Source organism: Neolamprologus multifasciatus, chromosome 22 (assembly GCF_963576455.1).
Source record: "Neolamprologus multifasciatus chromosome 22, fNeoMul1.2, whole genome shotgun sequence".
NCBI lineage: Eukaryota > Metazoa > Chordata > Actinopteri > Cichliformes > Cichlidae > Neolamprologus > Neolamprologus multifasciatus.
This window is the reverse complement of record NC_140459.1, coordinates 29,161,869-29,306,047: the sequence shown is the minus strand read 5'-3', so window position 1 is coordinate 29,306,047 and position 144,179 is coordinate 29,161,869. Positions and strand designations below refer to the sequence as shown.

General features: G+C 40.8%; 3 protein-coding genes and 1 long non-coding RNA gene across 5 annotated transcripts; 1 reads left to right on the top strand and 3 right to left on the bottom strand.

The window, feature by feature from the left end:
* Nucleotides 1-6,875: 6,875 nt before the first annotated feature.
* Nucleotides 6,876-8,332, bottom strand: LOC146493700 (uncharacterized). Its single transcript, XM_085149855.1, has one exon. The coding sequence runs from the start codon at nt 8,224-8,226 to the stop codon at nt 7,000-7,002; it is 1,227 nt and encodes a 408-aa protein (XP_085005981.1). The 5' UTR covers nt 8,227-8,332; the 3' UTR covers nt 6,876-6,999.
* A 69,520-nt stretch (nt 8,333-77,852) lies between these two features.
* On the bottom strand, nt 77,853-104,865 carry nt5c1aa (5'-nucleotidase, cytosolic IAa). 2 transcript variants are annotated; one of them, XM_085148769.1, is made up of 7 exons: nt 104,229-104,862; nt 100,092-100,136; nt 94,037-94,204; nt 93,807-93,936; nt 87,870-87,992; nt 82,344-82,528; nt 77,853-80,364 (listed from the first exon to the last, which is right to left on the bottom strand). In XM_085148769.1, the coding sequence occupies exons 1-7, from the start codon at nt 104,382-104,384 to the stop codon at nt 80,008-80,010; spliced, it is 1,164 nt and encodes a 387-aa protein (XP_085004895.1). In that variant the 5' UTR covers nt 104,385-104,862; the 3' UTR covers nt 77,853-80,007. The 2 variants fall into 2 exon arrangements, with proteins under 2 accessions (XP_085004895.1, XP_085004896.1); XM_085148770.1 differs by lacking the exon at nt 100,092-100,136 and having other exon boundaries at nt 104,229-104,865.
* Nucleotides 104,866-104,994: 129 nt separating this feature from the next.
* On the top strand, nt 104,995-114,110 carry LOC146493698 (uncharacterized). Its single transcript, XR_014871957.1, has 2 exons — nt 104,995-105,083; nt 108,156-114,110. It is a non-coding gene; the product is annotated as an uncharacterized LOC146493698 (long non-coding RNA).
* LOC146493697 (hippocalcin-like protein 4) lies at nt 110,529-139,044 on the bottom strand. Its single transcript, XM_085148784.1, has 4 exons — nt 138,870-139,044; nt 118,970-119,143; nt 115,839-116,054; nt 110,529-115,758 (listed from the first exon to the last, which is right to left on the bottom strand). Exons 2-4 carry the CDS (start codon nt 119,129-119,131, stop codon nt 115,561-115,563), a joined length of 576 nt encoding a protein of 191 aa, XP_085004910.1. The 5' UTR covers nt 119,132-119,143; nt 138,870-139,044; the 3' UTR covers nt 110,529-115,560.
* Nucleotides 139,045-144,179: the final 5,135 nt, after the last annotated feature.

The following is a 144,179-nucleotide window of genomic DNA, read 5'->3' as shown; positions in this document are numbered from 1 at the left end:
TGGAAGCAGTGCTTAAACAATGGAAAAAACACAAACTTTGTCCAAAAACCTCTCATGTTTAACTGTTTTCCACTTTTTCTTTGGTCATTTTAGCCTTTTCGGCCAGGGTGAAGGGAGTATCTGCCATCAAACAAGAAGACAGCCGCATGTAACTATGATGATGTTTGCTAGTTCACCTTACATGCATTAATGTAATAACGTGGTTAGCCTACTCAACGTAAATTACACACGAACAACATTAAGCTACTCACGCAGAGAAGAACGGCTGCTGCTGCCATCATCATCCGTCATCATTTCTGCTACACTGGCAGGGCTAGGGACCAGGACTCTCCTCTTCGGGTTTTTTGGGGATGTTGCTAATTCTGGGTCCGATAACAGGCACCACACCCGCAGTAGATGTGCTCGGTGTGAGGTCTCACAGCAAGCTATCAAATACGGCGCATTTCTCGGCTTTTAAAAAAACCCCGCTATGCGTCGCCAGGTGTTTCATCAGATTTGAGGTGTTACCTCCTTTGACAGTATCACAGTATCACCTTAAAGCACTTGTTGCAGGCTGCTGAGTTTGCATCTTTTGCTGTGAAGTACAGCCAGACTTTAACCGCTTCGCCTTGGGCATTTTTAATCTGTAGCTCTGCTCTAAAAGAACGTACGTACCTGGGCTCGCCTACTATCCTCGGAAACATAAAATGATTGGCTAGAATCTAAAGTGTATCACAGCTCAGGAAAAAAAAAAGCACCGAAATAAAGTACCGAAATGTGCGCTGCTTTTCGGTCTGGTTACTACCGTTTATGTCAGAACCGGTACCCATCCCTAGAAACGATTCACCTCAGGCCTTATCGGCTTGGTTTAGGGCTTAAAGTCAGGCCTAAATTGTTTTTTCAAACATCAAGAGTTTCATCAAGAGTTGGAGAGATTGAATGGAAATTCACTCCCTTTTCCATTTTGCCATCTTGGGACAGTGACTGGCCTGCAGCCACCCTCTGCTCTATCTATCCATTCTGCTAGAAAAACATACATGCTCTAGGCATGATTTTGAGGTTGACTAAGTAAAATACCTGTCATATTTACTATGAAAGATAAAAATAGATCTTTATTGTCACTGTTACAAGAACAATGAAACACAGTTTGGCATCTCTATGTTAGCAGCGTGTAGAGTTTTACATTAAAGATCCTTTAGAATAAGAGAATAAAAAAAGGAGAAACCAAGAAATACAGTTAAAATTAAAGAGGTAAATACACAGGGAATGTATGTCATTAAAAAAAGTATGACGTTATTTTTGTGCCACTATTCATGTTAGGATGCCTGGGTCGTTGACCCAGGGTTTTTGAGTTTATTATATTATTTATCATTTCTAGTCTTTGGGGTTTCGTTAGAGTTATGTCTTATGGTTTGTCTCTGTGTAATCCTTGGTTGCTGTCTCCCCTGTCTGCTATATCCCCGTGTCCAGTCAGTGTCTGTGTCTGCCCTGGTCCCACATCTCTGTTCCCTCTGTTGTAGTGCCTGCATGTGAGTCTGTCGCTGTGTCCCATTTCAGGGTCTGCACGCTTGAAGTACGCATTTCAAGTGCGGTTACGTCACCGCCACGCGACGACGGCTGTCCCAATTCGAAGTGTACTTGAAATGCATACTCCAAATGCGCCGTCGATTTCCCCAAATATCAAGCGTGGTCCGGTGCACGCTTCGTGGTCCCATATATCCCACAATTCATAGCGCGGCGGTGGGTGTGGATAATTTTGCCACAAAATACGGCAGAAGGGAGCGGCCGAAGAGTGAACTATCAAAAGTAAGTACTGAATATGACGTCACTTATTTACGTACGAATGTTTAATAATGAAGAACATTAAAACATTACTATTGGCCACATGTCGGCAAAGTTATGTGACATTAGTGATGTTTGTACTTTCAGCATTAACTTGGTTTTAAAGCCTCTACTTCTAAATATACATATAGTCGACCTTAATCTTACAGAGAATCTGATGATTTTATGGATAATTAAAGTCAGTCATATATCCACAAACACAACAAGCTGAAAGTCAGTGATATATATATATATATATATATATATATATATATATATATATATATATATATATATATATATATATCACTGACTTTCAGCTTACTACTATAATCTGACAATTGTAGTATTGTCAGATTATTATGATATATATATATATATATATATATATATATATATATATATATATATATATATATATATATATATATATATATCATAATAATCTGACAATACTATAATATTGGCCATATTATATTTACATTACCATAGTGAGATGACTTTAGTCTCATGAACAACATTAGCTAATTGTTATTTACTAGCTAATCTTAAATGACTGTTCAGTACAGAAATGAAGCCCTTGAATCATGTTTTACAGTCCTGTGTTCTCAGCCTCAGATACTCAACTAATCAAAGTGATGTCATGACAAAAATGATTGACCAACAAAACAATTTTCTCCTTCATTTCTGTCACACAAAGCTGTATGTAACGTGTCTCGCGGTTAGTATCATGGTTGCTAGGCAACCTGAACAGCGCGACGAAGCATATACCGTCCCATTTCACAAGCCTCTCACTTCCGCACTTCTCGTACTTATAGTACGCACCGTACGTAGTACGCGTAGTGCGCGTACTTCAAGCTGCAGACCCTGAAATGGGACACAGCCTGTGTCTTTTGTTCAGTCTGTGTTATGTGTTTCCTGTTTTACTTTGAAGGTCTCTGTCTTATCTCAGTGTGTTCAGTTTACGCTTCCTTGTCTCATCAGTTCTGATTTGCCCCAGCTGTGTTTCCCTCCTGTTGTCCATTCCCTGATTGCTCCCTCTATGTATTTAAGCCCTGTGTTTCAGTTTGTCATTGTTGCGATCTACCGTTTATCTAGCTGTGTGTTCTGTCAGTCTGTCCGTGTAAGTTTATTTTTTGGATACTCAGTTTTGTTACTTTTTTGAGTTTAACATTAAAGCTGTTTTGAGTTACTTTCTATCTCCGGAGTCTGCACCTTGGGTCCTTCTCCTGCCTGCACACAGCCGTCCATAACAATTCTGAGCACACGTAAAAAAAATTGCAAGTACAAGTGTTGCATTTTGAGAAGAAATTTATTTTGAGTGAAGAAAAAAAGCTAAATTTGAGTGAACAAAATTCATTGCTGCATGCAAGAAATTTCAGTGTTTGCTATTATCCATACACACACAATAGCAGCCCCTCTCAATGTGTTGCTTGCGCTCTCAACATTTCTGCCCCTGCTTTCAACTCTTTCTATACACTGTTATATTTCTGCCACAAAACCAACCAATCACAGACTTTAAAAATTCTAATTGGCTATTTTGGTATCCAATCAGCTCTCTAGCTGCTGTAGCTAAACCCAGGCAAATATCCCAGAATGCATTTCATCCAAAATTCAAATCAGGCAATGGCGGAGGAATGCAGAGTGGCAGAGTTTGAAATATTACTCTTTCTGGGTCACAAAATAAACTTTTAAGATATTTTCAGATGAGAATGGTGCTGTGTAAACTTCAAATATCTGCTCAGTTTTTAAAGAAATCACATATTTGCATAAGTGCTATAACGTTTTTGGAGATGCCTGTTACCCACCAGCAAATAAGACACACAACTACAAAACAAATGTAAAGTACATGAAAATATAAAATTCACCATAATGCTAAATCAATGAGAGCCCTGTGCTTGTTTCTCTGCAACGAACTAATGATGGACAATGGGGGACAATGACACCTGAAGTGTGCCATGATATTCTCTGATGTAAAATGTTCTGTTCTTATTTAAACAGCGGACTCTGAATTAAATCTAATATAAAAAAATATTTAAATTCAGGAGGAAACATTTTCATAATATGACGGGTGAAATTCACAATAGACTGACAGTTCTCCAAGTAAGGTTGGTATTAAATAATACGGTCCAGTTATGAAGCTGAACTTTAATCTCAGCGAAACCGATTTACTCAGAAACAAATCAAACATTGAAATAAGCCAAACATTAACATTTAGAAGTTATCTAAGTGACTTATATATTGTGTTTAATCCAAGTAGCGAAAGACCGCGGGGGGTTTGAAAATGATGTGCCAGGGGTCCGCGCCTTGACCAGCTGATCAGCCAGGGCTGGACACAACAAAAAATTGGCACAGGTATTGACTAGACCACCACGTATTATAGGAAAAACCATAAAGCCTTTGAACGAAAACAAACGCTGTTGTGACAGTGATGTACACTGTCTTGTTGCAGCTTTTACGGCTGTGGCTCAAGCAAACATCAGCTGATATTAGAAAGTAATATTAAATACATTCTAACAACAGCTTATCAAGCTTAAACGTGCTGCTGTTGTTTAGCGTCACATCCTCTGGTTTCCTCTTCCTGGTGCAAAGCGGGCGATAAACATACAATCAGTTTCATGACTGAAGTAGCAACAGGAGAGGGAGGGGGAGAGAATGAGAGAAGAAGAGGCAGCTGTTCAGCGTAAAGACGCAGAATAACTCCAGCTTTGTGTCTTTTTTTTTTTTTTCATTTTAGCTGAAGTACGGGACAAATCGCGTTCCTTTTCACCTTAATATGGATGTTGTATTGTATTGTGTATTGTAATTGGTCCAGCCCAGAGTTGATCATGACCAATTGGCTAATCCATCACCTTTCATTGTTTATACAGTTACAAAAACAAACAAGCAAACATAAAAATTAAATATCACCATGGCCGATGGTCAGTCCAGCTATGCGGTCAGCAGTGTTGGGGAGTAATGGAATACATGTACCGCCGTTACGTATTTAAAATACAAAATATGTAAGTAAGTAAACTTTATTTATATAGCACCTTTCACAGACATATGTCACAAAGTGCTTTACAAGGTAAAAACATAATACAGTCATAAAATACACCATGAAAACCCTGGTCTAATTAAAAGCTTTTTGAAATAAAAATGTCTTTAGCTGCTGTTTGAGTCCAAACCCCGTAGAAATAGGGGAAGTGCATTCCACAATCTGGGTGCAACAGCTTGGAAAGATCGGTCCCCTCGGGTTTTAAAACGAGTGTGGGGGACCACTAAAAGATTTTGGTTTGCTGACCTCAGGTTACGAGTGAAGGTGTGTGTATGAATCAGATCAGCAATGTAGGGGGGTGCCTGTCTCTGTAATGCTCTAAAAGTTAAAACTAGAATTTTAAAATGGAACCTGAATCTGATTGGTAGCCAGTGCAGCGACTTTAACACAGGGGTCATATGAGCACCCTTGTTCAAGCGGGTCAGTAGCCTCGCTGCAGAGTTTTGAACAACCTGTAGGCGGGATAGCCCTTTCATGTTTAGACAAGTAAACAGGCTGTTACAGTAGTCAAGTCTTGTAGAGATAAAAGCATGTAACTGTAATATGAGTAACTGTATTCCGTTACAGTTACCATTTAAAAAGGTGGTATTCAGAATACAGTTACTTTGTTGAAATAAATGGATTACACGGCGGTACTTCCCTGTTTCATATTGTGGCGGGTCAGGACTGTTTGGGTTTTGTTTGACAGCTACGTTCTGTTGTTCCAGGCGGCAGCGTTACGGTTGCCGTGGTTACAGGGTGACGCTCTCTGTCTGCGTGTTTCCTTTTTGTTGGTGTTGTTGTTGTGCTAAGCTAATAGGCAGAATGCTACAGCTCTAAAGAATGTAGCATCATAGGCAGTGTAGTCCGTGCTGCAGGGAGAATGGACTGCCATACCCGTTATGTGTCTGTGAGCAGTATTATCATGCTGTAAACAGCATGATAATATATTAAGTAATCCAAAGTATTCAGAATACGTTACTCTCATCGAGTAACGTAACGGAATACGTTACAGAATACGTTTTGGGGCATGTGTTCTGTAATCTGTAATGGGATACATTTTAAAAGTAACCTTCACCAGCTGACACTGGCGGTCAGCTGGTGGATAACAGGCATCTCTGAAAACGTTAGACCACTTATGCAAAAATGTGATGTCTTGATAAATCGAGCAGATATTTGAAGTTCACACAGCTACATTATCGCATGAAAATATCTTAAAAGGTTATTTTGTGACCCAGAAAGAGTAATATTTCAAACTCTGATACTCTGTGTTCCTCCGCCACTGCCTCTTTTGAATTTTGGACGAAATGGATTCTGGGATATTGCATTTCGTCATTTCGAACTGTTTGGAAACCAAAACAGCCAATCAGATTTTTTTGCATCCAAGTCGGTTTGGTTGGTTTTGTGGCACAAATATAACGGTGTACATAAAGAGTTGAACGCGCACGGGCAGAAATGTTGAGAGCGCGAGCAACACATTGTGAGCGAGAATACTGGCACAAAAATAACGCCATACATAAGTATCTACACAGATATGTAAAACAGTCTCCACAGCTGAAAATGTTTTTTGCCCAAACCTGCACCTTCAGCAAATACATAAGCTATGAAGATGAGAAAGATACTTGCACTTAAAATTTTGACTACACCTACACAAAAACAGCATAAACTACAAGTGCTACAAAGCACTTGTTTTAATCTATTTATTATTTTCTATAATAAGTGTTTCATGTCTGTAAGTGAAAATTGTTATTTTTGTGGTTTCCTGATTTATAAGAATTGGGAGAACAATTACATGCAACCAAAATGATGCATTTTGGTTGCCCATGTTTGGTGTTGCTTTGGGCTTAGGGTAATCACTGACGATGACTTACACCTAAAAGAGTTCAAAATGAGAAAACGTTGCTCTAAAACATGTTGACATGGCAATGAAAATGAACAATAATCAAAACTGACAGTATGAAAGAGATTATCTGGATACTAAAATTATTGTTAAAATACATTAGATATTAATATTACTATGAGTAAATTATATATATTATATATTCTGTTACACGGTTTAAAGAATACAATGTGATAATCACACGTTTCCAGTTTTACAAATGTATTTTATTTCACTATTAAAAGCTCACCACAAGAACCTGCATTAACCAGGTTTAATAGGGAGGGCCAAAGTCGTAGTTGTGCTAAATTTCCTCAAATTCTCCTCTGAGATTTTCGAGTAGCTTCCTTTGTTCTTGAAAGTTCTTTTCCATTTGTCTCATCGCTTCCCGTCCATTCCACAACTTTTTGGTAAGGTCACTAACCTTATTTTCTAAGGCCTTATTTTGTTTTAAGAGTATGTAAACTTGGACATCATAGTTGTTTATCAGATTGTTATGTTCTTCCTGTGAAACTTTGGGAGTCTGAGCTTGGGTTTGCGACGCCATGTCTTTTGTTTTCATGGCTTCCTGTACATCACACAGATCTTTCTTGACCTCTTCAAGCTCTCTTTTCAGTGCCTCACATTCATGGCACAACAACTCCTTTTCTCTGTTGGTCACGTTAAAATCATGTTTGGAGTCTTTCTCAGTGGCTTTGAAGATCCGTGATTCGCCTTTCACACCCTCATCGTGTGGTTTCAGTTCTTTTTGAGAATCACCACTCCTTATGGAAAGCTCCTGGAGGTCCTGTTCAAGAAGTTCGTTATGTTGCCTTAATATGTCAATTTCATGTGCAAAGCATTGGAGTTCCAGGGTCTGTCTGAGCTGTGCACTGTCCGTTGTTTTGTTTTCCTCATTCATGATCCTTTTTCTTTCTTCACTCTCTTGTAACTCTTTAAAGGCTGTGTTTGCCTGATGGAGCTCAGTTTTAACAGCCTGTATTTCCTGTTGCATGTAATCTTTTTCCTTTTCAAAGTCCCTTTTCAGCTCACACATGCGTTTTATCATCACATCATTTTCCTTTCTTAAAGAGTGGTTGTCCTTTTCCATGCCTTTCACTTTTATAACATAGCCTGCCTTTTTGCTTTGCAACAATCTGATTTCATCCTGCATTTCCTGCATCACCTCTTTGTGTTGCTGAATTTCTTTGCTATTGGAGCTTTGTGAATCCTGTAGAACTTTATTCAAATATTCCAGCTGTTGAATTCTGATGTGAATTTTTTCATTCTCTAGTTGCAGGTCTCTTTTCCTCTTGTTTTTAGAGAACCCACTTTGTTTGAAGAGAACATCAATGTTTTTTTGGAGAATTTTGTTCTCATTTATGAGCTCTCTTTTTTGCTCTTTAAGGTCGGCGTTCTTGACTTTAAGGTCACGTATGGTAGAGTTTTGTTGTTTGAGAGTTTTATTCTCATTTTTCAGCTCTTTGATTTGCTGTTTAAGTTTTTCGTTCTCGGCTCTCAGGTTGCATACAACAGAATTTGACAGACTCATATTTCAAATTGAGGTTGATGCTAAATCTCTGCACTAACTAAAAGATTTTTTAAAAATACTGTCAACTGTGTCAGAAACTGAAGTTTCGAGTATTTTAGTAAGAATGGGAACCTTTCCCCTCTGTTAGGGTTTTAGTGTGCTGATGTCATAAAGAAGATCAAAGGGATTCTGGTGGAATGTCACTGTGTCTGGTCTGGGCAGTTCTGAATTGAATAATAACAAAATGCAGATTGATGGTAATTGTAACTGATAATGGTTACATGAATTATAAACACCCAATAAATATTATTTAGAAATCCAAACTGTGGTGGAGGTGTGGTCCCTGGCTCAGCCGCAGGGGAGGAGTGATGCAGTGAGCTCAATGGGGCGGTGCCAGGGAGGCTGCAGGGACAGGTGGTGGTGATGATCTTCCTAACGAGGTAACAAGTGGGGGCTCATCCGGGATTGTTGAAAAGGGAGTTTTGAGTTGGAATTGATTTTTGATTATCTTGCTTTTTTCACTTTTAGAGATTCAACTTCCCAGTTTAGTTAGGTGAGTGTCCAGCTGAGCTTATTAAGTTTTTCCTTCGGGCACTCTTTTGTTATTTTGCCTTTTTTATTTTCGGAGTAATCCTGGGCGGGGATTAGTTCCCTGTTGGGGGTAGGCAATTCAGGGCTCCGGTCGCTGGAGTTTTGCCTTTAAAGTTGCCTCGAGCCCAGCACGCTCCAGAAGATAGGTAGGTAAGGTTTGTTGTGCTTAGGAACTGGGTAAGTTGTATTTGTTAATGTGTGTGCAGCAAAAGGTAAGTTTGTCAAGAAGAGTAAGTTGTTCGGTTACCATTAATTGTTGGCTAGCCTGTGAGAAAATTGGCACAGGTGTGTGGTGGTTTTCTTCAGGCTGAAATGGCGTTCCAGTTGAATCAGCTGGAGCTGACGAGGACTGGGCCTACATCTGTTGGTGAACAGGTGTCCAGAGGCTCGTTTGTGAGCAATAACATCCACCTGGTTCCAGTTTTCTGTGAGTCCAGTGTTCATAGCTTCTTTATTGCATTTGAACGCATAGCGACTGCACTGCAATGGCCTCAAGACATGTGGTGCGTGATGTTACTATGTAAATTGACGGGTAAGGCTCAGGAGGTTTGTTCTGGTTTGTCTATGGAGGACTGCTTAGTTTATGAAAAGCTTAAAAGTGCCGTCCTCCAAGCCCATGAACTCATACCTGAAGCCTATAGGCAGCATTTTCGAGGTTTGGAGTTGGCACAGGGTCAGTCCTATCTTGACTTCGCTAGGGACAAGGCAAAGCTTTTTGATAGGTGGTGCTCTGCAAGCCAGGTTAACGACTTGGGGTCGTTACGTGAGCTTGTGCTGGTAGAAGACTTTAAGAACACAGTGCCTGAGTGTGTTGCTTGTTATTTAAGTGAACAGAGGGTTTCCACTTTACAGCAGGCTGCCATACTGGCAGATGAGTTTACCCTAACTCATAAAGCAAATGCTGCAGGACACGATATCCCTTTGCGCCATAGTACATCTTGGAGAGGTAAGAGTGGGCCAGCTAACAAGGCTAATGCAGTTGTGGTTTCAAGATCCAGAGCAAAACTTTGTTCCTTCTGCCACAAACCTGGACACCTTGTTGCTAACTGTTTGAGGCTGAAACTCAAACAGACAGCCCACTCAAAGCAAAAAGGGCCTGCTTTGAGAAAAGTCAGTCGTGGCTCTCAAACCGACAAGGTTGCCAGGCCTACTAAGAGGCTAAACTTGGAGCACAATTGCTCAGTAGCACCCTGTAGTAAGTGTAAGAGGTCAACTAGCCCTGAGCTGCTGCTGGTTGACAATGTCCCAGTTCCTCAAAATGACCTGCAGGTGGACAGATCATGTATAACCCCACCACTCAGACCTGCACCCCTGACTAACAAACATGCCTGTACCCATGACGTGAGCAATCGTCTGAGAACTGTTGCAGTAAGGTCTTCTGACTGCCTGCTGTGTTCTCCACATGTGATGGCTCAAAAAAGCCCTGGCTATCACATGAGACATTGTTTTGAGGGTCTGCGGCCACCTTCAGTAAGTATTTTGAACCCACTGAGATGGGGTTGGCAGCTTCCACAGGAAATGCCTAACCGTTGCTATGGGGTTTGGTAGGTGGAAAGCCTACAGTTTGGTGATGCAACGGTTACGGACTTGATTCGTTGTTTTGGTTATCATAATCATGTGACAAACCACGGGTTTGTATTTATGGGAGGGGGTGTTATGGCCCTAGCAGGGCCGCCTCCTGAAGTTGTCTGTGTGGGCGTGTCCGACCACCTCTTCTGCCTGAGGTGCCACCTTTCCCTTTTGTGCAGCTGACTCTCGTCAGTAATCAAGGAGATTTAAGCCCAGGGAAAGGTGAGCTCGGGGCCGGAGTGCCATTAGTGTCGTTACAGCTAGTGAGCTGAGTGTGTTGCTGTGTTTTCAGCTAGTGAGCTGAGTGTGTTGCTGTGTTTTCAGCTAGTGAGCTGCACTCTTTTTGACTTACTTTGTGCTTTATTGACTAACATTTGAGTTTTGTTTATTTCTTTAAATGGTGATAGCGGCTTGTCCGTCTCTTTTAGTTAGTTTTAATAGAAACTTTAATAAAACTCTTTAATTTAACCCTTATGCCTTTTTGTCTCCTTTTTCTGACCCGGACACTTTTTGTTACTTCCCCCTCACCGCCTAGACCCCTCAGGGGAACGTAACATGAGGTTTTCCTTTTTATATAGTCAAGCCGGAGACCAGAGTGAGCAGGAGCATGTGCAGAAGACCAACCGGAGAGTTGGTGAACAGGTTGGCAAACCATGAAAGCCATATGTGTGGTGCTTCAATAAACACTCGTCCAGAGTGATCAACATAACAGTGTGTCGGGTTGACTTTTATACAAAAAAAACAAAAACATGTAATTTTGGTGAAGAGTTAAGTTTGATTTCACAAAAATGGAATCCACATTTAGTAGCCCTTCAGCAAGTCCAGCCCAACATTTGTATTTATGAAATGCCAGACAGTCAGAAAGCAATGTGTATTTATAGAAACATAGAAATGATAGTCTCTTCTTTTTCCTTTTTATAACATTCAATAAAAATAAATAACATAGATGGCATGAATAATGCCCCCTCACTCCCAATAATTTGAAGGTGAATATGTTACAGAAAGATGAATTAACCCATACAAAAAACAAAAAAAAGAGAGAAAGCAAAGGAGAAAAACAAAAACAACACACACACAAATAAAACCAACAATAAACTGCTAGTGCCTATCCTTGTAGATTAATATTAACATTAATCAACATTAGTTAATATTGATATTAATGGCTACTTGCTGACGAGGAGCAGGAGGCCGCTTCGCTCTGGCACCAACTAGTATGGGGAGACGTACATCACGATAATATTTTAGGCATGTTGGATGCCCAATAATACCCAATTAGATTAGGCAATCCTAATCCTCTAGCTGATCTATCCCTATAAAGAAGCGAACAACGAGCCCTTGGACGTTAACCGGCCCAAATGAACAATAAAATAGCGTCATTTATAGTTCTAAAAAATGATTTAGGAAGATAAATGGGCAAACTTTGGAAAACATATAGATATCTTGGTAATACGTTCATTTTTAAAATTTGAATCCTACCAGCTAAAGACAGTGGTAGGTAGTTCCATCTTTGTAGGTCAGACTTAACTTTCATTGTAAGTAAGGTAAAATTCTGTTCTTGCATTAATCGCAGAGATCGTGTAATTGCAATGCCGAGATATTTGAACCCCGAGTTAGCCATTTTAAAGTTGATGTAGGTATGTCTGGAGTCATTTGGTTAATTTGAAAGTATTTACTTTTGGAAATGTTACGCTTATATGGCGATAGGTATCCGAAGGAGTTTAATACTGCCAAAATGCATGAGATATTTAATAAAGGATCATTCACATAGAGAATCAAATCATCTGCATAAAGTGACACCTGGTGTTTTATACCCCATCTATCAATCCATCTGAATCCTTCCACGATTTTTAAAGCTGCTGAAAGTCATTCAATCGCTAATGCAAATAGTAACGGGGATAATGAGCATCCTTGTCTTGTTCCCCAAAACAGTGAGAATGGGGTGGAGCGTTGATTATCTGTACAGACAGAGGCACAGGGAGAGGAGTAGAGTAGTTTGACCCATGAGACAAAGTTATTATTAAAACCTAACTGTCTCAGGGAGAAGAAAAGATAGGCCCACTCCACTCTATCGAAGGTGTTCTCGACGTGGAGAGATATTATGGCTTCTGAAACATTAGAAGATGATGGAGAAAGAATGACACCAAGAAGTCTTCTTACGTTGGAATGTAAACGTCTTCCCTTTATAAATCCTGTCTGATCCTCTGAAATAATTGAGGCATGATCGTTTCTAATCGCCTGGCTAGAATTTTTGCGAGAATTTTAACATCTACCGGGAGGAGTGATGTTGGTTGATAAGATGTGCAGCTCAGTGGATCTCGGCCTTTTTTTAAAATTAGGGATATAGTGGCTTTTCATGAGTGTGGGTGGTAGGGTTCCTTGCTCGAATTACTCATTCGAGCAAGGAACCCTAAAAAAAACCCTAAAAAAAAATAAAAATCTAACAATAAAAAAAAATTAGATTATTAAAAAAAATACTAAAAAAAAAGGGGCACAACTATACTAATCCGGAAAAATAAGTATTTTTCCGGATTAGTATAGTTGTGCCCCTTTTTTTTTATATTGAAATTAGAATGAAAAATTTGGTCAACCCATCGTCTATTTAATTTCTTATGGTCAGAGTTGCATAAATGTCAGCGTTTAAATCTTTAATGTGTGTGATAACTTTTGTGTGTTTTATTGTGGCATTTAGTCCCCCAGTGTTTAAGGAAATTATCTTCACAGCCTGTCCATCAGTTGTATTATCAGGTCGGTCTCGAGGAGCAAGCAGCCGCATGTAACTAGAATCATCTGAACAAAAACTGTACAGTAGAAAATAAGTACACACATAGCATCGAACTTAAAATATACAAGGTTAAATAAAAATAAAAATATTTTCCTAGACATCAAACCTAATCCCAAACTATCGTACTTCCCTTTCTGCATCTTCTCTCCTCTTCTTCTCTCAGCTTTGCAGCTTTTTAGTAGAACAATTTAACCTCCCACATTAATAAGTGTGAATTTTAAGTAAACTGTCAGGACATATATACAGTAGATTAAGTGGCCCAAGTAATTTAGAAATATATTGTCAGAATAATAATGTAATAAAGATATGAAACTGAAAAGATATAAATATAAAGTAGAAATACCACACAGGGCACTAATTTCATTGATCATTGATCTGAAAGGTTAACCTCTGTTACTTTATAACTTTTGATTTTAATTATATAGTGTCTTTCCAAGCTTTAACCTTAAAGATGAAGTATAGTATGAATTAAAGTACAACATTTTATACCGTCTTAAATTAGCATTAAGTACAAGTTACTTCTGAATCAACTGAGACAGCCCTTGGCTAAAATAACCCAGCCATTTGGCTGATTGATATACATCAGCCCAAGATTCTGGTACATCTGAATAGTCCTTTAGAACCAAATAACAAACATCGCATTTGTCCTTAGAATAACAATAAATTAAAGGACTTTTCAGGCTCCCGTCTCCATTTCAAGACTTACCAAAACAGAATCAGTTCTTCTTATTAGAAAACTTAATTGTCATTACTCACATTAGCCTTAAGAGAAACAGCTTTAAAGTTAGCTAAACAGGTCCCGGAGCTTGTTAGTATTTGCCCACAAAAGAAGTGGCTTCCTCAGGTGATGAGAATCTCTTCTTCTCGCCGCCCTGCAGGGTGATTCGTAAGCGAGCCGGGAAGAGAAACGTTGGCTGGAGGGCTAAATCGTAGAGGTCAGCCATTACCGATCGTTACTTAGCTCATTCCTCATCGACTTCAAGCGTATAGTCCTCAAAAATCTGGACTGGTGACCCGCGCTAGTGGAGCTTGCCTCGTCGCTTACGAGCCTCTCAGATAATCAGCTCCTTGGTCTGGTACCGAGGGAGGCGTATTATTACCAGTCTGGGTCGGGAGCCGGGTTGTGGTTTAGCACTGAGTGCCCTATGGGCTCAGTCCAGTTCAGGGGGAGACTGAAGAATTTGTTTACCGAGTACGTCAACCAGAAGGTCAGCAAAGAAGCTTGTAGGTCTGGGTCCTTCTATTGACTCTGGGAGACCAATTATCTTGATGTTGTTTCTGCAACTTTCTAGATCCATAGTCTTGGCTTTCAACTTGGTATTGCTCTTCTATTCTTCTTATTCTTCTTTGACGAAGTTTAACCATTAAAAGCTCTCTGGGCGGTTTGGTGAGCATGTGAAGGCAGCACCGTCTCAGCTTTTTGCAGCGACAATTTAAAAAGTCTATATTTTTCAGAAAAACTAAATCTAACCAAGACTGAAACAACTCGCATCTAAAACCCAAACACATTAAACGAATGCCAAGGAAAAAAAACATTAGGCACTGTGAGTATGACAAAAGTCTGGTCTAATCGATCATGGCTGCTTGAAGTATAAACAGCAAATAAATGTTATTAGAAAATAGTTTTTGAATACAAGTCAGTAATACTTACTCTATGCCATTCCTATCATATAATTAATTGTTGGTACCCTTATTACAGACATCCTCCTTACTAAAATATTTGCTAAACTATTTTAATGCAAGATTAAATGGACATTGTGTCAGCTTTTTATATACTGAACACTTTTTATGGCCAGTGTGTATGTGCTTTTACACGATTCCATCAAAACTAGAAAATCCAGAGAGAAGAAGATTTTAGACCATCTAATCTAAAAGCGATATTTAATTTTTCTTGAAAATACATGCTGCTATCCATACTTTTGAACGTTTTCATCCTGGCAGCAGGAGAGATAAACTCAGGTGTCCTCATAATATCTTCCTCAAGTCTCTACAGAATCCATAGATTCTCTTCATTCCCACAAATGGAAATAGGCTTTTATATTGATATAAAAATTTTATGTTCACAGCATCAGTCGTATTCAGCAGCACCTGTCCATGCACAGAAGCTGGTTCCTGTTGTGTGTGGTGTTCCACAAAAAGGTGATGTACCTCCAGATTGCAAAATGCTTGCACCTTGTATTGTTTTAACTTCACATTTATTTATTGTGCAGGTGCACAATGCTGGGTTTTCCTGCTTCTCTGGGGCTATTTGCACTTTTAATTTAGATAAATGATTCTTTAGGTGGCCAACGACACCACATCCAAACCTGTTCAATTTGTGCCAGAAGTAAGGCTTTTCCTCAGGTGTCTTGCAACTCCTTCCAATTCTGCAATCGGCCCTGGTCCCATATATTGTTAGACTTTGTCACTGGTGTTTTTCCCCCCAAACACATTACCACTCAAAAGTTTTAGAACACCCCAATTTTTCCAGTTTTTTATTGAAGATTATACAGTTTAATGTTTCATTGCACTCTGAAATGAAAGCACAGTACAAATAAGCAATCTGAGTTAAAAAAGAAAAAAAAGAAGAGATGGAATAAATGTATAGACCAAAATGTGTTCGAAACTTTTGACTTATCAAAGTAACCACTATTGGAAGATGTAAAAGATGAAGACACCCGTGGTATTCTTTCTACAATAGTAATCAAATATTTTTCAGAAAGTTCTTCCCACATCTGTTGCACTTCCCATAGATGTGCAGCACCTGTTGTAGGCTTTCACTCTTCTGTCCAGTTCATCCCAACCAGCTCGATAAGATTTTAGTCTAGAGACTGTGCTGACCACTCCATGTTTTCAAGCTTACCATCTTTTTCTTTATTCCTGAGGTACGTTTGGTATAGCTTTGATTTTTGTTTTGGGTCATTATCTTGCTATGGGATAAACCCCTGACCAACTAGGCTTATAACAGAGGGTATTGCATGGCTCTGGGGCATGCTGTGGTAGCTGTTTTAGTTCAGGGTGCCTCTCACTCTATACAAGTCACTGACCATGGATCCAACAAAATATCCTCAGACCATCACACTTCCTCTTCCATGTTTGACCGTTGATGCCACACACACACTCTTTCGCCCACTCGATGGCGTACAAAGATCCTGCATGATTAACCGAAGTATCAGCTCATAATACCTTTTTCCAGTCTTCAGTAGTCCAATGGCAGTGTTTTATGGCCCAGGCACGCCTCTTTGTCTTCTGATGTGTTAGCAGTGACTTTCTTGCTGCATCTCATCCTGTCAAACCTGCAGGTCAAAGTCTTCTCTTCACAGTTGAAACTGAGACTTGCTTACTATGGCCTCTATTAAGCTGAGCTTGAAGCTATTGTCCTGTGAGCCTCCAAACTGTTAACACTCAGAAACTTGTCCTCTGATTGTGTTGTGACTTTAGCTCTGCCAGACCTTGCCCCAGTTTCTGAGTTCCTTTTGATGGTGCCTTTCTTTCTTTGCAATTTCTTTGTAGGAAGGATCTGCAGGTGTTATGATGGTCTTTTTCTCTTCCATTGTTAGTTGCATTTTTCTCACCATTTTTGTTGCAACACACTACTCTCTGCAGTACAATACTCTTCAACTGATGCTCACAGAGGTATGGTACCACAATGTGTTCCAACACTGCTTTCATGCAGACAGAGGGTGTTGAAAGTAATCCAGAAAAGTTGGAACACCTGTAGTTAGTAACCAGTTTTCAAAGCTAGATCAACAGTCTTTGCTGTAGAACAGACTTAAATTGTTAACCCTTTTTTTGTTCCCTGTAAAAGGCCTTTTTGTATGATTCTGAAATGTACATTATTTTTCAGTTTTGGGTAACCTTACCTTGTTTGTAAACCTCTGGCGGTTCACCACTAACCTTTGTACCATTTCAAGCTATTCATATGACTGGAATTGCAATAAATAACTGGAAAAAAATGGGGTTTTCTAAAATTTTTGACCGGTAGTGTATGTGCTCACAATTGTTTATAGATTTTCTAAGGGTGTATGCTCACAGCTCCAAAACTTCCTTCAGTCTCTGAAACTGCATACATTTTAGTCAAGCATATATTCCGACGTTGTACCAGACAGAAGACCACGGAGAGCAATTTCGATGCAATTTCACCTGCAGTCTAACAATCACACTGAAAGGGCTAATTAGGAACTCAAGACAACTTTCCACTGCATCACTGCCTCCAATCCCTCATTCTGGAGCTCCTATATTCATTGGGTTGAGTATACTCATAATTCAGTAACCTCTTCTGCCACAGAACGTCACCATTTGAAATCTCACTGAGAGAGCAACCACTTCTGTCTTCAGCCCAGGAGGGGGAAGATACTATGCCCTCCCTCTAGCATCATCGGTGTTGCTGTGGACACATCTGGAAACAGGCCAAGGCAGTTCTCCTCCATACTCTGGATGAAAATCGCTGCTTGGCTGATTGCAAAAAGGTCCCAGCTCAACAACGTATCCCTGGGCAAATGGTTTGGCTATTCTTCTGAGACATGATGCTTGCATTCCAGAAAGCAAGTTCCCAGGCACATAATTAACCCTTCCACTGTCCATCACAAGCTCCTAAGGTCAGTGAGAATCCATACAAACTTTAATTTTTTTGTAAATTAACTCTGCATTTTTAAGCACTTGCTGCATTACTTTCATTTATCAGCCAAGGGGGATGCTACTTCATGATAACATGCATAGATCTCTCATTCGCTACCTGATTTAGAGTAGTTTTGTAGTTTCACGCTCTAAATAAAAGATAATTATATGACAGTGAGTGCTGCATGTTTGATGAACATATAAAAACAATAAACCTTTTTAAAAAGCATAATTTCTTTCCACCAGCCAGAATACAGAAATTTGCAACCCTTATTGACGATAAAAACAAATAACCTATTAGACCCTATCTAATTCTTTGTCTTGCAGTGGTTCTCATAAAACATGTAGGCTGGAGATAAATTACTGGCATCAGTAATGGAACAACTTGATATGAATATGAGCTCAGAACTGTCAGAGACTACTTCACTGCCAAAAGCAAAAACAAAGACAGATAAAAAAGCACAGATATTTGAGCAATATTTTTGTTTAATGTTACATTTTGTGCCAATGCACGTCATCCGCCTTCAAATGTGATACACCTCTCACTGTGCCAGTTTCAAAGCCTTATTCTGTCCTCAAATTTGACTAACATTTCTACAGCACTGTATACATACACATAATAAAATCACGTCCCGCTGAGGATAGTGTCTGGAAGAGTTGTTCAAACCAGGCAGTTCTCCTGTGAGTTACAGTCTGGTTTACATGGTGCAGCCCTACAGGCATCACTGTCAAAACAAGCTTTTATTACCAAGCTGAAGTGCTCTGGGTCTGTTTTTCACCTCTCGGTGTGAGGCTGCAGTCAGCAAAAAGGCAAACACCAAACAAATAGTCACTATGCACTTAAGGATTTGCATCCAGGTTATAGAACCTTTCAGTGCAACTGAGTTGCTAGGAAACAGCTTAGGTTCACCCTTGTTCCTGCCAGCTATTAGTGCTCACAAAAACCTGACTCTTCTCTCATGATAGGTGACCAGAGATTAAAATAAATAAATGATACCCGTGAGACTGTTTTCTATAGTTTCATTTGACCCAGGATCCATGACACGTGGAAAATGCAGGAATAAAAGTGGACTTGTAACAGGATATTTCCCTTTGCAGGATATATAATGGCAACAGCGCTGCCCTGCACTTGACCCACATCACCTGCACAGATACAAGCTCTGCATTGAATTCTGCCCCCTAGAATTCAGCATTTAGTAAAGAGCTGATATGATTTCAAGATGTTCCTGTATTTGTGTTGTAGCTACCATGTAATCAAGCTGCCATCGGGTCTGACCTTCACCTCAAGGCTTGACTGCTGCCTGCTCCACACTTGTTAGTTGGCATTTAAAAGCAATCTCGTTACCTTTCAGAGTTACTGAGAAAAGGAACTTGCTAGACTCTTTCTTCTTCTACTGTTACGACAGTTTCCTGTTTTTCATCTCACTCTCACTGCAGTATACAGTGGTAACATGAAGCAGATTTCTTTAGCAATGAGGAACAGTAGCTTAGAGCTTCACTTTTGCAGGATTTCAGTGAGGGGAATCATGGAAGTTTGACCATAATCTAAATGTGTTTTGTAGACTTGGAGAGGGTGCATGACTGGGTTCCTAAAGGGCCGCTGTTGTAAGTGCGACCCGAAAAGCAGAAATTTGACTCCGGAGGTATAGCATGTCATCTACTAATCAGAAAGTTGTGGTTCAATCTGTTGTGTTTGTGGCTGCTCCAGTCTCCATGCCAAGTTATCATTGGGCAAAATACTGAACCCTGAGTTCATCAGAGTGTAATTTTAAGGTAGAAAGCACTCCCTGGAGCGTCTGCAGATTGTCCAAAATGCTGCAGCAAGGCTTCTGACAAAAACATCTAAATACTCTCATGTAACACCATTGCTTATACAGCCCTGGCTCCCCGTTGAATTCAGAGTCCATTTTAAGATTCTGGTTCTGACATTTAAAGCTCTTCAAGAACAAGCACCAGCGTACATCATTGAACTTTTACAGCCCTATGCCCCTAGTAGGTCCCTGAGGTCTTGTGATCAGGGCCTACTTGTTATTCAGTATACAAGACTGAAAACCAAGGGTGATAGAGCTTTTGCCACTGTGGCCGCCAGACTGTGGAATTCTCTTCCTCAGAACTTAAGATCTGCAGACTCAGTGATTACTTTTAAAAAACAGCTAAAAACACATCTTTTTAAAATTGCATTTTGTTAACTTTTGACTGTTTTTGTTTTATACCTTGTAAAGCACTTTGTGATCTTTTATCTAGAAATGTGCTATATAAATAAAATTCTACTTACTTACTTACTTACTTAGTTAAGATAACATAAGATAAGATAAGATAACCTTTATTAGTCCCACACGTGGGAAATTTGTTTTGTCACAGCAGGAAGTGGACAGTGCAAAAGTTATGAAGCAAAAATTAGAATACAATAAGAATAAATACAGTACACAACTGTACAGAATAAAATAAAATAAAATACTATATACAGTAGAAGAAAATAGAATAAAATATACAATAGGATTACAATAGAATACAAATGCTGTATACAACTGAGTTGTAGAAAAATGTGCTTGTAGGAATCTGTGTGTGAGCGGGTGAGTGAGATATGTTGCATAAAGTGCTTTGAGTGCTCAAGAAGTGTAGATAAATGTTATATTAGAACAAGTCAATTACATGGATGGATGGAGTTACCTTGTTACTACTTTTCAGCTGACTTTTGTGTGCCAGATGTGATTGTCTGCACATTCTTATTTCCCCATAGACCTAGTAAATACTACCCACCTGCCGCTATTCCTGTTACAGCCGAGTACCTGCTGTGTTGTGGTGTGGACCCAAAGGCAGACACACGGGGGGCAAAATAAATCTAACAAATAGTGAGCCTTTATTGAGGCAGATGAAACACATGAAAATAAATGATAACACAAACACAGCGAGAAGTAACAAAACCTAGACTGGGAGTAATTAAAACATGAACCATGGAGACATGAGAAGGTAAACAGATGACTTAACAATGAACAAAGGGAAACAGGGGACTTAAATACACAGGATGGTAACGAGGGAAGTGGAAAACACAGCTGACAGAAATGAACATGACGCCACAGCGGAAGCAAAACTAAACACACTGGACCTGGAACACGAGACTGTCAAAATAAAACAGAAAACATAGTGAGCTGTAGACTGTGACAACTCAGGCTTGAGAGGGGACACTTGAGAGAGGTGACGAAACATGACGGGCTGGAGAAATGTACGTGGATATACATGACAGACAGCGAGACATGTTAACAGGAAGGGGATGTGACAGCTCGACCAGACAACATGGAAACATAGCAGCAAATACAAAGATAACTCCATAACAACACAAGGAAGCTATAACCCCAAACCCTGGAGGAGCTGGAGGAGCAAGTGCTGTGTTTCTTTGCCCTGCAATTCCTCACATTATTTAAAGAGTGAGTTATGTTTGATGACTGGGGTCAGCCTGGCTGCTATCATCAAACCCTGAGGCTCACATACTCGGGGGAAATATGTTTACGTGAAGCCCAAGGGATCCCAGAGATAAAAAGGAATGAATTAGTCAATTTCATTTTTGATTTCATTTTAATATCAGACCTCTTGGGTAAGAACAATGCAGAACATTGGTTTTCACTCATGAATACTAGATCAACATTTACAGTGAAAATTCACGTAGTCTTTACAGTCAAAATACATGAAAAGCAGAAAGGTGTCATTTAAAAAACACAGTGATTTATTGCTCGTTAAGATGTGTTCAGAATTTGGCAAATTGATGATGATTCAACTCATAAATCATGACACACTGCTCTCATGAGCTTACATGAGCTGCCTGTACAGGTTAAAAGTATTGGTACTTAAAATACTGGCCTCGTATGTACTCAGTATCGGACATATACCAACATTTGCAGTATCGCTCACCACTAGAAACCACTAGGTTTCCCTCCAATCTGCTGTGAGCTAAACCTCCTACAGCTGATATCACCGGTGCGCATACAGGGAGATTATACCGCAGCTATTTCTGCAAGAAGGAGAGAGACTTTCATTTTTTTGTAATCTCAGTGACAATCATTCCTGAGAATTCTTTCACACGTCTTGTTTTAAATATGCAAGCGCTTCCTGAAGGGAGTCGTGACTGTGTGAGCCACAAAAAAAGAGAAAAGACAATCAGTTGAGAGAAGCTATGAATACATGACGCCTGCTGAAGTGAACTGAATCTAACATGGCTTCACTGGGTCTCTGAGAGATGTGTATTTCATCAGGCTGTAGTTTCACAGACTTAAACACTTGTGTCCAGCCAGACTGAGATGGCTCGTTTTAATGCATCTCTCCCTAATGCTTTGAATGCTCACTGTAATGCTTCTGCTTAATCTCCTTTGGCTCTGAGGAGAGGATGTTCTCATCTATAAGATCAACACAGGAGGACTTAATGAGAACAGATGAGGAGGAGGAGGAGAACAGATGATGATGAATGATTGTTCTTAAAAAGCTTTTCTGCTACAAAGACATGAAATTTGTACTTAGAAGCCTTTGTGGTAGTTCGTTCTAAGAAATCATTTTCAGATATTTGATGTCAAGAGTCAAGTAAAATAATTGTGAAGCTAAAAGTCAGTGAGTACAACGCCGTGTGTTTTGAATCTTTAAGCCTGTTTTTCCCCCCTTAAATAGTTTTAATCTCAAAGAAAAGGCAGTTGTGTACAAAACTGCCTCCCATTCTCACAAACTCTAATCCAAAAAATCACAGATTGTCCAAGATCTTCGATACCAAAGTGAATTGATTCTGTTTTATTTTCTACTAATAAAGCAAAACACAGACAAAGACAGCAGAGATGACAAAACTTGGTTCAGTGTTCTGCTTTTCCAGTTTTTCCCGTGTTTAAATTTAAAAGTGCAGGAAAAAATAAAGAGAAACAAAAATAATTCTACTTCACCACTTTATATTTCTTTTTTTAGTGTTTTTTTTCCTTGCATACTGCTTGCATACTCAAGTTTAACACATAACATATGGAGTATGTTTCAGAAAGAAAATAATAGGCCTTGAAGTGTTGTGGCCCCAGACTCCAACCAGTTGCCTGCCTTACCTGGTGGCAAGCAGCTCTTCTGATAATAACCATAATATATCACATGAATTCCATGTTTTCTCAATTAGAAGCTGCTCCACAGATCCAGCAGTTAAGCCGATAAAGTCATCAGGAATGTTTTAACAGAAGTCATCGAACAAGGGAGACAAGACTCTGCAATCAGTTTCCTGCTGAGTTTATAAGCTCAGTCTGTTTTATTCACCTCCTGAATAAAACATGAAGTCTGCTTTGGTCATACCATGATACAAAATAGAGGATTATCCATGCTAGTGGTTTCACAGTTGCAGTGAAATTGCTCAACTTCAGAAACCAAAACCAATTCAGATTTTGTTTTTTGTTCATTTTTTTTCTATCTGTAGTCCATGTGGTTACTGAAATGAACTTCTCAGCCCTGCTGTGCTTTTTGTGTCAAAGCACAAGTTGTTTTTGTGCTTAATATAAAATTGTAAGGGGTCTACTAGACTTATTTCCATCTCCATATTTTAATTATTAGATCTATTATATTTCAAAAATCTTTATTCCTCATTTTTCCGCCCCCCCATCAAAGACAACTTTCTCTGATTTCCCCATGTGAACACCAGAGCTGGGAGCTATGTCCCATATTAGGGATGTCCGCTCACAGTGACATCACAAGAGAGCCATTAGTAGAAAAAAAATGTCTGAAACAGCATTCAGCAGCAGTTTGACAAAAAAAAGAGGAAAACTATAACAAGTCCCACGTAGATGGAAGCAAGTATCCTAAGCCTAATATCCTATTAGAGCGATTAGAACATGCTGTAGGTATTACAGGTATTGCACTGCAGTGGTTTGTATCATATCTATCTAATAGACTCCAATTTGTGCATGTAAATGGAGAGTCCTCTTCACACACTGAGGTTAATTATGGAGTTCCACAGGGTTCAGTGCTAGGACCAATTCTGTTTACATTATACATGCTTCCCCTAGGCAGCATCATTAGAAGACATAGCATACATTTTCACTGCTATGCAGATGGCACCCAGCTCTATCTGTCCATGAAGCCAGATAACACACACCAATTAGTTAAACTGCAGGAATGTCTTAAAGACATAAAGACTTGGATGGCCACTAACTTTCTGCTTCTTAACTCAGATAAAACTGAGGTCATTGTACTCGGCGCTGAAAAGCTTAGAAATATGGTATCTAACCAGATTCTTACTCTGGATGGAATTACCTTGGCCTCCAGTAACACTGTGAGGAACCTTGGAGTCATTTTTGACCAGGATATGTCCTTCAACGCACATATTAAACAAATATGTAAGACTGCGTTCTTCCATTTGCGCAACATCTCTAAAATTAGAAATATCCTGTCTCAGAGTGACGCTGAAAAACTAGTTCATGCATTTATTACTTCCAGGCTGGACTACTGCAATTCATTATTATCAGGATGTCCAAAAAACTCACTGAAAAGCCTTCAGCTAATCCAAAATGCTGCAGCAAGAGTACTGACAGGGACTAGAAAGAGAGAGCATATTTCTCCTGTTTTGGCTTCCCTTCATTGGCTTCCTGTTAAATCCAGAATTGAATTCAAAATCCTGCTCCTCACATACAAGGTCTTAAATAATCAGGCCCCATCTTATCTTAATGACCTTGTAGTACCATATCACCCTATTAGAGCACTTCGCTCTCGCTCTGCAGGCCTACTTGTTGTTCCTAGAGTATTTAAAAGTAGAATGGGAGGGAGAGCCTTCAGTTTTCAGGCCCCTCTTCTGTGGAACCAGCTTCCAGTTTGGATTCGGGAGACAGACACTATCTCTACTTTTAAGATTAGGCTTAAAACTTTCCTTTTTGCTAAAGCATATAGTTAGGGCTGGACCAGGTGACCCTGAATCCTCCCTTAGTTATGCTGCAATAGATGTAGGCTGCCGGGGGATTCCCATGATGCATTGAGTTTTTCCTTTCCAGTCACCTTTCTCACTCACTATGTGTTAACAGACCTCTCTGTATTGAATCGTATCTGTTATTAATCTCTGTCTCTCTTCCACAGCATGTCTTTTATCCTGTCTTCCTTCTCTCACCCCAACCGGTCGCAGCAGATGGCCGCCCCTCCCTGAGCCTGGTTCTGCCGGAGGTTTCTTCCTGTTAAAAGGGAGTTTTTCCTTCCCACTGTCGCCAAAGTGCTTGCTCATAGGGGGTCATATGATTGTTGGGCTTTTCTCTGTATCTATGAAGCGCCTTGAGGCGACATTTGTTGTGATTTGGCGCTATATAAATAAAATTGAATTGAATTGAATTGAAAGTAGAAAAAGGCATCCAAACTTTAGCTATGACATACGCTCTGTTCTGTCGTTATACATTCATATTTTAAGAAGAAGTGTGATGTGATGAAGGGGAATTGATACAGCTGTTGCTCACTAGCAGGATTTGATAGCACCACCTATTATAGGAGTGGATTAGGCCAGGCTAAACGGCCAGAGGGAATTAATAGGATCGAGTGGAGAGTAAAGGAGTAGGCCTTCCTTTACTCTCCATGAGTAAAGGAAGGCTCATGATGTCAAAAGTACCACATCTTTTGGATGCTCATGATCAACAAAGCACGTAATCAATACCAACAGTTTTAATGTCTTACTACTTAAGTGTAACTGTTTTCACCTAATCAAGGAGAAGCCTTGAAAAACAAGCCCATACTAGTGTTTCATCAAAGCGGGATGAATTTCCACTAAACCGACTTTCAAAACCAGAGGTGAAGCTGAACGCGACCTTTTGTTCAGGCGATGAATCCCACCACGTTCCCGTTAAAAATGTTAAAATCGCTCTTAATTTGAATTGAATTTTGAATCTGTGACTCGAAGTGCGTGTTTTTTCTGATCACTTTCCGTGTGTGAACTACACTCACAGACACTTTATTTGATACACCGACTCAGTAACTCAACAGCAATATTTCGATTTCCTCGGGCTCATCGCTACGCTCCTTCAAACCTCCTCAACTCATCAGAACAGGCTGAGGTGAGGCAGGCTGAGAAAACAGAAAAATAAAAGTTAAATTAGTAATGTGGCGTGGGCCCACCGGCGTGAGGATGAAGGGTTTTGTAATATTGATGAGCTGAGTGCAGTAGGAATGACTCATCTGGAGCTGCAGATGAAGAAGGAGAGCTCAAAACCTACAGTACAAGTCATAGCTGTTTCTTTTTTTTACCCTGAATCTTAAAACCATCGCCCCGCAATGCCTTCTCGATATTTAGGGAATCTCTGAAATGTTCATGCTGCATTTTCTTTGTCATGCTGTGACGGCTTTCTGTACATATTATACCTGTTAGGAAGATTATCTGGTGGATGGTTATTAATTTCATAAAGAGTCCATAATGCCCTTCTGTAGTTATACAGAAAACCGTCCCATTCACACAACCGCCCTCTCAATACAAACTGTAATACAAAGATAATCAACCACTGTTTTTAAAGACAGTGCACTTGATTGCTGTTACAATGATTCAGTGCAATTAAATAATAAAACCACAATCTTTTCCTAAAACTAACCAGGTAAATTTAAAGGTACAATAATTAATTTATTGAGTGAGTGACTGAGTGGCCACTTGAGGCGGTTGAGCATGCTGCAAGTGGTCACTTAAGGAGCTGCAATTTTTGTGGCTTTATTTTTCATTCTCTGAGCCACCTGGGAGGTGACTATTTAAATCAATCATACCACTTTTTAGGGTTTATAATATCTTATTTTGGCAATTTATAGCAGATCGCACCAATATTTCAATACCAAAAAAGCTTGTCTCAATCAACTTTGTACCGATATCTGGGTGTGGGAACTGTCAAGAAAAGAGTGTGTAGTACAAGAAAAATCTTTTCTACTCATGTTTGTGTGTTTGAAAAGGATGTTGTCAGAACATATTCAAGGAGCAAGTTTTAAAATTTATTAGAAAAAAGCCAGGAGACCAAACCAGAAGAAGTGGCATACTGATGTAAATATTCAACAGAAAGACCCAAACAAATTGGACTCACAGTAAAATAAAATAAAATGAAATAAAAGAAATCCTTTAATTATCAATAAAGAAATAATTAACAACAATAACATGACTGCTGCACAGTAACTATAGGGTTTCACTGTTTGAGCAATCAGGATCAAACCATAAAATCATAAAGCCAACATGAGCAAACATGGCTGAAGATAACCCAACAAAGACTGAGGAAACAATAATAAACAATAGCTCAGTCAAACCCAGAGGGCGTGGAGGAAGAACAACAGACAGAACTAAAAACACAGAAAACCCCAAGCCTTTGTCCTTGAAAATAAAACAGGAAGTAAGTTGAAAGGGGTGCACTAGAAAGGAAAACACTCAGCAAAATAAGATCTGAGAATTCCAATAAAACTCATATCCACAAACACAAAGGAAATAAAAACAAAGGCAATGAAAGCATAGATAATACACAGACCATGAGTGTGCCAAGTAGCACTTGGAAACTGTAAGGCAGCTTGTCATCCCTTACATTAGGAAAAAAAATTCAGTCAAGTCAAGTTCTCTGAAAACCAGCAAAAAGAAACAATAACCTACACAACATTTAACTGACAGAAATACAGGCTGCTCATCAGATCTGAATGTCATGGCGTCCCATAAATGTGACATTTTATTTCTGTGTCTCATTTGCACCTCAGTTCTCCAGAGATCTTCTGACTTGAGGCAGAAATCTTAACCGAGCCTGAACCCTGGCATGGGAGCAAGAACAGATTACACAGATTAAATTTGAACCTTTGACACATTGAATGACTTTGAATGACAACACCCACCCCATCACAGCACATGTGCAGACACACAAAAGGAATTTACAAAGAAAAAACTGAAAGGAGTGATTTTGGGGTGTTAAATAGGTCAGTTAGTTCTGTTCCTTTTTATGCATTTTTCAACACATTAAAGGTAAAATGTGATTTTTCATGTTTTACCTTTAATCAGCTTATGAGTAATAATGTAAATGTACAGCTGGAGGCTTAGTTAGAGAAAATACCATCATACATTATTCACAACAAGCACATAACAGACGTAGTTGCCGGCTCATTGTTATTTCTTTACAGTGACACACTTTCAGCCCCATCTGTGATGATGGAGGAGGCACAGTTGGCCAGTTGATGGGCATTAGTTTGCTGTAATATGGCTGCTTTACTGATGGTTTTAATTACTAATCACATTATTGGCTCCAGCTGTTGCTTGGCTACAGAGAGTACCAACATCAATTTCTGTGTAGACTCCCCCAAATTATCAATAAAAAAAACATTTGATTAATGTTTCTCATTGTTACTTATTAGAAGGTGGCCATTAGCCATTAACCCTCTGAGCTCTAAATCATCATCAGCGATGACCTTAAACCTGTAAGCAATCAGAACGTGTACTTTTAGTTTTACATACATTTGTCTTTCAAACTATAGGGTTAGGGTAGGGTTAGCACTTTTGCTGATTTAGACCTATGTGTGTCTATTTTAAGTACAAACGTAATGTTGCATGAAGGAAAAAGCCCAAACCATAACATTAGAATCGCTGGCATGATTACCATCAGCCTTCCGATTTTTCGGTATCAGTTATTTTTCTTGCATTTCATGCTGCTTGGATGTCCCAGGGTAAAAAATGGTTAATGCTCTGTAGCATGCTAATGAGGTAAGAATCCAATATTTTCCACAGCTGAGGTCTTTTGTTGCACAAACATACAAATACACCAAAGATATATATTTAACAACACTGTAAAAGCCTGAGAACTGAAGAGACCAGATGTTGATTTACTTTTTATTTTCCCTTGTCTGGTCTACAGGTCTGTGCCTGTTAGAAATGTTACAAATTGGACATCCACACAAAATTCACGCTCATCATCTGATGTTGAAATCTATGACCTGAGTGGACCTAGTGGACTCCATGAGTGAAACCATCAATGCAGTAGACAATAGTGGTGTGCGGATCGATACTGAAATACAGATTCTTCCGATTCCAGTAATTTATGTTCTGGAATCAATTCTCACATTAAAATATCGATATTTTAGTACTTTGGGGTAAATTTGTAGTTTATCATTAACAGGAACACAGTGGAAAGAAACTATATCATTTGGATTGTCTAAATTGGAAGGAACTACTTCCTCTTCCGCCTTTCATAGTCATATGTGAAATACGGCTGTATAAATGTGTCAGCCCCTGGCGTGCGCACTCACAACAATGGCTGAGCATAAATCGAGTCATGTGTGGACGTATTTTACCTCCACAAACAGCCAAGATACAGTTTGCGATACATGTGGCAAGAGTGATGTGTTTTGGCAACATCGCTAACCTCGTCAAACACCTCAGAGTAAATCATATCACAGAATATGATGAGCTTTTCTTGAGGCTAACTGAAGAGGAGGAGAGGGACAGATGCTGCTAGGGTGAGACAGACGTCTCTTGCGGAGTCCTTTAGTGCTGCAGACAGGCAACGTGTTCAAATAGTGCAAAACTAAAAGTTTTTTTTTTGTTTCTATATGATTATTCTGCATTATTAAGCAATAAGAACAAGTAGTCTGATGTCCTGTAATCATTATGAAGCAATATCCTTATATTATTACTACAATTACATAATGAAATTATATATTGTATTATGAAATACAATGAAACATTAAGTTGGTATCGGATCAGTATCGTTGATACCACCCTGAACTTTACTTGGTATCGGATCGGAAAGGAAATCAGTGGTATTGCACATCACTAGTAGACAACTAGATTGTTCAGTATACTGTATGTAGTGTGTTACAATATACACCTGTTAAAATGTTAATTTTTTTCCCCTTTGTTATGTGTTTTTTTTCTCAGCATACCAAGTTACCAAGTTACAGCCTGGATTTACATGCTACCACCATGTAACACATTCTTAGATATCCTGTCATATTAAGGTCATAAGATCTGTTTGGGCATTAATTAGATGACACAGATTGACCTGTGACAGTAAACTGGCCCGATCAGTTTGAATCAGGTGCCTCTCGTGCCTGGCTATATGGAGAAAATGAGAATAAGATGATGATGAAATTCATCTGCAATCTGTGAGATCCAAAAGAGCAGCTTGCCTCATTTTCCATTAAAATGAATTCCAGACTGCTGCTGGTTATCTTTTGTAATTTGAGTGGGTCATAAATCCTTGGGTTTTAGCTTGGATGGTTCACAGAAAAAATTCCAGGCAGAGTTGAACTTCTTCAGTATATTCATGATTATTGAAAGCTTGTTTTGTTCCCCTCTGTACACTACCTCGCATTTCCTTTTTATGAAGCAGTCCATAATATGTGTATTCCATGAAATAACACTTGAATGATATCCTGTGGTTGAATTAAAAGAAGAAAACACACACACACGGATAAAATTTTTTTTAAAAAATTCAATACCGCTGATTGACATAAGTTGAACTATGCCATGCTATAACCTATATTTACATGTGGTATTTATATTTTAATTGACTTAATATTTAATAATTAGTATATTTTTATGATTAGCTTATTTTTATGGCTTGTTATTTAAGATTACTATTATTTACATTATTACATTATTATTTCTGTTTAATTCATTAAATAGATTTCACTACAATAATATTTCAATGAAAATTAAATCATCTCAAGTCTTTTATGTGAAATAGGCTTTAATATAGAAATAATTTGGTGAAGAACTTGACAGCTGACAGTCATTGTGCAACACCCCATACATGAATTAACAAACCGTGCAATAACAAGCTGAGAGATGCTACACATAAATTCCTGAAATCTGTCTAAAAATCGTCTAAAACTGGATGAAACAGTTGGCAGGAAGTACCTCTAAATGTATGAGAAAATAGAATGTGAGTATCATGACGCATTGAGTGAATACAGCCCCTTAGTGTATTTCTTCTGCTGGTCCAAAGCCCAGATAAATGGAAGGGACGTTTGGCATTAAACCCAAATCAAATATTTTGATCATAAATTCAATTTTCATATGTGGTCAGCTTAACAGTGACTGCCACCAGTACTGTTGACCAACAGGGTGCGGGTGGTTAACACCATCACCTTAACCACTGTACTATGGCTGCCTATGATTGCTATATGTACATCCATGACTTTAAAGGCTAATTTCAAGTGCTTAAACTTTATTTTAAACAATAAACATAGTTCCCTACCGTGGGTCTAGAAATTTTTGTTTCAAGGGTTGAAAATTGATTTAAAACAGACAAATAACCCAGATGTGACCTGAAATCAATAGTCATTAGATGTTGATAAACTCTTACATGACATTGTGGCAATGTCTTCAATAATCTACTGCATCTTTACCAACATTTGTGCACATTGCACTATATTAGTTGTACATGGTCATACTGCCCCTAATTGTTGGAAAAATATTAATATGTGTTAGCCTCATACAGTGTGATAGTTCAGCTGGTTGGAATTAAATTCTGCTTCCATCCATTTTCTTCCACTTATCCAATTCAGGGCCGCAGGAGCCTATCCCGGGCGTCTTAGGGCAAGAGGCGGGGCACACCCTGAGCAGATGACCAGTCTAACACATAGAGACAGGCAACCATTCATACCTGTGGGCAATCTAGAATAGTCAATTAACCTAAACCCACTAACTGCAACAGTGCTAACCACCTCACTGCCCTAAACTCTGCTTTTACAGCGATTATTCTTCAAGCCCAGTTTCCACAGTTAAAAAAAAGCAATTGGTTATATTTTTCTCAGCAGGTCTTTCCACTCCTTCAGAGAATACTGGTTTGTGAACCAAAGAATGACCTGGACTGAAGCTCAGAGTGATTGCAGAGAAAAGTTCACTGATATCGTCACCGTCTGCAACAGTGACATCAGCCAGCTCCTTCTGACTATTGTACAAAACAGAAAGGAAATCTATGGTTACTGGGCATGGATCGAGGGCTACGAAAAGAAATGGATATTACAAACTGAAGCAGCTAAAGTTAGACCACCGTACAAAAATGGAAATAGTCACCATTCAAAAAAACCTATATAGTGATTTTCTATATTACACAACAACTTTTCTCAACCCCAAGTACTATATATTATTTACACTCTGATAGCACATTGGGGAGCAACTTGGGATTTCTTGCCCAAGGATATTTTGGCATACAGATGAAGTAGCCAGGGACTGAACACCAACCTTCTGATTAGTCGATGACCTGCTCAAACTCTAGAGCCGCAGTCTACAATAAATGAAAGCACCACAATAAGTTATATAAAAACATATATATGCTTGTTTAGTTATCCCACATTGGCACTGGCATTGGGAAGGAAGTTGCTGGTATACAGTAGTTATGTGAACACACATAATAGTTGCAGTTATGCTTTACAGTCGTAGTTAGTTAATATTAGTAAATATATGACTTTTTATTACATGTCAGTGATGCTAAAATGTTTGATCCCACTGTCCCTACACATTAAAGCTCAATGCAGTCCCGATGTCAAACTGGGTGGAGATTTGTAGGTGGTCTGCAGTCTTTCCGTGAGTCTGCATGCCTTCAGGCTGCACCTGGATTGATCAGCATAAAAGTACAAGGGGTAACAATCCCTTAAACAACCATGTAATTCTTAGATCTTCAGGCTGAAGTGGGACTGGACCTGTTAGAAATCAATATAATAATATCAAACAATGTTAAGTTTGTGGGGTAAAGTGAAAATATAGTGTGAATGATTTTGTTTTCCCCTTTCGATTTTGCATCTCATCCAGTTTAATTTGAATTGGTATTGATGGATGAGGAGAATTCAGCAATACTCTTTCATCACTTGCCACAAAAATCCAAAGTAAAGTTGTTGTTTTTGTAATGAATGAACTGTAAAAATGGAAATAAGGAGTGTAGTATTTTTTTCTTCAAAAATGCAACTGGAATTTATGAAACTGGACTGAACAACAGAGTGCTGTGTTTTTCTTCCTTTACCATTTGCTTTGATATGTGTAATTTGGCTTGTGTGTTATAACATTCAGGTGAGTAAAGCAAGAGAAAACACTGAAAAAAAACATCTAAAAAGTAAGAACATGTTATTAGAAAAATTGCTTTGTTTGCTTTATTACACATTTCACAGTGGCATCAGTGAGGCACACAGTCCCTTAAAATAATTGGAAAATTATTTTTACTGGGTTACATCCTGTGATATGTCAGGAACTCACACATTGAAACATGACAGCTGCACACACAGGTGATGATATTTAAGTTTTGTCCCAAGCCAAACTCTCTGTAGATTTCCGATTTCACTAACAATTAGAGAAGAAAGTTTTTTCCCTTCCACTAAAACCTTTTTCAGTATTCCTCTCCTCTCTGTCACTGTTCTCACTATGAGAAGAACTTTTTGGATAGTAAGGATATATCTTTACTTTTTCTTTTTTTTTGTTCTTTTTTTACTGTATTTAAGCAGAAGCTCAAGTAAGTTTAGTTATTGTTTTAATTCTTTTATTGTCATATTATTGTTTTTTATTGTTATTATTGTATTACATTGTTGCTTTTTAATACCATTTTTATATTGTTAAGCACTTTGTGCAGCATCGGCTGTTTGAAATGTGCTATATAAATAAATTTGACCTTGACCTTGACCTTAAGCCACCCGAGTCTTTATTTTTTGACAACTTTTGACTTCTTACATTTTAAAACAAAGATCTTTACTTCCTGGTCCCTATGCTTTTAGCATAGGTGAGGTGAGTTGTTACACATTTCCCATCACTGTGCCTTCTGGACATCAACCAATATGACCTGAATGAATTTACGTCATTTCATTCAGTTATAACACCTGACAAAAATTGTGTCTTTGCACAGTTCATGGATGCTGTTTGCTAACTAAGCTAGCTGGGGTTAGTTAATAGCGCACTTAGCATTCCACAGTCTTGTTTAGACATTTCTATGCTTCTGACTCAAATCCAAACTGCAATAGTTGACAGCAGGGGCTAACCCTGCTGTAGAGCCTTGGCCCCGCCCCCTAACTTTTATGTCCTTAAAATCGGTTTATACCTAAAAATAGTTTTTGTCTTCTTAGAACAGATAATGATACAATAAATAGTTTAAAAGTGTTTTGTGGATATTTTGTTGACTCTATAGGGGATTTTCACATACTTCACTGAAGAGGTATATGCCACCCTGCTTGGACCTCTTGCCCCTCCTTTGCCCGTTCATATAAAATTTTCTTGACCCGCCAGTGGGTGACAGTATAATGGTTGCAAGGTTTATACACACTCTGGCTCCAACACTTTAAGTGTTTAAACAGGTGCGATTTAAGCAAATTCATCATGTCATTTGCTTCTCATAAAGGGAATAATTAGCCATGTAAAAAGCATCTTTGATCGCTCTCAAATATTTTACAGTGCTGTTTTCCTCAATGCATGGTGTAAATCAAAGTTATTTTGAAATAAGTAAAAATGCCAGACAGGTTTGTTTGAAAAACACAGCGTTATCACTCTGCATAAAGAAACGTGAGCTAAATTTGGAGATAGGTAACCAAGATGGTGAATACAGAAACACAGCAGTTGAAACATGCGTTTATATGCATGTTTGTGTACACGTGGTTGTGCAGAATCATGCCTTCACTTCAATCAAGAGTGTGTGGCATATCCATTTACACAGTCCTCCCAGCCAGAGCTGAGTGTGGTGACGTGACGCATCAATTATAGATAGTCAGTAATGCACACTTTGCCTGAGTGCATTCCCAAGTGGCACCATTAAAGATGAGAATATTCTGGCTTCATTCACGGCAACATCATTAATTACTGGTGGTGTTCCCTTAAATTCTGACTACCTCTCTTCAAAGTTTCCCTCCAATCCCTGTGAATTTTTAAGAGTGCTGCCCAGAATATATAAGCAGGCTCATCTTCATTCTGGAGAGTTACCTCGTTATCTCATTCCTCTGCTGACACATCCATGGTGATGGATAGATGAACTTGATGATCGTTTCTTGCATCTACTCACTTCTAATCTGTTATCTAAATGCTTGTCTCTTAACATATATTCATATCAGATAGTAATGGGAATAAGTAATTATAGTAGTAATAAGAAAAAATGTACAATTTTAACAGCACATCTGAGTTTTACTATATGATAAAGAAACACTGCTCTATTTAATGAAAGAAATCAGTCAGCACAGCTGTTTGGTTCTGGTAGCTCATTGCCCGTCCTGTTTTTACTCCAGGGTGACTGATTAGCAGCTTGAAGGAGAAATTAAATGAAGAAACTGCAGCTTAAATTTTAACTTTTCAATATTTACCCAAATTATGTGCAAAAATAAGCTCTCTTTTCTGTTCCCTGTTTTTACGTACCTTAATAGTGGGGCAAAAGCAGTGTTTTTGTTTTTCAGCTGATTTGTCTACTCCCTCTGCTTCCCCTGCTGTGGCAGCCTTTGCTCCTTCCTCTACCACCTCCTGTCCAACCTCCTCTCTCTCTCCAAATCTCCACTTTCCCCTTATGACTCATTTATCTATGACTCGCTCACTTACTGCCTCTGTGGGTTTGAACTCCTTTTGAAATACTCTAGCAGGCCATTGATAAGCCACAATTTGATATTTTCCAGCTTCGGCTCTTTTAGGACTTGCCATTTTTCGCCTACAGCTTCAATGATGTATTTCCATAATATCAAAGCTTTTTATAAAGAGTAACTCTGCTGGTCCATGCTATAGAGCGCTGCATGGATGAGGTATAATTTAAAGGCAATCATGACGTTAGCATCACCCTGGGTCACTTGACAAAAATAGGATTTTTTCTTTTTGGACTGCCAAAGGAAACAGGTGATGTGGGAACTAAACATCAGGATACTTAAATGCATTCACCTGCCACTTTATTAGGTTGGTCCATCTTTTACTTTCAGAATTGCCTCAAATCTTCATGGGACAGATTCAACAAAATGCTGGAACAATTATTCAGAGCTTATGGTCCATGATGACACATCATCACTCAGTTTCTGCACATTTGTCAGCTGCACATCCGTGAAGTGAAGCTCCCATTCCACCATATCCCAAAGGTGTTCTGTCAAATAGAAAAAAATGACTGTGGGGCCATTTGAGTACAGTGAACTCACCGTTGTGTTCATGAAACCAGTTTGAGATGATTTGAGCTTTGCGACATAGTGTATTACCCTGCTGTCATAAGACGGGTTCCCCTTGTGTCATAAAGGGATGGACATGGACAGTCAGAAGCAGTCAGACGTGTTCTTGTAATAGCCGAGAAACTAATAAAGAGAACCACATCTCCAAGTTTTATCTTTGCTTCCTTATACAACTACTGTGTGCTGTGCTGCGAATTCTGGTATTGATCCATTACCCAGCAAATACAGGGCCTGTGTTGCTGATGCCTATACCAATACCATTTTAACTTGTAAAAGCAGCTTATGTAGGGAAGCGCAGTGTGACATTTGCAAAATTCTGAACATTTTCATGACCACTAATCCACTGTTAATTTGGACTTTTGGACTAATTTGGACTCTTCCTACTAATACTGGGATTTTTGGAGACCTGGACTCTAAATGTGCCTGTGTGTCCTACAAAATATAGGGGTGTGGTAGGCTAATGGTTAGGGTTTCCCCCTTTGCTGACTTAAACTGAGTAAGAAAAATGTGTAGGTAAAATATATAACAGCACAAAATTGGACACATTAATATAACTTGATGAAAATGAGACTAAAAGAATTTTTAAAAAAGTTATTTTGGGATTTTACAATGCATTCCTCCATCTGTTGGTAGAATTGGACATTATGGCCTCAAGTAGGGCCTCACACAAATACATACCATGCTCTTGAGGTCACATGCTGTCTCCAGATTGTCACTTAACAATACGCACACACAACATGGATCAGATAAAAACCAGAAGATCTCTGTCTTTGCCAGTCAATACTAAGCAGTTTTCTATGGCAACCATTCTCAAACCCAGCCTGAGCAATGCCCTGTGGGTCCTTGTAGCCTTTAGTTGTGGTACTCTTACATACACATGATGATCCTCTGATACTCTTAACACATGTGTTAAGGATATTTAAACATCTGGATTAAGTATAAAAGAAGAAATGCATTCGATAATAAATGGGGTCAAGAAGATGAGCTCGTTTCCATTTAGAGCTCACTTGAAAGGACAGGAGAGGTTGTACAGTGGAAGCTGCTTTTAGCATCAATGCTCAGCTCTGACAGACATCTTTATATCACTAGATATTACTTGGGAATAATTCATCCTACATTCCTCCCAGGAACCTGGTAGGACACCCTTCCAGCAGATGAGGCCCAGATTTGAAGTGGATACCAGCAGGGAGACATTTTAATGAATTAATATGCATTGGCCCAATTAGCCTCTGCACTGCAATAATTATCGCTCACACGCACACACATTCACGCGCTGGAAATCGGGACATCCCATCGCGCAGCTCTGACAACCCAAAAGGATTTGTGGCACTTATTTTAAGCTGGGAGAGGTCAAATGTGTCCGATTTGTTCTCTCTGCACATTAATTAGCTGGAATTCGCTCGCGTAAAGAATGTGATGTGACAGATGAGCGGTCTGATAACTAATTCTTCCAATCTCGCCCCTGGGGACGTGGGGGCAAGGGGGTGGCACGTTGTTAGAAAGCAAAACATAGTTTGTTTTCAACATGTAATTATCATAATCAGCTTATGTTCATGCTACGAGTGTCAGTTAAGTGTTTTGTTCCTTTACTGAATTTTAAATCCTTTATTATTTCATATAAGATTAAGGAAACGGAAAGTGAAACCGTGTGTGGACACAAAAAACAAGTGGATCGCTTCATCGCTCATAACGTGGTCGGAAAATATACCGATGATCTGCACACATCAGTATTCTAGTCTAGGTGACAAGTGACAAATACAAAGACATTTAGCTTTATAGCATCTTATAGTTAATAGCTACATAATGCTTTCACTGCCCACAAATTTTACTCTTTACACCCGTGTGTTAAAAAGGCTCATTATATGACCATCGCCATTTTAGCGAGAGGCAGTTCTGTCTGAAAAAGCAAAAGGATACTGCATGTTTTTATGGTAAAAATCCACTATTACTTTTAAGGTTTTTAACATATAAGGACATAATTTGAAAATTTCAAATTTTTGCCAGGTCTTAAAATCGGGTAAATATAATCTCAGATATAAAACAGCACAGCATATTACACCAGCGGTGCCCAACCTTTTTTGCACCATGGATCGGTTTATGTCTGACAATATTTTCATGGACCAGCCTTTAAAGTGTTGCGGATAAAAACAACAAAATAAAACCAGAATAAAAGAAATAAAAGAAAATCTATTCATAACACACGGGAAAAGACACAGGGAAACCAAGTTAGCGATAAAAATAATGATAAAAACCCTGAAAACCATGAATTTCACACCTGAGCATCAACTCTCGCGGCCCAGTACCAAACGACTCTCCGTGGCTCGGGAGTTGGGGACCGCTATATTACACCTTGTGGTCATTTATTTAAAGGCTAGAGCAAAATGCAGAAGCATATGTGGAAACTAAACTTTAGCAGCAACAACTTTGAATGTGAAGTAATCATTTTCTATATGCATGCATCAATGACTGCAATGTGCCCAGGTACTGTGCCTGCAGAAGAAGCCCAAATCATCACCGCTCCACCACCGTGCACACCTCAGGTGCCCGTGCTGATATGCTGTGTTTGGTCATCCTCTGGTGGCCCTTTGATATCCTCTGAGGAGGCACCATCTAGTGGATATTTGATTGAATACACATTTAAGGCACTTTAGCAATGATTTCACTTTCTATACCTTAGAAAGTATTTGCTGTTTATTGAACAAAATCAGACATGTGCAAAAATAGTCATGGAAATTTTAAAATCTATTTTTTGTCTTTAGATAAACTACAAACAGGTTTAGACTTGCATTTTTCTTATTTATTTAAGTTTTTTAAATCTTTATTGTTAAAGACACTCATGCACACACTCATGGGTAAACTGGGTTTACTGGTTTTAACTTCTAAACCAAGTGTCATTTCCGAGTGGAGCCACTGAGGGTGATTTCCTGGCGAATAAACAAACAACTAGCTTGGTATCTGCTTCAATAATACATTATAGAGTAGCTCAGTATACAGTAACCTGTGGCAGAGGAGGGTGGTGTTAAAACATTTATGATTTGGAGAACAGAGGTGGTGTCAGAAAGAAAATAAACAAAGGGGAGAGATGTACGCATACAACCAGGAGGTGAGGATGGAGTAATAGACGGGAAATATCTGTGTGATTCAAAGCAAACTTGACAGGGAGGAGTCGGGGGGCTACGACTCGACAGGATGACTGGCCTTTGGCATCTCACACACTTTAATTAAAACAGATTGGCGAGGGAGAGCAAGAGGGAGAGACAGCGAGAGGAGGGAACCGTTACCATGGAATCAAATTTTGGGTATACTGAGATGTTAAGATTTCATCTTGTAGAGGGAGAAGCCTGTACAGCTGCTCCTACTGTATTTTCTTTGACTCATAATTTTGATTTAAAGTGTAAGAAACATTGTGATAATTCAGTCACAGACAGCATTATGGGTTAAACCATCATCTGATGACAGTATGCATGTGTTTACATGTTCGCCTATGTGCATATTTCAGATTGTTACTGTCACAACTTTGTGAACATGCGTATGTGTGTGTGCACATCTGAAGTAAAAGGTGTGTGCTACTGTTGCATGCCATCTGAGGCTGACCACAGCGGTGTTTGGCAGAGACTCCTCACCCCCCTGTAGATCCTTCGAGGGAGTGCTGGGAGCAGTTCATCACTCACACAGGATGGGGGTGATTACTTGGCTACTGTATTCTGGGTTCTGGATCTAAATATAGCAGCGCTGTTTCACTGGGGCAGGGCCAGGCTGTCAGAATGATGATGATGAAGGCATGTGGTCATCATTGATTTAGCAGCAGGGGCAAGGCAGCTTATTAACATTTATGCAGTGATAGTTTTACATACACACAGCTATACAGTCACAACTGCTTTGGTAAGTTAGTGAGAAACTCGAGATTTGAATTTCAACTTTATTTGTGCTGAATTTACGTTCCTTTATTTCAGGTACTTGCAAAACGATGTTTATTTCCATGAAAGTAAAACTCACTTTGTGGTCTAATATATTTTAAAATACCATGAATTATGAGGACATTGTTTAACTGGTTTAGTTTTGGTCATACACTGTCAGTCTATGCATAGATTATACAGTAACTCTTGACTGCTTGCCTAGAAGTAGCTTTCTATCTAGGCAGCTTCAAAAATATAATTATCTGTATAATCTCCATTTTGTTTTTAATTAGACCCAGAAAAACAACAATCCTCAGCAGTTTTGGGAAGAACCATTGTTCATTCATGTTTCATTGAGCTAAACATTAAATGAGAGCTTACTCACAGTGATGTATGTGGTGATCAGTGTGAATGCTAGTATCCTGATGTACACCAGGTATAATGCTCATCATTTTAGTTTATCATTGCAGTTTAGTGTCTAAGCTAGCTAAGAAGGCACACTTGATAATAAGGGCTCCTAGTGCTTATGGGAATGATTTTTATAGACAATTTTATGGACAAACTGAAGGTTAAAAAGCATAATCAAAGGTCTGTGGACTGTCAAAAGTTGTAATCAAGACAATAGTTTTTGAATGTATTTCACTTATGGTATCCTCATGTTGGTTGTAGAGGAAATTTCATTCATAGGTTCCCAAATAGATATAGCGCTTTTCTACTCTACTCACTATACACAGTCAAAGAGCTGCACGTGGGGCTGCAAGGTGTCAACACGTTAGCGCGGTTAGCTCGGTTAGCTCGTTAACGTGTTAGCGCCGTGGGGATGGCCTAATGGGGATTTGCCACATTAATGCGGTTATGATATTAACGTCATATTAATGCTGACAGCATATATGTGTGTGTGTATGTGTGTTTATATAGAATAGAGAGATGGGCTGTTCATTCAGAGAACCTGGGTTACAATGTAACCAACTGTTCAATACAGGTTTTAAGCACTGATATGCAGTGTGAAATGATGTGTACTATGTACAGATGCAATTGACATAAGCATTTCTTTTCAATAGAACTGGTAGAACAGCTCCTTCAACAAGCCACAAGGGCCGCTAGCGGTACAGCAGAATAAGTGCTGGTATGCTGCTGAAAGCTCCACTTCTTTCTGTTTGAAGGGCCATCGAGGGAATCATTCCCACAGGCCGTGGGATGAGTGAGGTTTTCACCCGGGCTTGTGTGATCTGTTGCTGGAGTACTCATGCAGATGAAATAAAAGAGGTTAAATGATCAAGGCTGTTACCAGGTAGAGTTGGAAAAATGGCTGATGGTTCTCCTAAAGGACAGTCACCATCTGTCGTGAAAATCAGGCTCTGGAAAACACCTCTGCAGTGGGTCTGAACTAACTGTGTTTGCTGTGTTGATGTGTGTTATCTTCCACACCTCATTTATGATCTTATTCATTATATGTTAAAAAAAGGGTTCAAATGCTCAATCCCAGTCACACCATTTGCAATAAGATCCTATTTAAATTACTCTAGATGATCCATAATACTGATCAAAAAACAATGATATCCTCTTTAGTTCTCAATTACCTGAACATCATATTGCACAAACATTACACATGATCTATAATGCCATAAGTAATATACTGCATATGAGTAAGATGGTTAACACTTTGCCACAGAAAAAGAAGGAAATTATAGTATAAATCCAGAAATGTTATGATATAAATCTATGCAAAGATTACATCAACACAAGCAGTTGCCTCAGGAAGTATGCCAAGATTCCAATTTCCCCTCATGTTGAGGAGGCGTATACAGTGCTTTACCAAGAGGGATAGAAATATTCAGAATGCAGAAGGTTGTGTCTGTTTTATTTAGATGTTTTCAAATCAAAAACACAAATAAAAAAATGTAAGAAATGGAGTAAACAGACAGCGTTTACTGTTGGTAACAGTACTAATAAAGGGAAAAGTCTGATGATGTTGTGGGATCTAAGAGAGGTCCCAATGATCTTCTCTGCAGTCCTCACCACTCTCTTCTTCTCTGAGGCCCTGGGGCTGCCAAACCAGATCGAGATACAGCTGGTCAGCACGCTTTCAACGGTGCCTCGGCAGAAAGTGGTGAGAATGGGAGGGGGAAGGTGTGCTATCTTCACCCAGTGCAGGAAGTGCAGATACTGCTGAGCCCATTTAACCAGTATTGATGCATTAATTCACCAGTCCAGTCTGTTAGTTATATGTACCCTTAGAGGTTTGATGCTTCTGACTACCTCCACAGCACAGTTGGAGGTAGTCAGTGATGAGTGGGGAATGACTTGGCGGTTTTTGTCGGAAGACGATGATCATTTCTTTGGTCTTCTTGATGCTCAGAATCATATTGTTGACACTGCACCACTCCACCAATCACTTCACCTCCTCTCTACAGGACAGGTTGTTGTTGTCCCTAATGAGACCCACCACTGTTGTGTGATGCAGCGCTGCAGTCATGTGTCAGCGGCGTGAACACTGCAATCAGGACGCAGCTCTGTGTCCTGTGTGGAGAGTTAGAGTCGCAAAGTGTGAAACCCAATAGATCTTTGACATTTAAATAAATCGTTTTGTCTTGCATTGCTTGTGGCTAGCAGCTGATCTCTAACAGACACTCCAGGCTTGTAGGTAACACTCTAATTCATTAACAACCTCGTCAGCTATTTCAAGAATGAGACTCAAGGTACACGATGCCTAGTTGAAAACATTTCACACAAGTCGAGTTGCCCGAAATTCACAGAATTTATAGAACATGTAAAAATTTCGTGATATATATCGTTGTCGGGACGATAAATTTCTTATATTGGGATATGAGATTTTGGTCATATTGCACAGCCCTAATTTAAACATGCGAAGCGAAGGCTGATTGGCTCATAGAAGGTGGGTTAGAAGATAGTTGGACTAGATTAATGACATTAGTATTGAGACTGACAGCGTGGGAAAGCGATAGACATGAAAACAGAAAAGTAGCCGAACACCCAGGAAAGCAGGCAGATAAGCGATTACGGATCTTCCTTATTGAATGTACGCCTAACCTCATCAGTGAAACTTAGCAGTCCCTACCTTTAAGTTGAGGTCAAAGTTTAACTTAGGACCTGTTCACTTTGCATTGCTAACGGCTATTTTCTATTGTGTCCCTAAATTTCAGTGATACATGGTGGCTGCTAGTTTTAAGTTTTCAGGCCCCTCTTCTGTGGAACCAGCTTCCAGTTTGGATTCGGGAGACAGACACTATCTCTACTTTTAAGATTAGGCTTAAAACTTTCCTTTTTGCTAAAGCATATAGTTAGGGCTGGACCAGGTGACCCTGAATCCTCCCTTAGTTATGCTGCAATAGACGTAGGCTGCCGGGGGATTCCCATGATGCATTGCGTTTTTCCTTTCCAGTCACCTTTCTCACTCACTATGTGTTAACAGACCTCTCTGCATTGAATCATGTCTGTTATTAACATCTGTCTCTCTTCCACAGCATGTCTTTTATCCTGTCTTCCTTCTCTCCCCCAACCGGTCGCAGCAGATGGCTCCGCCCCTCCCTGAACCTGGTTCTGCTGGAGGTTTCTTCCTGTTAAAAGGGAGTTTTTCCTTCCCACTGTCGCCAAAGTGCTTGCTCATAGGGGGTCATATGATTGTTGGGTTTTTCTCTGTATCTATGAAGCGCCTTGAGGCGACTTTTGTTGTAATTTGGCGCTATATAAATAAAAATGAATTGAATTGAATTGAATTGAATTGCTACATTTTTACGTCTTTAGCTAAAGAGCTATTTAAACACCACATGATCCTGGAGGTAAAAATTTAATTTACATTTCCCAAAGAAAATGCTATGGACTTGACTGCCATTCCCATTGAACATGATCAAATGAGAGCAAAAAAGAGCTAAAGCATAAATTGTTGATAAAACGAAACATACAGTGTACAGTTTAAATCAGATAACATTTGAATTTTGTGCTAAATGTAATAGAACTCTGCTGCTCTGGTGCAAACATTGGTTAAAAACTTCAGTGTCAACTCATTTAAAATTCTGATTCATCTCAGCTGATCTCTTTGTCACGACAAGCACAGGCAAACACAATTATATAAGGTATATGGGTATGATCAAAATAAAATTCTCAGGAATGTTTTTCTTCTCTCTTGTATCAATCAATTGTGGTGGTAGCTTTCATTTTTAGCTATCATCCAGCTATATCATCCAAACTAGACAGTCATACTTTGGTAGATTTCTTTGTGGAAACCGTCGTGTGGATTCATTTCAATCCACCTGGCCGCTCGTGCTGTCTGATTTAAAATGTGAGCATGACGGAGAACAGAAACTGCTTTAAACTTTCTGTGTTTTAACAATAGTGTTACATGGAGCAGAAATGAGAACAGAAATGAGTAAATGATATAAAAAACTAAAATTGGAAGCCATTACTGCTTGCTCCGTCCTAACAGGATGGCATGATGTTCAATTATGTAAATACCCACGCCTGCCTGTGTTCTCGGCATCTTGTTTGCAGTAGGATCACTACCGCTCTGAGATTTTGGATAATAATAATAATAATAATGGATTGGATTTATATAGCGCTTTTCAAGGCACCCAAAGCGCTTTACAATGCCACTATTCATTCACACACTGGTGGAGGCAAGCTACAGTTGTAGCCACAGCTGCCCTGGGGCAGACTGACAGAAGCGAGGCTGCCATATCGCACAATCGGTCAACTCTGGCCAACACAAGTAGGCAGTAGGGTAAAGTGTCTTGCCCAAGGACACAACAACCGGGACAGAGAGCCCGGGGATCGAACTGGCAGCTTTCTGGTTACAGATGCACTTCCCAACCCCCTGAGCCACGGATGACCACATCGTGCGTGTACGGAAACATAAAAACCTTATCGATCCGAGTAAAGACATGTCTCAGCTCTACAAGCCTGCGCCGTGCATTTAAAACATACTGGACCCTACTGATCAATATGCTCATCCAGGACAAACACCAACATCGACTCCCTTTTTGTCAGAAGATGTGTTCAAAACTAAAGGCTCAGATCCCAAAAGGTGTGAATTTGTTGAGCACTTAAGACTTGCCACAGATGCTTGTTATTTTTGCAGTAGCTCCCATTGTGAGAAAAAAAAATCCAGTCTGCTCTTTGGTTTGACCTGTAATTGGACTGGTAGTATAAACTCTGGCTTCTCTTGCAAGTACAGCTGTTCTCTCTTAGTCTTCCCCTCTCTCCTGAAGAGGAGTTGAGAAGTGAAGTGAAGAAAAACATTGCATTAAACACCCACCCCATGTAACGTCAATGATGGATGCAACCAGCGCTTGTTCAGTTCAATTCATTTCTACTTATATAGCACCAATGCACAACAACAGTCCACTCAGGTCGATTTAAATTGTTAGGTAAAAGTAAAACAATGTCAGAGTGTGTTAATGAGGCTGCACAAAAGCTGTAGCTGTCTCGAGACTATAACTAATGAGCCACACTCAGGACAACAAACTCCAGTCTTAAAGGTTCCCGGGAAACTGGAGTAAATTACCTCTGAATAAAGTTAATTTCATTTTGGTGCTTTCACTTCTATACATAATACAATTAGGGGTGTGGATGAACAGGGACATGTAGCACAGATGTGTTCAAACAAAATGAATTTCTTGACAACAATTAACAGCTAATTAACTGCTAAATGCTTCTCTATGTTTCCACTGTGTTTACCAGCTGATCTCTGACTGTGTCTTTGGCTAGCTGAACTGAAACAGGAAAATATACCACAAACAATGAAGAACCTCTTACCACTTGAGAGTAAAGGTGGACAGTATATCATTATTTTTTAAAATAAAACTCATTGCTGCAGTCAGAGGCAGTTTAAAAGTGACTGTTTTTTAGTTTTAGTCCCCTTGTTTTCCACTGAGTTATTGGTTCTGTCGGCTAGCTAGCTAACATAAGCTGATGTAGGTCAACTAGCCAACCAGCCAACCCAGTGACGTCATGTTCTGTACTCGATGGCACTAAACATGCTCTAAAAACTGCAACTTTAAACACTTGTAGACATAGACGGTGTTAAATCTATGACAGTTTTTGAGCGCAGGGCTCCATTGTGAAAGTTAGTCTCTATACATGTAGCATTTCATGTCCACTTTAAGTATCAGTATCAGTTAGTATCAGTATTTGAATGAGAAACTGATAATGCATCCTATGTAGAGTGATGCTTAGGAGACTGACAATAATGCTACCAGAGATAATCCTCTGAAGGTGCATAACTTGTAGTGGTGGTTATACAGAGGGAGGTCTATGCACACTTTCTTAAATTGCAGCACCATCCATCTGTGCATTTATGCATCCATTTTAAATCACTTATCCTAATGTAGAAATAGAAAATGGATAGATGGATGAATAGACTTATTGAATTTTTAGGCATGCAAAAATTTGTATATATTGTGAACCAGAACTCAGTACATTATGTGTCCACATGTTTTTTTCTGAAGTCAAAACCACTGAGAAAGAATGTTTGGATCAGCAAACATAAAAGTCTGCCTAAAGGGTAACTTCTGTGAGTAAATCAAAATGTGTTCCTATGTTTTTTCTTTAATACCAACAGAGCTTTGATTTTCTTCAGCAGGCCAAACATAAAAAGCAGCTTTTGTGTAAAACAATGGTAGCTCGTAAAAAGTTACACGGTTAAAACAAAACAAAACAAAAAAAACCACATTCTGAGCAGCAAACCCTTTTTCAGGCTGATACACTCTGTTGAGACCCTGCTGACCTCAATAGGGTATGGGCTGAGTGTGTTTGTGTGGGTATTTGCTGCTTCTTCACTCATCTGTTATGTTTTTGACAGGCCTTTGGCCATGATTGCACTTAGAATTTGCTACCAGGTGGCTTTCAGGGAGAGCAAGGGATGCAGTGTAGCAGTGATGGAGTGAGGTGTACTCAAAGTTGTGTGTGTGTGTGTGTGTGTGTGTGTGTGTGTGTGTGTGTGTGTGTGTGTGTGTGTGTGTGTGTACAGCTAGTATGTGAATATCCATGTAAATGAATACATGCACTTAGCTGGTGAGTTACAGTAGTTCTTTTGGAGTGACAGCTGGCTGCTTCATCTGCTCGCCTGGGATAAAACGCTGTCCAGTTCAGCAGGACAGAAGAATCACACCAGATAACAGCTTTAATCCATCCCCTGTTGTCTTTGACGCTTTTCATTTTTTGTTTTTATCTTTAAATCTGTAAACTCTGTCTGAAATAAAGGATTTTTTTTTCAATTTTTTTATTGATCCTTAATTCTAGGACTAGAACAGCCATTTATGTTTGTGGTTTCTCCATACTGCCTCACACAGAGTCTGTAATGTTCAGAGTTCAAACATCAGAGATGTTAGCGACACAGTTTAAAAGTTTGTACCCCTGACTGTGATTTGTGCTCTTGTTTAGAAGCTACGTGAGTGCATCACTGTTCAAATGCATTTTGTGTTTTGTTTCAGAAGACACATCAATAAAGTAATGCAGCGAAGTTCACACCGCCTCAGAAGGGCTGATTCTCGCACCATCTTACCTGTAACTTCACTTCAAGTTTACTTCAAGTCTCTTTAAGCCCTGGAGGTCTACTTTACTCTCTGGATTTAGTGAGTTCTTGGATTTTCTACTTTTTATCTGAGCTGTGTCCAAAATCATCCCCTCGTTCTGTCTTCATTACCTCCATTATAATGGAAGGTTAATAGTAAAGTCACATGTGCAGTATGTTAGGAAATAAATTACAATTTCCCACCTGGCCACCACCACTGCAAAAACCACCGGCAGAGTCAATATATGTTTTTAATGCTTCTTAAAAACTTTAGTACTTTTAAATAGTGTATGGAGACAAGTGTGACATATGCATGTCCGTGAACAATAAACAAGCAAATCCCACAAGAATTTCTAGCCAGCCATGGAAAATATGTAGGAACACATTAGTTTTCATTTGACAAAAGGGAATAGGTCATCATCATTGTGTATGATGCAAATATTTGATAAAAAGAATATTTGCAGACACAGAGTCCAGTACAGTGATAAAGAAACTATAAGCTCTTTTTGCTTGCCAAGAAATCCCTGATATAGTAATTTAATATAATGGATATCAGTACTTGTCTCAAGAGTTGTGGGATATCCAGCATAAGGCATCATCATCAGGCTACCCACAGAGCAACAGTAAAACAGAATCTGCTCCAAAGTCAGCGACTGGCGTTTAAAGCTAAAGTTATTGGACAGGATTCTTATCTTGCACTGCTAGATGACTACAACACATCATCACAAGGTTTGGAAACCAGCCCTGCTCAGAGAAAACTCAGCTGCTGTACGTGAGCATTGCTGCAAAAGTTGGGATTGCAGCATAATCTGGAAAACAGCAGCATCTGTGTGTCTAGTACAAACGGCTCTGCTAGAGACCTAGATAAGCTAAAATCAGGTGACTCTATGTCTTGATGCAAAGTAAATCTCCAAAAGTTGATTCTGTTCATCTGGATGTAGTGTTTTTGGTCAGAGAAAATTTTCTTCACTCATCATAGTGGCGTCTTCGGTCTCAGCTGACTGCAGGTTTCCCCAACATTTTAAACAGTATATTTGCATAAGGACTGAAACTTGTTATCGGTGGTGCTTTTAGTCCTCATGCAAATATACTGTTTTATAAGGTAACGCTACGTCCATGTGGACAAAATCAACTTTTGGGGGCAGATTATTGTTTGATAGTACATCCACTTGAACCTCAAACACACTGGAGATTAGGAAGTGTACAGAAACCCAAGCATAGCTTTCAGTCACATGACCAACTCAATACCCTGGTGGGCAAGACATTACTCTATCTTTATGGCCAATAGTGGACAGTAGGCACCGCAGTATAAAAGTGTTGTTTTTTTTTTACCCGCCAAGACTAATTGGATCATCTATCTATGGAGGAAAAACAAATATATACAGAAAATCTTGGGGACTTGTGATCCATATTCTCCAGTTTTATTAAATCCCTGAAAGTAACAGCATCTCTCCCAGAGCTCCAGTTTGGTCACATCTATGTGCATCTTGCAGAGAATCACTCAAAATACACTGCTGCCTGGATAAAAGGTTTTAAAGTACAGAGAGCTACAGGTATTTCCACTCTTGATGGGTAAATAATTCTGCTGTGTGGGAGATAACGAATGAGAAATTGTTCCTCATTAAAGCAACGGTAGGTCTATATAGCTACCTTAAATGAACTACCACACATAAATCTTACATTTTGTTTACATAGATTTCTACAGTTTGGGGTCAGAAAGGTTCCGGTAGTATTAATTTGTCACATCAATGCATGTAATAACATTAAAGTTGACCAAGTATTCTTCTGACGTCAGATAAATCATTCCTACTGCTTAATTGAGTCGCCACTGACAGCCTGTGACGAAGCAGGGATTGGTGTGATTTGGCTTGTAAGGAAGATTTAGGAGAGATGTGCTCACATGTTGGTCCCATGTGCCACGTCATTCTGGCAGCTGTAAATAAACGCTTCTTAGTACATCCGACTATCAGCAGCAACTATCTGGCATATTGGTTATTTAAGTTAAACTTTAAGACATTCAAAGGATGGCTGATTGTCACAGTCTGGCTGAGTAATTGACTGTGTGAAGTATGAATACTAAACCCAAGTGCAGACAAAATGGAACGTAACATGAGTTAACAAAAAGCGAGCCGTTTAATGTGGCTGATAGAGAAATACAAAGTAAGATGAGCAATGAATGTAGTGAAGGCCACTCACTTTTGTAGATGAGAAACACTAAACTATTTGGCTCGAGGGTTTGATGGGATTGTGTGTTGTGTAGATAGATTTTACACATGATCTTTAAACACCTCACATCATCACAAATTTAGTCCTACATTTTCCCAAATGTATCATTCTAAAACAGTAAACATTAAATGTTTTCCAGCCATCCATCTATCTTCTTCCGCTTATCCGGGGCCACGTCGAGGGGGCAGCAGCCTAAGGAGAGAAACCCAGACCACTCTTCCCCTAGCCACCTCCTCCAGCTTGTCTAGGGAACGCCAAGACATTCCCAGGCCAGCCGAGAGATATGTCCTGGGTCTGTCCCAGGGCCTCCTCCAAGTGGGACATGCCCAAAACACCTCATCCAGGAGGTGCCCAGGAGGCAGCCTTGTCAGATGCTCAAACCACCTCAACTGGCTCCTTTCAATACGGAAGAGTAGCAGCTCTACTCTGAGCCCCTCTCGGATGGCCAAACTCCTCACCCCAATCTCTAAGGGAGAGGCCAGCCACCCTTCGGAGGAAACCCATTTCCACCGCTTGTATCTGTGATCTCACTACCAACAGCTCGTGACCATAGGTGAGGGTAGGGACGTATATCGATAGTACATGGAGAGCTTCACTTTTACGCTCAGCTCTCTCTTCACCATGACGGACCGGTACACCATCCGCGTCACTGCAGGTGCAGCACCAATCCATCTGTCGATTTCCTGCTCCCTTCTCCCAATTAAATTAAATATATAAAATCAAAACATTAAATGTGTCACGATCGGGCGGACTACGCACGGTAATTCGGCGTGCCCGTGTGGCGTGCTGGCTAGACCCAAACGCGGGGAAGGCTAGCGATGGGTTGGAACAGACACGCAGTTAATCTAGTAACGATCAGTGCACGAAGCGTGGCTTCGGACTGGCGTTACAGAAAAAGAGTCGAGAGGAAAAACACTCACGGTTGCTGAATCAGACGGACACTGACGTCGGCACAGAGTTGGAGCTTCTGACATGAGGAGAACGATGTCTGAGCGGCGAACAGGTGGGTGGCGTCTCTCTTTTAAACCCGGCCCCGTGATCAGCTGGCGATCAGCTGGCGATCAGCTGATCACCGGCTGACAGGACCCCCCCCCCCTGACGACCGGCACCCGACGGTCCAGGACGGCGGCGACGGAAATCCGAGATGAGGGAGGGATCCAAGACGAAGCGGGACGGCACCCAGGAGCGCTCCTCAGGACCGTAGCCAGCCCAGTCCACCAGATACTGGACCCCCCGACCCCGGGGACGGGAATCCAAGATCCGCCGGACAGCGTAGACAGGACCCCCATCGACGAACCTGGGCGGGGGCGGGGCCGGGGAGGGGGGCGCCAGCGAGGAAGTAACGTGCCGCTTAAGCTGCGAGACGTGGAAAACCGGATGGACCTTCATGGCGGGCGGAAGCCGAGACGGTAAGTCACGGGTTGAGCTGGGGCAGTGACCTCGTACGGACCAACGAACCTGGGAGTGAGCTTCCTGGACTCGGTGCGGAGCCTCAGGTGCCTCGTGGAGAGCCAGGCGCGATCCCCTGGCTGAAAAGGATGACCCGGGCGATGGCGGCGACGATGCTGCTTGGCGTACAGAGCGTTGGCCCGGGAAATGGCCGCCCGCGCCTTGATCCAGGCCTGACGACAGCGGCGGACCATCTGTTCAGCAGCAGGCACGTTGACCTCCACCTCCTGATGGCCGAAGATAGGAGGATGGAAACCATAACAGGTTTCAAAGGGCGAGAGACCGGTGGCAGAAGAGATGTGAAGGTTATGAGACAGCTCAGCCCACAGCAGGTAACGAGGCCAAAGCGACGGTTGGGCAGAGACGAAGCACCTCAAGAAGCGCCCCAGCTGTTGATTGGTCCGTTCAACCTGCCCATTGGTCTGCGGGTGATAGCCGGACGAGAGGCTGGGAGAGGCTCCAATCAGGCGGCAGAAGGCTTTCCAGAACCTGGCGGTGAACTGGGGCCCCCGGTCGGAGACAATGTCCTTGGGGAACCCGTGAAGCCGGACGACATGGTCCAAGAAGAGCTCGGCCGTCCGTTTGGCAGAAGGGAGGCCAGCCAGGGCGACCAGGTGCACTGCCTTCGAAAACCGGTCTACAAAGGTGAGGATGGTGTCAAGACCGCCCACGGATGGGAGGCCGGTAACAAAGTCAAGGCCGACATGGGACCAGGGACGACCCGGCACAGGGAGAGGGTGAAGGTCGCCAGTGGGAGGCTGAGTGGAGGACTTGGCCCGAGCACAGGTGTCACAGGCGGAAACGAATTCACGGACGTCCCGGGCCATGGAGGACCACCAGAAGGCACGACGGAGGAATTGCAGGGTCCTGTCGGGCCCCGGGTGACCAGAGAGCGGGGAGGAGTGAGCCCAGAGCAAGGCCTCCTGACGGCACCGGGAAGGTACATAGAGCCTCCCAGCAGGGGTGTCAGGCGGAGGCGGTTCGGCGGTCAGGGCATCCCGGATAGAGTCCTCCAGGGGCCACCGAAGGGGGGCAGCGAAGCACTGAGAAGGTAGGATAGGTCCAGGGTCTGACGTGAGGCCATCCTGGGCGAACTGTCTGGAGAGAGCGTCTGCCTTAGCGTTCTTGGAACCAGGGCGGTAGGCGAGGTGGAAATTGTAGGGCTCAAAGAACAGGGCCCAACGGGCCTGCCTTGGGTTGAGCTGCTTGGCAGACCGAATATGGATCAGGTTCTGGTGATCAGTCCAGATCAGAAAAGGGTCTTTCGTCCCCAGGAGCCAATGCCGCCACTCTTCTAAGGCCCACTTGATGGCCAGGAGTTCTCGGTCCCCGACTCCGTACCGTTGCTGCGTGGGCGAAAACTTCCTTGAGAAATAGCAGCAGGGGTGAAGTTTTCCATCCGGACCATGTTGAGAGAGGACGGCGCCAGCGCCGACATCGGAGGCATCCACCTCCACCACAAAATCACTGGCAGGATCAGGGTGGAGCAGGACGGGGGCCGTAGTGAACCGGTGGATGAGGTCGCGGAATGCCCGTCTTGCGCCTGGGGAGAGGCAGAAGGGCTTAGGCAGGTTAGCTGGTTTGGTGAGGGATGTCAGTGGGGCGACAACGGTGCTGAAATTCCGAATAAAACGCCGATAGAAATTGGCAAAGCCCAGGAAGCTCTGTAGCTGCTTAAGGCTGGAGGGCTGAGGCCACTGGGTCACGGCTTGGAGTTTTTGCGGGTCCATGGTCAGGCCATCCGAGGAGATGGTGAAGCCTAGGAAGGAGGTGGACCGCTGATGGAAAGCACACTTCTCTAGTTTGCAGAACAGTTGGTACTCGAGCAGCCTGCTCAGCACGGTCCTCACATGGCGAACATGGTCCACTTCGGTGCGGGAGTAGATCAAGATGTCATCCAGATAAGCAAACACCCACCGGCCTAGCATATCCCGCAAGACGTCGTTGATTAGATGTTGGAAGACAGCAGGGCTGTTGCAGAGGCCGAAGGGCATCACCAGGTACTCCCAGTGCCCGTGAGGGGTGATGAAGGCCGTCTTCCATTCATCCCCTTCCCTAATGCGCACCAGATTGTAGGCGCTGCGCAGGTCCAGTTTGGTGAAGACGCAGGCCTGGGAGAGGGAATCGAGTGCGGTGGATAGCAGAGGAAGAGGATGGCGGTTCTTGACGGTGACTTTATTCAAGCCCCGATAGTCTATACAGGGGCGGAGCCCGCCATCTTTCTTCTTGACGAAGAAGAATCCAGCAGCAGCAGGAGAAGTAGAAGGGCGAATAAAGCCCTGTTGGAGAGCCTCAGCAACGTACTCCTCCATGGCCTTATTCTCTGCGGGAGACAGAGAGAACAGGCGACCACGAGGAGGGACCGCCCCCGGGAGGAGCTCAATGGCCATGTCGTAGGAGCGATGAGGCGGTAGAGTAGAGGCTCGCCTCTTACTGAAGACCTCAGATAGGTCATGGTAAGCCGGAGGGATCTCATCCAGATCAGTGGGCTCCGGGGGTGAGGCCTCTTCTGACTCCGGGTCCTTTTTGGTCCGAGAGAGAAGGCAGCGGCGCGGACACTGGGGACCCCAATCCAGGACCTGGCAGGAAGACCAGGAGACGTGGGGGTCGTGTTGACGGAACCAGGGGTATCCAAGGATGAGAGGAGAGGTAGTGGCCGAGACTACAAGAAACCGGATCTCCTCCTGATGATCCCCAATAGACATGCGAACCGGCTGGGTCTGGAACTGGATCGGGTAGGGTTGGAGGGGTCGCCCGTCTACTGAGGTCAATCGATCAACAGGAGTTAGCGGAATGCGTAGTCGGGAGGCTAGTGTTTGGTCGATGAAGTTCTCAGCGGCTCCGGTGTCCAGGAGGGCTTTAGAAGAGAACTGGCGGTGTTTCAGGTGGAATGTTACTGGTAACAGAAAACGAGAGGGGCCAAAGGAGTGTGAAGGGCCAGGTGGGACTCCCCTGCAGCCTACCTGGCGTCGTCGTTTCCCGGACGTAGCGGGCACTGGGGACGACGGTGTCGAGCTGATCCACAGTAGGCGCAGAGGCCCTCACGCCAGCGTCTCTCTCTCTCTCCCTTAGGGAGTCCACCCAGCTGCATGGGCTCCTCGCTGGATGCACTGCTTGAGCTAGCAGCGGCTCCTTCAGAGGGTGGAGGAGACTGCGAAGACGTGGCCCTCTGATGCTGGAAGGGTTTGAAGGCCCGGGGGGTGTGGCGAGGGCCGCGACATCACTCGTTGGTCGATCTTCAGGGCGAGGTCCACGGCCTCATCCAGAGTCTTGGGGGCCTCACGGCCGGTCATCTCATCTCGGATGTAACCAGCCAGTCCCTCCAGAAAAATGGAGCGTAGAGAGGCGTCACCCCACTTCAGCTTAGCGGCCAGGGTACGGAATTGGGAGGCAAAGTGACAGACGGGTCGACTGCCTTGGCGTAAATGAAGCAGCTGTGACTCCACTTCCACTTCACTGCTCGGGGGGACAAATGTCTTTTTTAATTCTTCCACGAACAGGGCATAATCATTGCAAGCCGCAGATTTATTGTTGTAGAGGGCCGCGGCCCATTCCTGAGCCTGGCCAGACAAGAGAGAAGTCAGCATTGCCACTTTTGCATGGGCGGTGGCATATTTAGTGGGCTGACATTCAAACAGCATGTCTAAAGTGGAAAGCAACCCATCAGGAGCGTAGAGAGGCGTCACCCCACTTCAGCTTAGCGGCCAGGGTACGGAATTGGGAGGCAAAGTGACAGACGGGTCGACTGCCTTGGCGTAAATGAAGCATCAACTCCGTTCCACTTATCTGGTAGTCCGATCCGGGGCTCCGCGCTCACCGGCGCTGGCTGACGTTGCAGCTTGGTGACGGAAGTGGAAAGTTGGAGGAGATTTTCGGTGAGGGACTCCATTTTTGTGCTCATCCGATCTACCACACCGCGAAGATATATCACTTCAGCTTTCAGCCGTTCGAATTCCGCTGGGTCTATACGGGGCTCAGACATCCTGTCACGATCGGGCGGACTACGCACGGTAATTCGGCGTGCCCGTGTGGTGTGCTGGCTAGACCCAAACGCGGGGAAGGCTAGCGATGGGTTGGAACAGACACGCAGTTAATCTAGTAACGATCAGTGCACGAAGCGTGGCTTCGGACTGGCGTTACAGAAAAAGAGTCGAGAGGAAAAACACTCACGGTTGCTGAATCAGACGGACACTGACGTCGGCACAGAGTTGGAGCTTCTGACATGAGGAGAACGATGTCTGAGCGGCGAACAGGTGGGTGGCGTCTCTCTTTTAAACCCGGCCCCGTGATCAGCTGGCGATCAGCTGGCGATCAGCTGATCACCGGCTGACAAAATGTTTTGATTTTAAATATTGAAAAAGCTGGAAAAACTGTGTGATAAGGTGTGTACACGTGTCAAACAGTAGACAGTGATTTCTTATCAAACAGGAAATGCATTGTGTCATTCATTGCTGTAGAGAGTACATGCGCGTAAAATCAGAAAAGACACAAAAAGTCAGAGGCCCATACTATTACTACTTCTGCCACACACACATACACACGCACACTGAAATTACTGTGTCTAATGTGTTCACATTAAGCCCATTAGAGGAAACATTATCTCTTTGATCAGCAGTGATTATAGAAGCCATATATCGGAGCTGCCATAAAGCTTTTTTGTAAATTTAGAGCGCTTTAGATCATCAGAGGGCAGGGGACTGTTTCCTGCACCACTACAGTAAAACCTTTGGCATTCAACTGGCAAGACGGTGAATGGGCAAAGAAATTCACTTTCTGTCTGACAAACCAGCTGATAGTGAAAAGCATAGAGTGTAATTAGCCTGACTTATACGCCAGCGTTTTAGCACCAGATGGTATCTCGATCTTTTTTTCTCTCAGTAAAGGAGGTGTTGATTGACTCCATACTACTGCAAGTCATTCTAACCGGTTCTCTTAAGGACTCCACATTTAGATTTTGTAGCTGTAATTGCGGCTGTGGTTTGCAATCAACAGTTCCACACACAGAAGGGCCCTGCATTCATTTATTCGGTTTAACCTGATTAATTTGGGATGTTGTAGTGCAGGTACTGTGGGTACAACCCAGAAACCAAAGGAGTTTCTTTCACAACTTCACCTGCTTCTAAGGTGCACAGAGAAGATGATCAAATCTGAACAAGTTAAAGCTGTAACATCTTGCAGTGCACAGAACAACTTTATTGCTTGACCAAATGTTTTGGCTTGTGGCCTTCATTAGAGTCATCATAAGGCATATGAAAACATCAATCATATGACTGCACATACACTTCTACCAGTGAAGCACCATTTAGGATGGGCCGGGCATGTGAATGTGTGGTTCAGGGTCATTCATTGTCCCTGGCAATATGGAGTACTCACTTTGGTGGTAGCTTGTACAGCCTACACTGGAGGTGTGTCTAGTTTAAGTTTTCCCCCAACCCACACTGAAAAAAGAACATGTTGGATTTACTTAATTCAATTGGGGAAATGGGTTGCACACAAGTGTTTTGCTTTGGCAGAAACTTAAATAACTGAGTTAAATCAACACAACTTATTCATATGCAATATACCTGTGCATATTTATTTGGTAAAACATGATCGAAACATGTTTAAATGAAGTAAGTTGAGCTCTTGGAATTTTTTAATCCTTCACAATTTTGTCACTTTTTTCCAACACTATTCAATAAATTTTACCTCAATACTACTTGGTCACTTAAATACTACATTTTGTCTTCATATTACATAATATTCAACAAAGTCTAGAGTCTGGTTAACATAAAAAATTTAATGGCTTTACAACTAGGGATGGGTACCATCGGTGCCAAGTATTGCTCCGGTTCTGACATAAACGTTAGTAACCAGACCGAAAAGCAGCGCACATTTCGGTGCTTTTTTTCCCTGAGATGTCATACACTTCAATCATTTTACCTTTCCGAGGATAGTAGGCGGGCCCAGGTACGTACGTTCTTTTAGAGCAGAGCTACAGATTGAAAATGCCGAAGGCCAAGCAGGCAAAAGTCTGGCTGTACTTCACAGCAAAAGATGCAAACTCAGTAACCTGCAACAAGTGCTCTAAGGTGATACTGTGCAAATGAGGTAACACCTCGAATCTGATGAAACACCTGGCGACGCATAGTGTTTTTTTAAAAGCCGAGAAATGCATGGCATTTGATAGCTTGCTGCAAGATCGAGCACCGAGTGCGGGTGTGGTGCCTGTTATCGGACTCGGAGTTAGCAACATTCCCCAAGAACCCGAAGAGGAGAGTCCTGGCCCCTAGCCCTGCCTGTCACGGGTAATGGAAAAATACGGACTCAGTCGCGGCGCTCTGGATGCAAAGTACACAGTGCGTTTATTTACAGTGCCCAAAAACAGTTTCAAAACACAAAGTGAAGTGCAAAGTCCAACAGTGATCTTCTCCAAACTCCCAGTGGTGCGCAGGTGAAGTGACATCCAAGTGTGTGTTCTCCTCCAATAGCTTAACCCCGCGGGCTCCTTCTCTCCAACCTCCGGCGCTGTATCTTTTCCTCCGAGCTTCCAGTACAATCCAGCGTCGACTGCCATCTGGACACACAGTTAAATGCCTCAGCCCACAACGAAGGATGATCAGTGACAGCTGGGTGGCAAATTAGGTGCAGGTGTGTCAGCCACTGGGTAGAGGAGGAGGAGAGAGAGAGAAACACACACATACACACAGGCAGGTCGCCCCGGGAAGGACCGTCTGACCATGACAGTACCCCCCCTCTAATGGGAGCCTCCGGGCGACCTACGAAACTTGTCAGGGTGCCGACGGCGGAACTCTCTCACCATACCGTGATCGAGAATCACAGACCGCGGCACCCAGGAACGCTCTTCCGGACCGTACCCCTCCCAATCCACCAAAAACTGGAAGCCCCTACCGTGGGGCTGGCGTCCATTATGCGAGTAATGGAGTACGCCGGAGCGCCAGCGATATCCCGGGCGGGCGACGGGGGCCCGGGAGGCGGGCACAACGGGCTGGTCCGGACCAGCCTAACATGAAACACGTTGTGTACCTTCATGTTGCGCGGGAGAGCCAGTCGGACAGTCACTGGATTCAGGACGGCTTGGACTTCTTGGCCATACCTGCTGGCCCACCCGATAGGCCGGTGTAGGGACGCGGTGGCGGTCAGCCAGTCTCTTGTTTTGTGCGCTCGTACGCAGTAGGGCCGCTCGAGTCGCCCGCCAGATCCGTCGACAGCGCCTCATGTGATGTTGCACGGAAGGTACGGCCACCTCTCCTTCCGTGATGGAGAGGAGTGGGGGTTGATACCCCAGGGATGCTTCGAAGGGAGAGACACCTGTAGCGGCCGACGTGCTATAGTTATGGGCGTATTCGGCCCACGCCAACTGCTCACTCCATGACGACTGGTTGGAGGAAACGACGCAGCGCAGCATGGCCTCCAGCTCCTGGTTCGCTCGCTCAGTCTGCCCATTAGTCTGCGGGTGGAAACCAGAAGACAGGCTGACCTGGACCCCCAGCTCGGTACAAAACATCTTCCACACCCGAGAGGTGAACTGGGGTCCACGGTCAGAAACAATGTCCAGAGGAATGCCGTGAAGGCGGAAAACATGCTGGGTCAAGAGCTGGGCAGTCTCTAGAGCGGTGGGAAGTTTGGTAAGGGCAACAAAATGGGCAGCCTTAGAAAAACGGTCAATGATGGTGAGTATAACAGTTTTACATGCGGCCACATACTCCCGGATGTCCTGAGAGAGAGAGGGCCACCAAAACAGTCTTTGTAAAAAGGTGACAGTACGGTTCCTGCCTGGATGGCAGGTAAACCGTGCGGTGTGCGCCCAGTGGATGACCTTACCCCTGACCGCTGAGGGAACGTACAATCTACCTGCTGGACCGGTGCCGGGGTCGGGATCTTGTCGTTGAGCATCTCGGACCACCCTTTCTATCTCCCAGGTGAGGGTCCCCACAATGCATGAGGCCGGCAGAATGGGCTGCTCCTTCTCCTCGGGGTCCGTGTCTGGCGCGAACTGGCGTGACAAGGCGTCTGGTTTCGTATTCCAGGACCCGGGCCTGTAGGTAATGGTTAGGTTAAACCGTGCAAAAAACAATGCCCACCTGGCCTGTCGGGCGTTCAGGCGCTTAGCCGCTTGGAGGTAGGCGAGGTTCTTGTGGTCCGTCCACACGATAACAGGATGTTTGCTCCCCTCCAACCAGTGCCGCCACTCCTCCAGCGCCACACTTGATGGCAAGAAGCTCCCGGTCGCCCACGTCATAATTCCTTTCAGCATGAGTGAGCCGACGGGAGAAAAAGGCACAGGGGTGTAATTTACCTTCCTTGCGCTGAGAGAGAACCGCCCCAACTCCCGAATCAGAAGCGTCCACTTCCACCACGAATGGCAGAGCGAGGTCAGCCTGGGCCAGGATGGGGGCCGAGGCAAACAGGCTCTTGAGACGGCCGAATGCTTGCTGAGCTGCTGGAGACCACAGGTACGGCTGTTTGGACGATGTGAGTTGAGTGAGAGGCAATGCTACCTTACTGAAGTCCCGGATGAAACGTCTGTAGAAGTTGCTGAATCACAGAAAACTTTGCAACTTCCTCTGGGTGCCGGGCACAAGCCACTCCAACACAGCTTTGACCTTAGCCGGGTCCGCTCGCAACCTGCCCTGTTCAATGATGAAACCCAGAAAAGAGACAGTTGAGGCATGAAACTCACATTTTTCCGCTTTACAAAACAGCCGATTCTCCAGCAGGCGGCGCAACACCAGTCTCACATGCTTAACATGCTCAGCTCTGGATCTGGAGAAAATCAGAATGTCGTCAAGGTAAACAAACACGAAGTGGTTCAAAAAATCTCGTAGAACGTCATTTACCAGGGCTTGGAAAACGGCAGGGGCGTTAGTGAGTCCAAACGGCATTACCAGGTACTCGAAGTGCCCCAGATGAGTGTTGAAGGACGTCTTCCACTCGTCCCCCTCACGGATGCGGACCAGGTGATAAGCATTGCGGAGATCAAGTTTGGTGAAATGGGTGGCTCCTTGAAGGAGTTCAAAAGCTGAGGCGAGGAGAGGTAGAGGATATTTGTTTTTATAGTGATCTTGTTCAGTCCCCGATAGTCAATGCAGGGGCGCAGGGGCGTATCTTTCTTTTCAACAAAAAAGAAGCCTGCACCCAAGGGAGAGGTGGAGGGACGGATGATGCCTGCTGCCAGGGAGTCGGTAATGTAGCGCTTCATAGACTCACGCTCAGGTTTCGAGATACTGTAGAGGTGGCTAGTGGGCAAGGGGGGGCCAGGGAGCAAATCAATCCCGCAGTCGTACGGACGGTGGGGGGGGGGGGGGGCAGCGATTGGGCCCCGTCTTTGCTAAAGACTCGACCTAGATCATGATATTCGGCGGGCACGGTTGACAAGTCGGGGCGAGGGGGCGGCCCCGCAGGATCGTCTGACATGCAACCCGGCACCGCAGAGCGTAAACACTGCTCATGGCAATGGGTGCTCCACCCCACGATACATCCCTTGGCCCAATCAATCTGTGGATTGTGTTGCTGGAGCCAGGGGAATCCCAAAACTAAGGGTGTGCCAGGTGCCTTGAAGAGAAACAGGAACATCTGTTCAGTGTGATTGCCAGAGAGAGTGAGTGTGATTTCTTGAGTGCGGTGAGTGACAGCAGCTAAAGGCCTGCCATTAAGCGCTGACACTTTGAGCGTTTCAGGGAGAGGAACAACAGGCAAACCCATCTTGTGGGCCAAAGCCTCATCCAAAAAACTTTGTTCAGCTCCCGAGTCTATTAGTGCATCACAAGAATGGGTGTGGGAAAGAAACCGTAATTTAGCGGGGCAGCTGAAGTGGAGGAATGTATTCACCGGCGCACCCGTCAGTATCCCCACCTTTACTGACGGGCTGAGTCTTTTAGCCGTGAGGGACAGGCGTCCGCAAAATGCCCCTTCTTCCCGCACACAAAACACTCACCCACCAGTTGTCTTCTGCTCCGGGTGAATTTAGTCCGTCCCAGCTGCATGGGTTGCTCCTCGTCAGCAGGTGAGTCCGGTCCCTCCTCTCTCCACTCGAGAGACGGGAGTCCAGTCGGAACTCCTACGCCCCCTACTGACTGTCGCCCATCTCCAGTCCGCCTGCCAAACTCCCGCATATGGTCGTCTAGACTGATACACATGTTAACCAGGGCACTTAACGATTTAGGAAGCTCTTTAGTGGCCAACTCACGTTTGACATTCTCATTTAAGCTGTTAGGAATGCTCCTCGGAGCGCCTTTTCCTCCCAGCCCGTCTCCTCGGCCAGGATCCAAAAGTCCACGGAGAAGTCTGCCATGCTCCGCCGGCCCTGCTTTAAAGTAAACATGAGCAGCACTGTCAGGGTTAAATCCTTTGTCAAACACACACCGAAATTTGCTCAAAAAATCACTATATGAGATGGAGGGTTGGGCGCTCAGGACTGCTTGAGCCCAGAGTAGTGCTCGTCCGGTCATGAGCTCCACCATGAGGGTGATCTTGGCAATATCAGAGGCATAAGCTCGAGTCTGCTGCCTAAAAATCAGAGAGCATTGAGTCAAAAATCCCCGGCTTTTGTCCAACTCTCCACTGAATTTTTCAGGTACAGGTAACGTGTGTTCTCGCTGAGGCGGAGGTGGAGATGGAGGAAGGGGACAGGCCACTGCTACATTTAGAAGCTCCACTGGTGGTTATGGTTGTGTAGGGGGCTCTGGTGGTTGAACGAGTGCTCTAGGTGTAGCAAGCAACATACCTTTCAGTTCAGATACCACCTGTAGTAGCGCGGACTGCTCCTCGGCCACATGCTGCAGCATCTTTTCATGCCGCTCCAACCATTCAGCTTGAAGCGCGAGCTCGCGCTGGACGGGAGTTGAGTCCACTGAGTCCATTGCTGGCTGGATTGTTCTGTCACGGGTAATGGAAAAATACGGACTCAGTCGCGGAGCTCTGGATGCAAAGTACACAGTGCGTTTATTTACAGTGCCCAAAAACAGTTTCAAAACACAAAGTGAAGTGCAAAGTCCAACAGTGATCTTCTCCAAACTCCCAGTGGTGCGCAGGTGAGTTTCCAAAGTGACATCCAAGTGTGTGTTCTCCTCCAATAGCTTAACCCCGCGGGCTCCTTCTCTCCAACCTCCGGCGCTGTATCTTTTCCTCCGAGCTTCCAGTACAATCCAGCGTCGACTGCCATTTGGACACACAGTTAAATGCCTCAGCCCACAACGAAGGATGATCAGTGACAGCTGGGTGGCAAATTAGGTGCAGGTGTGTCAGCCACTGGGTAGAGGAGGAGGAGAGAGAGAGAAACACACACATACACACAGGCAGGTCGCCCTGGGAAGGACCATCCGACCATGACACTGCCAGTGTAGCAGAAATGATGACGGATGATGATGCATGAGTAGCTTAATGTTGTTCATGTGTAATTTATGTTGAGTAGGCTAACCACGTTATTACATTAATGCAGGTAAGATGAATTAGCAAACACCATCGTAGTTACACGCGGCTGTCTTCTTGTTTGATGGCAGATATTCCCTTCACCCTGGCAAAAAAGGCTAAAATGACCAAAGAAAAAGTGGAAAACAGCTAAACATGAGAGGTTTTTGGACAAAGTTTGTGTTCTCCATTCTTTAAGCACCGGTTCGAGCACCGTTTAAGCACCGGCACCGTTTCAAAAGTACTGGTTTGGCACCAATATCGGATAAAACCTAAGCGATACCCATTACTGTTTACAACAACTACCATCCTCCTATCTTTATCCAGGTTGCAGGGGGCTGGGGCATAACCCAGAAGTGAAAGGGTAAGAGGCAGGGTACACCCTGGACAGCTCGCCAGTCTATCACATAGAGACAAACAACCATTTGTACTCACATTCACACTTAGGGGTAATTTAGAATCACCAATTAACCTTAACTCTAATAACTGCATAAATTTTAACTGTGGGAGGAAACGAGAGTACGGAAGCGTAGAGCTGCCACCCAGGCAAAAGAAAAATACAAGTGTATCACGTTATAACGTGAAAAGTTTATTGTTCTAACAAGATACTTTTCCTGTTTGTACAATATACTATCATGTTTGTACAATATACTATCATGTTTGTACAATATACCTTTCACGTTTGAACAACATAATATCACGTTATTACAATATACATAATTATCACCTTCGTACAATATAATTATCACGTTCGTACAATATAATTATCACGTTCGTACAATATAATTATCACGTTCGTACAATATAAATATTATATTGTACGAACGTGATAATTATGTATATTGTAATAACGTGATATTATGTTGTTCAAACGTGAAAAGTATATTGTACAAACATGATAGTATATTGTACAAACAGGAAAAGTATCTTGTTAGAACAATAAACTTTTCACGTTATAACGTGATACACTTGTATTTTTCTTTTGCCTGGGTGGCAGCTCTACGCTTCCGTACGAGAGTACTCAGAGGGGACACACTGCACACTACCCAGATTGTGTATTTGCGATCTTTTGAATTTCGTCTGTCCAGCAATTAACTACTCTTACCAGATTGTATCATGTTATCTCAACAAGAACAAATTAAGTTGTTGAAATTCATACAGATCCTACATGATTTAATTACGTTCACATTAGAAACATGAAATTATCATGTTCAATGACAAGTTAGACTTTTGCAAATATAACAACCACCCAATTTCAATTTTTCAGTGCAGTTATCAGTGAAACAGTCAGCAGTCTCCAAGTCTGAACAAGTATAGGGATTGTAACTGATAATTTATATCATTCAACACAGAGTTTTAAGAAATGTTCTGAAGTGTTTGAAGAAAGTTTTTGGATTGCACCACTCACCACAAGCCTTACTTTATAGATTTGTCTTCCTGTGACTATGAATTTCCCCAAATCAGGCTGAAGATCCATCACAGCTCACAGACATGCAGTGCTCAGGTCAGAACAAGACCCCAGTATGTTAGAAATAGTTGCCGGAAAATAAAATGCTGCAGCAATTCAATTCAATTTTATTTATACAGCGCCAAATCACACTGCAAAAAAAGGGATTGGCCAGCTCTTGGATTTACGTAAGCATCTTGCGTGTATTTAACACAAGTGCCTCATGCTTTAAAGTTAAGTAACTATATAGTGTAGAAACTACATGATATGCAGAGAGGCTAGATTAAATTGTTCATATCATGTTCGAGTGAAGTAAGTCAATAACTTACTGCGACACTGCACGGGATTTCAGTCTTACGTGCTTTGGATCGTGGTTTCAGGAAGGCATCCATCTCACTCAAGTCGAGGAGTCGCCTCTACTTTTTTTGGTATACTGAAAAAAGTAAATTGGGCGGTTGTTACATTAAAAAAGTCTAGCTTGTAATTTGAACACAATAATTTCATGTTTCTATGAACGTAATTAAATCATGAAGGATCTGTACGAAATTCAACAACTTAATTTGTTCTTGTTGAGATGACATGATACAATATAGTAAGAGTGGTTAGTTGCTGGACTCATGAAATTCACAAGATCGCACGAGATGTCAAACTGCAGGAAAATCACTGGAGTTATAAGAGGCAGACAACTACACACACACCACGTGCATGCTATCACTATTTATTGTGGTTTAACTTGTCGAGGACAAAAACATACAAAAAATTCTGCATCAAGCCTTGAAATCATAGCTTTCCTACCTTTGTTAAGTCTGGATTGGTGGCATGGTGGTTACTGCTGTTGCTTCACAGTAAGCAGGTCCTGGGTTCAAAGTATAGTTCAGAGTATTCTGGTTTCTTCCCACAGTTAAAAGTCATGTAGTTGTTAGAGTTAGGTTAATTGGTGATTCTAAATTACCTGTCAATGTAAGTGCAAACGGTTGTTTGTGATAGACTTGTTAACTGTCCAGGGTGTACCCTGCCTTGTAATCTCTTCAGGGTTATTTCCCAGCCCCCCTGCAACCAGGATAAAGATAGGAGGTAGTTGTTGTAGATCCATTCAATTTTTATGGTAACCAGACTTTAGACTTTGTTGAACATTTTGTAATATGAAGACAACATATACCAATACTTCTTGGTATTTAAGTGACCAAGTAGTATTGGGGTAAAAGTTTTTTACCCCAAGAGCTCAACTTACTTCATCTAAACATGTTTCAATCGCATTTTACACAAAATGCACAGGTTTATTGAATATGAAAAAGTTGTGTTGATTTATCTCAGTTGATAAGTTTCTACCAAAGCAAAACATTTGTGTGCAACCAATGTCCACTATTAAATCAAGTAAATCCAACATGGCCTTTTTTTCAGTGCACAACAACAGTCGCCTCAAGGCGCTTTATATTGTAAGGTAAACCCTACAATAATAGATACAGAGGAAAAACCCAACAATCATATGACCCCCTGTGAGCAAGCACTTTGGCAACAGTTGGGAAGAAAAACTCCCTGTTAACAGGGAGAAACCTCCAGCAGAACCAGGCTCAGGGCGCAGGGCCATCTGCCGCAACCAGTTTGGGTGAAAGAAGGAAGACAGGATAAAGGACATGCAGAGGAAGAGAGTCAGTTCGTATTCAGATCCGGGCCAGCCTCTATCAGCCTAACAGCATATGGTTGCCTGCTCATCCCAGAAAACCCAGAAAACTTCAGTGCAGTGACACCCCATCTAGAGTCGTATGAATCCTGTAATTTGCTGTCATTCGTGTCACTGAATGATTATAATGAAGTAGTTATAGAGGAAGTTGGGTAGAATTCACATTGATAACAGCGTAACTCTTATTTATATGAAAATCATCATCAGTAAATGTTGGAAAAGCAGAAGCTATCTTGGCATTGAGACTGTGGTATTGACTTTGACTACATGTCCACCTGTTTCCTTTTGCTCTTTGCCTTTTTGTGCGGTACAAATGTCACAAAACACATAAAACTTTATTCCAAATTTGTACCAAAGCTTTATTGCAGTCCAGAGCTTAGTCTTTACCCATTAAAGCCAATAATTGAAATATGCAGCTCTCAGATTTGTAAATGTTGCCTCTTATGGCTAATATGGTTATGGATGCTGAATGAACAGACTGTTACAGGAGGCTGGGGACATGTAATCAGCTAAGGGATGAAGGCTGACTGGTGAAAACTACGCTGCCACAGCACAATTATGAAATCAAATCAACCATAAAAGAAGATTTGGAAAAGGGCCATCTAATAGACCCAGAATGAAGCAAAACCATAATTAATAGGAGAAGAATGATGAAATAACACTTCATACTGACTAATTCTGCTGGAATCGTCATTTAGGGCTCTGTGGAGTTTGGGGATTGTTCACTGGGTCCCTGTTATTTGTCTCAGGCACACAAACTAGGACGCTTACAGTTTTCATGTGGAAAAACCATATCAGACAGAATGTTCTTATTCAAGGTGGAGTCATTTGAAATATTTTAATGCATGACTGGAGGCAGCGTTTGCAAAGTGTTCTGCTTTAAACAGCAGAGAAAAACTTAACATTGTGTGACAGGGTGAAATTTCCCATTACTGTGAGGGTCCAAAGAAATCTTGGTTTGGGTGAACAAAGGGTTAAAGCCAACCCTGCTGACTGTGGTGAAGTCCTATCAGCTGCAATTATCCAGCTTTGGTCTGCCTAGCGTATTGGCACAAAAAGCCTATCCATGCTTAATATCACATACTGCACCCTGGTATGAAAAACTGATGTTTGACTGTAAAATGGTTCTAAAATATGAAGTTTCTCTTTGAACAGCAGGTCCTGTTTTTCAGAAAGCACTCTTGTGCAGCCAAGATGGAAGAAAACACAGTCAGAGTATCAGAACAACCTGTGCCTGAGATGATAAACCGCTGCATTTCTATTCCCTTTGGTTTCTCTTCAGGTGCTGTTCTTTTGTTACTTTGAGTCTCAGTGCAGGATTTGATGACAAAAAGCCAGAATATTACCTTTGAGTATAAGTTAGTCAGATCATGCACTCTCCACAATGGTTCTAGATATACAGTCGTGTGCAAAGGTCTTTAGTCACCCCTGATTTATTTACATTGTGTTTCTTTTTAGCTTCTTTATCCTAAATGTATCTTTTGCTTTTTGTAAAAGCACTTTCTAAAGGGTGAGGTTCATGGTTTTTCATATTTTGTAGCTTAAATGGGGCAGTTTTTGGAAGTTGTGACACACACCTTTCAAAATGTTGAAAATAGCTATTTGGAAAAGAACCCACTGAATACCTCATTGTTGAACCTGGTGCCTGATTTGTATGTTTTGCTTCAGATAGTTATATGCATGTACATGTATGCATATATATATGCAGGACATTGCACTGTTTCATCTTCTATGTAACAAACATGAAGCCAAAAACAGTAAAAAACAAAAAACAAAAACACTAATCACATGCACTTGATTAACTAATCATCAGCAACTGTGGGCACCTCTATAAAAGCAGACGTTTCAACAGACTGCAAATCTAAAGCATTCGGGTGTGTTAACACATTTCCAAGGAAGACAGATTGATCTTGACCAATTCTGCTTCCTATAAGTCGGTGTGTGTTCATCTCCATCTCCGAACAATTTGAAGTCCACCATTCTACAGTGAGAAAGATTATTCTGAAATACAAAATATTCAAGACAGCTGTGAATCTTCCCATGTGTTAGCGTCCCATCAAGGTCAGACCATGCAATGCTCAGAGAAAAAACTAAAAGCTACATCTCAGAATCTACTGGCCTCAAATAGCATGTTAAATGTTAAGGTCTGTGACGGTACGATTTGAGAATGACGAAACAAGTGTGGTTTCTTTGGAAAGGTCACCAGGAGGAAGCCTTTTCTCTTTAAAAACAACATGGCAGCACAGCTTAGAATGGAAAGTCACATCTGAATCACAAGACTTCTGGAATAATGTCTTTTGGACAACATCAGGATTGGTGAAAACCAAACAACATACCAGCAGAAACATCTCAGACCAACCATCAAGCATGATGGTGGGAGTGTGATGATCTGGGCTTGTTTTACAGCCACAGGACCTGGGCAACTTGCAGTCACTGAACAATGAACTGCACCATATACCAAAGTAAATGTGAGGCCATCTGTTTGACAGCTAAAGCTTGGCTAAAATTGGGTCATGTAACAGAACAATGATCGATGTAGGCAGTAGCATCGGTGCGCTGCAATGACTCAAAGTCTTGACCTCAACGCTGTGGTGAACCTTCCATAAATGAACACCTGCAAACCTCGATGAAGGTGTGTCACGTCCCTTTGAGGCTACAGGTATTTGTTATTGTTTTTTCCATCTCTCTCACGCTCTCTCTGCTGGAACATTGTACTACTCATGTCAGTGTAGCCCTGATTCAACCTTATCTCGTGTTTCCTTTAGCTTTTCCTTGTTTTGATCTCTCGTCTCCTTTTGTACATAGATCCCCCGGTCACGTCCTCAATTCCTTCCCTTCGATTTCCCGAATGTGAGTGAGTTTGCAGAGTTGACTGGAGTGAAGAGGAATGTAGTGCGTGGCCAAAGAGGAGTGAGGAGAGTGGTCCAAAATTCCTTCCCAGCCATGTGACAGACCAATGAAGTCATAGAGAAAACAATTGCTTCAAGTTATTGCTGTTAAAAAGTGGTACAATGCTATTAAATCATGGAGAGTATTTAGTTTTTCACACGCTGTGTCTGTAGGCTTCATTTTAATACCATAACCTAAGACCTAAGAAACAGCTGACTTTTAGTATGTACTTGTAGGCAAAACCTTAGACTTGAAGGGAAGGCGGCACTGTCCTTTTTACCAATACTATAAAATAAAGTCATTTCTACTATGAACTGATACAAAAGTGACCATTGTGGATTGGTTCAAGATATAGCAGTTGACTTGAGCACCTGACTAATCTGACTTCCTCTGGATGCTCGCATATCCATTTGATGTACCAAAATAAAAATGGATAACGATGAAGATAGTATAAACTCACTAAAAAAATAAAGAACCAAAATCCTGTAAGTGGTATACAGTAGTATCCTGACATTATTACATTTGTTCATTTCTGAATCCATGATGTTCCAAGACTTTTCATTTTAGCCACATTAGTTGAATTTCCCCCCGACATAGCTACTACTAATGCAAGTCATGCAGTGCCTTAAATAGAGCATTGAGTAAAGTGGCAGCTTTTCGTGGTGAATGCGTCACACTGTGATTTATTCATATTATGTTCATTTCCCATAGAGAGAGAGGCAATGTCTTTTGGATCTACCTTTTATCAGACTCAGTCATTTGTGTCACTCTGGTGCATTTGAGAGCTGACAGGCCAAAAAATACGACAGAAGCTCTGACTCTGGAATTTCTTTCTTTCCACAGACTTGTTTTCCCGCTGTTGCCATCACCTCTGTAACTGAGCTGCATCCAGGGTTCACGCATTAATCAGAAGACACACTTCTTAAAAAGGCAAAAATCAGCTGTGCATAATTGATGCACAATTGGAAAGTAAAGCAGACATTATAAAGCAAATACAAACAGCACTCTTTTACTCCCGGGTGGTCACATTCAGTTTCCTCTGTGCACATCAGAGAGAAACAAAGTAGGGCAGACGTGATTTGATTTCATGACATCTGCTTCACTAATTGCAGCAGTATGTGTCTACAATTAATGCTGTGCTCTTCTTATTGTCATGCAGGGTATTTGTGCTTTTAATTTAGTTTTAAACTTGGTAAAACACACTTGGTTTTTAAGTCTTTTTGCTGTGGTGATAGAGCTGCGAGTCTATATACGATTAGCTACACATACAGTTTCAAGAAAGAGAAAGAAACCCTAAATTAAGACTTCTACACTGATTTTTCATGTTCTGGCGTACATCGAGGTCTAATTACAGTCAAAAATAAAAAGTTTTAAATGTGTAAAATTTAAGATTAGCAGATTCATCAGTATAAAAATCAAGAAGTACAAATGAAGAAATTCAAAACTTCTTTCTTCACCTAATATTGGTTGTCCTGAGTATTCAAATGAACACATTAGCGTTAGGGTCTTGAAACACGATGAAAAAGACCTGGAAAAACTTTCACAAACTTTGGACAAAAATCTTTGTTCATGCATTTTCTAAAACAAAACTCGGAATAGTTGTTGGTGCTAATGGAAGTTTTACAAGCTACAGTTTAATCTTTTATCTTTTTATACACACACACACACACACACACACACATATATATATATATATATATATATATATATATACATATATATATATATATATATATACACACAGTTCAAATACATACATATTAAGTGAGACTGGGACTTAATATTTTGCGGGTGGAATCGAGGTGAGTTGTATGTAATGTATCTACCTGAGGTGTGTAATTGTGTGAAGCTGAGCAGTCAAAGCCGAGCACTTTACATGAGTTATTTTGCATATTATTAAATGTACATAAGGAAGTATGCGAGATCGAGTTCAGCAGAGTTACAGCTTTAGGGAAGCTGTTTTTCAGTAACTGCACTGGTTCTTATAAAGCTCTTTTCTACTGCTTAAGTGTTTTCTATCTAACATCCACGCACATTCATATCCGATGGATGCATCAGAGAGAAACCCTGGGCTGAGTATCTTGCAAAGGATATTTGGCATGTGGACTAGAGCAGCCAGGGATCAAACAGATGGTGTCGTAAGCTTCAAACTTTTTTTTTAAATGAAGCTTATATGTGTCAGGTGAACCTACACCAATCCTTAGTTAGAGCTACTATAGGTTTATTCTACTTGGCTATCGGCTGCAGCAGATGGCTGCCTCTTCTGAGGTATAGTCACTTTCCTGTTAAAATAGAGTATTCCTTCCCACTGTCACCAACTGCTTGCTTGTGAGGAACCATGTGTTTCTCAGTTTTTAAAGTGTTTTTTGGTGACACATTTTGCAACTATCAAAAGACAAATTGCTTTTATAAAATAGTGTAAATGGTCTAAAACCTGAGTTAGTTGGAAAACATTTATAGAAATGTTTGTTGCGGTGCTTGGCTGTAAGCTCTGCTCATATGTTTCGATGAGGGAAAAATCCATCTGTGTGAGTGAAGCGCTCTGAAATAAAAACATCTCTGGCAGCCATCTACTCACGATCTCCCCCTCCAACTGTCTTCCCTCCTTCATCCCTTCAGCCCCTCTTTTCGTTCACACTTCCACTGCCTTTATCTCTGAGGGTCCGTCTGTGCTTAGCAACATGCTTCACCTCGCAATCACGAAAGTGTTCCTCGCTGGTGCGGCACACACTTCATGTGACACGTCTTTTTTGCCTTGTTGTGCTTGAAATTCCCTCAGCTGTCTGCAGACCAGTGCATGTCTTTGGGTGGATTTTGTATGAATGTAAGTACAAACAGTGTGTTAGTAACAGCTGTTTTTTCCTAAATACTATCTCTCATATCGCTATTTCTTGGCTCCCTTAGCCCTTTTATTCATCTTCACCTGCTTTCACTCTCCTTTTTCTGGTGCACAAATACATCCACTTTTCCCTCTCTTTCTCCTTGCTTCATCGACATCCCAGATATGGTAGCCATGGAAACGCATTTGAGGTGTGTTATTGAATAGATTTTGTAAAAGCAAATCCAAGCCTACCTGATGTAAGCACACACACACTAGAACTTTCTGGTTGCCATCTCTTTTTTATGGTCAGATTTAATCAGTTTTATAGATGTCTTCATGTCCAACTATAAATCAACAATTAAGGGACTTAAGAATCATAGTGAAAGCAATTTAAAGTCAGTTCTTCTCTGCTGCTCAGGCCAAGTGCAAAGCTGAGGGCACGGCACAAGGGGTCACATCAGAAGCACTCCCAACTTGTCACTGCTGATTGTGAAAAGGTCATCACATATTTCCAGCCAGCGGTTACCTCTCTCTTTAAGTGTTATATTTGGACATACGTGTTGCTTGATATCCAGTGATTCACCAGGATTTTTTATTTTTAATGAAACAGAAAGCGGAGAAAGTGTGTGGGCTTCACAGATTGCACTGTTCCCTCAACATACCTCTGATGATTTGATATAAAATTGTGTAGCTAAGGTGATAAAAACAGTTTTGTTCATAAAACAAATGATCCATGGACTATTTTATTTGTGAGTTTTTAATAGATTTTATAACCAAAATGATGTTATTAACAAATCCTGTGCAGTTTTAACAAAATAATTACACTAGTAGGTCTGGTCACTAAATTGCACTGTCAGTGCTTTCCTGACAGCTCTGAAACGTGATTAAAGCATATTGTGGTGTTTTTTTTAATGTATAGTTATACTGGGATTTGGCAGGTGAGTGGACCCAAAGATTAGGGATAGGGGTGCAACACAAGGAAACGAATTACTTAGACATAAGCCCAGTAGCTCGTTCTTTGTAAAGAGACTGAAGAACTGATTTCCATCATCTTAAAAATAACCAGTAGATGTACCCATAGTGCATCACTGTAAACTTTGTCACAGTACTGCAAACTAACCAGTTTGAATTGCCCGGTGTTTTCATGCAACCTTTGAATAACTAAAGAAATCTCTGCACACTCATAAAAGGAAACAACAGAAAATGTAACATGACCTAAAGCTGAGCTCAGTGGTATAAAACCGGCAGCATTCGTTCTAAAGTAAATGAAATTAAATAAAACCAAACAGCTGCAGTGTTAAAGTCCATACTGTCAAAAGCTGGGCTGCTGTCTAAGAGAATGCAAAATGTGGTATAATGCATACAGCATAAATTGTTCCTCCATCATGTTATCTTGTATGCAGTTTATGTCATCGATGTTGAAACAGGAGGATGTGCTTGACAATGTGGAACATTATAGAAGCTACTTTTTTTAATCAGAAGCAGTTTTTCTTCATTAATATGATACTTAATGTCAGCTGTTTTCTCATGACAGAATAAGTTACCTTGCTGCCTCGCAGTACAGCTCTCCAACATCTAACAGTTAGCACAGTGAAACCGGTGTTTATACTCATTACACTTGACTGTTCAATACCTGACTGGCAACCTCTCACATTCTCTTCATTCCTATCCACAGCTGCTGCTCATCCAGGCAATAGCAGGCTCTGTGAAATGCAGCTTGCGAGTTAATGAATACTCAGTTACTGAGGCCACACAGACTCACAGACTCACATTCTGAAGCAGCAGACTATTGATTTCACCAAGGATGCTACGTATTACAAATCTGATAGAGATTTAAATAAATCAGATTACTGTCCACTGACTCCCTATTCAGTTTTATGAAGTGGCACTGTGCAATAGTGCTTGCCAAATGTGAAAGATTAAATATTTTTAATGGCTTCTTTTCCTAGTTTGATAGGAGCTGAGTCAGCCACCAAGAAATAACCATAACACCATATAAAGTCCAACACTGGAAAAAGCTTTCAACTTCTCTCTCCTACCCTGCGTAATGTTACCAAATGTAAAGTCATCCATCTCACTGAGTACTGAGTACTGAGTTCTTGCTTTAAGAAGTGCAGGGAGATGTATGCTGCAAGGACCAAACTAAAGAGGCTGGAGGAAGCCCGCAAGAATTCAGTGTAGAATCTAAGGTCTGTGGATCTTCCAGTGGTTAAGTACGTGAGACAAAGACGGATGTTGTGTTGTTTAAATGTAATGAGTTGATCCAGAGTGAAGTTACAGGATAAGGTGGTGCTCCTGGACATACTGTGTTGGAGTGTTTTAGAGCACATGTGGTAGAGTCGTGTGGTACCAGGCCGCGAGAGTTGAGGCTCGGGTGTGAGATTTATGGTTTTCAGGGTTTTGCTGTTAACTCGGTTTCCCTGGGTTTTCCGTGTTGTAGTTGTGTCTCTTATTTTAAAAGAAATATTTACGCATTACCATAGCGACCAGAGAGTATTAAGGGGCAGAGAGGAGGGTGCTACTCTCAATGTTGTTGGCACATTTCAGGAGGACGCTGCTAATAACGTTACACAATTACACAGCGAATTCGTGTTTGTTATTATATTTACTATATTTATAAATACCATAGTTTTTGTCTTGGTCGTATCATTTTATTTTGTTGTATTTATCCGCGACACCTTAAAGGCCGCTCCGTGAAAATATTCTCTGACATTAAACCGGTCCGTGGTGCAAAAAAGTTTGGGGACCACTGTTTTAGAGGGTTGAGCATGGTAGGCATAACAAGAATATCGGTGACGTAGTAGCTCACCCAGCTCACGATCCATCACAGCCCGCAAGTTATCGTAAGAGTGTGAAGTACATAAAGAAAGTTTTCTTGTCATTGGTTGAATTAAAATCCACTGAGAAGTCAAAGAGGCTTGCAAGCAGTTGTATCAAATCTGACCACTAGAACTCTGGGAGGAGTGGAGATTCCATAAAACAACAAATATGACCTTTACCTCGAGCACACTTTGGGTGAGACCCATTATGTGATGATTATGAGAAAACTTCACAAAAATCTAACAGTACTCTAGGAGGCCCCATCTTATCTTAATGACCTTGTAGTACCTTATCACCCTATTAGAGCACTTCGCTCCCGCTCTGCAGGCCTACTTGTTGTTCCTAGAGTATTTAAAAGTAGAATGGGAGGGAGAGCCTTCAGTTTTCAGGCCCCTCTTCTGTGGAACCAGCTTCCAGTTTGGATTCGGGAGATAGGCACTATCTCTACTTTTAAGATTAGTCTTAAAACTTTCCTTTTTGCTAAAGCATATAGTTAGGGCTGGACCAGGTGACCCTGAATCCTCCCTTAGTTATGCTGCAATAGATGTAGGCTGCCGGGGGATTCCCATGATGCATTGAGTTTTTCCTTTCCAGTCACCTTTCTCACTCACTATGTATTAACAGACCTCTCTGTATTGAATCGTATCTGTCATTAACCTCTGTCTCTCTTCCACAGCATGTCTTTTATCCTGTCTTCCTTCTCTCACCCCAACCGGTCGCAGCAGATGGCCGCCCCTCCCTGAGCCTGGTTCTGCCGGGGGTTTCTTCCTGTTAAAAGGGAGTTTTTCCTTCCCACTGTCGCCAAAGTGCTTGCTCATAGGGGGTCATATGATTGTTGGGTTTTTCTCTGTATCTATGAAGCGCCTTGAGGCGACTTTTGTTGTGATTTGGTGCTATATAAATAAAATTGAATTGAATTGAATTGAATAGGAGGAGGAGTGATTGTTGTGAACAGGCAGACACCTCACCGTTGCATAAACACACTGCTCATTCAGCCCTGTCAGCTAATAGCTGAAAGACAAGAGAGGAGACACAGGGTTGGAAAGGATAGTCACTGAGTCTACAATCTAGCAGTGAGAACAGCTTTACAAGTTGCAAGAGGTTGCAAGTGATTAGATGGCAGCAGAGTCTGACCCCTAGTGCACCTGAAACCACCTCTGTAATCAAAGGCACAGAGAAAGTGCAGGGAAGAGAGTGCTTAAACGCACTTAGGCATGGAAAAAAAGCATTTGTATGAATGTTTGTGTGAACAGGTGAATAAGGTTTGTAGTAAAGAAGTGCTTTAAGTGCTGAAATAGACAACAAAAATGCAATACAAGTTCTATTTGCTGCTTCAACTTTCAGTATGTTGTGCATTTAGAGATGCTCTCCTCCATACCTTGATGGTAAAGAGTGATTATTTGACTTGCTGTTGCCTTCCTATCAGCTTGAAGCAATCTAGTTATCAACAAGGCATTTTCACCCAAATAACTTCTTTTTCATTCAGTGTAAACCGTGTAGAAGTTTTTAAAATACCCAGACCAGCCAGTCTGGTACCAACCATGGTACATTCAAAGTCACTTAAATCATCTTTCTTTCTCATTCTGATGTTCAGTTTGAAGTTCAGCTGGCAATAAGAAGAAATGCAAGTTGAAAGACTTCTGGATTGGTTTTGTCATGAGGCGTGTGCAACAGGAGAGGATGAGCCGATGTGCAGACTCCAGGAGGCAAAAAGTACATTCCAAAAACAGTTTCACTGCTGAGACCCAGTCTAACTAAACTGAAAATACAAACAATAACTAAACAGGAGGGAAACACAGCTGGGACAAATCAGGGCTAATGAGACAAGGAAAGCAAAACCAGATACATTAACATGAGACACAGACTTTCAAAGTAAAACAGGAAACCTATCACAGACTTGACACGGGGATACAGCTGACAGGGGAGACGGCAACTATGGAACACAGACAGAAACCAGAAGACTACAAATCGAACATAAACCACACAGAGAACCTAAACTTAGAACAGTCATATAACCCATTAGACAAAGAAAGTTAGAATATAATGTAATAAACAAAGTCAAAGAACCAAAAACACAAAACACTGGATTGATGACCCAGGCACCCTAACAGGTTAAATTTTTTAGATTCATTCATCTTTTATTTACAGTCTATGGAAGTAATCTAAAAGTAGCTGGAAACATTCCAGTAATTCCCAAGGAGGGAAAATAAGTCAAATCTGAATAAAGTATGTTAAGTTTCACACTCTTTATATTTAGAGGGCCCAGTTTCACTATACAGTGAAGAGCACAATGACTCTCCTGGAAATAGCACACAGTGAAAAGAGCTTCCTGTTTTCGCTTTCATTCCTATTTAAAGTATTTGCAGCACTTTTAGAAAAGTCTCTATTTTAAGAACTGAACACAGAATTTTTTTTTAAAGCTACAAAGACAACAGAGACATAAAGAAGCATGTTAGAGGAGATCGAAAACACTTTATGGAGTGGTCTCTCACTGCAGACTCCCTCTGTGTCTGACCGGCATCTCAGCCAAGACAGAGTGACTCACGCATCCTTTCTCTCCACGGGTGCCTGCTCTGCTTTGTAACCAAGCAGAAGGAAAACAACACTCTTAATATCTGTGTCTTTGATGCATGTGCTGCTTTCCACTCCATCTGTTTCTATCTTTAATGCTGAGATTTTTTTCCTGTCATTGTCATAGTTTTTTGCGTTGTTATTTGAGTATGATAAAAGCAGTCTGCTCCCACCCAGGTTCCTCCTGCTCAGCCTCTCTGCAGGAGGTCACATCTGACTATAAGACAGCTTATATTTGAGCTTAAGGGCTGTTAAGCTCTACATTTGGTCACCCCTAGTAGTGAACGGTATCCCTGTTTGAAACAGCAGCCTTCTTCACTCCGATCGTTTCTTTTCCTTACATTTACATCTGCATGATTGTTCTCCCATCACTGCACTGCTGAGCACCTCAAATGAAAATATATATCCTGGCAATTTCTCTTTACACTCCACTTGAGTGCCTTCCAGAAGTTACCTATAAGGTACAGGACGTCAGGTCATTATGGTCATTTTAGTCCACAGCCACGATCTCAGTCAGGCACAGCAGAGCACAGAGCCATCCTCTTTCACTCGTCTCCTTCCACGCTGATGGTTATTGTCTGTTTATGGATACAGCTGGCAGCCTTACACATGTGTCATTAAATGTGCATAGACTTTGCAGTGTGTGCCAGCTGGCCAGAGAAATCTGTCTGATCTGTCTGTCCTTACTATCTCACCAAAAAGGTTGCCAACAACATTGTCTCATAGGTGATTCGGAGCTTATAAAATCCATGTCGATGTCAATCCATCAGCGTTCACCAGCAGGGCCCATCCCTGTGGAGCTGTTAGCGATATGGTGCGAGGTAGTCCAGTGCTGGATGTTGGCTCTCTGTGGCTTTTATCACTCTGCTGGAAAGATCAAATTCAGCTAGGTATGAACCATATTGGGAATATTAGCACATTTATCATAGATATGTGGATGAAAGTGTGGGCCGTAATGTGATTCTGCTCAGTGTGAAGACTAATAAATTAGATGGAGAAATGGAGGATTTGTCACAAAAAGATAATAATAAAGGATGCAAAGATTAAAAAACTGACATAAATTAGGATAACTTTTATGTGCATGGAGCTGTTAAATCAAAGCGAAGTGGTCGCTTCTTTCCATCTTCATCGTTGCGCTGAGTGAAGAGCAGTTGCTGCTGCAGCTCATCAATCATTCCACCGTGGTGCGATGCTGCCACTCCATGGTGGACTGAAGGAGTGCATGCCACTGAATGCAAACAGATCCATGTAATCTATATTAGTTTTCACAAACAAATGAAAATAAAGCCAATACTTCAATTGTAATCTTTATTTATTGTCCATTTACATTTTCTTAATCTTGCAAATCCTTCAATAAAGCAGTTATCAAAGTGCTGTTGAATCTGTTCAAGCTGAAACCGAATGTCACCCTGAAGCCCAGAGTTCCCTGATTAGCTTGTCGTGCTGAAACTTTATCTGCTCACAAGTCAGCAGTTGTTTTAGTTTGCCAAGAGACACATCTGTTTAATTACTGTATATGTGTAGCCTGTGAGGTTAAACCTGTGGGTTGCTTGTCACTTTTCTGAACCCCGTGGTACTCAGAAGACTGGTTAAGCGTAATGATTTGTCTCTAATTATACACTGGTTGCAAGTAGAGTCATGCGAAGTAGACTGGCATTTTCTAAAGGTCACTGCAGGTATTTTCTCTATAATAGAAACATTTATATTTTTCTATCAAACATTAGCAAGACTCTCTAACTACAATTTAGAAATGGAGTTATGATGGTTAAACTTTAAACCATTAAACAAAGTCGCCTGGGTATACAAGACAGAGAATTCAACCCAAGATTGACGGCTTATGTCTACCTATAACGTGTGTGCTCTAGTTGGAATATTAGCAAAAGACCTAGCTTTCAAAAGTCTCTTAGGTTAGCAAACCTGTAAAAATATGACACTTGCTCCACTGGTTAAATATGAAGGTAAAACTCAGGTTCATTCAGTTAAGTCAGTGTTTTGTTAGACTAAGACCTCCTTAGGATCACATATTTGTGGGAACATTAGCATGCTAGCACAGTAAACGTTAGCATGCTAGCATGGTAAACTTTAGCATGCTACATATCAGCTAAAACGGATCGAAATTCCATTTAGCTATGCCATGAACTGTGAAAGCCTTAACAAGTTTTAACATGTAATTGCCAAGTTTTACTTTGGTTTTCTGTCGATTATGGGATTGCATAAAACGTCATGTAAGCCATAAAACATAACTGGCTGTAAGTTATACATTCATTGAAACTAAAGGCAACTTCTAGAGCATACAGCCATGTAAATAAATGTAAATAACATGGTTTCTTCGCTACAGTAATATATTTATAACACTGTGTGGTCACTATTGGTTAAGTTGCATACCACATACATTACTTGTGACCTGTCTGATTGCAAGCAGGGGCAACTTGTTGCATATCTCATCCATCTCTCTTTTCCATTGTTCTTTTCTCTCTCTAAAAAAAAAAGTCACAAATCTTTAAGAAAAAAAGAAAAGAAATCAATCAATATAGCATGCTAATTATGTACCATTTGAACCGCTCTGAGCTGCGAAGCATCATGCAAAGCCAGAGCTCCCACGAGTTTCTCGTATCACTCCACATTACAGTAGTTCAAATATTGTTATAGCTAAAATACTTCCAAATACAAAGGAGTGGAGGGTATTTTGGATAAAAACACATCACAGTGTCTAAGATCCTGTCAGGTGCCACGTAAGGGTTAAAACAGTTAGAAACATATTTCACTGAAGTATAAAACAAACCGTCTGTGCCCTCCTGCCTGTGTTCACCCAAAAGAACTATAATTCCACTAAGGCACCAAATGGCTTTCTATATTTGATTTGGATTTTGGAACACAAGAACAGATGGCATTGAATGCTTCAGTAATATACAACACATTTTGTACAGCTGCACCCTAATCTTTTTACATTTGTGTGTAATCAAACTATAAAATATTTGACAAAACTTTAAATTATTACTTTCATGCTATAGTACATCACCATATTGGTTAACAATATAATATCTCTGCATTGTGCTCACAGTTTGTTTATTAACATTCAGTGCACTGTTACATATATATAAACAATTCAGTTGTTCACTCCTTGTCTTCGCTATGAAGACAAGGAGTAGTAAGAGAAATACTTAGTCAAGAACCAAAGCATGATTTAATGAAACACTTGTTTTTGGACACCTTGGTTATTGGGTCATCTCAGGTTCCAGACCTGTTGTTGACCTTTATCCAGATTTCTTATCTGAAGCAGCAGCACTAAGCCGAGGCAGTAGATACTGTGGTCAAGCAAACATGTATTTCCATACAGTTAAAAAATAGAAAAAGTTCATCATCTGAATTTTACTTTAATAACTTTTTGTTTTGTCCTAAGATAATATCCCCTCCCTCTACCAGGTCACCAACATCCAAAGTCCTTTTGTCTACTTCCCTGCGCTGGTGTTGTGCTTGGAGTTATGTTTCTGTGCAATGCCATAGGGAACATGTGCAGCGATGGTACCCATCTCTGCCGCTCCCTCTATGTGAAACATCTGATCATCGAAGTAGATGTGTGGCCTTATCTTCTCAAGCATAGGGCCCTTTGGTGCTCCTGCAAGGAACAAGGCCTCATCGATCTCCAGCCCCCAGGCCCGAAGTGTCTTGAGAGCCCGAATCCCAGAACTTGCTGCACTACGAGCTGTGACCAGGTAGGTGCGGATAGGGCAGTCCAGACGCTGGCCTTTAGCGTAAAACTTTTTCTGGAGCTTCCCCAGTGCCTCTAGGAAGCCCTTCAGGGGACCCTGCCAAAGAGGAAAAGCTAGTGAGGATCTGCTATCTGTTTTCTTGTATATATGTTAAGATTTGACTCATCTTTGACTTGTCACGCATCAGCTTTATATGTATGTAACACATACAAACCCTGATTGAGCTAGCACCATTTTATTGTAATGTAGCACAGCGTGAGGCATGCACTGCTAATTTCCGAAATTGCTGGTTGTCAAGGAGAATGACATGTCAACTGACAGTCTTTAGAAACAATTTATTATTTAATTTAATTTTGCATAATATATTCATAGAATAATCAGTTACTGAAATGGATTTCATGTGGAGACCATATGCACGCTCATCATTGAGGCTGCTTGGAAAAGATAATGTTAGGAAGAATATAATGTTTTTAAGGATTGCTACAAGCTCCAAGCTAATTGCTAATCCTATTTTAAAGAAAGACAAAACTGAATTTTCAAGGAAGAAAATGGGAAATATTTTTTGTAGTGTGTCACCTGAAAGTTTTTTTTTCTTTCTTCTCTGATTGCCTTGAAAGAACAATTTAACAAAAACAAAAAACCCTATTCTGACAGGGTTATGGGTTGTGACTAGGGATGGGTATCGTTTAGGTTTTATCCGATACCGGTGCCAAACCGGTACTTTTGAAACGGTGCCGGTGCTTAAACGGTGCTCTAACCGGTGCTTAAAGAATGGAGAACACAAAATTGGTCCAAAAACATCTTATGTTCAGCTGTTTTTTTGTAAAACGATAACAATGTTAGCCTTTTCTGCAGCTACAGGGGATTTATGGTATCACTCTTGGCTGGAAGCAGTGCTTAATCAATGGAAAAAACACAAACTTTGTCCAAAAACCTCTCATGTTTAGCTGTTTTCCACTTTTTCTTTGGTCATTTTAGCCTTTTTGGCCAGGGTGAAGGGAGTATCTGCCATCAAACAAGAAGACAGCTGCATGTAACTATGACGGTGTTTGCTAGTTCACCTTACATGCATTAATTTAATAACGTGGTTAGCCTACTAAGCTACTCACGCAGAGAAGAACGGCTGCTGCTGCCATCATCATCCGTCATCATTTCTGCTACACTGGCAGAGCTAGGGGCCAGGACTCTCCTCTTCGGGTTTTTGGGGGATGTTGCTAACTCCGGGTCCGATAACAGGCAACCCACCTGCAGTCGATGCGCTGGTGTGAGGTCTTGCAGCAAGCTATCAAATACGGCGCATTTTTCGGCTTTTAAAAAAAACGCTATCCGTCGCCAGGTGTTTCATCGGATTTGAGGTGTTACCTTCTTTGACAGTATCAGCTTAAAGCACTTGTTGCAGGCTGCTGAGTTTGCATATTTTGCTGTGAAGTACAGCCAGACTTTTGACCGCTTCGCCTTGGGCATTTTTAATCTGTAGCTCTGCTCTAAAAGAACGTACGTACATGGACCCGCCTACTATCCGGAAACGTAAAATGATTGGCTAGAATCTAAAGTGTATCATTCCATACCAGTTGGTGGCGGTAATGCACCTTTCAGTTGTTTGCCAACCGCCAATATAAATGTAAGGAAGAAGAAAGTGTACCACAGCTCAGGAAAAAAAAGCACCGAAATAAAGCACCGAAATGTGCGCTGCTTTTCGGTCTGGTTACTACCGTTTATGTCAGAACCGGTGCCATCATAGCACCGGATACCGGTACCCATCCCTAGTTGTGACCAATGACCTCGGAGGGTTAGGGTGCAGGATGTACTTTATGTTGTCACCAACATCACGGATGCTGTTAAGAGAAACGTATTAATAAAACACCCTGCCTGCCTTCCTGTTAAAAGGTTTCTTTTTCTTTCCCTCTGTCGCTAAAGTGCTAGTTTAAACTGTTGTTGATGTTCTCTGTTATTGTAGGGTCTTTATAATAGAAAGCACCTTGAGGTCACTGTTGTTGTGATTTGGTGCGCTATAAATAAAACTGAATAGAATAAAAATCAACAAATGCAAAGAAATTCAATTTAAGAATACAAACATGGTCCAGTAGCCTGTCCTCATTTTCCTTCTCATGTTCGAAGAATTTGTCCAGCCCGTGGGCCTTGAAGATGCGTTCTGACTCATCTGAGAAGAGGACAGCATCGCCATCAAATGCCACTCTTAGCTGGGACTCGGATACCTCTGTCATCTTCTCCGGCATGAACATGGTGGCTGCTGCGATGCCTGAACACAAATGCATAAGACAATAAAGGGCTCAACTATCACTTAGTTAATTACAGCTAAAGAGAAGTTGTTTGTACACTTCATTTGTTTTTAACATTAGTACATTATGATTCATTCCTTCACTTCCTGCACTTAATTCTTAACTGCACTCTCTGCATTTCTTCTTTAGAGGGAGTCAGGAGTTGCCTTCCCTATCAGATATTTTGCCCTGCTTTCTTTACTTCACGTTTCAGTTCATGGCTAGTCTGTTTTCCTGTAATTTCATTGCAGCAGCTCAAACTGGTACTGAATAGTGTGTATGGTCCCCACAGGCTCATGGGGGATGTTGCTAATAATATGATGGATGGTGTCCTGGAGGATCTCCCCCAAGATCTGGATCAGAGCATCAAAGAGCTCCTGGACAATTTGAGGTAAACTGGGGGCCAGTCAAGCATATCAATTTCTTAATCTTTCAGGAACCGCCTGCATACTCTCACCACATGAGAGCGGGCATTGTCATTTGCACCTTGAGGAACCCAGGACCTAGTGTACCAGTGTAGGGCCTGACAAAGATCCAAGGGTTTCATCCTAATGTTAATGGTAGCCAGTCTGCAATTACCTAGCCAGTATACCTGCCATGGATATCTCTCTGCAGACCATCACTGAAAGACCAACGATGTTACAGACAGTATAACGTTTTCCACAGTTTTTCCAGACTCTTTAATGTCTGTCACATGTGCTCAGGGTGAACTTGTTCTCTCTCTGTGAAAAGCACAGGGTGCCAGCAGTGAACCAGTTAATTCTGATATTCTACGGCAAATGCTCACTGGGCTCCGCGGTGCCAGGCAATGAGCACAGGATCCACTGGCTATCAGGCCACCCTCATAAAGTCAGTTTCTCATTGTTTGGTCAGAGACATTCAAACCAGTGTCCTGCTGGAGGTCATTTTGTAGCTCTGGCAGTGCTCATCCAGTGTTCCTTCTTGCACAAAGAAACAAATAACAGTCTTGCTGGTGGGTTAAGGGCCCTAAAGTAATTGTCTGTCTCCAGGAATCTTCCCCATGCTCTTGAGACTGTGCTGGGAGACACAGCAAGGCATCTTAATTTAGTTGGTGCTACACTCGGATTAAAAAAAGTGTTCCTTTAATTTTTCTAAACAGTGTATTTGCATATTGAGTGGTTGAGGATCAAGTAAACAGAGACATCGCTTGTTTAGGTAAAATCAGCTTTTAAACGTCACTTCAGTTCACAAATAAATCTTTTGATTTTCTAAGGTGCAAAAAAGCATCTTTCACTTCATTCAGTGCTCTCTTTCATTTCCTGCCAGAAACAGAACAAAACAGGAAGCTTTTAACTGTCACCTTCATAGCCGCAATCCTTAAAAACATGCTCTAACACTCAGAGGAAGCATTAACAAATGGATTTACAGCTAATTAAGAGCTTTCAAGTAAAATGTCAGAACCACTTCCTTTGCTTCACTGCTTATGTGCTCTGTGTTTTTGAGGAGCTGCCTCCCACAGAGGTGCGGCATTACTGGCACGAAGCTCGTAAATGACATGAAGAAAGTCCCTGGAGATGCCTTGACAGCTACAGATGGTTGACAGTTAAAGGAAACCCTTGATCCCTTTAGGTTATATTGTTCTGTGGCCTTCCCAGTCATCATCGTGGCATGCCCTAAGTAGCATGTGTGTGCACATGAAGAGGGTGATGTTTGCAACATATGACTAATCACAAGCATGCACAGGTCTCCTGGGCAGCAGAGCGGATACTTGACAAACAAAACGAAGATTATAACGTGAGTAAAAATAGAGCGAGGTTAAACACAATACAGCTGAAAGCTCTACACCTTATGAAAACCTGCTGTATTAATATGTGAATGTGACTGTAGTGCTTCAAGAGGTCAGAAAGACTGCAAAAGTGGTGCATAAACGCAGTCCATTTACAGACAGCCCATAATTAAGTCTCAGATAAAATTCATGAATTCTTTCAGCTGCAACCCAGCAGGGTTAAAACTATGTGAGAGTAAACAAAGAGCAAAGATAAAAACAGAATTCAAACCAGTAAGTGGGTTTATCTGCAAATTTTATATAAGGTCATAAAGTGCATGGCTTAGACTGTCCTGTGTTGGGATTACATTTCTGTGTTAAGGCTGATAGAAAAATAAAACTGATTTGCTGCTTGCGGCCAACGGGGAAAAACAAGCTATGAGTAATGTTGCTCCTGAGCTTTTATATTTCTTCTCAGTGCTTGTCGGGAAAGAAAAACGTCTCACTATCTTCCAGAAATAGTGATGCGATTTTCTGGCAAACTGGTTGGTCAGCAGGCACTCATTTTGCACTTACGTGCTCCAGAGCAGGTTTACTGTGCGACAGAAGTTAAACCATAGCCACTTGAAGCTTTACACAGCCAGTTAATTTTCCTTAAATTTGTCTCAAGTTTATACACCCAGTGACACAGATTGTGTCACAAAAACCTCCTCTGTGTTGGCTGCAGTAATAATGCAGCATGAAATTCGCTGCACTGAAGGGATTTAAATCGTTGGATGTGGTTGTCACCTCAAGTCCCACAAATTTTCCATCGTTGCATTTTAATCGCTCTTATTTCTTTGGCAGAAAATGACCAGTGCCTTCAAATTGTGACACAAATTAGCCAAAGCTACAACAAATAGGATGTTGGTAACCCCTCACGGTGCCATGGCACCATGGAAACCATCAAATAGAGTGCAAAGACTAAAGAAAATCAATATGCTGATTTATGGTAATGTCACAGCAGCACTGCAGAAGATGTCATTGCTACTTCTTATGCAAACACACACACTGTACACAATGTACAATCCTAGCACAGTGTGTGTGTGTGTGTGTGTGTGTGTGTGTGTGTGTGTGTGTGTGTGTGTGTGTGTGTGTGTGCAGGCTGCTTTGTAGTTTTTTCTATGTATGACATGGCATATATTTGGAGATTTATGATTTAGGGATTAGATCAGTTTTATATTGCTATGAATTTCAAATCATACTTGAACCTATATATTTCAAAACATTTCCATCTGTGTCTGAAAAATAGGAAAAACTAGTTTTTGTTATCCAGCTTGGAAAAGGTCAAGTGTGCTGAAACTACATGTAAATAAAATGCATGCAAATAGGCCAAACCAACTAGTGCGGTTACATGACGTGTGCTTTGAAAAGAATTCAAGATCAAGCTTCCTCAGAAGGAGGATTTAATTAAATGTGAGGCATGAAAGCTTTCTGAAGGCATTCCTTCGGACACATTTCCCTGATCAAAATAAAGCTGAAGTAATGGAGCGTCTGAGAGCCTTGATGCCACTGGTTTGCCTTTAATTTGTATGCTAAACTGATTCTGTGAGACTTTCTAAATGTCTAAAACATATAACTGGATTATTCCATTTAAATTACTCGGATCTCTAGGAGGACACCAGGATACTAGCATGCATAAATATATTTTTTTATTGTGGCAATGCACCCCATATTTGGAGGCAAATACGAGCATGATCACTGCCATCTACTGTTCTCAGATCTGAATTCTTTTGTCTTCCACTATAGTCGGATGGTAATTATATGAACATAAACCAAATGCTGTACTAATGTAATCCTCTCAGGTGATTAGTGGTTATTCGGTAACCCATCCTCAGGAGATTCCTCAATTTTCTATTCCTGTTTTAGTTGTTCCTAGTTTTTCTGGTAAACCAATCATCCCACGCTCTACGACTGGAAAATTAGGTTAATGCTGAGGTGACAAAATCTACAGTTAATCTAAGGACTACAAGAGGCCCCGTTCCAAAAGCCATTTAATCCCCAATAAATCCCATCTTAAAATGCAAAAATAAAAAAGCATGTTGATAGTCCTGTGCATTGGTCTCTGGTCCAATCACTGTTTATTAGACCTCATTTTACTTTAATTCAAGTTTAATTTTTGTGCTGTTTGCAGTTTTTAATGGAATTTAGAATATTTATTCCAATATGATCTGCTGTGTGGTCCAGCAAGACGTTCGTGCTTTAATATTTGCAAGAGAATTTTCTAGTCTTTTCTTTATCCATCACTTACTACCAGTTAGCAGCCATCTTTGTGTGTTGCACTTGTACAGTTTATGGTTTATGTTTAGGTGGTTGGTTAGGCCCTTTGCCCCTCCTGGAGCAAAGGTCAACTGTTTACTAACACTTCCACCCTTTATGGACGCCTTGTCAGCTGACCAAGCTGACAAGCTTTAGCTGTCAAGCTGGTTCTCCGTTTCATGCAAAACTTCTGACATACACACACACAAACAGAGACACAAAAAAATGGCGGGGAAAAAAGCTAGCATTAACGCTTCAAAATGAGCATTCCAAAACTAATAAAGTACGACACAATGGCCATCTTTTATATACAGTCATTGAAAGACAGCAGGTTTAGAATTGTGCAAAATACAGAGTCACCAGGCAACGATATACTTCAATAACACTGTGTTGAATTCAAAATCCTGCTCCTCACATACAAGGTCTTAAATAATCAGGCCCCATCTTATCTTACTGACCTTGTAGTACCATATCACCCTATTAGAGCACTTCGCTCTCGCTCTGCAGGCTTACTTGTTGTTCCTAGAGTATTTAAAAGTAGAATGGGAGGGAGAGCCTTCAGTTTTCAGGCCCCTCTTCTGTGGAACCAGCTTCCAGTTTGGATTCAGGAGACAGACACTATCTCTACTTTTAATATTAGGCTTAAAACTTTCCTTTTTGCTAAAGCATATAGTTAGGGCTGGACCAGGTGACCCTGAATCCTCCCTTAGTTATGCTGCAATAGACGTAGGCTGCCGGGGGATTCCCATGATGCATTGAGTTTTTCCTTTCCAGTCACCTTTCTCACTCACTATGTGTTAACAGACCTCTCTGTATTGAATCATATCTGTTATTAACCTCTGTCTCTCTTCCACAGCATGTCTTTTATCCTGTTTTCCTTCTCTCACCCCAACCGGTCGCAGCAGATGGCCCCGCCCCTCCCTGAGCCTGGTTCTGCCAGAGGTTTCTTCCTGTTAAAAGGGAGTTTTTCCTTCCCACTGTCGCCAAAGTGCTTGCTCATAGGGGGTCATATGATTGTTGGGTTTTTCTCTATATCTATGAAGCGCCTTGAGGCGACTTTTGTTGTGATTTGCCGCTATATAAATAAAATTGAATTGAATTGAAATTAAACTCTTTTTTTAAAATGCTAATAAACATATATTTATTAGCTTGTAAAAGTCCTGTGCTACAGCTTTCAATCATTATTATATAAGAGTCACATAATGCAAAAAAACAAAATCTGGTGTGAAACGTAGAAAAAGCTGTAAACTTTAGTAACTTCTAAGTATTTTTCAGCTTTGTGGCAGGACTGGCCTTACCTTCAGTCAGCGCTTCCCTAACCTTGTTGGCATCAGCAGACAAGTAGAGGTTGGTTTGCCAGGCCTTCAGGTAGCCAATAGGACTGCTTCCCCCCGTCATACAAAACCTCTCAATGAACAAGTCTGTGGATGAGAGGAACAAATAGCAACAAGGTTTTTAATTTCAGTACATCATCTGGTGTTAAATGTCAGCATTCAGTCCATCATCAGCATTACAGATCCATTACAGTGTTGATACATGTATCTATTTGCATGTTAGCATACCAGCAAACACCGCATGACTTCAAAGAGTCGCTTATATAATATATATTTGCACTAGAAGCTGGGGCTCTGACTGTCAGGGAGTTCACAAAGGGGTCACTTCGGGGGCCGTGGACGGCAAAAAGGAGTGAAGATGTTCTAAAGACATGGTGAGAGGATAAACTTACAAGTACTTAAAACATGGAGAGGGTCCAGAGAGGGGGTTAATAGAAGGGTGGGAAGACGGAGGCTGTGCAGATGAGAGGACCAAGCGAAAAGACTTGGTGGGAAAGTGTCTGTTTACATTTTGGCTTGGGAGGCCTTTTAATTCGCTGCTGTGGACTGGACTAGACAGTCGGTATGTGGAAAATGAGAAGAGACTGATATTAGGTAATTAGATCCACGAGTACAGATCTGCGGATTATATCTGTGTCCTTGATCTGTAAAATGAGCTGGTATTTATGAGGGAAAAGAGGATGGGGGGCTATTAGAAAGGCCACGGGAGTAAAATAGAGTAATATCTGGTGATGGATTGAGTTTGATTAGAGTTGAAGGTCATAATAGGATGAAAAGGTAGGCGACGCCTAAGATAGATGGAGATGAAGTAAGAGGAGGAGGTTAGTGTGGGCGGGAGATTTATAAAAAAGAGAAATGGGAAGGTTATTCCAATTATTTAAAGCTGCAATCGCCGAGGCATGAATTTATCTTCATCCACAATAAAGGTCCACTGGCCTTTTTTAGCACAGGGCTTCCACAAAGTTTGGGAACTTAAAAGAGGCAAATAAAATATCAGAGTACATTAAAACTCCTACTCCATGTAATTTGCTTCTATATGTTGTAAAATTGTCATTTTAGAGCCTAAACTGCAGCACCTAATGACATCATAATGACCTTCTGAGACTGTAACGCTGCAAAGCTAACTGTTATTCCAGTCTACGCTGTACTCACTGACCTTTAGTGTAAAAAGTCAGCTGCAAGTGAAAACACACATTTGATTTGCTCTAAAGCAGATGATATGGATACAGTAATTGGACAGCCTGAATATTAACTGAGTTTGTGTTATACTCTGATTAGAGAGTTTCCCTTACTTTTTTTTCCAAGCAGGGTATAATCTAAATGCTTATATGTTGTAACCGCTCCAAAAATAACAAAAGATGGCTTAAAATGTTCTCGAGAACATACAGTACATGCTGCAGCAGGGAAGACCCGAACTCTTACGTAACAAGCATTTTTAATTTCTCTTTGCTGTTTGGGCTGATTGGGACCTCATGAATGTAAAAACAAAGAAGGATGTTTTTACCTGATTTTACTCTACAAGGGCCTGATATCCACATATGAGGACATTCGTTTTAAATTTTGATAGAATAATGGCATTATAATGTCCCCGTAAGTGCATATCAGGCCCAAGTAGAGCAAAATTTAGTGTAATGTCCACATATATGGACGCCAGGTCCTAGGAGGTTAAAGCTGTGCTAAGTCTAAGGCAGGGGTGTCCATCACCAGGCCCGGGTGCCAGAAACATCCTATGAAGACTTGGACTTTTAATTGTATTTTCATAAGTTTTTTACCTTTTCTTACTGATGAAGACCGCCCTCTTGGATATTCATACGGCAAAGTAATTAGGTATCAATTAAACAATTTGATGACAGAAAAGTCCCTGGGTTTTTTCTCTACAAAAATTTCTATTGGCATTTTTTGACTCTACATGGCCAACGATGCTAAATGAGTTTGCCATCCCTGGTCTAAGGCCTCAGTCACACAACCTACAGATCAGTTGATAACACCCGGGAAACTTCTATTTTCTAGGTAAAAACATGTATCCCCCAATAGGTTGGCAAGTGGTTGCTGGAGGTTCCTTGCTCTCAGGTGAAAATTGGGCACAAAACAGGTGGCAGATCAAAAACATTTTTGGATTTGTTATAGTTGCTAGCAGACTGACGCAATTTCCAGTAGTTTGCATGGAAGACAATGAGTTGTCTGCGAACACTCTCAAAGCAACGGTGAACATTCTCCCTTTCTGGTTTGCTTGTAAACCTTTCTTTTTAAATTAATTTTGCTTGGAGACTGCCAGCAACCATCAGCAACCATCTGCCAACCTGAGGTTAAAGGATATCACCGATCCATCTCCAGGCCTGTGGAACTGAGACCTTACAAAAACACAAAACAACTGACGTCCATGTACATGAGCAAGTAGATGCTCTTTCTTGAGTTTTCCATTTTTTCATGAGTCCAAGCTGATAAGAAACGTCTGTTTGTTTGTTTGTTTTTTAGCTGGATATAAAAAAAAAAGCTTTGATCAAGTTTTGCCTCAATGTATTATAGGCTCAGTAAGTTTATTCCACGTCATTCCAAAGAACTGGGAAAATATGTGGGAAAATATATACCCCACTGTGAATAATTTGCAGAGCCCACTGTCGACTATAATAATGTAATATTAATATAGGAGTAAATGCTGAGGCTAACCAGGCAGGTGCAGCTCTGTGCTGAATACAGAACATACGGACAAGCAGGCGGACAAAGCGAATATTCTTCAGGCTGAAACAAGCAAAGTTCGATATTTTTGTGCAGTTTGGTGGCTACATTTGTATGTATAAACCTGTTCTGGTAATCAGTTCAAAATGTGAAGCTCACTTTTAAAGACACAGGAAAGAAACAAAGGCAATAAATGTAGTGTGACTCATAATCAGGCTCTAGGCAAAACGAACTGGACTCCAGAAGGAACAGAGGAACTGTGTTGCTTTAAGCCCCCTGAGTAATCTCCTCTCAGTTACTCAAAGAACCAACTGTCCTCTGAAGATTTTCTTAATGGTTTATTTAGCTTTGTAGTCGGACCCTGGTGAGTTTGACCCCCTCCCCTTCCCCTACGCTGTACCGCACCTCATCCTGTGTTTCAGACTGGTGCAGGAGCGTGGGAGTCACTCGAGGGAAAATATGCTTGCCATTGACGTTCTTGTATCTTTTCCCCCTGTCTATTAAGAAAAATGTTTTCATATATCTTTTTTGCATGATTTATTTGCTTGTTCAAAACATCTGAAACATGGTAATAAAACAGGAAATCAACATGACTGAAAAGACACTTCAGAGCACCCAGAACAAGCTACTGTGTTATCTAAGGTAGAATTCTGCCCCTACAGAAGTCAGGTGTGTGCCTGCACACATCCATTATTCATAGGTGTATAGTGCAGGAATTTAATACTTGATTCTGCCTCGAAAAACAGTTTGGGTGCGCTGATAATCAAAAATAAACACGTCCAGTTTGCACATCCAGTTTCAAGCTAGAATAAATGATCCTCAATCTTTTTAACATGGCTTTGCTACTCAGAGAGACCCACTGCAGGAAAGATGCTCATTAAACACTTATCAGTGTTATCAGAGAAGCCATGTTTCCTTTAAGTGTGCAGGAACACTCAGAGGTCAAGCGACTGTTTGAATGCCTCACATAGAGCCACCAGAGAAGATCTAACATGGAGGCATCTGGAAGGCCGAGTGTTGCTTTGGTGGCTTCGCTCAGACTTGTTTTTGTTTCCGGCCTCTTGGATTATTCTTACATCCCAAAGGGAAATAAGCTTGAACTCACTCCCGTCATGAAGCCCCGAGGATCTGAAAACATTAGAGCAACTGAACAGGAAGTGGTCTGTGAGAGGGATGTCATCACAGGGTCTGAGAGTTTCCCTGGGAAGGATCCTGTCAGTCAGCTGTTCATACACTCCACAGTTTGTCTCTCAGCTGAGCCTGCGTCAGATTCTGGATGATGTATGGATGCAACTGTGCGTGCTTTTGGGTGCTGGGTTTGGACGTTAGTGGGAAAGCGTGCACTTATTGGAAGCATTAAATTGAGAAAAAAAACCCAGAAAAAAGCTGATGCATTTATAGACTTTTTTTTTTAAGTTAAACAGGGATTACCTGCTTCACTTAGTAAAGTTGTGATTGATCAGCAGCAGCCCTAAACTTATATTTTGGAGGAAAACTAAGTATAATTATTTAGTTTTTTGTCACGTCAGTATTTTTTCTTTTTCTTTTTGTCCCTTGGTTGAACTAAAGATTCTAACTGACACACATCAAATGCTATTTATTTATTATTTGTCTTTTCTAAAAAACATCTTCCTCTCATCATTGATAATAACTTCACCTCACAGGAATGTTGTTAACCCTGATCATGCTCTAACATTTGCTTCTACCATCCATCCACACCTTTTTACTTTCTCAAAGTACTCTATACAACGCACATGCACTGTCTTCTGTGCTTTTAGGTAAACGTTGCTCCATGTGTGCGCACTGCTGAGAAAAGATAAAGGTAGCAATTACCATTCACACTCCGATGCAACGGAGTATGAATATGATCTTGCCCAATGATATCTGGCACGCAGACTAGGGGGAGCCAGGGATTGAACCACCAGCCTTCTGATCAGTAGATGAGCTGCTCTACCTCCTGAGCTACTGCCACCCTGTATAAATGCCTTTGCTTATCTAACTGATTAAGAAATTTTAAGGACACATGGTTGTACATTATCCATATTCCTTGACACACAATCCCCTCGAGGCCCTCAAATGTCAGAATGTAATCCCCTACAATCTTTCTGTCATGCCCACTTGAGGTCTTCAAAATGTGATGCAGCTTTGAAGGTAAATGTCAAAATACTCCAACATCCTCACTCCTTCTTTCCTAATTATAACTCAGTCTTAGGCCTCGGTAACAGTAGAGTAAAAATAGAGTTGCAATCTCTGTACAACTGGGACAAGCTGGTGGGTTAGTAGATGAACATTAAATGTTACTGTTCTTAAGAAAAATGTTCTTTAACTACTTGTCAGAAAGCAATGCTAAAAGCAAAGTAATGGTAAAGTGTCCTTTCAGCCTTAGCATCAATCTAGGGATTCGCTAGCTTTCGTTAGCATTGTTTCTGTGCAGATGTTTGCAAATTGTTAGCAGCATAATGTACTTGTTTCTGATGTGGACACACATGCAAACTGAAAACGAAGAAAAAAGGCCTGTTGTTTGATTTTTTTTTTTCTTTTCTGCAGATAACTGAAAAACATTTGTAACACAAGTCAAGGCATTACTGTGACTGTAATTACAGATCCTGATTGGTGCAGTAATGTGTCATATTACTCTGTTACTGAAAAATTTTATGTGATAACAATAATGTTGCTTTGGAACATGCTACTGTTATTGGTAATGAGTCACACAGACATGGAGTTTGTGTGGAAACAAAAGTAAGTTTTGACCAAAATTCAAGGTTTGCAGTTATTAACTATGATATGAAGAGAGGTGATTCCAATTCCTGTGTCAGCACTGTCATGGACATAAAGAAAAATGGCTGATAGCTACTTACTGCATACAGCAGATCTGAGCACATTATATTTTTTCTCCTGATTATAAACCAAATGAGGTCTTTAAAGACTTTGATTTCGAAGACGTGAGTCTCCTGTTTCATTAGAGAGCTGCAGTATTTCTGTTTCTGTTTGAACAGGGGGCGGTGGGCATAGTTCAGATTGGCAACATGGAGAGTGTGATAATAAGCTTGTCAAACTGTGTGGGTGCTTGAAATTTCAGATATATAATTGACCTATCAATGGACTGTTATCCCATGACAGGAAGCTATTTAAACTGAGAATTCTGTCTGCTGCATAGCATCTTTTAATAGTGCCACGTAGGGCAAGTAATTTTCAGTGGCGTACACTGACAGTTTTTAGGCTTACTGTGGTGGTTGATGGTGTTGATGAGCCGGATTCCAACGTGGGCATGGTTATATGTTACTAAAACGATGTCGAACAGTTCTTCACTTTGGGGGTACAGCTCTCGCAGACGAGCGTTAACCGCCTCCAGAGCCTGTCAAGACAGAGAAACAGTCAGCTGAGAAAAATCAAGACCAAAAAAAAAAATTAAAGAATTAAAAAACAACATCTGTGTGTGCTTGTGTGACTTTAACCTTGACGAAGGGGAAAGCAGGCCCAGGAGCAAAGGGTTCGTTCTCATGTTCAATTTGGTATCTCAGATATTCCTCCACACCTTGCTGCTCAAACACCTTTTGCTCCCGCTCAGTCCGGAACAGGACCCGAGAGGAAACAGCAACGGTCACTGCGTTCTCTGGCTTCGGCTGCAGAAAACCAAAGTCAAGGTGGACAATGGAAAGATAAAGATGAACAAAAAAGAGAACACCACTGAACAGTAATGACAAGGTTATAGGTGGTTAATGGGAAACACAGAGAGGAATGCGTGCCCGTTATTTAAAGAGTGCATGCTGCTCTGGTCTATTGTTGTTATCTTCGCATCAGTGTGTTAAATGCTATCAATGTTAACTTCTTTGAATGCCATTACATTACAGGAGTCATATCGAGTGATAGAGAATGAAGGCTATGTATATTCAGAAACTCAACTATGTAGTCTCACAATAATTGTTTACAGGTACAGCATTAACTGTTAATGAATTAAAACCATTTTCAGAGGCTGAAAAGTAATCAGACAATTTCATGACTTTTGAATTAGATTGAAGTCTTCACTTCAATCACACTGTGACTGTTTGAGTTTATGGAACTGTCTCTTTATGTTTTTTAAGAATATAGACGAAAGAATGTGCTATCTTGGGTGAATTTTAAAGCTGTTTGATATTATAATGTAATTTCATAGAATAGAGTATCTAGTTGGCAAAATCCCTTTATAATAGAAAAAGTACAAACTGCAGTTAAACTAAACACGGTGCACTCATAAAAGCAATTCTAAATTAAGAGTTACTAATAACAATATGCACAGGGATTATGAGCATATGAAGTTAAACTAATAATTTCAACATTTATAGCAAACAGTTTAACATACAGATATAAAAAAGCAAGAAATTGGGCTTAAGAGCACTGAGTATATATAAAAGTGGATGTGTTGGTTTATAATCTCTCGTATTAAAACCTCAGACTTTGGCTGTCACCATCTTGAGCAAGAAGTGGAAATCTGAGAAATCCAATAGAGTACATACCTACTGTAGTAGCTGTTAAGCAACTTCAAGGGACTGTCTGCTAAATAAGTGGGCAGGTCACATGTGAAACTTTGAAACTCTCAGCTTCGAGCCAAGTGACTGAAATGTGTACCAATGAGAACACAGGATACAGGTGATTCACATATGACATTGCAGTTAATGCATTAGGGTTAACTAGAGGCTACCAGAGCCTGGTATGTCCACCAATGACCAAATAGTTTTAATGCGAAGCCTGATGAGCGAATCACTTCCTGTGTGGATGGAGCTTTAGAAAGAGTGCAGGTTTGAAATTCCCTTCTCTTTTCAGACACAGAGAATATGTCCATCTCTCATATACAGTCTGTGATTACAGCTTGTTGTTAGCTTTCAATATCACCTCAGCCTCATGTGGCTGTAGTAATTATGAAAATATTGCAAAGATCAGATTTAGAATTGTGCAGAAGCAAGAGAAAAGTACAAAACACAAAATAATAAAAAATATAAAAGATATATTTACCATGGGACACAAAACAATATTAAGGAGAAGTGGTAAACACACACCTCCTGAATTTTCATCTTACAAGTTCTATCCTGTGTTTACCCTCTAGAATTAAAAGAAACACAATTCATCCCTGCACTGTCAACACAAAGCAAGCCTGTACTTGAGAACCTTTGTAGGGCCAAATAATCTAGCTCCAAATAGATTTTTAGACATTTAATTTCGTAAATATATAAAAAATTCTAAATCCCCCCCCCCCGCCCCAAAAAAACCCTTACAACATTAATTATGACCAAACCAAAGACTGAAATTTGTTTCTACTGTTTGTTGTTTGTTATTTTTCCATATTTCTGTGACTCTTAGTGACATATGTGAATGTAACCATGGTGACAAAGGTCTAAATCATAAATCCTAAAGTGTTTTTTTGCCTCAGGCACGTGAAAAAAGTCTAACAAGAAAATTTCCCTGCTCATGAGCTCCGTGGAAAAACAGGCTTTACATGCAGTGCAAAAAATACAGTCAAACAGTAAGTGTCTTAGTAGAAGTTAAGGGAAAATGCACAAACCCACCAATTTAATTTGCTTTTGAACTAAAAAGTACGTTCTAGTACTGTTCTTAGATACAAATCCACTCGGCAAGCGGTCAGGGAAACCACATTTCTCCCTAGCAACCTATAGTTACTAGGATGTAACCTGACACCTGACGAGTGTCTAAGCCTGTGTGAGTGGGGCTTCAGTCATCAGTTTCACAGGGACTACGAGTCCCCTCGCAACTAGCCAAGTATTACTGCTTTTACTTTTTATTTTTATTGGAAGTCACCAACTGGAGCCTAATGGTTGAGCTGCAGTAGAGTAAAAACGTTCTTATGACTAGGACAAAATAGACCAATGACATTCAGAATTTGGAGGCTTGCAGATCATTGCTGCTTTTTAAACGTAGGCAGCAGTCTGAGCCAGTCTGCACTGATCAACACAAGTCATTTGCAATGTGTCTCTTTGCAACAGGGAGCTCGACTCAACAACTTAACTGGTTTCCAAGCTGTTGTATTCCAATCATAGTCCTATTTAATAACAGTTCCTATCAGTATCTCTATCATGCAGCAACTGTGTGACTACTTGTGGAGAGATTCCTGAAATTCTGTTGTATGAGCTTCTGGCTGGTCTGTGAATTTAAGTAGTCAGTGTGCATTTCAGTTTAATGTGAATTTCTTGTATGTGGATGGCAATAGATTCCTAATTGTTTTGCCAGCTTATCACAGTTAATCACCATATTATCACAAACAGTTTGCCCATGACAGCCAGCTCGAGCCCATTTAAACGCAAACTAAGAGCAGAGTCACTTCATTTATTGTTGTTTTATCAGCACCTTGATTTACCAAAGTCCCAGACCTAGTTCCTGTCCTCAAAGAAACCTTTTCAAAGGTAACAAGTCTCCAAGTTCTTTGCACATGGTCATAATAATTTAATTTGTGTGGAATCATACTGTTTTATATGAATGGCAAAAATGTCAAACCTTCAGAATACAATGTCAACACTCCCGTCCTGTTTCCTCATGCTTTTCAGATTCTATACATTTAAAAAAGGAAAAACAGAGATTTTATATTTCACTAAATAACAGAGAGGTCCATTTTAACGAGTCAGTGTATGTAGAGCTCTTTGGAGCTTTGTCTGTACATGTGTGTTTTGTTTCCATGGTCTCAGATGAACTGCTAGATGGCGCAGTGGTGTCATATTGTGCTCATGTTGCCCAATGTGTGTGTTTACACTCAGGCCTGTGTGTTTAGGGGTTGGCGGGGGGGCTGCATTCCACCTGGGTTAACTGGCAATAATTGCCCACAGTGGGCAGAGGAACTCGTGCCTGTGTAGTGGGAAGAGTGGGGTGAAGGGGCAAAGTGTTTCAGCCAATGCAGAGAACACCAATGTGCATGTGAAAGTGTGTCATGTGACACTGGGTAAATGGAGTGTTGCTTATGGGGTTTTTTTAATTTACTGTTCTGATGCAGTATTGATTAAATCTGATGCTAATTATTTTACTGTATATTTACTGTTGTTTGTACTGTGCTGTGATCTTCAGCTGTTTTCAGTGTGTCTAAAATTGTGCTTGTGAGTCAGTATGTTTCCACATGGATGAGTGAGGGGTTGGATTCTGTGTATTGAGATGTTTGCCTGTTCTCATCTCAGCCTTGACGCTTGTGTACTTGTAAATAGGCCACAAGCCGACATGTGCGCCGTGCCATTGTTCCCGCATTTAGCCCCTTTTCCATCACAACCCTGCTGCCTGCTGACCTGTCGCCTACTTACCTGTTAACACACACGTCACCTGGCTAGGCTTAATCCCACATGGGAGTCAGATTAAAGAATAGATTTGATGAAACACTATTTAATTTTGACAGTTTCTATATTTCTGTGTCCACTGAACTGAAAAACAATTTTCCGTGCATGCATATCATACAAAAATATCATTGTTTTCTTCTTTTTGTTATTAGTTGTAATGCATTTCTGATCCACATATGTTTCAGTATATGAAACATCAACACTGACTGCGAAGCACAATGAATGTGATGACAGATGAATTACATGACTCTAAACCTGATGCCATCTTGAAGGATTTACCTATGGCACCGTATACAAACACAGGCATACGAGTTCACAAGTTCTGACAATTACAGCCTGTCTTAGCAAAAGTAAGTAAAAAAGGAAGAGAGTGGAGTGACAGTTAAAATAAAACTGCATAAAAATAGACAAAATGTGGAGTGTTATTTTTGCTGACTTAATAAGAGAAGAAAAGTATGCTTTATGTTTTAGTCAGAGTGAAATGTATCGTTAGGAAGCAGAAGGTCTGCATCAATTTGGCAAATGTCTTAAAAAACTAGTCATTAAGAAGAAAGTTGGCTTACAGTGAGGGAGAGGAGCTGAAATGGCATGTTACACACACTAAATAAACTGAGGGGCTAAATAAAGATTCTTTTGAACTGTGAATCATGCAACACTATTCTAGTAGAGTCCAAGAATATAAAAAGGAAGCTGGAAATGTCTGGAACTGAAGCAGAACTGTCCGCCTGTAATAGATCAATCCTGCGTAGTCTGCACTTCAAAAGTGCAGCTTTCAGCTTGAATCCAAGGGGTTTAACAAGAGGTTTGCATTAAATAATCCATCAATGAAAATCTTTTGCACTCTATCTGAAGTGTGGACATCACCAAATGCTGTGTTTCTTCCACTGAGATGCTCTGCCAGGCCTGAATCCACCTTCGATAGCTGCTTGTTTTTCTCCATCTCTCTGACAAAGTCTAACCTGGCCTTCGTCTTAATGTGTAAACAGTGTTTTGCACCTTAGTGTAAACCTTTTGTATTTCCATTCGTGAAAGTGTTTCTTCACTCTAAACTTTGTTTTTTCAGCCTAATAATGGGGTCCCTCACTTTGGCCTTTTATTTAAAATTACATTGTAAAGCTATAAAATGCAAAATTAACACTTCTTTATTTATCATATATATGTGTGTGTGTGTGTGTGTGTGTGTGTGTGTATAAAACAAGGGAAAGATGGCCACAAAACTGCTTGTCAGTCAATTATCTAAGGGTTTTCAGCCTCTGAAAGTGAGGGTGAGGGACTATGTATAGAAATATTTTCTATTCTTACATACCTACATAGATTTTTGTTAAACTCCTTGAATCAAAGCTGAAAGTCTGCACATCAACCGCATATTGTTGGATTTAAAAATCTACTGTAGCAGTTTGCAGAGGTAATGCTGCAAAAGAAAATCATGTCTTTGGCCAAATTATAGACTGTAATTTTACTCCTTAAATAGTATTGCCTATAATATATCTTTTTTTTTTATAATGTACATGTCTCTTTATTTTGTTGGTTAGCGTTGGATGTAGCACAATCAGATTAGCAGTTGCCAGCTCAAGTTGTTGTCATCTCGAGAAGCTGTAAACACGAGAATCTTTCCCATCAGTACCTCTGATGTAACACAAAAGCCCACTGGGAGATGGTGTTAATTAAGGCCACAAAGAATAAATATTTAACAAACTACAATATTAGATCGTTACTTTTTTTTTTTTTTCAAACAAATCCAGTTCCTAATAGTGAGCCACACATGATACTGTTGAAAAAGGCTCGGTTCCAAGGCTGGATGTTTAGTTATTGGCGTAGTTACAAATGTCAGTAGGTTTGTGACTTGCTAAAACAAAGAAAAAGCTTCATATGTGCCATGAGAGTTGCTTCAGAGCCTGCAGGAGAGGATGTCATCTAAAAACTGCTATTATTTTCTTCAAAGTCACCAAAACATTCAGTGTAGTGAAGGGTGATTATGAGACTGTATATTCCTTCATTGGCTGATCCAGCCAAAGGCAGCCAATACAGACGTGAAGAATGGATCGACATGACAGCACACGTGATGATGCGTTAGGTCAGGCCGTTGGTTAGTAGAGTGGGAGTATCCGTGATCATGCAGGCACATCAACAGCCATCACAGGAGGTTCAAACAGGGTGAAAGGTGTGGCACTGACTGGACACCAACTTTCAACCGGGACATACTTACGAAGAACACGGCTCCCTCCACCTTCCGGGCTCGTCTCCCTGTCACCTTAGCAGAATGACAGTTTTTATTCATCACAAAGGTTTTTTTCAGCACCACAATATTTCCTTTAAATAATGTCCTGCTATGCCTGACGCACAATTCTACATATTTCTAAAAGCTATGGCGACAAACGAGAAATGTGATCAACGTGCACAAAATCTCAGACAGTTTTGCAGGTGTACCAGACCTTTGGTACACAGTTTACTCTATGAATAACGTGTCACACAGTCTGAGAGTGATCCCAGAGCAAGACTCCGGTGCTTTGCTGTGATTTGATACCAGTAGTGTTAACTGCCTGGCCTCTGAGCGGGCCTCCAAACCCAGTCATATGGCTCCTCTGCACTGGGGACTCAGACTAACTATTATCACTTCCAACCCACTGATGTCTGTGATGGCAGAGGCAACTGTATAAATAAAGTTGATGGTGATAAAAAAAAAAAAGAAGGAAAAAAAGAAAATCCTCAGTGTGTTTCTGAAGTGGTGCTCAGCTTCCCCCTTTATATCTTAATCCCGTTAGAGCTTCCCAGATCATGGATACCCCGACTGGTATCCATGAGTCATGTGTTATTTACATATTACAGCCTGAGAGACATCCCTTCTACCCACGGGGAGCAGTGGTGGGGAGAGAAAAAAGGTGAAAGGGGTTTCCAGGAAGACCAGGAGAGGGGGAAGCGGTGGGAAAATAAAAGCAGTGAGAGTGTGAGCAGAGACTGGCAGGGTGAGGTGTTCGGGGGGGTGCAGATATTTATAGATAAGGTAAAGGCCAGTGATGATGCAGTCTGTTCCAGCACCGGCAGATATGGTAACACGGCAGAGTGACCGGACACTGCCAGAAACAGCAATGCTAACACAGGGTTTATGAGGTTTGGTCTAAAAATCAGGCCAGTATGATCACCTAACTGAAAATTATGCATCATGAAATTACGTGCACGGTATTTGGTTAGTGTTTGTGCATTTTTTATGCCAGACTTTGGGTATGATAGTTGAAAGTTTGACAGTATAATTACTCATTTATGATTTCTTTTGATCTTGTCTAAGATAAACGTGTAAAAGAGGCTTACAGGGAGACAGTGACACAGACCAGCCTGGCATCACTGATTAGGGTATAAATAACACAGACGTCTTTTATGTGTCGTCACTCTGCATTTTTTGTGAGTTGCGAGTCATTTTACATCATTAATCTCACACAACCTCTCACCACAAGCCTAATTTTAGTCTTTTAACATAGGGGCAGGGGCGTAATGTCCAGGGGGTTTAAGGAGGTTATGATCCCCCAAAAAATCAGACCCAACCAATATAATCCCCCCAATAAAATTATGAATTATCTTGCATAAATAGGCTGTTGATTTTCTTTACTCATTTCAGTTATTACCAGCAAAATAGCTGCATGTTTACTCATCTGGGAATTTACCCAGATTTATTTATTTATTTATTTAGACAGAGATCAATGTCAGCACAAAGTTACGCTGATGCAGGGTGTCAAACCTCTCTGGGACGAGATCTGACCAACCACAATGTCCAATTTATCTCCATTAATAGCTTTGCACAGAGCAAACATTACAAAGGAGGGAATTTTATACTATTTTGTACATGTTGCAAATCCATAGGAATGGATTACATCCTTAGAATAAAGTCCAAACTGCTAATTTATTCAGTTTTACAGCCTCCTTGCTGACAGACGGCACCAAACTGTGGTTGTTAAGCCTAAGAAGTTGGACTGATTTACTGCAGTAGCGTTTCTTTATACTGAATGTGTAAAACCTATGATGTGTGGTTGAACCTGAACTTAATTGCCAAAAACTATTTCATTGTCAGTTTGCTAGTTTGGATTTTTTTTGTTATTTTGTTGTTTTTTTTAATGTGAGCATTTTCAGAATGTGCTTAAACGTCTGTACAGTAAAAGGAAACGACAACAAAAAGTTTATTAAGTTGTATTTTTCTGGTAACTAGTAAGATAAAATTGGACTGTGTGTTTCCCACAAACTAAAATGAGTTTGACCTTTCATATGATCTATAATATAGAAAAACTAAAGGTATAAAAAGTGTAGAAACTGTGTGATATTTACTTGCACAGTGATACATCTTTGTGTTCATACAATACTGGAGGATTTAAAAATTGTTTGCAGCATTGCTTTAGACCTTCCTGTATTTTAAATAATGACAACAAGTTAAGATAAAACCTGTTCACCACATTTAAACTGTTTTCAAATAGATTAGGGTTGAAAAAAAAACCCTCATTACCTGCCTTTGGACGTGTTCTGTTTCAGCATAGATATAATGAAAAGGTCTATCAGTGCTATTTGGTTACACTTGTCAGACCATTTAAATTAATTAAAGAATTATTTAATATGACACGGTAACATGGCTAAAAGTGCACAACTACAAAGAAGTAACACCTTCCAAATATGACCCTTTATTTGTCCTCCTATATATGTTCTGCTTAAAGTTCATTTCACTGTGTTTGATTATGTCTGTGAAGGTTCTCAGTCTTTCCATCAGGTGGTGTGATTACTTATCACACCACCTGATGGAAAACGAGATCATAACCAGATGGTGATTTCTTTTGTTCAATTAGAAAGTTCATTCATTGAAATAAACTCAGTGTAATCTATTCGGTGCAGTTCCTATGATAAATAATCACATGCAGTTTTCTCTAATGCTGTTATGTAGGTATGTGCTCTTTCAGATGAATGCATTACACCGTAATACGATGCGGTAATATTTAAACAGATAGCTGAGTGCTATCATTGGGACACATGGTGATGCATGTTTACAGTCCAAAAATACACCGATGTGGCCGCGTTAATCTTCGAGCGGCACAGATTACTCGGCTTTTAGACACTTTTAGCTGAGTCCTTTCACGTTAGCTTGCATTTCCTGTGAATACATAACTCAGTCTTTAATGTTTTTCTTCCTGCCCTTATTCTTCTAACCGTACGAGCTTATTAAATGCTTTGTTAGTTACATTACAGTAATGCCCTCTCAGAGTCACTCAGATTAGTTTAGTAGCCTGGTCCGTGATTCCCTGGAAATGGTACAGTATGTTCTGTTCAATATCCTGCAACACTATAAACAGAATCAAAACCTTTGCTAGGGACTGTAATCTGATCCCTTTTAATTGTAAGCTGAGATCCAAGTGAGATTTCATCTCGACAGTTTAATATGAGTCCAGGCTGTGGACCTAGCGATCAAGTATAGCTGCAGTCTGGACAAGCAAACTTTGTAATATATTCGAATTGTTCATTAAGAGATTAAAGCATGTGGCTGCTGGCTTTCTGTGTAATTTCACTACAGTATATTTGTTTAAATCTATTATATAAAACATCCTCTTGACATCTACCAGGTCATCATCAGCCCATCTATGATTAGGGTGAAAGGTGCGGTTCATCCCTTTTTATAAAATTGTTGTCTGTTAGGAATTCCCAAATGGAAAAGCTTTGAGCAGAACAACTCTAATTAGGTGTAGGAGATTTATTTTGATAGGTCGTATCTTCTAGTTTCTTAAAATGTGCCTATTTAGCATGTGGCAACTGCAACCCTAATGTTAGACAGGTCGACTGTGACCTTAGATTTATTTGGAAATACATCATTACAAGGCATCGTGTGTATTGCTGACATTAAATCTTGTGTAAATGAGCTGTACCCACGTCCAGTGAGTGATCATCATTAGCCTCATTTAGCAGCTTGCCTGCCCAGCTGCTAAACTCTGGCAGACACAGAAGATATCAGTTTTTTCTTCAATTCATTCATGACTGAGGCAAAGGATGAAATAGACTCATAGTCTGTGGACCCCAAAACACACCCAGACTCACAGTTTGCCTGACCGCTCCTGATTCCCAGTCCCCCCTTTTTATAAGGTGTGCTTAAAACCGCACGTGGGCAATGTCAACAGCTGACTCAAGAGAATAAGCCAGGCGTGGGGGGGGGGGGGGGGGGGGGGGGGGAAGCAACAGGGTGGAGAGAAGGAAGAGGAGTACAGAGGGTTGTTTGGTTCCATGTGATTGTCTCAACCGGCAAGGCCTTCGCGCTCTTGTGATCTGGAAAGATTACACAATAAAAGTGGGACACATGCAGTTCTGGGTGGAGAGTGAGACTTACTGGCTTTGGTTTGGTAGTGAGGCCCAGGTGGTCTTTCTCAAACTCTCTTTTCCCCTCCCATGATCCTGCGCTGTCGCCATTGGACGAAGGGGCAACTTTGAGCTCGGCGACCTGTCCGCTCATCACCTGCACAGGCTCCAAACTCATTTTCACCATAGAGGATCCCTCTGTCTGCACTCCCAAAGCTATCCAGACTACTCTACCTTTGGTAAAGACACTGTCCTCCGCTCAGGCGAAAAAAACAAAGAAAAATGTTTAAAAAATGCAATCAAACACAGAATATGTCCCGCCTCAGTCTGTAGCATTTACGGAGACTCTTCTGTCACGTTCATTGGTGATTGGCTTACTAAAGTGGTTTGTTGGTGTTGCACCTGCCCTGAAAGTAGTCCGAGTGTGAAGAGCGAAAGTGTTGACTCTTCACTTGTCTGTATCCCGTGTTCCCCCCACCCCTTCAAGAGAATTACTGCTCCTTGCATCCACTTCCACAGGACATGAAATACTCATTCACAACCGTGCTCCTCTGTGACAGCGTACATGCACACACGCGCTGTCACACATACAGTCTGTCCTCGGTAAGTATGTTGCGGGCTGTGCAGCAATCCATCTGCTGCTACCTCTCTGCCTGTCTCTATCCCCTTGCTCCCCTCTCCCTCCCTTTCCCCTTCCTCTCTGTCCCATTCAATCACTCTCTCGGCTCCCTGGTGTCATTTGTTCCCCTCCTGCCGACCAATCGCAACCCCACTTCCTTATTCAGCGCGGCCCCTCCTCTACACCCCCCTCCCCGCCAACAACACCATCCCTCTGGTGTTGACGATGCAGTTTGCCCCAGAGGCTCATGGGATGCTCAGGCACACGGTAAGTACACAGCAAAAAATAGCCTTAGTGATGAGCCATTTTATCTAGTGGCAAACCAGCCTGCTTTTTTTTTTTTTTAACCACGTGACTTGATTGGTGAAGGCCAGTCAGGTGAAAGATTGGACAAATCATTAGAGAAAAAAGTGGAATTATCATATTATAACATTAGCTAACTCTGTGTTTTTAGAAACATGTAAATAGATTTAGACTTTTTAAACAATAAATGCTCGACTACTGGCTGCGAGCGAGCATAAGAGGCAGTGAGGGAGGGGTGTTAAGGGAATGGGGATAGATTAGCCTAAAGGTAGCACATAATGGATGTAACCTTCATTTAAACCAAGGTTGCACACTCAGTAAAATGCAGGCCCATTAGTGGCTGTACTCCTAATAACACAGCCCAGCATCGAGCTCAGTGCTGCTGTGGTTTGTTGCTGTATTTTACACACACACAAAAATTACAAGTTCATAAATGTTTTAGGCTAAATGTAAAAAAAACAAAACAAAAAAACAACCAAAGTATTACATGTTTTAACTTGGATTTAGAAAAAGATATTAGTTTTTTTTTCTGAATTCACAAAAGACTAACAAAGAAAGTTCACCAAAATTTTGTCACACAGGGCCAGATTTGTGAAACCCCCAAACATGATAGCTCACAGGTGACTTACAGAAGTTTCACTGTTTTTTAAACCCAGGTGCCGTCACTTCATTTCAATATCAAGCACAAAAAATAAGACTTGCTTTGAATATAACGGAAATGCATATGCAGCAGGGTCAGAGTCTGAGTTCCCACCTCGTAGATGTAATCTTGTCATTGCCATGGGTTAGATTAGGTGGGTAGGGTTTCCGTAGTCACCAATGATGACTTACAGTCGTCCCTCGTTTATCGCGGGAGTTATGCTCTAAAAATAACCCACGATAGGTGAAATCCACGAAGTAGCCAACTTTATTTTTTACAATTATTATAGATGTTTTAAGGCCATAGAACCCCTCACTACACACTTTATACACTTTTCTCAGACAGCCATGAACATTTTCACACTTTTCTCTCTTGTTTAAACACTCAAACCTTCGTAGGTCCAGAACATGGGAATAGAGCAGCTGCGAGAGAATTCAACATTAATCGGTCAATGGTACAGAAGTAGAGGAAGCAAGAAGAATGAGTTGAGTAAAGATTGACTTATCTGACTGTTTTGTTTCGCTTAATGTGCCTTATACTCCGAAACATACGGTAACTTCTACCTTCCATTAGCATGTCCAGAAGTCCAACTTTTTGTGCGATGGTTAGCATCTTCCTCTGCCTTTTGGGTGCTACTGCAGGCGATGGGGCGGTGCAAATGTTTAATCGACATTGTTGTGTTTGTTGGGGACTTACAACTTACAAACATACAGTACAGCACTTCAGAGTCACACTGCTAGCAATGAAAGAGTCATGTAAATTTGACAAGATGAATGCATTCTGTACTGTAAGGAGACATGGCAGGAGAGTGATTGACAATGGTCTACAGCCAATCAGAATGCAGAACACGATGCGCTATGAAAAAGGGTTAGGATTAGGGGTTAGAAGAAAAGCATGCAAAGTTGCACAAAAAAATCAGTATAAGAGCTTCCAGCTTCATCCAGAGGAAAGACAGAGAGGCACCCGGAGTATAGGTGATATAGAGCAGAGCTGTACAGTACTCACTACTGTTTCTGACTCCTCATCCTCGCCCTCTCCATTACGTCACCTCTTCAACCTCCTCATCGACTTCAAGTTCTCAACTTACCAAATGGTCATCTGCTCCTTGTGAACTCATTCTATTGTAGCCTTTCCCTTAGTGTTATTTAACCTTTGCATTAATACATTTCGATCCAAGAAATCGGTGTTGCTTACTCCTTCTTTAACACTGTTTACTAGTCAACATGTGGTGGCCGGTGTTCTAGGGATACCTGGACCAGTGATCACCCTTTAACTGAATAACTGGACATATGGCTGATGGGAGACAGAGGATGGAGGGACAACAGCTGAAGGAGTTTTCTTCACAACAGTCATAATAGGGTTTTTATAAAGCTGTATACCATGTTATATTAGAGAACCCTAAGTGAGATGAAGGGTTGATGCCAAACTCTTAAGTTTAATACGTGTGCGAATATTTCAACATGTTCATGCTCTGTCAAACTATCTAACACTTGCAGATGTTGCAGTTATACTCTGTAATGTGAGCTGGATTTATAATGCAACTTGCTGTGAATAAGTATATTAAAAAAGCGTCAGTGTTGCTCTGTCAGTGCTAGTATTTATGCTGAAAGGATGTAGTAGCTCTTTTTTCCTTTCTTCTCCTCATCCATTCCTGTGCACTCAGGGCACAACACGGAAAAATTATAATTACAGGACAGTCTGAGAAAGAGCTGCCAGATCCTTTTCTGTAATTTTACGGTGTAAAATGTGTTTAGCATCCCTGAGGTAACTCATTATTGAGAAAATAATTATTTTTGCATTGAATATCGCTTATTATCGTTCTACCAAAAAAAAAATAGAACTTATTCTTATGTCTTTACCTTTGTCCTCCTCTTGTACCATTTTGCTTTTACATGGAAACAAGACCGCAGCTGGGGAATGAAACAATGACCTTTGCGTGGTCTTTGTGAGGACTTTCTTTTAAAATGTCACCGACATGCTGTTAGGACTGTTAGCTGACTTGGCTCACAGCTCCATCTGGTGGCTGCTCGGCAAACTGCACCCCCCCTTCACCGTGACCTCTATTGCTGCAGTGTGATTCACGGTTTCTCTGCTGCTCACAGCCTGTGTGTGTGCACATTTGGGCTGTTTGGCTTTCCACTGAGCTGAAGCCTGATGCAACAAGGCTCAGAATAGATTTATATCGATCCGTGATGGATGGCTAGGGAATGAGTGATGGAAAAAGGGCCAAGTAAGTGCAGTTTAAACCGAGGAGTGAACCAAAAGCAGAGAGCTGATAATATCGCTGTGATGGGTTTCTGGGGCTTCTGTCTTTATATGTTTCCACAAATACAGAGTCCTGTAAAGATACAGGCACTAAAACAAGTGCATAAAATGTGTCGTTTTTGTGTTTCCAGGTCTTACAGAGAGCAATCCGAAGCTCAAATCTCATGAGTCATTTCATCGTGTTCCATTATTTGTCCTCGCCATCCAGCTGAGTGAATGAGAGTCTGCGGATACCGGAGGTGACATTAATTTTTGGAGTCCTAAAATTTCCACGCTTATGCATCAATACATGGAGTGAAGCAGCGTGTTTTGTGTACTCGTATCCCTGCGCTTTGGCCTGGGCACGGTTACCATGAGAACAGCATGAATGGTGACATCACTGCAGCAATGTGACATCACTGCTAGATGGTGACTCATGCTTATGTTGTGTGTGAGCATAAGAGAGAAAGGGAAGAGAGAGAACGCTGAAATGTATGAAGATGCAGTCCGAAGGAAACACCAAAACAAGAAGTCACTCTCAACATCCACGTGTTTTATTCTATGTAACAAAAATAATGACATCGTCTTTGTTCTAGGAGTCTAACAATATTGAAAACAAAAGAAAACCAAAAACTTATCCAACTGGACAATCAGACATTTATGTGAACATCAAAGAGAAAGGTTGAATTTAATTAGATCACACAAAAGAGCACAAATGAGCCTCCGTCAAAATGAAGCATTTATATTCATGTCACGAGCTCGGTGTGTACGTGCCTATTACAACCGCAGCAGTCATCACAACGCAATCCTGTCCTTGGCACGGCTAGCTTTCAACGTATATTTGAGTTGGGCATTGCATGACAAAGTAATCACAAAAACAAAAGCCTCTTGTGTCTGCAAATCTCAGGGCTGAAAGTAAAAGTGGCTCCCCAGCTTCGATGTGGGGCTAATTAGGATGGACGGTATCTAATCAGCAGCAGACATCAGCACACTATGAAGCCACTTTGCGAGCCAATCTGTTCTAATCAAAGCATTTGACCGCATATTGGTCAATAGAAAATTGGATGATTAACCAAGCTGATGACAATAATGTAGCAAGTCAAAACAACAAAGCAATAAGCACCAAAGCAGATAGACCGTGCGGTCCTGTAGTTCCTAACTTCACTGGTTTACTTAAAAACAAGTCTAAAAACATCTTCCAGAGAAGACAGACAATCTAGTTTGAATTATTTTTGTGTATCAGCTTTCAATTTACTCTGACTGCAATTTTCATTTTGAAAAATGGGACAACTGAGTTGAAAACTGAGATTTGGTTTACTTAAATCTACAGGTTTCAGTTGCACACAGGAGCCTTATAGTTGCAATGACAGGTTTTTTGGATGTTGGTTGCAACATCTCATTATTGCAATACTAACACGTAGTATTATCACCAATAAAGTTGCCATGGGGAACACTGTAGGAAATACTTATTTACACACACCCAGTGTACAGTTAGCATAAACTTAGAGCTAGTTTAGTGCTAGTATTTGAATGTTTAGATATCTCAAATACCAGCAGCAACATCCTTTAGCTGGTTAACAACACCAGTCTCTTCTCCAAAGTTCCCTTAAACAACATTGTTTACAATCTCTAACCTATGATAACTAATAAAGTTTGCAATTTGGAATGTAAACTCTGTAGGTTAGCTTGTTTCTTGACTAGCAATTAACAACTAGCTAAAAATCTCTATATTCTGGGAGAGGGATGAGAGCTAAAGTAAAATTCACTTATAGTTTTTCCAGTTTTTCCACATATACTCATTACATATGTATATATATATGCTGCTGAAAACTTTTAAATAAAAAAGCATTTTGTCATAAAAAAGAATGTGATGTCATTTATTTGTTTTAAATATTAAAGTCCACATTGGTGTCTCTTTGCAGACTCAAACCAATGACACAAGCTGAGAGAAACATGTTCATTTACTTTCAGATTTCTGCACTTCTTTTGAGAAAAACACAACTTTATCCATGTTTAACATTTGATCTTCCGGCATGTTCATTACATCATAAACAGAGACTGTACAGTAAGGTGTGGCATTATATTTTCATCCACTGGGTGACACTGTGACACAGGACTATATTTCTTAATCATTCTTCCAACTGACACACCTCTCCTCACACCTTCAGGTTCCCCCTGCTCAACGAACTCCACATATGAGTGTAACCTGTAGAACTGCAACTGTAAGTTAACAAAACAACATGTCCCATGTTAGAGACAGCACAGTACATACTGAATATATACCAGCGGACCACAAAAGCAAATGTATTATGGGGAATAATACTCAGTGATTTTTACAAAGTTAAACTAGACAGAGGCATCTCTTTTTCCACAAATGATACAAATACAAAACACGTGAGCACTCGCGCAAACGCCGCACATACTAACCTCACTCTTTCACGCACACTCTCTCTCTCTGTGTCTCTCTCTCACGCACACACACACAGTAGCTGTTTCATCATATGAAATTAGGTCTAAGCTAGTGGTACATTTACATATATTTGTTTATATTCATAAATACGATTACAGTCGTATTATAATGTACATGTAAGTTTATCGTTACAGTATCACACAACGGACACTCTTTCTGTAGCTTTAGGGAGGGAGGATGTTGAGAAGGAGGAGGTAATCTGATTGGCTGACAGGACAGGAACACAATATTTTTGTGCAAAAGGTGTGACTGGAAGAATCAAGACACTTCTAAAGGCTTTCAGAGGTGCTAAATTGAAAGATGCTGTCATGCTTTTTTTATAAGATATTATTTTTGTATTTTAAAATTTAAGACACAAGGGTTTAATGATTGTTTGGATCGTGATGTTGATTAGATTGTAATTTTAGCTATTGCACTTTGTTTGATCCTCTGGTTTCCAACCATTTTTTAACTAATAAAAAGGCCACTGTAGTATTTACTTCCTTCAAAAAATGCAGCTCGATTTCAAGACTGATGAATCAGCCACTTAAACTGATTCACAGTTAAACTGTGACAATAACAGTTTTTAATTTTAATGGGGGAACATTTATTTTCTCACTGAGATTTAAACAAAACTGATACCACTCTCATGTCTGTGCACCACTGCAAACACGAGTTATCTACAGTAATTCCCCTCCTGGCTACCTGCTTTCATTCATATTCACTTCAGCGTTTTGCTCTATTTCACATTGATTTTAGATCTAAGCTGAGTTCAGAAAAGTTCCTCCCCCCTCCACCTATTATCAAAGCGTTTCCTCCCTGACATTTAAAGAGGAAGAAGACAAAAAAGGGGGGAGAAGAGGAGAGGGGATGCCTGTTTCAGCTTTTAATGTGAAACAACAGTGAATCATGGAGGCAGCTTTGGCCTTTCTGAGAAATACAGTTTGTGTCATAAGGTCTGCAATTACCGTCCTGATTATCCCGACTCCATGCTGCTCCTGCGGCTCAAATTGCTGGTCTCAGAAAAGGATGTTTTATATCAAGATGCATGTTTTTTTTATTTCAGTCAGGACTATTTAAAAAATATATTTTTCCCAAATAGAGTGATTTATATTTAGCAGTTGGGCTCTTTTCTCAGGATCTCCTATCCTTCCTCGTGCATTAGTGGAGAGGAGCAACAAGACCCTTGGTACAGAACAAAGCACACAACATTGACATGGCACTAGTGTTGGGCTAGAGGTGGGTTGCAAAGCAGCTTGCAGATGTAGCAGCAACAGTAAGCAAGCTAAAGGTACTTTAACAGCCAACAGAACATGCTGTCCATTATTAGACAAAACAGTGCTCACAAACCAGACTTAACAAGATCTAACAGTATGAAAATTAAACTTGTTAATGAAATAACGAATGAAAGAGCAGCTGAATCTTACAGCTGTTTTTCTCAGGGTGCTCTGACCCCATGTTTCCAAACTATTATTTATGTCAAAGCAGACTCAAAAAGGTCCTGATTAAACAGGTAAGCAAAGATTTGGGATTGTTTTACTCTAAAAAACAAAAAAATACCAGAAGAAGTTATTTTCTACAATGATTGTAGCCATTAAGTGATTATTACAGAGAAATATGCACCAAAAGAGCACATGCATATTTCTGGCAGTAAAAAACCCTTGCCATCAGAGAGCTAATAGAAACCATAAAAATATCTTATATTTCTACACATGGTAGCAAATGGCAGGCTAATGTAACTGTCAGTTGTCAAGACATCATTGCATAAAATAATTATAAAGCAGGCCATGAAGGGAGCACCTGCTCAAGAAAGGTCTGATTATATTATCTGGAAGATAAAATTAAGTTTAACTTGATTATTAACCTTTTATGAAAACATAATGTATGTTAACCTTTCTGATTACATATTGATTTTTTAAATCGAATGTGGAAAACTTTTAGACGCAGCCACAAGTCACTGAGCAGTACATCAGTATGCCTCACCATGCTGAGACTCAAATCACCTCCCTGTCTCATATTTAAAGAGTAAAGCTTGTGGACACTGTGCTGTAATGTGTTACAACTGCCATATAACTGGCTGTGTGTTTGGCTGTAAAAGGACTAATGATTGCTGCAGCACATTCATGCACAAACACCTGCAGACAGGGTGGTTTGACCTGGCTTTATGAAGTGTGTTCTGAACAAATATATACTAGAATTCATATACACACGTAGAGACATCACAAAAGACAAACACACGGAGTACCTTTCATTTACACAACTCTCTCTCCCTCTAGCAACACATAACATCTTTCTTAATGTTCAACGGGTCCTTGTTGGTCTAATATAAGACAAAACAGCCCATAGAGTATATCATCTAAACATGGACTGTTGAGCTGTTGGCAGAGCTTATACTTGGATCTAATTAGATATTAAAGCAACATTTTAATTTTTCCACCCACTTTCTTAACCACTTATCCAACTGAGGTTCATGGGAGGACTAGAGTCTATTCCAGTTATCTTAGGGCACACCCTGTACATGCTGCTAGACTATTACGGAGCAAAAACATTGAGACAGACAACCAGTGACACTCACATTTGCACCTATGACCAACACAGAACAACCACTGTCTGTGGGAGGAAGTCAGAGTACCTTAAGAGAAGCCACACAGGATGGCCCCAACAGGAGCGATGTGAAGTGCTAACTACTGCACCACTATTCACCCTGTGCTCATTTAATACCCCTCTAATGTCTCTAGGGTAAGCTGGGGCCATGCAACACTTAGCATAGCAAAAAAGACTCAGGGGCAGTGTTGCCAACTTAGCAACTTTGTTGCTATATTTAGGGAGTTTTCAGACCCCCTTAGTGACTTTTTTTTTCCAAAAAGCGACTAGCGACAAATCTGGCAACTTTTTCTGGTGTTATTGGAGACTTATGATGACTTTTCCACGTGAAAGCACGTATCGCTCTTACTCTAAACAAGCCGTGGGCACCTCGCCTTTGGCGGCAGGTAGTCCTCACGCAGCAGTCCCCCTCAGCTGATGTCAGAGCAGGAGATATTCACCCCTACACTACAAACTGCAAATGAATCGCGCATGAGCGAAGCCGCTGCTTCCCCCCTGCTCCCTTCTCAGAGCGGCGGTAACTGTACATTTTTCTTAGGAAGGATGTTTTGTAGTTAATTGATTTAAGAATCAATGCACTACAATAAATCATTCCAATCATTGCAAACTTAGAATTTGAATGTCCTTGCTGAACCTTAAGTCCATCTTGTACATCCGTACAAGTAACACTTGGAAACCAAAGCTAGGTAGCCAGCTAACCACCTTTGTGTTAACCATTACTGCAGATTAAGTTATTCATGTTGTGTATTTGTGCTTGGGACCCAGCTAGTTAACTGTAGCTTGCTTGCTTGCTTACTAATATTGCCTCTAGCAAAATAAGACACTTTAGTTTTTTGTTATCCTAATATGGAGTTTGTGTTGTATTCTATTTCGTTCTAAGAGTTGGTCATAAAACTGCAACCAGGCTAGCTGTTTCCCTGGTTATCAGTTTACATGCTATGCTAAGCTAGCATCTCTTGACTCTATAAGAGGGGGTGTCCAAATTCATGGGCTGCATCCTCCTGAGGCCGCATTTGTAGGCCGATTATGTCACAGCGACGCGACAAAAGCTGTCCATTCGTAGACTCCTCCGAATGCAGCTGACAAATGCGTCCTCATTTTTCCCAAATTTGAAGGATGGGTCGGGTGTGTCCTTCGTTGCCCACCATATCCAAGAATTCATAGCACGGCTCAGCCAATTCGAGTTTTCAACATTGGCGGCTGCTACTAAGTTTTTAATATTACTCTTATTACTCTTTCTGGGTCACAAAATAAACTTTTAACATATTTTCAGGCGAGAATCTAGCTGTGTAAAACTTCAAATATCTGCTCGGTTTATCAGGATATCACGTTTGCAAAAGTGCTTCGACGTTTTCGGAGACGTCTGTTACCCAACAGCCCGATAGCTAGCCGGGAGCTCGATGGTCACTGAAGCCGCTGAGAACGACAAAATCCCGGCACATCATTTTCAGATCACCGTGGTCTTTCGCTACTCAGGTTAAACGTAATATATAAGTCACTTAGATAACCTAAAAATGTTATTGTTTGGCTTTTTTCAGTGTTTTATTTGTTCGTGAGTAAATCGGTTTGTCTGAGATTAAAGTTATTAGATTAGATAAAAAAAAACTTTTTTAATCCCCCGGGTGGTTTTCACACAGCTGAATAAACGTCAAACAGAAAACCGATTAAACAGAAGTGTGAGATGGTCGAGAATTTACACCAGTGTCCTGTTATATTTTAGATAGCAAGGAGCAGACAGCTGAGTTTATTAAACTCCACCGAGACAGCGGTGACGCAAATCTGAAGGCTAGACGGTCCAATTTTACGTTTGCTTACGGGCTACCCGACCTTCTGAGGACCCGGCCCGCGTAGACTGCGAAGGCCGGGTCCTCAGGAGGATGCAGCCCATGAATTTGGATACATCTATAGTGCTGTCAATATTATTAGTTAGTTTACATAATTTGGAAGTAAGCTACTTTACATTTACATGTTGTAAGTCTTGAAAACAGTGTACATGTTACACAAATAAAAAAGCAGATTAAAAAATGATGTGATCTTTATACTTCAGTTGTGGTGCAGCCTTGTAATATCGCACACTAGGCACATAGCCTGACAGCATGAACATCTGACTGAGACTATTTCCTATGTAAATCTGTATTTTATTTCTTTGATCTGCGCTAAACAGAGCTGGAGGGATTTCCACTTTCCACAGATCGGGCTGAATTTATAAAGACGCTCAGCTGGACTGAAGCAGAAGTGCTTCAGGAGAGCTGCACAGCAGGGCAGCCAGGATAAAAGAATGGCATCAATCAGGGGGTCCGTGTTCCAAACATGGCTTATTTCCAGATATCACTACATCAGAGAAAGGGAGAAAGAAAGATTCCCTGCCTCTCTCCTTCTCCTCCTCCTCTCTCTAGCAGCATCCCTCCCTTTCTCCTCCTGCTTCACTGTTCTCTCAGCCTCCTTCCTTCTCTAATTTCAGTTCAACTCTATTACCCTCGCTCTGTTTCTCCACCCCTCCCAGTCTACTTCTGCATGTCACACTGCAGCAGTAGGACAATGGAAGGGTCGGATTTGGCCGCCTCTTTAAACTCTTCCAAGGTGATCTCATCGTTCTGGTCCTTGTCCATCTTGGAGAAGATCTTGTCTACACGCTGCTGAGGGGTAAGCCCGTCCTCGTTCATACGCATCATGATCACTGTGCCTACCATCTTGTAGATGGCCTGCAGAGGGCAAAAAAGGGAAAATAATGCTCGATTTTGCCTTAAATACAATTAACAGTTTATTTTTAACACAGACACACCTCGATGATCTCCAGCATCTCCATGCGTGTGATCTTTCCATCTCCATCTAGATCGTACATGTTGAAGGCCCAGTTGAGTTTCTGCTCAAAGCTACCCCTGGAGGTGATGGACAGGGCGCAAATGAACTCTCTGAAGTCGATGGTCCCATCGCCATTTTTGTCAAACGTCCGAAACGCATGTTGAGCAAACTTGGAAGCATCACCATATGGGAAAAACTGCAGTTTAAAAATGAGAAAAACAAAAGTTTGCAATGAGACATTTGTGGTATTTTACATTGACCGCATTGGCCACTTTAGGTTCAACTGTTGACTGTTGAAGTATATACTATCCTTGATGAATAAACAAATGCAGTACAGCATGGCTGCTGAAGATCATTAATGTTACTTTAGGGTAGAGTAGCATTCATCTCTCAACCAGTACTGGTACTGGTATATTCCCTTTGGTACCAGTACCAAATGATACCCCTTTTTTCTATACTGTACTTGCTCTGAAAACAAAGGTGACAGTGTCAGGTGACAAAAGCTTACCCATCATTTAATTTGCAATTGACTGATTTAATCTCACTGTTTACTTGGTAGAACCAATATGTTCAGTACCCTAAAAAATGCCTAAAGGTTTAACCAACCCTACATTCCTTACTTTTGTTTTACATTATTTTAATGTTTAAAATCATGCTTTTTTTTAAATTTCAATAAATAATTTTTTTTTTTAATAAAATTTTGTATTTGTGTATATTTTTGGACACAGACTCATCTTTTTGAGCTTTAGCCAGTGCTGTGTATAAAACATTAAAAGTACTAGCATGTTACTTTTACGGACTAATGCCAAAGTAATGTAACAACTTTCTCCGACAAGTAAATAAGCAACATTAGGGCTGTGCGATATGACCAAAATCTCATATCCTGATATAAGAATTCTATTGTCCCAATAACGATATAAATCACAAAAATGTAATATTTTCTGTAAATTATGTGAATCTCGGGCAGCTCGACTTGCGGGAAGTGTTTCCAGCTGGGCGTCGTGTACCTGGAGTCGAGTGTTTTAACCGAAGCATGAAACTATACATTTTTAGACATAAGTTGTAACGCCCGCCGTTTTTTCTTTGTGAGTATTTATTACACGGCGTGCTGCAGGGAAAAGCCTGTTCTAACGTTTGAGTCTAAGGTTTATTTTTTAGCACCGGACGGCTCTTTTTTGCTTCTCATCCGTAAATAATCTGCTCTTTCACGTGATTCTGTTTATTTTGAAAAGTCTCAACAGGATCTTGAGCTTTATTGTGAAAGGTTTATGCGGAACATAAACAAGCGGACACGCGATGCTGTTACCGTCGTTGTTGCTAACCACAATGCATAAAACAGGCGCTTGTCCATCAGTAGTGTGGTTATATTAAATATAAGAGAAAGAAGAAATTAATATAGCCACTACAGTGACCATCAAAAGGATGAAAAAATATTGCCATAAACCGTTTATTTTGCGACACCACCAAACAAACGATAGCATAAAATGAAACGATAGACGTTTTTATATCGTCATCCGATATATATCGTTATATCAAACAGCCCTAAGCAACATACTGCATTACCTTTGAGAAAAGTAATAAGTCACATCAAAGACATTACTTTTTTTGAGTAACAAGGCCAACATTGTTTTAGCTATATACCGAAACCTATTTAAGTTAAAGGTAGATCATGAATGTGGGCTTAAAAGCACATCTCAATGAGTAAACTCATTCAAAGTCTGTTACATAGACAGATTTGGGCTATGATGTTAGTGTAGTACTTTTGTCTGGACGCCACTGCTGTAATCAAATGCACTCTCAGCATAAGTAAAACAGACATCCCTAAAGCTCCATAACAAGACAAGTCCATCAGAGAGACAGCAGGGACATTAGGAGTGGGTAAATCTCTAGTGTGGAGTATCCTGGGTGCAATAAAACCACCATGATAAAATAATGTAAAGTGCAAGTGTTGGACATCCACAGAAGACAAACTTTATGGAGAGCTTTTCTTCCAAGTAAAGAAAAGTATATTTTGTTCAGTTCTTGTTTTGTTCAGTCGTGCTCATGTAAGTTAGGAGGTTGATGTGGTACAATCTGTAAGTGCCAATACCAAAGCTAAAATTCAGCCAAATGCAGCAGAATTAATAAGATGTCACCTCACAGTGATGACCCTTTGACAGCGATTCAAACAAACTGGATGAAACCCACGAGTGTTTGAAGGTAAAGGAGTTGAATATTTTACAGCAGTCAAGTGAGTCACCTAAACTCAACCTGATCTCAGCCATAAATTTAAATTACTGAAGACAAAAGTCACAGAGCCCCAAATATACAGTTAATGCAATACTTCTGTTCAACAGCTCAAACCTGGAGTCTGCAGTTAACCCCTCATATACATAAAACTCTTAATATGTTTCACATAACTGCTAAAATAACAAAAGCTGTCAGTGTATAAATACGATTATGATTATAATATGGACTAAACCGTACACCAAACTGAGCAGCAATTACAGCTCTGATTTTAAGCATTAATTGCTTGAAAATTAGCCTCATTTCTTTTTTTCTTTGGCCACGTATACACAAAGTGCAATTTGCAAATGCAGCATTTACCTTTCCAGCACTGACTAAGAACAAAATATTTTTTAAAGGATGTCGGTAGCTGGCTGTAAGAGACCCATGGAAGACCTGTTAGCAATGACATGCTGCTTATTAAAGGATTTTTTTCCTCCTTCTGCCAGCAGAACTTTGGAGAGATTATCCGTACAAACTGCAGTTGTTTTCTGTGCCCTTTAAAAGTGGGAGTGGGAGTGAATGAGCCTGAGAGGATATGCAAAATTGATTTAAAAATATCTTTTCCCCATCCAACCAATGAAAAATCAGCAGGCCTCTTTGCGGCACTGTGGCATTTTGAAAGCTCCAAATATTTTTGGAGGCAGTTTTAGGCAGCAACAGAGGCATTAATACAGGCTCCTCCTCTTTTATGTGCACTCAACAATTGATTAGTCGGCCTCAGTAACAAAGGCTTTCTATATAACAGCACAACAATGCTATGAGTCATCTCAGATGTAACTTTTTTTCTTTATATAACTATGGGGAGAGAATGAGGAGGCAATGCTTGAGACGGCTTACTCTCACCTTGACATAGAGCTGCTGAAACTCCTCCAGGTTCAGAATGCCAGAGGGACAGTCTTTAAGGAAGCCCTTGTACCACTGCTTGAGCTCTGCCTCATTGAATTCAGTGTTCTTGGTCAGGTCATCCAGGACCTCTGGAGCCAGCTTGCTGTTGTGTTTCCCCATGATGCCTCACCTCTGTTGAAGAGAAGCAGAGAGAAAGAGAGAGCGGGAGGGTGACCACACAGGTGCTGCAGAAACAACAGCAATAGCAGTGATGCCCCTGAGCACTTGCAACAAGCTCGGTCTCTGAGGATGGATGCAAACAAGGAATTACTTACACACAGCCAAACTCAGAGAAAGCCCTGCTGCCTTCCTGTGGCTTTGCATGTCAACATAAATCATCTTAGCATGGCGCTCTGTCACACAGTAATCGTTTATTTATATTCCTCTTGCTTAAAAAGTTGATCATTATTTTTTAAGACAGTTTGATTCCATTCATCTTAGTGTGTCTTACTATCTAAATATTAATATTATTCCTGTTTGATTTTAGATTTAATGCTTTGGAACTTCTGCTTTTAGTTTATATCAATGACGTTTAATACTCTGACTTAAGCTTAGATCAGAAGCCCTGTGAAGACAGATTTTGGCTTATCCAGATAACTTTACAGTTAATCCTACGAAGGCGGTTCAGTTCTAATCAGGATAATTTGCCATGGTAATTTATGCTGTGAACATCTAGATTAGGGATCAACAGGTATGAAATCACTGACTGATGACCAATCAATTCTCCAGAAAATAGCGTCACCATTCCTGGTAGATTCCTCAGACCTTCATGCGTGAACAGTAAGAAGGTCTAAAGTTCTTAATATCGTGTTTCCCTCATGAGCATCAGAAATAAATAATATAGATTTTTAGATTCATCTGTATTCCTTCTGTTGGCACCAAACAATTTTACAACAATTTTAATGTTGTAGCCTTAATATCTGATCCTAAAACAGAACACCTACACTATATTTGCTCACCTTATATGAAATTTGTATTATCAGTTAATCACCAGATTAACTGAAGAACTTTCTGTTATTTCATCCTTTTTACACCCGTCTTGCATATTATATTTTTATGCTCTTTGAGATTTTTATCGACATTTGATAACATCTCTGGAGTAGGTGGCACTCAGGGATCATTTTCTGTGGAAAAAGAGTCATATGATCCGTGAAAGGCCCTTTTGTGATTGGTCAGATGCAACCCTTTAGTGTGAACGTGCAGGGGAAACCTGTGTTAGCTTAGTGAGCAGATAACCAGCTTCGTGCGACCACTTGATCACACGACTCCCGACTCCTGATCACCAATGTTAGGTTCAGTAAATCTAGATAACAGAAATGTACCCTGAATAAAATCACTGCATAGTATAGGGCACATGTACTGAAGTAATAAGGCAATTCAGTGTTGTACAGGCGGTAAATCAACAAAAAAAAGCCCCAAGGCTCTGCTTTGGGACCACTGCAGTTTATTGTTAATTAGTGCTCTTCCAATATTACTATTACAATCCAATATTGCGGTAAAGCATGTAATACACATGGCGGTCCATAGTGTCCACACTTTGCCTCTCCAAAGTGTTACATGTACCCACATGCAGAAGTTGCAGGAAGCTGCAGTAACAGCAGAGGGATTTATAAGTATATGCATTTAAGCACCTAGCTTAACCATTTCTGCTCACTACCAACTTCTTGGCTTTAACCTCCTAAGACCCAAACTCTTCCACGGCATGCATCTTTTATTTCTCTTTGATATTTGGGCATATTGGGACCCAAAGAATGTAAAAACAAAGAATTACCAGATTTTTTTTTTTTTACCTGATTTTAGCTTTGATTTTTGAAAAATGAGAGCCACATATGAGGATAGTCGTTTACAATTTCGATAGTAGCAGTATAATGTCCTCGTAAGTGGATATCAGGCCCTTGAAGAGCAAAGTTTTGGTCTAAATAACCCAAAATGTGATGTCCACATATGTGGACGCCACGTCCTAGGAGGTTAAATATATTATCCCCCCCTGATGGTAATCCAAGTTCTGCATGCATGTCTATTACATGTTCTGCAGTGATACTGGGTTGGCTAAGTGGCTTATGTTTATATCCTGAATTAAAAAGAAGATTTTATTAAATTTTTAGTCAGTCTAACCACTTGCAGCTGTCATTTATTCTAGCCTCAATTGAGCTGCTGAAGTTTAATGCTAACAATAAAGTAACAGAGATTTGCACAATATACGTGTGTATATGTGACTTTAGCACTTAGTTCTAGCACTCTTAGGAAACATGCAGCAGATGGACTCGTTTATATGCCGCTATAAAGAGTTCAAAGAGGTTGCAGACGAAACAAGGACTACAGCAGCAGTCCAAGTATGGAGTTAAAATCTGTGGAGACTCACTTAAGAGGTAGCTAATTATGTTGCTGTTTAATCTATTTGTCGCAAAGTACTTGGCAATTATAATATTTGCATATGCACTTTATAAACGGTATTAATTCGCATGTGTGGGCCTCTATGGGAATACAAAAGAGCTGTCGGAAACCAAAATAAACCCGTCCACAACACAGGAAATGCCTTAAAATTGCTCTCGTAATTGACACATGCTGAATTCAATTATAACCACTCCACAGGTTAAAGCTATTGAAAACTAAATATATTCAAAGATGTCCACAGGGCACAGTAAATGTAGAGAACTGCAATAAAAGGATAAACATCAACCTTATTCAGTTTAGTGTTAAGGCTCCTGCTTTTTATTATCTTTTCTTGTTCCTGCTCTTTGACAGCAATAAGAGGATTCATTTTTGCTTTTTGACTTGATAAGATGACAGCTACTCCATTCAAAGCACGGTAACGCTAAAACAACCTGTCAATTATTGGCATCCACTGTTGCTTTTTCTCTGTGCTACAGCACTTTTACATGGTGACAGGAATACACTGTGCCTAATCCTTAAAGATTACTTTTTAAACACATTTCATTTGTTATTCTTATTTGTTTTGTTATGTAATCATTTATTTCTGGCACCATGACTGTGTTCTGAGTCAGTAGCAGGACCTTAAGACAAATAAAACAAGTCAATGGCAACAGATTAAATTGATTTAGCTGAGCAGCTAAAGTGGGGGTGGGTTGCAAAGTGCCTTGCAAGGCAGCATGAGCTGCAGTCGGGCTAAAGCATGCATTATATATGAATTCCCAATAGAGAAGGGTATTAGCTGAGCCATCAGCTTATGTGAGCTAACATGGGGATCAGCTGATTAGCGACAGAGCTAAGCTTGATTGGCCTCCTAGAACAAATGCTATTCTCCACATGCTACTAAAATAAGTTAAGTAAAAGTGGACATATAAAATGGAAGTTAAGTTGTCGTCACCAACGAGGAGACACATTCAGTAAGTGGAAATTACTGCTAGTGGTCTGTTTTGACATTTCCCTACAGTAGTGCTAATGTTAGCAAGAGGCTAGCATCCCTATTTATATTGACTATGTATATAATTTGTAACACCAAATTTATGCAAACGATTAAACTGTATTGTTTATCTAGCAAAGTTAGATTACCGTGTACAATTACGCAGAAATGTGTAACTAACTGAAGGTGGTTTCTATGTTAATGAAGTACTGAATAGAAAGTTATAGCAGAGGAAATATATAACAAACATATACACAGTACTAGAGAACTTTCCATTCCCATAATGACTGATATCATTCTGCTGTACCTCCATGATCACCTAATGTGAGCTAAGCCCATGACAGCATCTCCGCTATATTGGCCATAAAATGGCCCATTACTCCCATCTCCGAGCACATATTCACACCACAGAGGACCACTGCAGTGCCTTCATGACGCCATTCCTGACTCATGGCCCTGTCTGACAGTTTTCACACTCTGACACCAGGACACAGCCAATACTGCCACAGCCAAGTGGCCACAAAATCCTCAGAGTGTGAGGTCAGTGTAATGGCTGAAATATCATCCTGTCTTACTTTATAGCAGTGAGTCATACAGGAAGAGGCCACTGATCCCCAAATCACTGCAAACTGCAGAAATATTTTAGACTCTGCATAGCTGTGACAAGGTGAAAGTGCTGTAGAGCAGAGAAAAAGTAATGAGGGACGTCAATAGGTGACAGGTTGTTTTAGCATTACCCCGCTTTGAAAAGGGTGGCTGTCATCTTATCAGGTTAAAAAGCAAAAAGGAATTCTCTTAACAGCTGTCAAAGAGAAAAGGAAGGCTGTAAAAAGGATTCATTATTGTAGGAGCAATTGAAGACACTGAGGTGTTACCTTTTACTGCTCCTCTCTACATATACTCAGCAATGCAGACACCTTTGACTTTTTTAGTTTAGAGTTGCTTTAACCTTTAGAGTACAACGCCAATTTCACCAAAATTGGGACAGTGTATGAAATGTAAACTCTCATAAACCTGTGTTTCATTTACACAGAATGTAGAAAACATACTGAAAAAAGACTTTTAAAGAAAGTATAAGGTCATTTTGAGTTTGAATGGAGCAACGTGTCTAAGGGTCACCGTGTAGCATTCTCTCTTTTATTAACAGTACATAAACATCTGGGAACCGAGGACAGCAGCTGCTGGACTTTTGGGATTTTGCTCTGTCCTGATTTCTAGCTGCTCCACAGTCCTGGGTCACATTTTAACTTATTTTGCATTTCGTGATTCTCAAATTGTTTTCAATCTGAAACCCCCTGAGACTGCAGGCAGCTCAGCACCACTGCCTGCAGTCTCAGTGGCTCTTCTACGATAATGCCATGCTGTTGTAAGTGATGCAGTATGCAGTTCAGCATTGTGTTGCTGAAATATACAAGGCCTTCTCTGAAAAAAGGGTCATCTCAGTGAGAGCATGTTTCTCTAAAACCCCGTGTATACCTATCAGCATTGATGATAGCTTTTCAGAAGTTGAAGCCCACCGACTCCTCCAGATTCTTTGAATCTTTTGATTATAATAAGCACTGTACATGATGATATATTCACAAGAGATACTGAAGTCTTCACAATATTGTGCTAACGAACATTATTCTGAAACTGTTTCAATGATTTGTAGATGCAGGTTTTTGCTGATTTTTAGACGTGCTGATGAGCAAATATTTATTTTCTCAAAACAGCACAATATTTCAGCTTAAACACGTTGATATGTCCATTTCCATAATTTTCCATTCAAATGAACACTCTGCACACTCTGGTCATATATCACTGTAGGTGTGCAGTGGTGTTTATTTATCTATAACACAAAACAGGCTGTCTGGTGTTACCATCAGCTGGCAGTTGGCTGTTACTCTGAGCTCATTTGCATCAGCCAGTAACACTTGAGTAAGCACAACAACTAAGAATAGCAGCGATAAGCACTGCACAACATAAAATGTGAAGACTGTTCACTGACAAAAAACAGCAACAAAAAAACAAATTAGCCAGATTATTTCAGTCCCGTATCTCAAATCGGCAAAACGTTGCAGTAACACTCTGCAGCTAGCATGCTCAGCATGCCCACGTTCTCTATTAAAAGCTAGCTCAAGCTATCTGTTTCCTTTTATAACATTAAAAATGTTGCAGCTAAAACAAGCATAAAACATGGTACTGCAACTGAGATACAGCTTAACATGAATAATAGGTGGTGCTTGTGCACTGCTCTCACCTGAAAGTAACGTCTGAGCTGCTCAGTCATAAGTGATCCACGCTCCTACTGCCATCTAAAATTCAGTACTGCCTTGCCATTACATTCATGTGAGAACAGGTGAGTTTTTCCACTGTGTGCAGAGATGCAAAGCACTTTAAATAATAAAAACAAGTATCAACAATAATAATATTAATTATGTAGGGAGCACTGAGTAATGCAAACCAACTGACAGAGGTCTCTGCAACTTATAATAACCTTCAAAATATCCAGGTCAGCACACACACAAACCTTTAATTAGCTTCAGAAAAGTAAGGTATAGTCAGTTTGGTGTTCATTAAATGAATATGCACACTTTTTCTTAACGGTCTGAGTCTAAATGACTCAGTGTTTAATTGAACAAATGTGTACATCACTGACTAAGGTAGCAAAGACAACAAAAAACAAGTTATGCCACAAGCAATTTATTTTGGATTATACGCTCCAAGGCGCGTCCACACACACACAATCCACAGAGTTGGAGTGTTGTTTCTCAGTTCCTACTGGGGAAGATGAGCTTTTATCCCTCTGTTAGTGAAGCAAATGTAGCAGATAATAGAGTTTCCAGAGAAAGACGGCAAGAAGCAAAAACTAGTCAGTCGAGCGACGACGCTGGATTCTTATTCCGTCTAGAAGAATCAGAATACATATGGCTCACAACTCACAAAAACAAACAACGTTAGGGTTCACTGTAATCATTTCGAGGTTGGGTTCTTGTGTTCTGAGCTCATCCTACAGAAGCAGAGATCTAATGGGGCAGAGATTTTGGGAATGGACGTTATGGAGAGCTACAGTGTTTCTTTTTCTTGGCTTAGGCCGCCTTTCATTGCAAATAAGTCCGATTTCTGCAGAGCCAAGACTGAGAACACAGATTAACAGGCGCCCATGTCCTTTTTTTGTTTAGGCTGCCTTAGTTAGGCTTATGTGAGGGCTTAAGGCTGTGCCATTTGTACTTGAAGAAAGAAAAAGGCAATCATAAGAATGCATGAAATACAGACTCCACACCCCGGACTCACTTCCCACTTAAGTGATTTAAAAAGGTCAGCTGCTGCGGTCAGCTGCTCTACTAACTACAAAATAACTGATCAATCAAAGATCGGTGCCTGGCCCAAAACAACGCCTGTGCCCATCAAACACAGAGACAGAAACACTGCCGCAAAAATGGTACCAAATGTGGATTAGGATGACACAGCTGCACACTAAGACAGAAATCGTTACTCTTCATCAGCATGTTAAACAGGAATTACGGTGTTTCCTAGACAACTAGTTTGTGATTGTGGCGGGTAGCAGGGACGGGGGGAGCGTGCATGTGCATAAGTGTGCCTGAAAAAAGGTACAACAACATTTCCTTAAATAAATTAATAAAAATGTATTTGTGACAATAAATAACAAGAAAATATTCAGCTCCCTCTCTAGTCAGTTCCTCATCTTGTAACCTGGCCAGCCAAAACTTTCTCAAAATATCATTAGAATATAATTATATTATACTAATTATAATAATAATACGCAGTGTTGTCAGATGTCTCCTGTATCTTTCCAATCCATGCAGTTTCCTTTGTTGTTACTGATCTGAGGTTAACAGACCTACAAAGGCCACATTAGGAAGTTGGAGGTGTGGCAGTTGGAGAATCTTTAGGTTTGGACTTTAATTTTCTGCACTTTGTTTGGGCTTTTTTTTGGTGAGTGGCTCGTAGACGTTGTGGCTGTGTCACAAAGATGATGCACCAAAAAAATCTTTTGTGATTAATTTAGTTGCCAGCTGATTAATGCACTCCTTAAAAGTCTGCAGGGGAGACACCCACTTGTCAGGAAACCCTTGCCACTTACTCTCCAAGCTGTAACCAGTACCGAACAATGTTAACCTTCACAGTTGCGACTGAGTTCCAATCGACACATTTCAAAACGTGTACCGTTTACTTTGAAGTGGAACAGTCTGGGTTTGTGGTCACCGTTTCACTGCAGTTTGCAGTTTCCATCCTAGTTTGCAGAGTGATGGAGTCAGCATCTTCCAAATTACTGGTTACTGTGGTGACCTGCTAGTAACCAAAGCAATCGCAAGGATGATTTCACCAATTTCACACTAGTGACTGCCAGCAACCAACCAAATAATTTTCCTCAACGTGCTAAACCCCCATGGAGAATGTCATTAGCAAGCAAAGACACTGTTAAATGCTCTTTCTAAATGTTCAAGTCAGATTAATCAGTGAATCCTGAATCCAAGATTACCAGTTTCCAGAGGGACATAATAAATCCCTAACAACCTAACAAAAGATCCTATTCAATGAGAAATCAGCATCACCTCCTAATGTACTAATATGAGTATGTTTTAATGCCTAAATGCTGCTGTTTCCCTCTAGTGTACAGCCCAGAAAGTCAGCTCTGTAGCTCTTAGCTAAAAAATCAGTTGGTGTGGCAACATGCTGTTGTTCTGCATGATGACGTCTTCGACATTTCATTCACGTCAACACACAGTGCAAACGCACACGCAGACAGACACGCAAACATGTCGGCTTCAACCACAGACCTATTAGGTCTATCACACACTGACAATCTGACCCTTACAGACACTCACACGCTGACACGAAAATGACAGAAGAGAAAAAGGAGAAGACGAAAATGAAGAGGCTCCATATAGAAAAGACTGAAGCGGATGACTCAATCTGGATTCACACTTCTCAGAGAGAAGACAACAGACAGAGAGAAGGAGAACCACGGGGAGAGAAAAGGTGATAAAGATGGGAGGATGGAGAGAGATGTGAGATGCCAGGCAGTTAAGAAGAGCTTGTAGAAAATTGTCCCAACAGCCATTCAAGAGAGAAAGACGTGTTTCTTATTGAGTCTGAAGGGGCCTTAATGCATGTTCATTCCAGCTGTCAGACTGATAGTAAACACTAAGTAAATGCAGGGGACACTCAGTGTGTGTGTGTGTGTGTGTGTGTGTGTGTGTGTGTGTGTGTGTGTGTGTGTTTCTGACTGGATAAACTGTTAAACCATGCAAGAGTCCACAGTACCTTTTTTTCCCCAAATTCACAGCACTTTGGGAGACTGATGTATGACTGAAGCGCTACACTCCAAGCTTCTCAGAGTGAGATCAGATGGCAGTAAGAAACTGTACTCCCAAGAAAACCAACAAGGTTAGCTGTTCGAGCAAGTGCCCTGAAATAAGCTTTTCTTATTTGATAAAGTCTTCCTGTAGCAGTAGTGACAGTGATGGGATTAGTTAGAAGTAAGTTTTAGTGTTTGGGTCAACATTACACTGAGAGAATTCTTCTTTAATGCATATCAACCAAACTCTTTTTTTTTTTTTTTTTTTTGGGGGGGGGGGGGGGGTTCAACCTCGACTGAGAACATTAACCTCAGCTTCTGTTTAGTGATTCATCTTTTCTGAAGTATAATCTAGATCAGAATATCAGAATGTGACACAGCAGGCCATCTCTAAAATCCTGAAAAGGCATCCATCCATGTTTGTTATTTTTTTTAAATAATTTGCCTGAGTTTGCTTGGCCTTCTGATAGGTTATTCTTATTTTTTGCTAGTGGGTTCTCACCAGGGAGCGATGAGCTACACCAAACTCCAGCAATGACAGAGTACTGGTACATCTCAGTCAGTTTAAAAAGTTTTTGTGTCCATAAAAGGCAGAGCTCATACGAGCAATGTCAGAGTAGGGCTGTGCGATATGACCAAAATCTCATATCCCGATAAAAGACATCTATCGTCCGGTAACGATATAAATCACAAAAATTGAACATTTTCGGTAAATTATGTGAATCTCGGGCAGCTCGACTTGCGTGAAGTGTTTCCAGCTGGGCGTCATATACCTGGAGTCGAGTGTTTTAACCGATGCATGAAACTATACATTTTTAGACATAAGTTTTAACAGCCGCCGTTTTCTTTGTGAGTATTTATTACACGGCATGCTGCGGGGAAAAGCCTGTTCTAACGTTTGAGTCTAAGGTTTATTTTTTAGCATGTGACGACTCTTTGTTGCTTCTCATTCGTCAATATTTGCATACTATTTCACGTGATTCAGTTTATTTTGAAAAGTCTCAACAGGATCTTGAGCTTTATTGTGAAAGGTTTATGTGGAAAATAAACAAGCGGACACACGATGGTTTTACCGTCCTTGCTGCTAACGTCAACACATAAAAACAGGCGCTTGGCCGTCCGTAGTGTTGCTATATTAAATATAAGTGAAAGAGAGAACTTTAAGAAATTAATATAGCCACTTCAGTGACCATCAAAACAGTGAAAAAATATTGCCGTAAACAGTTTATTTTGCGACACCACGAAACAAACGATAACATAAAATGAAACGACAGACGTTTTTATATCGTCATCCGATATATATCGTTATATCGAACAGCCCTATGTCAGAGTAGTTGTTTTATGCAACTAAACTGGTGTACACCTCAGATTTACCACTAGTCAAGTTAGAAGTGTCTGCTGTTGCCCCAAACAGGATGGCGCTGTCACGGTTCTGGGTCATTTGTGTGTGTTTTGATAATATTTTGTATTATGGTTTATGTTCAGGTTCATTTATAGTCATAGTTATTCTATTTTGGAGTTTCTTACAGTCCCTGTTTAGTTCTTGGATTATTAGGTTCCCCCTTGTGTCTTTGCCCTGTGTCTCTCTGTGTTTATGTGACCGCTTGTGTCCCCCGGCCCGTCATGGCCCTCTCGTCTGCTGTTCCTCCAGTCCTCTCTCAGTCTTGCGTTCTTTGATTTCCTGTTTTATTGTGAAGGTCATATGTTCCGTGTTCAGTGCGTTTAGTTTATCATCCCTGGTCTCGTCATGTCTAACTTGTGTCAACTGTGTTCCCCATGTGTTTTCTGTTCCCTCATCATTGTACTGTGTATTTAATCCTCTGCCTCCCTCCGTTCAGTGTTGCGTTCTCCCTCACAGTTGTGCGTTTCCCCATGTTTTTGTTATTATTTTCTATTCTCAGCAAATAAAGCTGTGTTTTGAGTTCATGTTCTGCCAATGAGTCTGCGTTTGGGTCGTTTACTGCGTGCTGCGCACAGCCGATTCGTGACAGGTGCTGCTATGCAAGGGCAAAATGCCCAGATTTGGTACTCTATCTAGCCAATGCTGAAATCAGCTACAGCTGCCTATACCAGCACACCTCAGTCAAAGCAGCCATGCCAATGGAAGAATAATAATAGAATAATTTTTATTGTAATAGAATAATATGAATAAAATAATTCACCCAATATTAAAACCAATAGCTGATTTTGTCCTGCTCTGTAAACATGCTTTTCAGTGTTGTTTAGTTGGGCGTCTCTATGGAGACTGACTAGCTTTGGGAGACAGCCTCCAGTGGTCATTCAAGAAACTGCAGTTTTTTAGTTTTCACGTTAGTGAAACTTTTTCACCCTTCATGGCTGCCGATTGTTTTCCCAAAAAACAGATTTATTTATTCATTTACATATAAATATTTTTTTCTAATTCTCTTTTATGTTTTGATCGCTCTCTTGCTTCACAGATGCTCAATACTTTATTTGAATTCACACAGTTCTTTGATGGAGTCCAAATATTTTTTTTCACAGATGCTCAAGAGACTACACACAAGGAACAAAACAAGGGTGAATACACAGTCATTATGATGAGGCTCATGCGGGCTTGGCTTTAACCAAACAGATCCCAGAGGGGACAATGTGTTGGCGTCCCAGCGACTGAAAATGATTAGCTGGCAAAAGCTGTAATTGAGTTGGAAAGGAAGAAAAAATGGCAAGCTGGGCACTCTTACAGTCTTTAGTTTTGTCTGTGTGTGTGTGTGTGTGTGTGTGTCTGTGTGTGTGCTCAGTGTTTGCAGTGGCAATAACCTTTGTGAGAGTGGAAAAAGTACGATGGACCGTAGCAGCAATAGAGGAACAATCAATCACATACCAGTCCAATACCAGCCTCCCTATGAACTGCACGGTCCAGTGTGTGTGTGTGTGTGTGTGTGTCTTTTCAATAGAGAAAGCAAAGGAAGTGAATAAAAGAAGACAGAGATGTCCGATGAGACATGGACTGCCTTCCTATTGATATGTGAATGAGAAACCCCAACCTGAATGGTCTTTATGGCAGCAGACCAAGTCATCAAAAATGAAATTGAACAATATGTCGCCTTGACAACAGCTGCCCAGCTCACTGCCAAGCCACCATCCGGGATGGAGAATGAGGCTTTCGGCCAATCGAAATAGTCCCTCTGCCAATTGGACCTGGCGAAATGGCTGACAGATATATGAGCTGGATCTGTGATTTTATTGAAAATCTAAATATGTACCAGAGTCTTCCACATCCCGCGTGACGCTGATGTGTTTTGATTAGATATTGCTGAAGTGAAGAGAGGGCCATTACACTGTGGAAAACATCCAAACTGATTCAATTCTCGTGCAGTCATATGATAAAATGTTAGAGGAGGGGAAAAAAGGCTAAATGTCCTCTATGTGAAAAGTTGACAAGTTATTTGTGCTTTCTGTTGCCCTTTTTGACATAAGCTGACTTTTGACTGAAAAGTGAAGCCCAGATATAAGTGCCTTAAAGAGGCATGATATTTAACGAAGGAAACAAATCTCGTAGTTGCAAAAAGACTTCTTGCCCTGCATAAATCTATGAACCAATAAGCACAGAGTTTCACAGTGAGATCTGTCACTTATTTGTTAGCTCTGGTTCCAAAAAACCAAGATGGCAGTGGCAAACATGCTTAGCTCGAGGGTACAGCCATCTTTTATACTGTCTATAAAAGACAGTAGAAAAGTGTGAGATGTGATGTCAGCTAGCTGCATGCTAGCTCTATTCCTTAAAATGAGCTATGAACTAAAACCATGCACCCAACATTTGAGGTATGAACCCAGACCATGATGTTTGAGAGTCATTACATAGCTAAATCTTAGAAGAACTATTAGTAAGCAGGATTTTCCAGAAAAGTTATTAACCCTGGCACCTTCAAGTGGCATCAGAAATGACTATTTCATCTTGCACTTAGTTAATGTAGTGGTATTAATCCCATTTAATGCAAATTCTGAGGCACAGACGAACGGCGGAGGTGTATTGGCCTTGGTACATCTCCGTCTCTGGAGAGAAACTGAGGGAGAGACAGCCCACAACAGCAGGATTGCAGAGGTTAATGTCTCTTATATAAGGCACAAAATGACTTCTTACAATTATAAAAGGACATGTTGTTTCCTGCAAATATAGTCTCATATTTAATCTCCATATCAGGTTATATCATAGCATGGTACGTGCTGCAGTAAGGACAGATTGCTATAGAAACACAGCTCACCTCAACACTGTTCAAATGCTAATTTAGGACTAGGAAAGCCTGGGGAGAAACACAGGGGACAAAACAGCTGTGTGAATGTACCCTTATAAATCATTTTCTCATCTAACCTTTTACCATCATATCTAAAAGATCAGTATTTTATTTATTGCCACAATTGCTGCACATTTTTTGAAGTCTGGATGATTCATTTCTGACTGCTGCACTAATTGTTGTCTATTTCTTTAATTGTTGTCTTAAGTATTCCAGCAACTGTGGGGATAAATATTGTGGTTTGTACTCTCTCTTCTCTCTGTGTCTATATGGAAACTGTTGTTTACTTTTGGGCCACATGTCACCAGTAGCTAATATTTCCCCCTTTGTCTGTCTTTATAACCTGATAGTATGTGATGGTGTTTTTGCCTCAAGTGATGAAATAAGTTTGTTCTTTTCATGTTTCGATGGAACCATTTTCTTGCATATTTTGCAACTGGACTTTGTTGGAGGTTCTTGAGGCAGCTCTCTTTTTAGGTACCAAAATTCTCACTGGAAGCTGACATGGGACACTGCCATCTTGTGTTCAAAAAAACAAGGAAGATGAAGAAGATTAAGAATAATATCTCTGAGAAATAACTGTGTCTGTTAAACTATGTTTAACTACCTACTTTGCTAAAACATCATATTAAATTTTAATTCATATTTAACTATTAAAAGCTGTTTGTTTTTTTTAGATGTGTGGTCATCAGAGGACAGCTCCTACAAACATGCGATTTTATAAATTATCACTGTAGATTAAACAGAATATAAAGTGTTTAAAATTAGCTCAGCCTGAAACATCTGCATAGACCTTAACCACATAGAACAAACTAAACTGAATGGCTGCTCACTATTAAAGGTAGACACTTTCTAAGTTTGGATACAAGAAATAATTGGAAATCATACTTGGTGAACACATTTCAGCCTGTCACTTTTAGGGGTACACCACTAAATCAGATGGATGTCAGCATCAACTGATATTAGCATTGTTGACTGGTATCAGCAAGTATCAACAAATACATTTTCTGATATGTCGGACTTTTGCTGAATGTGTTTACATTTAGTTAACTGTTTCAACAGTGTGATGAATAACTTGTAATACTCAAGATGTATCTGTTTTCTTGATTTAGCAAAAGATATTAAAAAAAAAACTCATAATTAAATTATATAAAATATTGGAATTACTGTACCCGGTGGCCAAATTATTGTTTAAAAGATTGTCACTAACTCAGAATATCACAATATATACCTCCTTAGTCATTTTCTTCATTGATAGGTTCATATAAAAATATTCCAACATTTAAAAAGGTAGAAAAGAAAATCATACATTCCCCTATGAGTCTTCCTTCTCTCACCCCCAACCAGTCAACCAGCAAATGGCCCCGCCCCTCCCTGAGCCTGGTTCTGCTGGAGGTTTCTTCCTGTTAAAAGGGAGTTTTTCCTTCCCACAGTCGCCAAAGTGCTTGCTCATAGGGGGTCATATGATTGTTGGGTTTTACTCTGTATGTATTATTGTAGAGTCTACCTTACAATATAAAGCGCCTTAAGGCAACTCTTGTTGTGATTTGGTGATATATAAATAAAATTGTATTTTATTTAATTCTTTCAGTTGTGAAATAGTTAGACAGATTTGGAGGAATAAGGGGACTAGTGCAACTGCATTGGTCGTTAGCAGATTGCCATGATCGCCTGGAGCTTGCATGGCAGATACTGACAGATCTGCAAACACTTGACATTTACTCTCTAAGCTATTGAAAAAGTCTGACCAAAAACAGAGAATATTAAAAGTAAAAATTTTATCTTACAATTGAACCAAAATATTTCAAAAGGCACAACAAAATGGTCCCTACTTCCAGTTTGCATCGCATTATTCACAGTCTTACTGTTGATTAGAGAGCAGTTGGCAAGTTGTTGCTGACAAGTCGGCATCTGAACAATTTGTTGATGATCAAAGCGATCACAAGAATATTTTCAGTGCACTGCATACTTTTGTGATTAATTTCATCCAACACCAACCAACTGGCAACCACTGAGAGAATTCACATTGTTCACTAGCAATCACTGTTTGACAGGCAGTCACCAACCAGTCTCTAGGCCTGTGTGACCCAAAAGACAGTTTATAGTGGTAATTAATTACAAATTAACATAACTAATAACTCACAGATGAAAAAGGGAAAAAACCTTCACATGCAAGACTCATGATTCCACCACCAACGTGTGATTTCCTGAACACAGAAATTAATCAGCACCTATGAGACCAAGTGCACAAAAAATGTTTTTAGGGACATGAAAATAAGGGTAGAAAGTTTGTGTCCAGATAAGAGACGATCACATGGCTGACAGACAGAGGAGTCAGACACTTTAACAACTAAGGACAATTTTAGTATCAAGGCTCACATAAACTGCTTATTTTAAAGTGTGGGAGGGAGCCTCTAACAGCGGTGTCCATTAGTAACTGTGGGTGTTCATTAGTTATTCATCAATAATACCTAACTCCTTCACTCAACATTCCTTTGTTTTCCCTCAGCCAATGTCAGCCATTCAGAAGCAGACAGCTAGGACTGTGCCCCCCACTCCCTTGCCACAGTAATTTTTTTCTACCGCAACATCTGCCTCCCTGGCTAATAAAGCACGAGACAGGAATGGACGAATCAATCAGTCAAGAGACGCGCATGCAGCAGCTCATGCCAGCCGCCCTCACAAACACAAAGCACACACTGAGCCAGTGATGCATGAGACAGATGCACAGTACACCTGGCCACAGGCTTACAACAAAATGGAAGTGATACAAGGGGAGAGAATTAAAAAGAGGGGGAAGTGTGGGGGGAGGGGGGGGGTCAGTGCATCTTTTATCCACAGATGTAGGACATGAAAAAAAGGGGGGGGGGGGGACACTGGAAAAACAAACAACACATTCAAATGAACAGTCACATACAGAAAATTGTAGTGTAACATGTTCCTGCGAGCTGATATTATTGTACTACACAGAAAGTGGATCAATAGGTCATTCTTTCCGGGGGGAAGAGCATGTAACGATAATAATGTGTTTTCCTATCCAGTGATCTGTCACTCACTCAGCTGTTGTGTGTAACTCCAGCTTCTTTCCACCCACTGTTGGAAATAACAGTGGCGCTTCGGCTGTGTTTAACAATGCTGCAAAGATCAGGTGATCAACTTACCAAATGTTTAGGGAACAGCCTGCTGCTCCTGTTATGTAATGAGTACACGGACATCAAAATAAATGTCCGTGCTATGGATTGCTCTGAAGCGAAGTAACAAACATGGCAGTTTTGCAATCAGCCACAGTACTGTAGCTGATACCGTTTTCACCTTGTGAATTTTCTGTCTTTCCACAAGTCATCCTGGTAACATGTGGCCCTGGAGACACCTACTGGACTTTTTTAAGTACTTTGGGTGATGTAAACATAACAATCATGTAAGATGCAGTCACGAAACATTACAAGTGTGTAGTTAAGATCAAAATGAAAGCCATGTTCGAAGATGGTAGACAGATAAAAATACAACTTCAGGATACCCCTAATGCTTTGAACCGGATGCAGGAGCCAATCAGATGTTTTGTAAGGTGGCCTTTGCCGTGTTTCACCAGATTAGGATCTGGGGTTATTGGCGTAGGGATGCACCCAGCTATTCTGATGCTCATTCAAAGCTAGCTATTGTAGCCGTGAGCTGATTTATGGAACTGTGCCATTCAGTTGAACATGTTTGATGCTTACTTAGCCATCCATTAGTAGTACAACGATTCCCAGAAAAACCAATAAGGACGGATCTTCTTCTACAGGACCGAAGAAGCCAACGGCAAAAGGTCCAACAATTTTTTCAATACATAGCAAATTATTGAATATCCTATCACAACTAGCGACCGTCGAATGTCAACTCGTAGCAACAACTGGCATAATGGTGGTTAATAGCCACTGAGCTACGTCATACATTTCTAAACTATGAGTGAGCAACTGAATGACTACCAATGTAACGAATGATACTGCAACCAAACTGCTAATCTGAACAAAAGTACCGAGCCACCTACACATTACACCGACAGGAGCTGCACAGGCATAGAAAACCATGCCACGAGGCTTCCAGCATACAGTGTTTATGCTAATGTTAGTCCCATGTCGCTCAATGGAGCGGATTTCTAAATACAGTGGGAGAACAAACCTGCAGGTCACACTGAAATCATCTAGACCAGGGGTTAAAAATTTTAATGTATGAATTTATTTTACTTCTCTGTATTTAAAAGGAGACAAATACGAGGAAAAAAAGTAAATCAGTAGTTATTAAAACGGAATAGTTGAGAAAATAAGGAAATTACTGTGAAACGCCAGAGCTTCACAGCATTATTCAAGATATTTTTAACTGTTATATTTTGTTTTCCTTTACATACTTAAAGACAATTTAACCATAAATTGATACCCAGTGAGCAAAAACTTGTGTGACAGAAGCTGCAGAAGATGACTTTGCATCTAAATGTTGAGAAATGGTCAAAATGTGAAAGATAAAAAGCCTCTTTACAGCTAAAAATGGTTGAAAAGTGAAAGAACACACTTTCACCTCAACACCTCTAAAAGCCATAGGTTTGGACTGGCCAAAGGCCCGTATTAATAAGTTCACCATGTTACACACAATGAGACTGAAATATAATTTAAAACTTTAAAACCTTTTTTTAAATATTAAAAATACAGAATGGCTCCCAATTTATTACAAACTGTAATATAAAACTGGTCCTTGTTATCGGCAGTTAGCCTAAGTCAGCGTATGTGTATCCTAGTGGAACTCGGAAAGGATGAATCATTGCAACCCTAACTTTCACTCATGAAATTGTGTCCTTTCTTTTTTCAGAAATCTTTCCATAGTCCTGAAGAACAAATTTAGAAGTCATGGGACATTTTTTAGAGACCATGACAACATCCATGCACATCTGGGTCTTGGTGGCTAACAGCAGAGATTCTCCAACGGTCATTTTCCCGGCCAATTTGAAGTTCTGTTTTTTGTGATCTGCTGATATCGATTTTCTATAACTAAAAGCAAATACAAGCAAATTATGTTTAATGCAGCATTTTAATTTTCAAAATAAAAAGTGATTAATCTTTACAACTTCTCCCAAACTCTAGCGACTTATGGGATCTTTTCTCACTACTCTGTTCTGCTAATGTACGTTGCTGTACGCCCACCTTTACCCAAAACATCCTACCTTACCAAACCAAAGCATTTATATGACAGAACAAAAGTCAGCTACTTACATTATTTTTCAGTGTGTTTATAACTTTACCACATCGCCCCTTTTCTACTTGACTCCATGATTTTCCTCACACCTGTTGATCCCACACTGATGGCTCATGTTTGAATCTGTGCTTTGGATAGCTTTAGCAACTTTGCCTTTGTTGGCTTATTAAAATGTCCATGTTCGCCAGGGCAATGGTGATTTAAGTTTTGTATTAGGTTTGTGGTTCTGGACAGTTTACTTTGGAAAACATTATAACTGCAGTTACAATAAAACTTTTACACTAATATTATGTTGGCATTTGGCTGTGAGTGTTAGCACAACTATTTACCTGTGCAGCTGTGCGTGTGTTGCACATGAATGAAACAAAATGGCTCATAATGGGACACAGATGAGCCTGACTGGCTAGTCACCAGTCCTGGCCAACCATGCTGGAAACTGGCCGATCCCAGCCCCTGGCCAGTCAATCGGTGCATTAAAAAAACTCAAATCTTAAACTTAAAAACAAAACAGAGCAGTGAAAGTGTACCGTGTGGGTCTGCTCCTCAGTTAAAGGCCAGCAGCCAAAGGACTGCAAAGCCAAAATTATTTGTCACTGCCACAACCATACCATCACAGATGTGCTTGTGTCTTGTTATTTTTATGTAATAATGCATTTTTTAAATTATCTCAAACACCATATATTATGTGCAGACTTATCATAGAAATACAGATAGAAACACACGGTGCAATACTTTGATGCATGTGATTTGACTGTTTGAAGCCCAGGAGGCCACCAGTGATGTGAACAAGCACTCACACACACACACACACACACACTCATTTAAAGCTGGTCTTATTGATTGTCCTGGTATCATCCAGAGGACTGAATTATGTAGATAAAACTAAACCACCAGCTCAGCCTGCTTTGATCACCCATATCTGCCTCACTCTGCACTCTCACAGGTCAGCAACAAATGACTCATGGATACAGTTTTCTCTGGCAAACACACAAACACACAAACACTGACTCCTGATATACAGCACTTGTTACATTTAGCGCAACGATCCACTCAGGGGGCAGTCAGAGCCTCCATGTATTCGCTAAAAACAGCAGGATACGCAACTACCTTTTGCATGCTTATATCAAGCCATTAACAGAACACAGTCAGAGTCCAGTTTCAGTCTTGAAACACGGAGGGAGCTTTATTTTGTTCAGCCACTTATTGCTCCTACAGCATGAAGGGCATCCTAGCTCTGACTTCCCAAAGCTGCATTTTCAGGTAAAGGCAGAAGAAAACAGCATATTCTTTAAAAATGACTCACCAAATGTAACAAACGCCAGGGTGATAATGACTGCTGTCATCACCAGAGTGCCTCTTTTGTTTTGAACAGGGAAACGTGGACCCAAGTTCAATTGCCTCTACAGCCCCAAGTGTCCTTGAGCAAAACACTTGAAGCTCTATTTGCTCAACAAATACAGTCCAGTCTACCTAAAACACCGACTTTGATTCATTTGCAGTGACAAATTATCACAGTGATACAAACAGGGGAGAGAGTTAAGTTCATCCTTTCTGGATAACAGCCAACAGCAAAATAGTGTCCATGACTTCTTGTTTTAATCTCTTTTTTAGAAATTAAAGGCAGATTTGACACATTTTCACTACTACCTGTGCACGTTAATATGACGATGAAAACAGAGTATTTACAAATATGCCAAATAAATGTCCTCCACTTACCCTGTAACGCGTGGAAGAAGATTAAGCTCCTTTCAGCCAGAAAACAAAAGCCTCTCTTTTTCTTTCCAGCTATTCTCGCGGCGGTGTTTTTCTCCAAAACAGTTGTTCCCTTATGTAAAATAACCTTCGCGTTAACTCACCTCTCTCTCTGGAAGCAGATGAATGAACCGCTGCGTCTCCCTTGCCAACACATTTGCATAAAGCCCGCCTCTCCGACCCGGAGATTGGCTAGGTTTCCGTTTAAAGGTGGACCTCTTTCAAGTGATTCGACGGAGTCGCACGCCAATAAAACAAAGAGCGCACAACAAGCGCACGCGCCTGTGCCCTCGCGTCCTGTCTCTGTAGCACCGCGTGCGCAGCAGAGAGAGAGAGAGAGAGAGAGAGAGCCCAGTAGTGAAAAACTGTAAAGAACAACACATCTCCAGCGAAAACAGAAATACACACGACACATGTTCGTTGTCCTGTGTAACTTTCTGATACTTCTCGCTTAAATTCGCCATATTTTATTTTATTATTCGTAAACTTTGTCCTTTACCTCCTATATCATGGTGGATATTTACTTATCAGAACAGACAGGAAACCTGGGCCCATAAGCTCACAAAGAATTAGACAACCAGACAAAATAGCAACACTACAGAACTCTTAACTGTAACACTCATGACAGGCACCTTGAATGAGATCAATCACTGTCACCGTGGAAATTGTTTCGTTGTTAAAGAACGTTACATGTGGTTTTCAGGACTTCCATGTGGCTGGTGATTGATGTTGGTGACAATGGTGTAATGGTCAAAAGTTATTTGTACACTTCTCATCCTTATTTGTTGCAATATTGGCTCAGCCAGGAGGAAACATAGCCTATACCATGTCAGAATAGACTGTATAAAAGTCAGATGTCGTTTGTGGGACTGTGAAGTGAAGATAACATGGAATTGTCTTAACCTGCTTTCTTTTTCATGACCAGCAGGGGGCAACACTTTTGTTTGCAGAAAGATATGAATAGAAATCTATAAGGAAATAGCTTTTGGCTCACTTGCTCTGTGATCCTAGTAAACATGATTTATAGACCCAATCATTATTTTAAAGCCATAATGAACATAATATAAAGTTTATTTTGTAAACTGTGATCATTAATACAGAATATTAGGAAGGGTGGGCTCATTGATTTACAGCTATAACTACAGTCCCGTTGAGTATGTCACATCTTTAAATTCAGGCTCATCACACCCAGTTTCAAAACACCAAGATGGTGACTGCAAAAACAATCAGCTCAAAGTTTCCTACCAGAGGTTCAGTATCCAATAATTAAGGTCACAGTGGCTAGGCCTATTATATATGTAGTTTACGGTTGTCAGCTATGATGGAAATGCTAGCGCTAACTAGCAAGCTAACAGTGTCAGATTTTATCTTTTTAATTGACTTTAAAATGTGTTGCAGTATTACACAGTGTATATACTAGTGCTGTCGGCATAAATCTCATTAAAATTACGTTAACGTCATAACCGCATTAACGCGGCAAATACGTTAGCAGGTTAGCATGGATTGCCCCGTGCCCGCTAACCGCGCTAACGTATTGACGCCATGCAGGCCCACGCATGGTTATTGGCATTAACGCCATTTTAACGAGATTGAAGCTGACAGCACTAGTATATTCCTTTTACATTTTATTAACACATTTTTAGTTTATATATTGTAATATATGGAACTATACTAACAATTACTCTTGGCTAAATTCCTGCAAAGCATAAATGGCAACACACTGCACTGTCCATTTAGAACACCTCCAAATGGAAAATTAGCTCATCTATAAGCAGCTCCTGTGGAAACCAGTTGGTGACGGCAGCTCTTCATAATTTTTATTCAATCTATATACAAGACAGTCATGGGTCATGGGTGAGAGTCTTTAAGCTTCTTATTGTTATTGCAACCCTGTCACTGTACACTAATGCCTCAAATCTTGTCCCAGATAGTTACATAATAGTTAACACATGTATTGATTTCTATCATGCCAATACTCTAATGCAGTGTTGTTGTTACTAAGAGAATCCAGACCGAGTGTTTGATTAGAAATCAATGTCAGTGAGCAAAACAGAACTTGTATTAACAGGTAACCTTTTTATTATTTTCCTAATACATGAAAATACATTTAATATTGTAGGTGAAAAAACGAATTCTAACGGATAAAATGTCACAGCGTGATTAGCCAAGGTGAGCCACAGCCTCTCATTTGAGAATAACATAACCTTCAGCACAAGGTTAACCTCCATATCTCTGCAGGAGCACTGCAACACACACTTCTTCTTTTCTGTGGCGTGAGTGTTGTGTGTCCTTCACTACAAGGTAAGTTCTGAAAAACTGTGAAAAAGAACAGGACAAAACAACGTGTTTAGACTTAATTATGGAGCTAGTTTGTGAAATGTTGAACTCCTGGAAAATCTAATTGCATTGCATTGATACCGCTGCATTAATCGTATTAATGCAATCATATAATTGTATAAGTGTTATGCTAAACTGTGCTCACCTATGGCTGTTCAGGTTTCTCATGTGACATTGAGCAGAAAGAAAGATCTTTTTATCTCTTTCTTGCAGATTTAAATAGAAGATGATGCTGAATTTCAGTGTTAAATTATAATACCATAATATATAAAAATAGGAGCCTAAAGCTTACAGTAGATTATGCTCTGAATGTTAGAGGTAATGTTGGTAAGCATTTGTTCATGATTAATTATTATACTTAATTAATAATTGACAGTCATCTGACAACCAGAAAAAAACATGTAGCACCCAACCAGCTGCCAAGAGGTTCCAAGAGGGCAAAATCAGAAAATTGCAAACACTTTGCTAACTGTGAGCTGAGCGGTAGTAAAACTTCAAAAAGTGTGGCGCAAACAGGAAATAGAGAACGTTTCACCTTCAGACCAGTCTTCAGGCCTATGTGACTGGAGATTTTGCAGTTGATTTCACAGTCATTAACCTCCTGCAACCACTCCTCCCCAACACAATATACATTTAATTTCCTTGCAAATATTGGTTACCAGACGGTCTGTGTGGCTGCGACCTTATTAACTTGACCTACAGCATCACATGTCCAAAATTCCTGTCAAGTTAATGGTGGTTAGTAGTCACATGGTTAACGGTCACATGACTGCAAAACCTGAATAGTCTGAACTGCATTAAAAAAAACCAACAACAACAACAGCCCTTTTGGGTTTTTTGGACTGTATGGTATTTTGAGGGGGGTCATTGTTTTGTTTTTTGTAGCCAAAAGTGACTATATTTTAGGTAGACATAATCCTTGATTAGCTTTTACAAGTAAAGTATATAATCCCATGAAAAATGTTCCAGAAGGCACTAGCACCACACAGTCCAAATCAGTCACTACAGCCAAGTCCTTAACTTGACCCCCTTATTACCATTACCCAAGTACATCAGTTTTTTTTTTTTTAAATCACCAACCATACAGTTTTGATGGTACAGTACAAGGCCATGATTTATACAAAGTTGTCTTTTATAGTATAAAACATGGCTTTAGAGCTTCCAGATTATAAAATAAAGCCAAATGCATGACTGCCTTAAACCTGCATTCTGTCTGAAGGCCAACCAACAGCTGCAGTTACAAAAAGAGTTCTGGTGGAAAACAGCTTTCTGACTTGTCAGAACTTGTTGAGTTTATGGGCTCAGTCACCAATTTTGAATCATATTGAATTAAACTGTAAGTTTGTTTTGTAAACCTCCTTCATATCACATTTCAAAGTGGAGGATTATTTCATGCTAATTGGTTGTGAACTCGTCAGACACCCGTCTTTAACCATTTAGTGTGCAGTTTAAAAGCCTACAGCAGAAACGTTCATCCCAAGGCTTGAAAACGAGGTGTTACAAAAAGACTTTTGCCCTTGGTCATTTTTAGGAACTTGATCCAGGATCTGCAGTTTTTACACTCCTGCATTCACAACAGCACTAAGGCTAACCTCAAAGATAGGAAGTGTAAGTACGAAAGTCCACATTGGCTTGCCTGAAACACCAACCAATCAGCTTCATTGTGTTCAGAGACCAGGCTTCATAATCAAGTACCATTAAACTTAACTTGTTGGCACTTGGCTGTAGCTTTATTGTTAATGTACCAGCAGGAGAGCGATATTCCTTTTTTCAGCTCTCAGCAAGAAGGCACACATTCCCCAAATGTCCCCCAGCACTGACCTCAACGCTAAGTCTCAGGTCCTTCAATCATTTTTCACTAAGTATTTTAACAAAATCCCATCCTTATTTTTCCAATTCGTCTTTCTGTCTTCCTCTTTCTCCTCCTCCCTGTAATTCAAGTATGTATTATTGAAACCACATTAATTGATATGAAATGAATCTCTTGCCCTCTAATTGAAATATGCTTAATTGAAAATGGCATGAATTTAGTATGAACCTCCCTCCCTCCCCTCTTACCTCTATGAATATTCATGAGTGAACACGTCCATCAGCAACAGAGAGTTGCCATGGGAGACAACCCATCCAGCCTGTCCTCAGCCTCTCATCCCTCTCTGCTCCCTTTCATCTCTCCTGTCCTCTGTCACCACTGATCTCCTCACTTTGGCACCGTTCAGTGTTTGCTCAATTCCTTCTTTCCCCGTTTATTCTGTTGACACTTCAGAAATAAAGTCATTTTAACTATGACAAAATTTGATCTTTACATATATATATATAGAGAGAGAGAGAGAGAGAGAAAGAAAGAGAGAGCAGTGTGCTATTATAATAATAATCAAAGACCTGAAAGATATATTACATGTAAATAACCGTAGGTAGCTATGATACAGGCCACTCCCTAATTCAGCAAGAACTGATGCATTCAAAATCATGCTAACTGATGGGCAAGTTTGAGGATGTGTGTGTGTGAGGTGCAGAAATGTCCTGTAAACTGTCTAATTGACCTTTCCACACTCTACAAAGGACGCCCCCCACCCCATGCACCTCCTGCCTGCCATTCCCTCCCTTCTCCTTTTCCCTGCTGTTGTCTTCTGTCATTCAATCACTCATTGTTGTGTGAGGAGAATCACAACTGGAGGTCTTGTACTTTAGAAATTATTTTCCATCCGTCTTTTTCAGCTTAGGCATTATCCCTATCCCAGCTGTCATAGAGCAAGATGGAGGGTACAGCAGGTCACAAATGTGTTGCAGGGATAACACATAGAAACAGATAACCGTTCACAATTAGGGCCAATTTAGAATCACAAATTAAGCTAACCCTATGCATGTCTTTAGACTGTGGGAAAAAGTCAGAGTAGCTGAAGAACATGCAAGCTCCTCACAGAAAGGGGCCAGTCTGGA

What these genes read in the sequence shown, in the direction of transcription:
- LOC146493700 (XM_085149855.1), bottom strand. Translation starts at nt 8,226, where the DNA reads ATGAGTCTGTCAAATTCTGTTGTATGCAACCTGAGAGCCGAGAACGAA.
- nt5c1aa (XM_085148769.1), bottom strand. Translation starts at nt 104,384, where the DNA reads ATGGTGAAAATGAGTTTGGAGCCTGTGCAGGTGATGAGCGGACAGGTC. An exon ending in TGGAGGGAGCCGTGTTCTTC is followed by an intron (nt 94,205 to 100,091) that starts GTAAGTATGTCC and finishes GGTTTTCTGCAG; the next exon opens with CCGAAGCCAGAGAACGCAGT. An exon ending in CTGCTTTCCCCTTCGTCAAG is followed by an intron (nt 93,937 to 94,036) that starts GTTAAAGTCACA and finishes CTGTCTTGACAG; the next exon opens with GCTCTGGAGGCGGTTAACGC.
- LOC146493697 (XM_085148784.1), bottom strand. Translation starts at nt 119,131, where the DNA reads ATGGGGAAACACAACAGCAAGCTGGCTCCAGAGGTCCTGGATGACCTG. An exon ending in TTCAGCAGCTCTATGTCAAG is followed by an intron (nt 116,055 to 118,969) that starts GTGAGAGTAAGC and finishes TTTAAACTGCAG; the next exon opens with TTTTTCCCATATGGTGATGC. An exon ending in AGATGCTGGAGATCATCGAG is followed by an intron (nt 115,759 to 115,838) that starts GTGTGTCTGTGT and finishes TGCCCTCTGCAG; the next exon opens with GCCATCTACAAGATGGTAGG.